General features: G+C 41.8%; 4 protein-coding genes across 6 annotated transcripts; 2 read left to right on the top strand and 2 right to left on the bottom strand.

Annotated features, from left to right (window-relative positions):
• The first annotated feature begins 2,687 nt into the window (after positions 1 to 2,687).
• Positions 2,688 to 39,636, top strand: TMEM181 (transmembrane protein 181). Of its 2 annotated transcripts, none has more exons than XM_054162678.1 (17): positions 2,688 to 2,914; positions 20,798 to 20,901; positions 25,034 to 25,089; positions 26,273 to 26,360; positions 26,949 to 27,077; positions 28,150 to 28,310; positions 29,657 to 29,737; positions 30,707 to 30,806; positions 31,510 to 31,640; positions 32,251 to 32,342; positions 33,314 to 33,371; positions 34,023 to 34,125; positions 34,224 to 34,275; positions 34,850 to 34,932; positions 35,987 to 36,076; positions 38,230 to 38,296; positions 39,212 to 39,636. In XM_054162678.1, the coding sequence occupies exons 1-17, from the start codon at positions 2,784 to 2,786 to the stop codon at positions 39,288 to 39,290; spliced, it is 1,605 nt and encodes a 534-aa protein (XP_054018653.1). In that variant the 5' UTR covers positions 2,688 to 2,783; the 3' UTR covers positions 39,291 to 39,636. The 2 variants fall into 2 exon arrangements, with proteins under 2 accessions (XP_054018653.1, XP_054018654.1); XM_054162679.1 differs by lacking the exon at positions 2,688 to 2,914 and adding an exon at positions 16,110 to 16,147.
• A 4,075-nt stretch (positions 39,637 to 43,711) lies between these two features.
• On the bottom strand, positions 43,712 to 48,599 carry DYNLT1 (dynein light chain Tctex-type 1). Its single transcript, XM_009901378.2, has 5 exons — positions 48,407 to 48,599; positions 45,977 to 46,018; positions 44,677 to 44,800; positions 44,413 to 44,490; positions 43,712 to 44,130 (listed from the first exon to the last, which is right to left on the bottom strand). The coding sequence occupies exons 1-5, from the start codon at positions 48,431 to 48,433 to the stop codon at positions 44,060 to 44,062; spliced, it is 342 nt and encodes a 113-aa protein (XP_009899680.1). The 5' UTR covers positions 48,434 to 48,599; the 3' UTR covers positions 43,712 to 44,059.
• Positions 48,600 to 55,965: 7,366 nt separating this feature from the next.
• SYTL3 (synaptotagmin like 3) lies at positions 55,966 to 84,036 on the top strand. The gene is made up of 15 exons (XM_009901377.2): positions 55,966 to 56,089; positions 57,738 to 57,953; positions 60,972 to 61,036; positions 63,589 to 63,640; positions 64,928 to 65,000; positions 65,952 to 66,024; positions 69,299 to 69,423; positions 73,008 to 73,151; positions 75,929 to 76,107; positions 77,716 to 77,818; positions 79,919 to 80,089; positions 80,279 to 80,372; positions 81,490 to 81,598; positions 82,493 to 82,698; positions 83,875 to 84,036. Exons 1-15 carry the CDS (start codon positions 55,980 to 55,982, stop codon positions 84,003 to 84,005), a joined length of 1,851 nt encoding a protein of 616 aa, XP_009899679.1. The 5' UTR covers positions 55,966 to 55,979; the 3' UTR covers positions 84,006 to 84,036.
• Positions 84,037 to 86,349: 2,313 nt separating this feature from the next.
• On the bottom strand, positions 86,350 to 120,691 carry EZR (ezrin). Of its 2 annotated transcripts, XM_054162677.1 has the most exons (13): positions 120,279 to 120,691; positions 103,184 to 103,267; positions 98,493 to 98,588; positions 97,526 to 97,800; positions 96,811 to 96,894; positions 96,024 to 96,170; positions 92,950 to 93,046; positions 90,043 to 90,206; positions 89,318 to 89,448; positions 88,482 to 88,642; positions 88,089 to 88,181; positions 86,971 to 87,222; positions 86,350 to 86,631 (listed from the first exon to the last, which is right to left on the bottom strand). In XM_054162677.1, the coding sequence occupies exons 1-13, from the start codon at positions 120,288 to 120,290 to the stop codon at positions 86,467 to 86,469; spliced, it is 1,761 nt and encodes a 586-aa protein (XP_054018652.1). In that variant the 5' UTR covers positions 120,291 to 120,691; the 3' UTR covers positions 86,350 to 86,466. The 2 variants fall into 2 exon arrangements, with proteins under 2 accessions (XP_054018652.1, XP_009899677.1); XM_009901375.2 differs by lacking the exons at positions 97,526 to 97,800; positions 98,493 to 98,588; positions 120,279 to 120,691 and having other exon boundaries at positions 103,184 to 103,242.
• Between the last annotated feature and the right edge of the window lie 23,078 nt (positions 120,692 to 143,769).

Below are 143,769 nucleotides of genomic sequence, written 5' to 3'. Positions count from 1 at the left end.
TCCTGGTGCTTTTACGTGAATTGCTAAGCTTTGTATTTAGCTACTATCACAATTTAATATGTGTTTGTAAAAGGCTAACTATACACAGGGGAAGAATCAGGAAGAAAAACTGTGTGGGGGACTTCTGTTAAGTTCCACCCTCAAAATCAACTGTCCGTGTTATGTGATACAATGAGTGCATTGAGCAGATGCTGAGTTTGATCACAGCTTATTCTTCAATTCTTGAGTCTTTTTTTTCTGCCTCATGAAGTCCAGAAGCACTCACAGGATGAATTGAGTTCCAAATGCTTAAATTCTAACTGAGATTTACAGGACTCTCAGTATTACTTTAGATTAGTTTGTTCTTACATGTGGTTTGATGCTGCCCATCTCTTATTAAGTGCTATGAAAAGCCGCAAAATAAAGTTGACATAGACAGTGTTGTGCTTGGATAGATGAGTTAGGGTGCCCTGAAATGAATGGTGTGAGTTGCACTCCAGTGCAGAGGCTTCACAGACTATTCAGTGCCCGTAGCTCTTTAGTGTTTTCGTGGCTGCACGAGGCATCACCAGTGCAGCTCTGCAAGCTGTCAGTGTCTGGTCATCTCCTGGCTGGAGGAAGCCTTGAACCAAAAATGTTTGATTGCTAAACTGGTACATGCATGCAGGTCCATGTATTCCTTATTCTGTCAGCATGTTGAAGTGTTTTGGAGACTGAAGATGAATTCTTGACCTTGGAGTCTTTGAGTGTTTGATACGGACCTCAGTGGGAATATGCAGTGAGTTTGTGTCTTGACACAAACTTCACTATTCACAAGCCTAGTAATTTGAATCCTGTCTGGTAATGGTTAGATGAAACACTGTCTGGGTTTTGTTGATAGCAGAAGTTGGTCAGTGCTAACACCTTCTCTGGGAGTGTAACCTGCATGTCTGATGTCAGCCTCCCATAGTGCTCAAGGTGTAGGGGACAGACAGTTTGAAGCCAGTCTGGATAATGTTCAGCACAACAGGGAAGAAACTGGATTGCACCTCTGGAATGGTGCTGCTTTGGTCCCTCAAGCAAACCCTGTTTGTTTGTGGTTTTTTTTTGTTGTTGTTGTTGATAAATAAATGCAATAGAGGTCACTTAGTAATTAAATGGTAATCAGTTTCTAATCTTTGAGCCCATTTTTTATTACCTTGCCACACTAATTGCATAGCTTGCAGCAGTGAATGCATTTTCATTCAGCTGAAGCCTTAAATGTTTTATTTTCTCCTTTTGGTAAATATTTAAAGACCCTGTTGATAATTCCTACTTCTGAGCTTCAGAGCTGGAAGCAGAACCATCATCACACATAATAATTTTAATTCTTGCTCTGAGGGAAAACATGGCTAAATCTTAATCACAATGGAAACATTTACCCTGAAATATACACTTCCAGGAAAACCCTTTGTGACTACATCAGCCACATGTACTGCAATGAGCAGAGTGCTGGAAAGAAGTGTGAGGGACCTGCTAAGCTTGCATTGAGATTTCAAAGTAGCCTTTCCAAAGATGGTGAAGCTCTACCCTAATGCTGTCTGGGCTCTTGGCTCCTCTTTGGAGCACCAGGCCTGTGGTTGTTAGGAACCTTCCAGTCTCCAGCTTAAGTGTGCATGTGTCTTTTATCCTGCTGCTACATTTTCTCAGGCTTAGAAATAGTCAGAGTTAGGAAATGGAACTTCTCAGTCAAAGGATATCCTTCCTCTCTCATCCACATGCTGGGGGGAGATGAATTGTCCCTCTCACACTGCAGCACTAGGAATAACCTTGTGGCACCACATAGTGTTGAGATATTGAAGTGGGCTTCCAAGTAAAAGTGCATGTTCTGCTTTTAGTATGTGATAAAACACAGAGCAAGGGCAAGACTGTGAAATAACCCAGCCCATCTTCCTGAATGTGAATGAGGAAGATACTTACATGGCAGAGGTGGTACAGCAACCTTCTGTATTTGCACTCTCTAGAAACGATCACCATATATCAATAGTAACAACTTTTCATATGTAATACAGACACCATCGTTACCATTAATTCATGGAAATCATTAAGGTTTAAACTGATAGAATAAAGCATAGTTTAAATTTCTATTTGCTTATGAAGAAAAGTTTAATACTAAATGTTAATTAGATGCTCTGCAAACTCTGGAAATCTAAACAGCATAATTCATCATGGTGGACCATTTATATCATTATGACCACCAAAAGTGAGTTTAGCATAGGATTTCTTTCAGGCAGGTGTTAGGTCTTCTTTGGTGGTGCAAATTGGCCTCATTTAGGGTGGGTTAAAGAGAATAAAAATCAAGACATTGGTTTTAAATAGAATTTGTATGTTTTTAATAACAAAACTGTTTTATTTGAAAACAAACTAATAAACCCAATACCCAAACCACAAATCCCCAAGTATTTACAACAGGTCTGACTTCCCCAGGGAGCTACGAACCAGAGGGCAGAGGGCAGGGTGGGGCTGGGCAGGACATTGGGCTGGGGGAGACCCGGCTGCTCGACACTGCATCCCGAGCCCGCGGAGCGGCAGCGGCGAGGGGGTCGTCGGCCTGCCCCGGGCCGCGGCAACGAACACTGGCCGCCCCTCTCCGTGGTGCTGAAGCGGCTTCCGTCGCCCCCGTGCGCCGAAGGCCCGCCCCTGCCGCCGCTGCCACCGCAGCTGCCGTCGCCGCCGCCGCTGCTGCTGCGGCTCCTGCGCCGCCCCCGCCCCGCGGCCGCGCAGCGCCAGGCGGGCTCTGGCGGGAGCCATGGCGGAACGCGGGGCCTGAGGAAGCGCGGGGCGGCATGGAGGCGGATTTCGCTGCCTTCGGGAGCCCACTGTGCGGCGAGGTCAAACGATTCTGCAGACGGCTGCAGGAGACCTACCGGGAGATCAAGGAGGACCTCACGCCCTACAAGGATGACCGCTACTACCGGTACGGGCGCGGCTCTCCCCAGGGGCACGGGCCCCTGCCCACCCTTCGGTGCTCCGCCCGGCTTCCTCCGGCGCGGCCCCAGGGCGGTCGGCCGGGCACCCAGAGGGAACCATGGCATCTCCGCGGGGCGGGCGCGGGGGTTCGGCGGAGACCGGCACAAGGAAATCTGGGTGGGCTTCATGCGCCCACTCTCGGCCGTGCGCTGGGAGCAGCCGCCCCAGCCCAGGCGCGGCGGGCAGCAGCGAGGCGCGGCGGCTGGGGCCGGTGCTCTGCCCACGGGGACATGGTCCGGCAGCGCCTCTGCGTCCCACACCTCTGTCCCTGCTCTCACCTATTAATATCCTTATGTAAGCCATGAAAGCAATTTACATCTGCATCTTCCATTGTCACAGCAAGCCAGGGGAACGGGGGCTAAAGGCAGTCCTGAAATAGTTACAAAACTGGCCAAGAAATCAGAGCAGCTGGCAAAAGCTGATGTCAGAAGGGACAGATGTACCGAGTAGGCTACACCCATGCTTCTGTGTCTGGGCCTGTCTTCTGTTTCCATGAAGGATCAATAGTGTCTGGAGAGTATTGGTGTTTTGAGATTGTGCAAGGCCAGGAAGGTCTCCAAAGGTGTTGGATGGGATTATAAATTAAAAGAATTTTTAGATTACAGAGAGGATCAAAAAAAGTAATCAGGAGAAACAAATACCAGGAACTACAACAGAGAATGAATGCTATTTGGCCACACAAATACAGGTTGGGGAATGAACAGATAGCTAATAGAGCTTTGGGTTTTTTTGACCACAGGGAAGTTTTCTTGGCACCGGGTCTGCTGGTGACAGTTGGAGTTCATCTGTCCCATAAGGGCAAAAGAATCCTTGGATATGAGTTGGCCAGGCTCATTGACAAGACTGACAAGACTTTAAAGTTGTTTTAAAGGGGAATGTAGCTGGCCTTGACACTGAGAACCCTGGGTGTAGTAGCCCAACACTTGTGGATCAGTGTGTTGGTATCTTAGATAACCAGAAGGCCTACCCACACCACTACCCCTCCTCCCGAGCTGAAAACTATGTACTCAATTACCTCCCTGAAATGTTTATACACCAATGTATGCAGCATGGGCAGCAAACAGGAGGAGCTCGAGGCCATTGTACTACAGGGAAACTATGATATAGCAGCCATCATGGAAACCTGGTGGGATGACTCCCACAACTGGAATGTTGCAGTCAATGGGTACCAACTTTTCAGATGGAATAAGCAACAAAGAAGAGGTGGTGGAGTGGCCCTCTATGTTAGGGAGACATATGAACCCATACAAATTAATGAAAGTGATGATAGGGTTGAGTCCTCATGGGAAAGAATCAGGAGTAAGGCCAGCAAGAGTAATATGTGTGAATTTGGTTTTATAAGCAGTTGAGAGGGGTTTCACAATCACTACCCTTTGTTCCCATGAGAGACTTCAACTTCCTGCATGTCTGCTGGAAACACAGTACAGCAGGGAGAGAATAGTCCTGGAGGCTCCTGGAGTGTGTGGAGTATAACTTCCTGACAGCTAGTGAGGGAGCCAACCAGGGAAGGTGCCCTCCTGGACCTGCTTCTTGTGAACAGGGAATAACTTGTGGGGGAAGTGAAGGTTGGAAACACTTTAGGGCTCAGCGATTGTGAGATGATTGAGTTCTCTATCCTTGGGGAAACAAGGAGAGGGGTTAGTAAAACTGGCACTTCGAACTTCTGTAGGGCAAACTTTGGCCTGTTCAGGAGACTGATCGACAAAGTGCCTTCGGAGACCACCATGAAGGATATAGGAGTCCAGGAGGGATGGACATACTTCAAGAGGGAAGTCTTCAAGGCACAGGAGCAGGGTGTTCCTGTGTGCATAGAAACGAGTCATTGGGGAAAGCATCCAGCCTGGCTGAATAGGGACCTTTGGCTGGACCTCAAAACAAAAGGAGACTCTATGGCCTTTGGAAGAGGGGACAGGTCTCTCATGAGGACTATAAATATGTAGTGAAGCTATACAGGGAGAAAATTAGGAGAGCCAAAGCACAGCTGGAGCTCAACCTAGCTACAGCTGCTAAGGATAATAAAAATGACTAGGGATGAGAAGGCTGAGGTGCTCAATGCCTACTTTGCCTCAGTCTTTAGTGCTGGATCCAGCAGTTCCCTGCACACCCAGCCTCACAAACTAGGAGTCAGGGAGGGGAATCAGAATGAGGTCATCACAATAAACGAAGTGGTCACTGACCTGCTAAACTGCTTAGACACACACAAGTCTATGGGGCTGTATGGGCTACACCCAAGAGTGCTGAAAGAGTTGGCAGACATGCTCGACAAGCCACTTTCCATTATGTACCTGAAGTCCTAGCTAACTGGGGAGGTCCCAATGGACTGGAGGGTAGCAAATGTAACACCTATCTACAAAAAAGGAAGAAAGGAGAATCTGGGAAACTATAGCCCTATCAGTCTGACCTTGGGACCAGTGAAGATCATAGAGCAGATCATCTCAAGCACCGTTGCATGACATACTGAGAACAACCAGAGCATCAGGCCCACTCAACATGGGTTTATGAAGGGCAGGTCCTGCCTCCCCAGTATGATCTCCTTCTATGACAAGATGACCCAACTGTTGGATGAGGAAAGGTTGTGGATATTGTCTGCCTAGACTGTCAAAAAGCCTTTGACACAGTTCCCCACAGAATTCTTGTGGACAAACTGGCTGCTCATGGCTTGGATGAGCACACACTCTGCTGAATAAAGCACTGGCTGGGCAAAGAGGCCCAAAGAGTGGTGGTCAATAGAGTCAAATCTAGCTGGTGGCCAGTCACAAGTGGTGTTCCTCAGGGCTCAGTGTTGGGACCACTTCTGTTTAACATTGTTACTGATAACCTTGATGAGGACATAGAGTGTGTCAGCAGTAAGTTCACTGGGAGTAAGTTAGGTGGGAGTGTTGATCTGCACCAGGGTAGGGAGGTTCTGCAGAGGGACTTGGATAGATTGGATCAATTGGCCAACATTAATGGGATGAGCTTCAACAAGGCCAAATGCCAGGTCCTTCACTTGGGTCACAACAACCCCAAGCAACACTACAGGCTTGGAGAAGTGTGGCTGGAAAGCTGTCTGGCTGAAAGGGACCTGGGGGTTCTAATCAACAAGCAGCTGAATATGAGCAAGCGATGTGCCCAGGTGGCCAAGAAAGCTAATGGCATCCTGGCTTGTATCAGAAATGCTGTGTCCAGCAGGAGTAGGGAGGTGATTGTCCCCTTGTACTCAGCTAACACTTCAAGTGTTGTGTCCAGTTTTGGGCACCTCAATACAAGAGAGATGTGGAGGTGCTGGATCAAGTGCAGAGGAAGGCAATGAAGCTGGGGAAGGGCCTGGAAAATAAATCTTATGAAGAGCAACTGAAGGAGCTGGGGCTGTTTAGTCTGAAAAAGAGGAAGCTGAGGGGAGACCTCATCACTCTCTACAACTACCTGAAAGGACATTGTGGAGAGGCTGGTGCTGGTCTCTTCTCACAGGTAATTAGTGATGGAACAAGAGGGAATGGCCTCAAGCTGTGGCTGGGTAGGTTTAGACTGGACATTAGGGAACAAATTTTCACAGAAAGAATGATCAGGTATTGGAATGTGCTGCCCAGGGAGGGGGTTGAGTCACCAACCCTGGATGTGTTTAAGGGTGGTTTGGATGTGGTGCTTGGGGATATGGTTTAGGAGTGAATCTTGTAGAGTAGGGTTATCAGTTTAACTTGGTGATCCTGAGGGTCTTTTCCAACCTGAATGTTTCTGTGATTCTGTAATAACATTTTTGTAAAAAAGGGTATGGGGATTATAATGCTTTATAAAATAACCTCTTTTAACAATGACATTCTCTTATATATGTAAAAAAAGGTAAAGTAATGTGGGGTGTACTGCACAAGCGCAGTTTGTAAGATGTGAAAATTAAACCATCTACTTTAGTCACCACTACAGACCTTAGCTAGAGCTGTGTCCAGTTCTGGGCACTACACTTCAAGAGCCTGTTAGTGGAAGAAAGCATAAGGAGAGAGATCTGGATAATCAAAACCCTAGGAAACAAAGTGGTGAAGAAAGTTTGGGGTTGCTCCCCCAAAATAAGAACCATCCAATTTGGAGAAATATGAATTTCTCTAAAGAGAAGCTCCATATTGAGGGGAAAAAAATACAGGGTGATATTAATTGAAGCAATAAAAGTTCATATCAGATGTTAAGAAAAAAACTTCTGAACAGGAAGGATAGTAAAACACTATGGAGAGGATTATCCAGGGAGACTATAGCATCTTTTGGCAAACTTCAACTCTTTTGACAAACACATGCCAAGAAAGACCTGGCAGATGCTCTCCTGAAACAGAAGGAAAGTTTAGGTACCTTCTGAGGTCTCTTCCAGCTCTATTCTACTATGAATATGAACATAAGCACATCTGTCTGTTTGTTGCTCTTCTGCTTAGATAATTTGTCTTCAGCATGCTGTGTCTGTTTTTCCCAGTGAAGGGGCAGGTGGTCCATTAGACTGAACTTGTCTCATTGTTCACAACAGCAAAGACTACAGAGTCATGGAGTTTGGAAATGCTGCCCGACAGCTTGGCAGGGTTTAACACAGCCGTGGTTCTTCCTATCAAAACAGCTGCTCCTTGTACCTGAGCATGGTGAGAGAATCCATGGGAGGTGATAAGGAGTGATGTAAATGTACCTGTGTGTATCTGGCAGTGCAATAATGAATATTCACACTAGAATGGAGAAACAGGGGAGACATGAGCTTTGAATTAACAATTAAGACCTCCTGGAAGAGGCATTTGTTCAGCTTTATTTCAAGAAGAAACCAGAGCTCTCCAAAGTAAATTGTTATTAACTCATTTTTATGACTTGAAGTGTGCATGGAGGGACTTTCTGTATTGAAATGAGAAGATGCTACTTCATGAAATCAAATAGCTTGTAGAGTTAGTGTTGACTGCCCTTTTTCAGTGAGAGTATCCTCAAGAGGTATAGATTACAGGTCATCTATAATGATAATGGCACAATATTTGGCTCTTGGCAAGTAAATAACATTTTGTGACTGGTAAGTCACATCCTGGCCTGCATCAGGAACAGTGCAGCAGGAGCAGGGAGGTCATTCTGCCCTTGTACACTGCACTGGTTAGGCTGCACCTCAAGAACTGTGTCCAGTTCTGGGCCCCTCAGTTTAGGAAGGATACTGACTTGCTGGAACGAGTCCAGAGAAGAACAACGAAGTTGGTGAGGGGTTTGGAACACAAGCCCTATGAGGAGAGGCTGAGGGAGCTGGGGTTGCTTAGCCTGGAGAAGAGGAGACTCAGGGGTGACCTTATTACTCTCTACAACTACCTGAAGGGAGGTTGTAGACAGACGGATGTTGGTCTCTTCTCCCAGGCAACCAGTACCAGAACAAGAGGACACAGTCTCAGGCTGCACCAGGGGAGGTTCAGGTTGGATGTTAGGAAAAAGTTCTATACAGAGAGAGTGATTGCCCATTGGAATGGGCTGCCTGGGGAGGTGGTGGAGTCACCATCATTGGAGGTTTTCAGGAGGAGACTTGATGGGGTGCTTGGTGCCATGGGTTAGTTGTTTAGGTGGTGTTGGATTGGTTGATGGGTTGGACACAATGATCTTGAAGGTCTCTTCCAACCTGGTTTATTCTATGTGTTCTATGTATTCTAAGTCATGCTAGTACTTCTCTACATTCCAAGATCTTAACCTAAGTGACCTGGTGTAAAATAAGTTCACTGTTACTGTCACTGCATACCTGCTGATCTGGTGAGTGCTTCCCTTCAGCAATATGGATGGATGCAGCAATGGAATCTGTCCTTTAGATTCCTGGTAAGAAGGAGAATTTAATGATGCTGTCATGGATTATTCTTAGAGCCAACTCTCACTAATGGGAAGGAGAATTAGATACTTTATCCTCTTCACTCTGTTTTATTCAGTATGTATGATCAGACTGTAAATGAGAGATACTGCTCTGACGACAGAAAGGATTTTGCAGATGTGATGAAGGAAATACTGTGTGGCTTGTGCTTACTTAAAAACAAGTAGGCTCTCTAAAATCATCAGGTTACCAAAAGCAAATCAGATTTTATATCAGAGAAACAAAATGAAGAGATGGTAAAACCTTATAAAAGCATGTTTCTTCCCTCTCACACACTGTTCACCAATGTGAGACTATCAACCACTGCCAGCCTTAACTCTGCCTTCCCACTGGGTCAGCAAAGCCATTGGGCCATCAGCTGGTGGTTTCCATCATCTCTTCAGAAATGGAGTAGTATAATCCGTTAGTGGTAGGGAAGGAGAGAGTGGGGAGGGGACATGAGTTATAAGATAAAAATTGGCTGCTGCAGCCTCACTCCTGGTTTCTATAATGACATCTTTCTCTGAGTGCCAACAGGAAAGTTTGAAGCTGGAAAGCTGTGTAGCAGAGCTGATGTGGAAATGGAAAAACATCAAGAGGTCCCCTTTGTGACTGGCAGGGAAATAGCTTTTCTTGACTCAGAAGTGTTGTTGTGTGCTGTGCTGATATGTATGGAATTCATTGTGAGGGGATGAGCTTAAAGTGGCTGATGAAGTTATTATCCCAAGCAACTGTGCTCTCACTGCACAGCTGACTGAGTCATTTCTGATTCAGCTCTGAGGCTGTCCCAGTTTAGTGACATCTTTTGGTGATGGTTTCCTTTAAAGCATGATGCTCTTGAACAGGTGGTTCAGCAGCTGTCTATGAACAGCCCGTTCTTTGGGCAGAGGTGACAATTAAGGCTGGTAGGCTTCTCAGCTATCTGAAGGTACGCCATCCTCACTCTGCAGAGCCCCATGGCACTCGCTGACACTATGGAGATGAAGGAGTGTCCGTGTTAGTGAGTATGTTCTGCCCAACGGCCCACAATAGTCTCCACATTGTCCCTCCTGGTATATTCCTGCAAGTGCTAGCTTACTCAGCCACCTGGGAGAGATGGAAAGAGCAAGTTTTTCATGGCTCATCATATTGAGTAAGGCCATCTGTCCAGGTTAATAGTTCCCTTGGGCAGATGTGGCACTTTGTGGTATGCTTGTAAAAGAGACTGTACACTTACGTGATTGGCTGCCAAAACGTGGTATGTTTAAGGATGTTGTTAGATCACGTAGGAGAAAAAATAGAGAGGCAAAGCCCAGTTAGAACTTAAACTGGCCACTTCTGTGAAAGACAATAAAAAGCCTTTTTATAAATTTATTAATGCTAAAAAGAGGAGCAAGAAGAACCTCCACTCTTTATTGGACTTGGAGAGGAACATTGTAAAGATGAGGAAAAGGCTGAGGTAGTAAATACCTTCTTTACCTCCATTTTCAACAGTAAGGCAGGAGGACTTCAGGATAACTGGCCTCCTGAATTGGTAGATGGGGTCAGGGAGCAGTATAATCCCCCCAAATCCATGAGGAAGTAGTTAGGGACTTGCTGAGCCACTTGGATACCCACAAGTCCATGGGACCAGATGGGATCCATCCTGGCTCACCAGAGAGGTCCCAGATGACTGGAAACTGGCCAATGTGATGACCATCCACAAGAAGGGACATATGGAAGACCTCACAAACTACAGGCCTGTCAGCCTGACCTCAGTGCCAGGAATGATTATGGAGCAGATCATCTTGGGGGCAATCACAGTGTACCTGCAGGATGGCCAAGGGATCAAGCCTAGCCAACATGGATTTAGGAAGGGCAGGTCCTGCCTGACCAACCTGATCTCCTATGATCAGGTGACCCACCTGGTGGATGTGGGGAAGGCTGTGGATGTAGTCTACTTGGACTTCAGCAAGGCCTTTGACATTGTCCCCCACAGCAAAATCCTGGCCAAGCTGTCAGCCTGTGGCTTGGACAGCAGTACTCTGTGCTGGGTTAGGAACTGGCTGGAGGGCCAGGGCTGGAGCGGTGGTGAATGGTGCCACATCCAGCTGGTGGCCAGTCACTAGTGGTATCCCCCAGGGATCAGTGCTGGGCCCCATCCTATTCAATATCTTTACTGATGATCTGGACGAGAGGATTGAGTCCACATTTAGTAAATTTGCAGATGACACCAAGCTGGGGGCAGGAGTTGATCTGTTAGAGGGTAGGAGAGTTCTGCAGAGAGACCTTGACAGGCTGGACAGATGGACAGACCCCAACGCGATGGCATTTAACATGTCCAAGTGTCGGGTGCTGCACTTTGGCCACAAGAACCCCATGCAGTGCTACAGGCTGGGGACAGAGTGGCTGGAGAGCAGCCAGGCAGAAAGGGACCTGGGGGTACTGGTTGACAGCCACCTGAACATGAGCCATCAGTGTGCCCAGGTGGCCAAGGCCAATGGCATCCTGGCCTGAATCAGGAATAGTGTGGCCAGCAGGAGCAGGGAAGTCATTGTGCCCCTGTACTCTGCATTGGGTAGGCCACACCTTGAGTACTGTGTCCAGTTCTGGGCCTCTCAATTGAATGTGTCCAGAGAAGGGCAACGAGGCTGGTGAGAAGTGTTGAGCACAAGTCCTGTGAGGAGAGGCTGAGGGAGCTGGGTTTGTTTAGCCTGGAAGAGGCTCAGGGGAGACCTTATTGCTGTCTACAACTACCTGAAAGGAGGTTGTAGCCAGGTGGGGGTTGGTCTCTTCTCCCAGGCAACCAGCACCAGAACAAGAGGACACAGTCTCAAGCTGCACCAGGGGAGGTTTAGGCTCGAGGTGAGGAGAAAGTTCTTCACAGAAAGAGTTGTTAGCCATTGGAATGTGCTGCCCAGGGAGGTGATGGAGTCACCGTCCCTGGAGGCGTTCAATAAAGGATTGGATGTGGCACTTGAAGCCATGGTTTAGTTAGTCATGAGGTGTTGGGTGATACATTGGATTTGATGATCTCTGAGGTCTTTTCCCACCTTATTTATTCTATGATTCTTACAGACTAATGGGTGTGATATTAAATAACCTCATTGGGAATTCAAATGAAAGGTTGGTTTGGACTTGAAACACCTAACATTAGTCTGTGGCACACCAGGAGATGCTTAGCACAGTAGACAAGCTCAGAGGAGCCAGCAGGGAAAAGCCTTACATACTCTCATCACTCCTGGGAACTGCCTAAAAGTATATCAGATTTATTACAGCAAGTTCAGAATTGTTCTCATTTATACCTCTGAATAATTGCTCCAAGCATGCCATTTGAATGAACAGGTTTTTGTCTGGTGTTTTTGCCTCCCACTCCACCGCGTTCCTTCCTCCCCTACCATGCTTCCTGGCTGGGATAGCAAGGCAAGGACAGCTCATGTAGGATTGGCAGCTGATAGCTCCCTCTGTTGCACTTGGCAATTTTAAGTAAACTATTAGTACAAAAAGAGCTTAGAATCAGCGTTACTCGAAGTCTACACTTTTACCTCTTTGACATGTCATGAGATATACAAAGCTTACCAGAAAACATCAGGCCTTGCAATCAGCTGACAGTTATTTCAATGGGAGTTTCATAACTGTATCCCCCAGCTAACATGAAAGAGTTCAGCATGCTGGAAATATTTTGACAGAAGCAAGCAATTAAAGTGCCTACCTGATAAAGAAGAGAGAGCAGAAGAGTGGCCAACTTGTGGTCTGACATCAGAGTTACATAACTATAGGTTAATTAATATATCCCACTACCCAATCAGCTTCACAGCAAAGCACAGTGTTGACAAAGATTTTTGTAAATAGCCAGAGACTGAGATAATTGACCTACAGTCCACTCTGCTTTAAATAGGGGATACATTTGAAAATCCTATCATGCATTAATAGGACATTTTGGGCATCAAAAAGAACAGACTATATATAGGGCATTGTGAAACATATTATTTAACTTGCAGCTTTAATTAATGCTTGACTTTGCATATATAGGTAACAGAAGAAGTAATTATAGATGATACCAATATTCTTAATTCCTCAGCACTTCCTATCAGTGTTGCCAGCAAATCTTCAAAACATGGAACAAGTTTATTCACAGTAGTTCTGCTGCTTTGGCAAAAAAGACCAGTGAATAGCCCATCATTTGACTTAGCAATAAAGAGAAGCTGTTCATTTTCTCGTAGAGGAACTAGTGCCTGCATGCTTCAGAGGAGAAGCTTGAAGTTTGCCAGAGAGTGCTGTTGTGATAAGGATACACTTCCATCCATCTTCATAAAATCTTTTCCACATGCTCAAAGTACAAGTCTGTGAGAAGGCAAAAGGGTCAGCAAGACCTTGCTGGGGATCTGCAGTTCCCTGACGGTTCATGCTGCTTCCAGCATAAACCCAGACAGCATCTTCTGTGGCTACTTCAAGCCACAACAGGTACCCCTTTTGTCTTTGTAGGACTGCTGGTTCCTGGCAACTGGGAGAAGTACCTGAATGACCCCAGCATGGAGTATACAGCTAGCACTAGAAGGCTTGAAACAGAAGGAGACGACTAACACTGTAGCTTTATGAGTGATTTAAGCTACCATAAACTGGCTTTGCAGCTAGAAGATGCCATTCTAGCTCTCCTTTGCCTAGTCACACATTTCTGCTTTCTTCTTGATCTGCTCACAAATATTCCTGTAGCTACACAGTGACTGGGCAACCAATCCAGCAGAACACATTTTTTTTCCCTGAGTGACTTTTAATTTATCTAGTTTCCATTACTTGATTCATTACTGCACAAACATTTGTGCTGGCAAAAGTAAAAGAGCTACAGAGAGGCTGGATTTCATCTTTTAGAATAGAATAGAATAAAACAGGTTGGAAGAGACCTTCAAGATTATCGTGTCAAACCCATCATCCAACACCACCCAACCAACTAAACCATGCAACCAAGCACCCTATCAAGTCTCCTCCTGAACACCTCCAGTGATGGCGACTCCACCACCTCCTCGGGCAGCCCATTCCAATGGGCAATCACTCTCTCTGTATAGAACTTCTTCCTAACATCCAGCCTAAACCTCCCCTGGCGCAGCCTGAGACTGTGTCCTCTTGTTCTGGTACTGGTTGCCTGGGAGAAGAGACCAACCTCTGCCTGTCTACAACCCCCCTTCAGGTAGTTGTAGACAGCAAGACCCCTGAGTCTCCTCTTCTCCAGGCTAAGCAACCCCAGCTCCTTTGTCACTAAAGCCGAAGGTATGCGCCACAAATGCACAAACTGGTCATGAAAGTACAGCAGTAGTGTTAAGGTGGTTAACAAAAGCAGAATCCTGGCTGAGCTAGCATTCAGCCTGCTTATTCATAGATCACCCTGCCTCTTCTTGCAAGCCTCATTCAGCATGCACTGTTCAGGTTCTACAATAGATGAGGTAGACAGTAGCTTCTTGCACGATTTTGTCCCAGAGCAGGTTGAACAAGGCACTGAGTGAGGTACTTTCTTGCAAGGAGCAAAGCAGAGTGAGACTGACTGACTGCATTTGTGGAGAGAGGGATTTTCATGGTGCCTTCCTTCTCAGTCTTTGTAAACTCAATGCCATTATTTTCACAAAATGTACAGGGTGAAAGGTATGTGTTTGCAATGTATTCAGAGTCCTTTGAGAGTTGGTAGATGGCAAAGAGAAATGCAGTCCCATGGCTAATTGAAATGAGCTGGATTTCAAGCTCTGCCACCTACACTGTTCTCCAAGTGACTTGGCAAGACTCAGTTTCCCTGTGTTTCAGTTTCCTGCCTGTTCAATGAGAAAAGTGCATTTTTGTTTTGAGGATAATAAATTCATTCTCATTTATGAGACACATGAATACTGATGGAGTTGAAGCAGTCATCCAAATAACACATATGTGCACACATAAATGACAGCAGTCCTAACTCTGCAACTTCACTTCCCAGAATGCTGGAAATGGTCACAGATGCTCAGAGTACCATTCTGTAATTTTCTGGCCAGGGAGAAAAGCTATGAAGTGTGGTTTGGTAGAGCTATCTTGTTCTGTGTAGATGTTTATTAGGTTGTCCTGGTTATTCAAAATGTTATTTTCTGACCTTCAGTAGTGATTCTTCTTGATTTAAAATTTGTAAATGCCCTTCCTTCATCACTTTGTATTATGCATTTCTCAAGATAACCTTTTTATGAGATTGCTAAATAATCATCAGAGCTATAAATCACAGCTCTAACGGATGGAATCAATACCAGTATCAATGAATGAATTCCTAGCATGTTTCCTGGGGCTTTAATGGAGTTACATGAGAGACATACTGGGTTCCACCCGTCACCAGTAATGACATTAATTACCCGTAAAGCAACTGAATTAATTTAGTAATATTACTAATGTTAAGGTCCCTTAAAAAGTCATACCATCTAAGTAAGCTTTTAATGGAGGTATTTGATGGTTGAAGAGTTAATTTTTCAATTATATGTTGACTGATCTATCTAAACGTACCTGAGGTCATCCTGAGGTGGCTTTACCTTATGCACATGATGAACACCAAACCCAAGAAGTTACTCTGCATTTTATCCTGGACTAGACACCTCGTATCCCCCTGTTCAAGTAACTGCAGAGTTGGCTTTCTGTAAGCAAATCTTGAGAGCTAGCAAAAATAAATACAAAATATAACTTGTCAAAATCTGTAACACTAGGTAGTTTTCATCATTGCTACCCAATGGATCAGGTGACAGTTTTTATTGCCTAATCTCAGGACATTTAATAGGAAAGCAGAACAAAATCCAAGTTTATCTCAACATCCGTGCAAGAGCAATACTGTTGGGTGTGATGTGGAGTTCCTTATTAAGCAAGTTCCACAGCAGGGAAGGACAAGCCACCTGCTGGTTCTCAAGGCCTGCTCACCAACCTGAGGTAACGCTTCGAAGTGCCGAAGCCGAGCATTTGCTTTGAACTGCGGCGCCGGAGCCCGACGGGAACTGCCTGTCCGGGTGACCGGTGACTGCACCCGTAACTCGGCGGCTCCCACTGTGGAAATGCGGCGGCGGCAGCAGCTTGCAGTACCGCTCGGGAGATAGCAGTTTGCTCCTCAGGCTGCAGGCCAGGCCTCGATCACTGTGATTGCTCCCTTCGGCACCAACGCCGCACCCGGGAGCGAGCCGCAGATCGCAGGGCCGTGTCCCCTCCGACTCGCCGTAGCGCCGCCGCCCCTGTCAGCCCCGCGGCTGAGTAGCGCCGGGGATGCCGTGACGTCTCTGAGTCGCGAGGCGGGTGGGTGACGCACGCGGAAGTCGCCGGGAGGCACTGCTCGCGATTGTGCCACGGCAGCGGCCGCAGCTCCCGGGCGAGGGCGGCGGGGGGAAGGTGTGGGAGGAGGCTGCTCCACTGCGCATGCGGCGCCAGGATGGAGCCGTGAGTGGTGGGCGGGGGAGGAGCTGGACGCGGGGGTTTCTGCTCGCGCGCTGGGGATGGGTGAGTGGGTGGGCTGCGAGGTGGCGGCGACGACCCTTGCGTGTGCTGCGTGGGCAACGTGGTGGCGAACCTCGCGTGTGCTGCGTGTGGTAACGGCGGCGGCTAGCGGGGCGCTTGTGGGACTGTCCTCCGCTCAGGGCGGGCGGCGGGATCGGCCGTTGAACAGCCAGTGGGGAGCCCGCCGGCGGCTACCGCCGTCCCGCTTGCCGGCAAGGTCCGCTAGGTATTGGGGGGAAGAGGCGCCGACATGAGTTCATTGGAACCGGGACGTGCTTTTTTGCTTGGAGCCGGGTCCAGGGCGGAGAGGGGCAGTGCCTTCCTCTGCCCGGGTGAAGCTTTTCTCCTGTGAAGACCTCTGTCTTGTCATTCAATATATACATGTTAATAATCATTAAGGAAGTAAGGTCACTAAGGGTTAAATTAATGTTTCTGAGGTCATGGTTCGCCGGTCAAAAACCTGAGAGTGTCTGTGGTGTTTCCTCGTATGTGGTGAATGACACCCTCCCCCGCCCCCTAGCTCCACTCTTAAGATTTCATCTGTTAAGAAAAGACCTTGTTTTCCCAGATACTGTTTGGCATGGACGGAGCCATAGTCGGGGCTGATTATTCAGACCTTAATGAAAGCAACAAAAACGACACTAAAAAATGCCAAACTCACCCTGTGCACATAAGCTATTTGGCAGAGTCGCAGTTAGTTGTTAGTTGGCATGTAGCAGTACTACTTGGTACTGTTAATTGTATGCATCTTTTTATGTAGTTGTGTATTGTCTCATTAGCTATTAACCATTGTGGCACACATCTGCCAAGAAGAAATTCAAGGTCTTCTGAGGAGTACTGAAGCAAGCAATGTCTTTAAACCTTGAGAAAAGTGCAGTCTGTAGACAAACCCAGTACTATGAATGTAGGTACCATATATAATCATGTAAATCAAAGCTGGTTTGATGGTTTTATTTGGGAGTGAGCCTAAAATAGAGTAGTTGGGGTAGTGTGTCAGAAACTGGTATATGTAAAAGTGAGTTACTTCTGATTTTAATCCCAACTCCTATTGCTTAATCCCAGTTTGTCACAGCCATACCACCTGTGAAGTGAGAGTCTGAAGTGAGCACTATTGTATAAAAGGCTGTTTTCCACAACGGTCTTCAGTAAAGATTGTGTTACGCAGACATGAGAAGTGATTTGAAGATGAGGAACAGCCTGAGAAATGTCTTGCTTGACAATTTGAGCCAAAACTTTACTCCACGAGCAAGATTTAACCTATGTGAATGGCTGCTGAAAGATTGCAGTTTTTATGAGCGTGTGTTTCCATAGTTCACTCTATCACAGATTTCATTAGTGCAGTTTAGGTTTTACTGACTACTATTTGAGATATCCAAGCATAATATTTCTCCCTGTCTCAGTGTTTAATGGTCCTTTACAGTTATTTTGAGACATATCTAATTTACTTGTAAAATCTGTTGGTTTTGTCTGAGTTAAGATAAAGCTGATCGTAGGTGGTAAAAGCTGCCTGAAAAATCTGCAGGATTCAGTCTTGAGCTTTAGGCTGCCTGTCTAGATTGTTTAAAGCAAAGCACAGTTTACTAATTTGAACAGGTGCTTCCAGAGTGAGGAGCCTTTTTTATGTTTCCCATAAATACCTTTCCACCTGTTTATTCATTATTGGGCCTTTCAAATGTAAGAAAGAAGCTGTCAACAGGGAGTCATCAGCTTGCACTTATATATATATATTCACAAATTTAATATAATCTCTTTCCAAAAGGCAGATGTCAAACAATGAACATACAGGAAGATCATTTCATCTGCTGTGTGTCAGCTGCTGATAGTTTGAAAAGTAACACTGAAACCACACAGGGGAATTCTGTTACTGCAGCAAGGGGCAACGAAGAGTGTATCACCTGATAGGAATGCTATACATTGTTGTTTGCTGTCATGATAAATGTAGCCAAGTTCTTACATCTGATCTTATGGAAAGTGCCCATGTTGCCTTACTAACCTGTAAAGTAGCATGTACAATCAGTGGCTTAAATGAGATTTCATAAGTGACAGTATGACAAAAGAAAACTCTAATCTATCCCTGCTCTTTTTGGTTTCGTCACTTTGTTAAGCACCAGCGTGGCTGTTTTGAGATAGGTGTGTGTACCTAGCCATTTTGACTACTAGGTATTGCACCACCTCAAGAGGAGTTGGAATAAAGAATAAGCCAATGTCTGGAACATTTTTCTTTGAAAGCTTGCAAGCATATCTGTGCTCTGGTATATGAATAAACTGAGGTGGTAATTGCCCATAGCTGTGAGTGTTGGCTGGCTGGTCAACTCTTGTGGCTTTCCTGTGGAGATGAAGTTGCTTTTGTGTTTGCAATATGCATTTTGAAATGTCTGCAAAAATGTGGAAGTTGGGAGGCTTGTCAAAAGAGCCAAGAATATGCACAGCAAGGCAGAACCATCCTGCCTCAGACTGTAGCTGTTAAGTGGATGCCCAGATATAAGCTGTTAAGAACAGCCCAAGCATCTGCAATATTTTCCTGCATGTATGCAATACTCTTCCAGTTGTCAGCTATTCTTGACACATGGACTTTCCCATCCAGACCTCGTTTCTATGTATTGAGTGATCCTCAGTATTCTCTTCCATGAAGCATGTATCCACCTGAACCATTGTAGTTAATTTAGGCATATTAATGTTTACGTACCATTGTTAAAAATCAAGGAATTTTAGAGTAAGATTAATATTTTTGTATCTTAAGATAATATCCTGTGCATAATGTTCTTAGGCAGACAAGGAATACTGGGTCATCTGTGGAACTCAAGATTTCCGCTTAACAGATGGGAAAATGGACCTTAGTTTATTAGTTTAGTACTGGTAAAAATGTAATAGCTTTACAGTAGACACGGATTTAAGGAAAATACTGTAGTTAGATCCCTGCAAAAGTTGTACAGACAAGTTGTGGTTTGAAATGCCTCTATTAATTGGCATTTTCCCAAGTCAATTTAAAATCATATTTGTCTGTGAGACTTCTGTGTGATGATCTGTGTCAAAGATCTGATCTATTCCTGTTTGTGAACATTTCATATACAATTTACTGGTTTTGCTTGCACAATCAGTTATCCTGACTGCTTAGATTGGTGCAGGGTTTCTGCTTTGTGTAATAGTGCGTGGCAAGGTGCTGTGTTTGCAGGTGCTATGCCCAGCGTCCTGGAGGGCAAGTTTGTGCAAACTTTTAACATGTAAAGTCACTTAAAGTTCTTTCCTGTGGATTTTTCTTCCCTTCCCCACATCCTTTGTGAATTAAATTAAAATTTGGATCTTTCAAACTTTACAGTAAAGAAATAAAGTAATTATTTTTTGTAGAGCTTCATTTGGAGAGAATGAGGTTATTAAATCATACTGCTGGTTCAGAGGGAACTTTTTGCCTTGCTTTTGAGGGTTGCCAGGCATGCATGCATGGAGTACCTGGTCTCAGAATTCAGGCTGGGCTTATGGAGAGGTTACTGCCACTTTTTTATATTGCTTTCTGACTCAGTAAGAGCACCATTCAGCTGGTGAAAAGGAACTTTATTCCAAGCTGAAAGGGAGCACAGTCATTAAAGTCTTGTGCTTTCACTTCTTTCCATGATATGTAGCTTTCTTAGAAAACAACCCTCAGCCCAATCCTACAGCTTTCCCATATAAATGTACAGCTTTCTACAGTCATACCTGCTGGAACAGCAGTAAAAAAATCAGATCTATGGTGGCTCGGTTCTGGCATAATTCAAAATGAAATATTGGCTGTGTTTTGAAACATGATGAATTTATCTTTTTCAAACTCTGCACTTAACAAAAAGGATGATAGAGGAGGGCTGTGGAATTAATTCCATGATCATATTTTCCTTAAGCTAACAGAACTGCAAGTAACTGTTCGCAAGAGAATGCGGTTGGTCCTTTCAATACTTCTTTCCCCTCTGTATTTGTCTTTTACTTAATGATAACCACCAAACAGTTGTGAAAAAATGTCATTGGTTTTATGTGTACTTGTATTTAAGTATGAAATAATAAGTTCAGGTTTCTATTTCCCAAGCTTTGATGGAGCTCAGGAAAATGCAGAACTTGCATGTATAGCAGATCTGGAGTTCTGCCTTAGTCCTTGTTAGGGGTGGTCCTGCAGGGACGAAGTACCTACGTAGGGTGTAGAAAACTCTTCCAGATCCTGTGCAGGTAACAGAGTTGCTAGTGACATCAGTCCCTTTAGGTTAATCTGTCATTACAGGAGGCATGGTATTTTCAATGTTTAAATTATTAACATATGAACTAAAAAATGCTTTTGATCAACTTTTAGTATAATAGAAAACCCTTAGGTAAAAAAATGGGCAAAATTCTTACATTTTGGTGTGCAGATGTGCATGTACATACATATGCTTAATAATTCCTAATAACTGCCCTTGCTGTATGAAGCAGCATTAATATTTTTTTTCTGAGTGTTTCCTCTGAGTTTGGTTTGATTTTCTTATGGGAGAATGACTGGAATCTCTTCCCCCCCCATTTAGAAATACTGTGTGCTAATGTAATAAATATATGCTATAATAAACCAGCTAATTCTGTGTTTTCTTTTGCTTCTTGTAGGCTGGCACCGATGCGGTTATATACGCTGTCCAAACGGCATTTTGTTCTGGTGTTTGTAGTATTCTTTGTTTGTTTTGGTCTGACAGTCTTCATAGGAATAGCAGGTAAGGATATTGTCTTTTTAAAAGATTACAGTTCTTGCAGGCTTTGTCTAAACCTGTTGTATTCACAGATGTATTTAAATGCTAATGAGCTTATTGCCCCTGAGATGTCTGAGGAAGCTTTACTTTTGACAGGGAGGTGGAAGTGTTTCTTCCATTTCATTTTTTCATAGGAGCACTACCTTCCTGAATTTGGCATTTGGACCTGCTTTGTAGGGAAGAGTCAGTAAAGTAAAACTGTTCCTAATCTGTTCCTGCCTGCCTTGGAAAGAAGTGGGAATTAATTTGAGGCAGCTGTTTGGTCTACAAGGCCCATCTGTGCCTGCTAGGCAGTGCATTCCTCATACTGACATTAAATAATGAAATTTGTCTGTGAAATAAAACCTTATTTTCTGTTGATTGATTTATTGTAGCAGCCTAAGGTCCAAACAGACCTTCAGTTCATAGAAGTTAAACACTGATATTCCTGTAACTTGCCTAGAGGGTATTATTTGGCCACTAAAATACTGTAAAGATACAGTTACAAAACAGTATGTTATACGAATGATAGAGGAAAAAAAGATTGAATTACTTCATTTAGTGTCATTTAGCTATTTGGCTTGAAAAATGAACCCTATTTGTAGTTGTGTTTGTATATTGCCTAGTCACAAGAAATGCAAGAAAGTTGTTTCACATGAGACTAGGCGAAAAGCAGTACTCCCAGAAGAGAAAGCTGAGTGTTCCATGCTAATCAGTAGCAGAGCCTGAAAGAGACCTCTGTTGGTATGTTGCATTGCATTGGCATCCAGAGTGATCTGAGGATGTGGTTGCCTTTGGTCCAGGGGCTGCTGTAAGCAGCACTTGGTCATCTGTACCATGCAGGGGTCTCATGACTTGCCTGTGATCCCCTTCAGGAGCTGGCACAGCTTTGGGATTCTTGGGTATGATGGGTTAGCTGGATGATTTTGTTGACAAAGTGTGAACACAGTTCACTGTTACAACTTAATTATTTTTGAAAGAATGCTCTTTACCTTGGGAGGACACCCACTGAACACTTACTGTGATATTTTCATGGCTTTAGTTGACAGCTTCTTGCTTCCAGTGAATGGAGGGAGGAGCACCAACAGTAGGGTGCAGCCTGAGCAAAACTCACCAAACCCACTAAGTAAATGAAAAAGTGAGATAGATATATATTTGAGAAGACTTGATGGGGTGCTTGATGCCGTGGGTTAGTTGTTTGGGTGGTGTTGGATTGGTTGATGGGTTGGACGTGATGATCTTGAAGGTCTCTTCCAACCTGGTTTATTCTATGTGTTCTATATCCATATTTTTTTATGCTTCTGGAATATTCCATTGCCGTACTCAACATCTCTACGTGCAGCTTGGGAGTTCTAGCAGAAGTCTTGCTTCTCATTTGAGAAAACAAGACAGTTGAATCTGAGGTGGCTGTTACTCTTCACTTCTTGTAACCCAAGACAGATGCAGACTTGTGGTTGTGTTTTTTTCCCAAGTTACGCTCACATTCTTTTCATTTTCCCAGTGGATCTATGCTGTGTTTGGGATGAGACAACTGCAAGGAAAATCCAAGGTGCAGAGCTCATTTTCTGTACCTCTGCATTTTTCCTGTTCACCACCTCAAGGTTGCTTTCAGATGTGGTTCTGTTAATTGAACAAGACTAAAAGAAAAACAGTAACAGTGTAATCATCATTTTTTAATAATATAACCACAGCATTGTTTCAGTCAGTTGCTTTAGAGAGCATTAATATATTGCTTACTAGAGAAGCAACAGTTACAGCAATAGAACCTCTTTGGAGGTTTTTTGGTGGTGGTGGGGTTGGGGGTTTTTTTGGTTGGTTGGTTTTTTGGGTGTTGGTTTTTTTTTTTTGATTGTTACTCTTAAAAACTGGGACTATGATCTCTCTTCTTCAATATTAGTTCATATCTAATAGTAAAAACCCCGACTTAAAAAAGGCTCACTCTGTTGTTTTTGTTAAGACTTCATTACTGAAACACAATGACTTACCTGTGAGCACTTACTGAAATTGAATGATGTTTTTCTAAACAAAAGCACCTTCCCAAAAGTCTGCCTTGTTTATATGTACGTCAGTGATGCAGAGCTAACATTATAGTGGGTGGTGGTTAGTGAAATTGAATTGTAATTGTGCTATAAAGCTTTGAATGTGATGGGTGAAATTCTTCATTTAGCCATTGAAAGCTTGTGAGATGGTTAATGTTGTAGTTAGAGTGGTTATAGAAGCCAAAGCAATGCTGCATGTTTAGAGCTGTCATGGCAGCTAACCTAAAAACCTTCTTGCACGGAATGATCCTATGTTGCTCATTTATTAATTTCCTTCTTTTCCGTTGTTTCTCTGTGGTACCTTTCAAGTCCATGGTCTCTGTGAAAAACTGCCTTTCTTGCATGATTTTTTTAATCCTAAGTTTGTGGCTGAAACAGCAGTTTTTGAGGATTAATAAAATATATTAAATTGCTAGACGAAATAAGTGAGAAAAGACACCATTCAGGCAGAGAAATCTTACTGCGATGCCTCGAGAGTGACCCTTGTACACACATACATGTCTTGTCTATGTCCCTACCTCCTTTACATCTCGTCTGTGTTAGTTCATGTCCTGGTATATAGATACAGATGTTTTCCTACTCTTCCCTTTTGTTTTTCTGGTTTAATCCTTTCACATATGTACAAGTGCATGGATGAGCATGTGCTATGGTGAATGTACATACAAGGATGCACTCCTCTTCTCCCCAGTATCATGTGCTCTTTCGTACCTAAAGAAGGCTAAGGGAAAATGTCTACAACAACCTTATGAGAGGATACACAAAAGATGGGGCTAGCTTCTTGTCAGAGGTACATGGCAATAAAGTAAGAGGCAACAGACACAAGCTGGAACACAAGAAATTCCAGTTAGATGTTAGGACATTTTTCTAAGCAGTAGAGTGGTTAAATACTTCAACCAGTTGCCCAGGGAGGTTGTGGAAATCTCTGTCCTTAGTGATGTTCAAGACTTGAACATGGTCCTGAGCAATCTAATGTAATAAAATGAGAGTGGACTAGATGGCCTCTGGAGGCCTAATGTAAATTGTTGTTTTATTGCTTCCTATTTACTGCATACAGTAGAGGTGGAATGTGAGTGGATAGATGCAGTTGATCAGCACATTTTAAGTGTGTATATCTGTATCCAGAATGATTGGGGGGGTGGCTGCATAAAAAAGCTGTTAATGAGTTGACTATCTCCTGTTACAATTAGACATGAAACTCCATTGATTAAATGGATTGTTTGTTTTAGAAGAAATTGTTTATAGAACTTCTATGCAGTTATGTTTATGTATGCAATGATATACATAATACATTTTGCCCCAGATTCTGTAGAAAAAGAGGAGCCTAATCAGAGCAGACTGAGAAGCATTCCTAAACAAACACTAAACATACATGTTGGTATCTTGGCTTGAACAGATCAATGTAATGAAGATCCAGCACTAGCCATAAAGTACTGTTACTGTGGTTGTGCAAGCGAGTATACTACACCTACATAAAAAAAGGCATTAGCATCATGCATTCAAACACAATGGGATGTGTTTGCCCTGGTACCTTAGCCTCGAATGCAATGCATTATGGATGCTATGTTCTGTGTCAATCAGGCAATGGTAGTAGTTTGTCTATAGAAACTTAGAGTGCAATTAAATACACTGCTTTTTTTCAGGTGTGTTTTGCAGCACTTGTTGTGGTTCAAATCGCTGTAACAGCAGTGCCGCTGGTGCTTTGTGGCATATTAAGGCACAGACCCCTCATAGCTTGCTTTTTCTGTAGCTGGGTACTTTTGTGACTGCAGCATACAGCTTAGCTTGGGAAAAATGCTGTTTGGCTTGCTGTAGTAGTTTAGAGAAAGTATACAGGGCTTTTGACGTGGAATTCTTGATTTATAATTTATTTCCTACTCAATCATGCCTAGAAATACTATGGCAGAAAGGCCAAGTTTATTAATGACAGTGAAATGTCATCTGAAGAGAGGGATATTATTTACTTGCTTTGTAGGGATGTTTTTTGTACTATCTTTAGAAATCCTATATTTATGTCATTGCTTATCAGTAATAGGTATACTTAACAGTGTTTTGTTTTTTCCTTCTTACACATTCTGTAGGTCCTAATGTAATTGAAACTTCTGTAGCAAGAACTCACTCAAATAACAGCCTAAAGGTAAGAGTTAATAAATATAATTGAATTACATGAGTGGCTTTATTTGACAACAGTAGTGTTAAATGTTCCCCTCCTTCCTCATAATTATTGTGGGTATTTAAACTGTTACTGGAAAGCTTCTTGGCCACATGATGCTTTCCAGTTAGAAAGTCAATGTGCAATATTGTACTACCGCTGTGTTATACCGTAAGTTGCGCAGCAGCAATTTCTGTTCTCTTACTTTTGTAACCATGTAGAGAATTCTGTGACCCTTCTGAAGAGTAATTTCTGATAAAGTAATACTCGAGTGTTGAGGGATTTCCTGGTGAAATCACTTTGGAGATTCTTGTAGGGGCTCCAGATACAGAACTGAGGACATAAACTGAAAAACAATGCTCTTGGTAGCAACTAAAGCTACCCTTCTTGTGATCTTCTCATCTATCAGCTAGGAAGGAATATTTCCTTCTTCTTTGTGATTGTTCACTCTCACATGACCAAGACATGGAAACTGACTTCCTAAAATGAACCTTCACATTCATCTTGAGACCTTTCATATTTTGGTTTTCAGTTATTGCTGTCTAGCTCTTTGCTGTCAGCTTAATATTTAATGTAATTTTTGTGAAAGTGCTAAAAAGGTTCTGTTAGTTTGGGGGGTTTGTATTGTTTTTTTTAAGTATATTTTCTTTACACTGAAGCTTCTCTTTTTTTGGTCTGTTAGTCACCTATATATATTTGAGTTGGTACTGTTAGTATGGTGGGTTTGGTGGTTTTTTTTCCCCAAAGCATATTTTTGTATCAAATAAGAGAAGTCTTTCCTGCTTGTAGGTTTTCTCTTCCATACTTTTGAAATGAATGTGGGATTTTTAGAAAACCCTGTGGGAAATAGCTGTTGTTTTCATATGGTCAAAGTGTGCAGAGTTCTAAACATCGTTTTCAGGATAGGTCTCGGGATTTTGTTTTTCAGATCAGTTTATAGTTGCTGCATTTATTTGCTTCGAATAAACATACATTTCCTTACTGCTGTGCAAAATACATGCTTCTTCTCTGGGAGATTTATATTTGAGCTGCTTATCATACTCTCCACAAATTAGAACATACTAAATCTATTCCAAAAATGTTATCACAAGACTTTCATCATTGTAACTGCAGGTCTATCATGTAACTGAATAATGGTTGGTACTAATCTTGTGGGTTGTTTTTACAGCTGAAGCCCTTTAATTTAAGTTCACCACCATTGTCTACTTACAATCAGCAGCTGTGGCTGACCTGCATACTTGAGTTGGAGCAGGATGGTGAGTATCTTACCTAATTCTTGTGAAACTGGTATAGCAACCTGTACATTGTGTCTTTCATTTCATCTGTCACATACGTGGCCCTGTTGCTTTCTGGCTAGAGTTGGTAATATTTACATCTGATATGTTTTCTCATCCTCCACTCCCTGCCCCTGGTAAAGACATGGACCAGTAGTCATCTTGAGAAATAGAAACAACAGGCATATGGGATAAGGTGCTTGTTGTATCTGTGAAAGCAGCAATATTTAGAGAATCTATGTCTCTCTCTTCCTTGATTTTGGGAGGACTTAGATGTGTGGATTGTAATTATATTAATTGTTCAATAAACCTTCCCTGTAAATGTGTGAGAAATGCTGTACTGGTAATTGTTAATCTGTCAAGATTCAATACAGGGCATTTGTGACTTATTACATAATTATATAAATAAAAAGTCTTGTGGCTTTTTGATTAATATATTGGACCCCTTCTCTAGTAGAGTATAACTGAATAACTTTGAGGAACTTCTGGATATTATATGTATTTTATGTTTGGGACTCTGTTGGAGTTTTCATTCCTGCATATGCGATAGTTATATGTTTTCTCTTTTAGTTACAGTATCCCTCAAAAAGAATGTTACTATGACAGTCAAAGTACTGGGGGTGGTGAAGGATGGAAGCACACCGTATGTCAATAATCAAGTTCACAATCGGACGAGGTTACTTAGTTGTGCACAAGTATGTATCTGCTTAAACAAGACTGATGCAGTATCTTGTCTGTAAATCTATCCACGTGCATGTTACAGTGCACTGCAAATGAGAAGAGTACAAGTTTTAAGCATGTCTCAGGAAACACTCTGGAGTATAGTTTTATTTCTAACTGCAGCTTAGCCAGTAACACTACCTACCTATTTTTCTGTTTACTTCTGTGACTTGTGTCTATTACCCCTTAAAGACTCTGCTAGCTCTTTTGTCAGCAAAGCAGTGTGTCCTGCTTAGTCACCTAAACACATTTAGCAGAAAGGGATATTGCATTGAAATGTTAGATATAGGGTTCCAAAGATGAAAACATTTTCCTCTAACACTTAGCAGTGAGTCTGTTTGAAGTCAGCTGGTATCTTGTATTCTGAAAAAGCAAAATATCTTGCCACCTGTGAAGGAATTCTAAAAGTTTTGAGTTTCTAGTACAATTTTAAGTGAAATTTTTAAGGCTAGAGACATCCAAACCAGCTTCTCCAGGTGCAAGTCCATTAGGAAGGGCATAGATAAAGGGGTTTTGCAGTCAGTGTACAGAGTAAATCTTTTTTATATAGATTTGTACACATATATAAATATATGCAGAAATTAGATACCATTAGATTTAATTACACAGTGCCAAAAGCAACATGCTTGGGCTTTCTCTTTCCTTTTGTTAACTTTTAGAAAGGAGTTAGGACAGTTGCTGACAGTCTCGTTACCCTGGGGCTTCACTGACAGTTACTTGGATCCTTCATAGTGCTGCAGGCAGTTGCTTTCACCAGCTTAAAGGAAAAGCTAGCCTTGTTTATTGGTTCATCTTTTGATTCTGCTAGCTGACTTTATCATTTTTTTCTGTTTTGCCTGCTATCTTTCAATAAATTCTTTATCTGTGGGTCTTACTTGAGTCTTTTGATCAAGATTGGACTTGGCAGTGCTTGGTTAAAGGTCAAACTTGATGTTCTTAAAGATCTTTTCCAACCTAAACAATTCTGTGATTCTATGATAATCAATATCTGACCATTTAGAAACATATTCTTCAACGTATACCAACAGTTATATTTTGGGATAAATTGAAGGCTTTCATATACAATTCTTTCAATGTTTGTATTCACAGAAATGCAGTGAAATCATTGTTGTTCACCTTGGCTACCTGAACTACACTCAGTACAACGTATTTGTTAGCTTTGAAGACCTAAAGTTTACGTACTCGTACGATATCAAGAATGTTACTTTCACAGTAAGTAAGAAGTTTTATACTAGCAAAATAATTCTCTTTTAATTACTGATGCTGTAGAAGTCTGCTTTAACTGTGATTATCTCATTTCTTAATATAACCATAAAGATGCATCTTAATTAACTTTTCTGTCCTTACTAATGGGAGGAACTATTATGACATTTGCTGTTAATAAGGGTCTAGACCAGTTTTATAACTCTATAAAGAAAGATTGTTCTTTCAGTGCTGCTAATGCTGGTTTTTTTTGGAACAGATAAATTTAGTCTCATTCCTGGGAGATATTTTTAATAGACAAGCTAGACTGGAACATCCAGTTTTCTGCATTTGCTTATAGAGAGGTTGCCACTCTAAAATATGGTATCTTTTCCAGTCTTTCCAGGAGGTGTAGCTGAATTAGCAAGATTTTTCCAGACTTCACAGAAGAGTGGGCTAGAAAGATGAAACAAACTCAAATATATAATTTTTTTGTTGTTGTTGTTACAGTGCTTATGATGAAAAGTGTTTATTCAGCTAAAATAAGCAGGCTAAAAAAAAAAATTCACTAAAATAATCTGTAGTGAAATAACCAGCTCATAGTGCTGAAGCTTGCTTATAAAACACATTATCAGTGTGTGCTGATTGGCTCCAGAAAGAAATTTAGAAACATTTACATTGGGAGAAAGTGGAACTAAGCCAAATGTATAATACAGATTACTATGGAATAGTCTGACTACAACATTTTGAAAGTCAGAGCAGGTAGCAAGCACAGCTTTACGGGAAAGCAGAAATAAATTTTATAAAGTAATTTCCTGAATATTAATATTTGTAATATTTTAGTGCATAAAGCACACCATTAAAAATAAGCTTTAAGGGGAAGAATCCCCAAAAAACTTAAAAACCCTTTGCTTAGTTTCAGATTTCAAACAGGACAAAGTGTTTGAGCACTCCTGGTTGTACATTTTATTATCTTGCTTTGCAGGCTGCCTTTGAGGCACAAAACCAAAATACCTAAACCCAAAGCCCTGCTTTCCTGCAGCAACTAAAATTGTCAGTTTATTTATTATTACAAGGGTTTATGGTGATCTTGGTTTAAATGTTATATTTTTGTCCTGAGAAGTGCTTTAACATATGACAGCACAATGGGTACGTTACCGAAGTGGCCAGGGTAAAAGAGAAGCAGGAATATTAGGCTGCTTTGGTTACTTTTCATTAGATAGTCCTATGAGTATGGATTTGTCTTTGTCTTTCCATGGCAACCTGGTGAAATTTGGTCATACCTTTACGTTCTGAAAAGCCAGGGAAGTTTTCAGTATGTGCAGAAAGTGCTAATTCTGGATGTTCAGCGGGCTGTTTTTCTTCTGTTTTCTTAGTGGAAGACATACAATCCAACTTTTTCACAAGTGGAAATATGGTTCCGATTCGTCTTTGTAGTGCTTACTTTTATGGTCACGGTAAGATTTTGTTTCACATTTTCTGGAGCTGATAAGATTCTTATGTAGTGCTGTGTTTAGGACCTTAACCTCAGGCAGCAAAGGTGACCTATCACTGAAAGAGCATAAAAAAATGCTTTAAAAATATTTCTATAGTTGCTACTTTTATGTTTTTACAAGTGGTATTGAAGGGACATTAAGAAAAGAGGATGTGGGAAAACTTGTCTTTCTAAAACTGACTTTGAATTGAACAAAAAGAACTTTGCTTAAACAAAGGAAATTGTGATTAGATGCTAGAAAAAGGTATTTTTGCATCACAGTTGGGCTCAGGCATGGGAACCAAACACCCAGAATGTGGGCATTCTGCCTCTGAAAATGAGCAGAATTCAGTTGAACATAAACATAATCTAACTTTGAAGTCATCACTGCCTTTTGTGTAAGGATGGGCCAGATGACCTGTAGAGGTCCCTTACAACCTAAATCATGCCACTCTCTCCTCCAACCTGGTTTGGCTTCTGGAAAGGAAGTGTTTGGGAAAAAAAGGCCAACATAAAATGTAAAAAGTAAAATTTTCAGAGTAAGGAAACTAAAGTACTGAACACTTGCATAGCATTTTCCTCACATAGATGATGTCACTCAGCAACTATGAATGTGATGTGGAATCTGTTTTTTTTAGAAATGGAGTTGAAGTAGAAGTTGTTAGTAGTATGTGATCAGTAAACAGGCAGCAACTCTTCATACATTGTTAATTTGCACAGTACTACCTGCTTTCCTTCTCAGTTTGCTTGAGAAATCAAGTAATTTGTATTGGGATAAGCCAGCAAAGGTGAAGCAGAAGTAAAAGCTGGGAGATGTGGCTATTTTACAGTGTTCTCAGTGCAAAGAACTCATGAAACACCACAGTATTTGCAAGGTGCTGTGTTATTTCTTAACTGTGGTAAAACCTTTCAGACTATTCCTCCATTAGAAATTTTTGTTGTTGTTTTACAGTGTCTGTTTGCACATTCCCTGCGGAAATTCTCCATGAGAGACTGGGGTATTGAACAGAAATGGATGTCCATTCTCCTTCCCCTCCTGCTACTTTACAATGGTACTTGTATTCTGGAATTTTTAGAAAGAGGGTCAAAAGGAGTTTGGTCTGCATTTCCAGCAGCTGTTACAAGGCTTTGGAAAAGTAAAAAGAACTAAATAATCCTTTTAAGTGTATCAAATTCAAGGGCATAATGAATGGATGGATATCATTCCTCTCAGTCGTGTGAATATCAGCACTTTTGTTTAAAGTTCTGGTTGGAATAGGTGGCTGCAGTTACACTGAACCTTTCAAACAGCAACATGTGAATACAGTTTCTGTGTTTGTCTGCTGAGTCATCTTCATTTTTTCAGAGACTTGTGCTTTAGTTAAAAATGGAGGCTACTTTTAGTCCAGTGAACTGCATCAAATTCTAGCACTCCCTAGCAGTATCAAAAGAATTTTTGCCCTTCAGTCATTGCATGATAATATTTTAGGTCATCACCAAGAACAGTGGTTTAGTATGAAGTAATAAAACATACAATCTAGAAGTGTTGTCAACCATTTCAGATTATTTCTACAGCATAAAGGATTGCTGCTGGAGGTATCATTTTCTTAGTGAATTACTTTAAGATACAGCAAACATCAGTTTAATTTATTGGTGTAATTTGAAAAGTCTAGGGGAGGTTGTCCCTCTGAAGATGCATTCTGCTTTACTTTTCATAAAGGAAAAGACTGTGCTTTTCCCCCTCTGTGTAACTGTTTTTTTCTTATTTTGTTGCAGATCCATTTTTCCCCCTTTCTTTTCTGGTGAACAGCTGGTTTCCTGGAATGCTGGATGATCTATTCCAGTCGCTGTTTCTGTGTGCATTGTTGCTGTTCTGGCTTTGTGTCTACCATGGTATAAGAGTGCAGGTGAGGGTGCAATGTTTTCTGCTACTCACTGAAAAGACAGTGCTTGTTTTTTCAGTTCTCTCAAAAGGTGGCAAAAATTAACTCACATGTTTTTAAAAGGGACATTCATTTTATTCTTAAAATGCCTTGTGACACATGAAATGAGTTGAAATGTTTTGTGGTGGATTGTCATGAAGCTGCCATGCCTGAATGAGACAGATGAGACAATCCACTGTATGGCAAGACAGTATTCAGAATTATAATGCTGTTAGGCTGTGTTCTTGCATGAAGGGTTTTATTGCTGTCCATGGTGGTTGATAATTTTTTAAACAACTTGAAAATATTCCATAAGATAAATATGAATTCTGGAGTGTATTCTTATAGTTGCAGTATCAGTAAAATATATGGGACCCTATAAACAGAATGCTTGGAATCTGCTGCATCTTATTAACACAAATGATGATACAATTTTGTGTCTTCTGTAACCACTTGTGCTGATAAAAATACAGGTGAGTTTCCTAATCTAGTTCATGCTGAATGAAACAAAGATTATGATTATTTTATTCTGTCAAGAAGTAATGAAACCTGAAATGTAGGTTCACTGCTTCACCACACTGTTATTTATCAACAGGGGGAAAGGAAGTGCTTAACTTTTTACCTGCCCAAATTCTTTATTGTTGGATTGTTGTGGCTGGCCTCTGTTACACTGGGAATATGGCAAACGTAAGTAGTTTAAAATGTAATGCAAAAGTAACAGCTGAGAGATCATGAATGAGAAAATTGATTATAATTAGTGGCATCTGTTTCTTAATGCTCTGATTGTGATATAGGAATAGAATTCAGATTTGTACATCTTTCTGTTTTGCAATATTGTGACTGATTTGAAAACAGAATTCCCCATGGATCAAGTAGTTCGTAATTTCATGAATCAGAGTGAGATGTAGAAATCGCTACTTTGTCAATGTTATGGCTCCCTAGGTTTTAGTATTTGAAGCAACAGTTTCCTCTGTGGTTAACTCTTACACAGTTTGACCAGACAACTATCAAACCTGCACAATTCGTATTGACACTAACAATAAAGCTATGCTATCTCTCCTCAAAACTATTCTTTTGCTCGGTTTAGTATTCCCTTTTTTTCCATTTTGTTGTGTTAACAAAGATGTCACCCAGAAATCTTTCTTACTTTTGGTACATTTGTGGTTCCTAATCCATTTTAGTTTCAAGTATTTGTCTCTTAATTTACTTCTCAGAAGTAAGATAACTTCTAACCTTTGCCATGCTGCGGAAAGCAGTGCAGTTGCAGGAAATGCTCATGCTAATGTCCATGGGCAGAATGGTTACGAGGGAAGGGCTTACACCTCAGTAATTTCTTAAATATAATTCTTATCCTGAAGGCTTTTAGGAACTGACAAGATTATACCATTTCTAAAAAGTGGGGAGATAAGACATGCTTACAACTGACATCCTTCACATTCCATCAAAATTGGTTTTGGGAAGGAGAATGTTCCGTGTTGTAAATTGTTGTGGAATCAGTGGCATTGCACCAATTTATACAGCCAAAATCTGTAGTTATAAACTCTGCATAGTCACTTTAAACCTCTTGTTTGTTAGTGAGTTTCTTGGTCAGTATGGCTTTTTGACCTTGTCTTTCATAATGGTGTAAGTATCACTTTGTCATTTTGAATCTTTTCTAGTGTTAATGAAGTACATGATCCTACATATCAATACAGGGTTGACACAGGTAATTTCCAGGTAAGTCAGAAATATTTACTTGCTATTAAGTTATCAGGTGGAGTTAGGCAATACCAAGGAGGGTGGGATTCATTCTTCATTCAATCTACAACAGTTTAGAAAACAGGAAATGCTGATCAGATGGTCATATTCTGACTAGAGTACCTCTAATTTTGCTTTAGATCATGCATAGGCCATGTTGAGCTCCATCTCAATGAGAAGAGTAAATAGTCTTGCAAAAGATGAAGACTCAACACCACAAGTTTAGTTATGGACTCATAACTGTTAGGATTGAAAGAAAAAATTTAAAGCCCCTTACTAAGTTAGTTTTTGTATGTCTTTACTCCTTCCAAGATCCTCTGCTCTAGCATATTTCAGACTTCCTTGTTGTGAAGGAGGATGTGATTTATACAGATCCTTGTGTTATTCTTAGGGGGTGTGTTTTTAGAAAATCATTGATATTCAGCTCACTGTGAACTCAGTGAACAAAATCATAACTTCTATTAAACATTCTTTCTTTATATTCCAAAACAACCTACCTTGAAGTATAGCCAACTTCATTTTGTACTTTCTTTCCTGAGCCTACTTTTCCTGAATAAATGGACTGTTCTGTGAAGTGCTTTGGGGAATAATGATTTCTTTAAAGAACAAAAACTTACACTCTTCTTACAGGGAATGAAAATCTTCTTCCTTGTGGTGGCAACCACATACATTCTCTACCTTTTGTTCCTGATAGTGAGGGCATGCTCAGAACTTCGTAACATGCCTTATGTTGGTAAGGAGTATTTATTTGTTTCTTCCCCAAACAGGCTTGCTTCTCCTAGATGTAGGGGTGTAAACTCACTGATGACAACTTTTCTCAATCTTTTTCAGATCTCAGGTTAAAATTCTTAACTGCGTTAACCTTCGTAGTGCTTGTCATTAGGTAAGGCTTTTCAAGGTAACTTTTATAACCTTTGAATACATTTTGTTGAGAATAAAATTGTTGCTGAAACAGAGAAATGTCTTTTGATATGATTGTTATGGCAAGCATTTCTTAAATTTTCAGTCCTTCTTGAGGCTTTTAAAGCTAATCTTGTATTATTTCTCTTACCACACTGCTGAGTGGTCTGCAGTGCACCATTCCTCTCTTTTGGAGCTTTGTAAGCTTCACTTAGTCAAAGCAGAAGTTTAGATTTAGTTTCTTAGATTATTGTTAATACTTGTCTCCCCCACTCCTTGGAGTTAATTCAAGTTGCTGTGACTTTTGGATTGTCTGTAGTGGATGAGATTTGAGGGAAATAGATTGTGGGGGGCGGTATTTCTGCATTACCCTTATTGACTGCTGACTTTTAATCACAACATAACCATTTTTTAATTATGAAAGCAAATGTGTTTGAAAATATAGGGTCAGCATGTTGCCATAGTTATTTTTCTCCTATACTTTTCTATCAAGCTACCATTTTAATTTTGTGGTTTAAAGACACAATATACCTATAAGCTTTAACTTGTCTCCACAGCATTGTTATACTCTACCTACGCTTCGGAGCACAAGTTCTACAGGACAACTTTGTTGCTGAGCTGTCGACTCATTATCAGAATTATATCCTTGTGTTGTGATACTGCTCACATAGGAATGTTGTTTTCATGCAGAAGGTATTTAAAAGAGATGTACCTAGGACTTGAGACCTTGGACTTCTAGGTGGGCTTTTGAAGTTCTGTCCATTTTGATTGAGGTTCCATGTCAGCATTTTGTAATGGCTCTTTGTAAAAATTCTGAACTGAGATGGTTCCAGTGTAATTTGTTTACATCACATTAATCACATCTGCATTTATACTCTTCAGAAAGAGGGAAGGTGTAGATAGGCAAGCATTCAAGTAAATTTAACAAACTGTTGTGACAAATTTGGCTGTATTTGCTGCATGAATTCAGTTTGTTGCTTACCTATCAGCGTGGGGTGTACCAAAATATTTGAGAAATTAATAGTTTAGAAACCACTCAAAATATGTTTTTGTATTGACCCAAGACTACATGTGAAAGAGGTTGTAGCAGAGAATTTAAGTGACTTGAGAGAGACTATTTCTTATGTTTGTTGTCAAACAGGATTACAAACTGTATTGCTCGACCTGAACTATGTATAAGATCCTAGTTGATTCTACTTTCTGAAAGTGCCTGTGTGACTGACCCCAAATGATTACATTCAGATTTCTATCTACAGGCAGTCCTTTCTCCTTCCTTCTCAACTGTAGTGCCAAGGAAGAACTTCTTTGAAAACAATCAGAACAACAAAACAAACAACCCTCCCAATCAAACAAAGCCCCAATAACTGAACACCCTCCTTACTCAGCTTTCTTTTAGAACTGCAGGCAAAGCTATTCAATTTACCATGCACTCCACCACTCAAAAGTAGACCTTATCTCAGCAAACATTACCTGGGTTAAAGCTTTGTCTCCAGTGGGAGCTTTACCTTGAAATAGCTTAGGTACATTAATTGTCTTTGAATTTTAAACATACAGTTTTGTTTAGGTGTTTGTACTCTCAAACATCAGTAAGTTAAATGTTGCTTTCATCAAAACAGCTTGAGTATGTGTTGGGTCTTGTTTCCAAAGTTAATATGTAAGTAATTTCATTGAGCAATATCCTTGACACTTACTACCAGCAGAATTCTTATCATTTTATGGTTTATTGAACTTTTATCTCTACACATTAGCCTTTGTGTACTCCCCCTCAAAGAATGCACTATATGGTAAGTGTAAGCAATTTTTTGTCAAACTTAAATGACAAGAGCTGCCTTATTAGCAGATGCTGTGTAACATCTTGACATTTTGTCTGTCTTGTTACTGTTACAGTTGGCTTTCAGTTAATATAAGGTCCACTGAGCAAATTAGTCTGGGAAACGGGAACTGAAATATGAAATGTATACAACTGATTGGCTAGACTTGAATTCCTGTGCACTTAGATCATGCTGATAAAATAATGTTTGCATGTAATGCACTAATTTTACTGGCTCATAATCCTTAAGGAGCAACAATACTTCATTTGTACTTTGTTCTAACAAAGATTAATATATTGGTGTTCTGGCAAAGCGGACTCTGAAATACGTAGCACGTTGTTAGAAAAGTAGAACTGGAGCTGATCTCTAACATGGGAGGTATTTTGGGGAACTTGCTTTGGGGAGAGGATTGCACAGGGCCTGTGTGAAGGGAAATAAAGGCAATTGGTGGCACCTGTTTTTCATCCCTATGTAGAAGATGCAGTCTGACTCACATAATGATTATAAAGCATTATCCCGCTTTAATAGATAAAGATCTGTAAAACAAGTGCTTACACTGAGTGTGTTCTCAGCTTTAACTGTTGAGTTTAAAATATTGAACCAAAGAATAACTCAAGTTGGAAAGAACTGGGAAAGAGCATCTGGTCCAACTTTTCATGGGAAAGGGAATGTAGCTGAGATTATCTAGCACTCTGTCGTATCATATGCTGGAGTATGCAGGAGGAAGGCAGTAAATGGTAGAGCTGATCCTTTCTGTAATCTTCTTAGAATTTCTTTGGATGTAACTATTACAGAATATTGCTGAGTTTCCATTAAGAAAGACAAGAGAAATGGCCAAATGAGGCTCAAGCTAAAAACTTGCTTTTGAGTTGCAAGAAGGCAGAAAATAAAAAGCTGCCAGGAAAAAAAATTTTATGGCAAATTGCTGGAGTGCATTTTACTTGCATATAAATATGAACTGCAGCTAAAGAAGTGCAGATTACACAAGAAATGGAGGTAGAGGAAATGGTCATGTAGCCAATGGAAAGTATGCATTTCCTTTCACCCTTCCTTCTTCTGTTAACAACAATGAAAAATAACTGGCTAATCATTGACTTGCATAGAAAGGTTTACAACTTTGGTCTTCTACATTTGTATCTTATAAACAACCAAGAAGTTAAAGAAGCCTGTGGTTTTTAAAGACATGTGAACATACATTCTGAATGATTAAGAATAACAAGATCTGATATAATTACTCTTATGTGCAGACTGAAATTATGTGACAGGAAACTGCACAAGGGAGGAAATCTTGTACAACGTGGACAATATCTATCTAAAAATGAGAGTTATTTCTTCTCCTTAACTCTTAAGAATACTAGGATGTTGTGGCTGAAGGGTGAAGAACTTAAAGGAGAGAATTCCTATTTGGATACAGTTTTGTTGAATTGTGGTTGTGACTGTCTTGGAAGTTGCCAAGTCCGTTGCTGCAGTGTTGAGTATAGCCACATCTCTCTATTTCAACAGCTGGCTGAGTATAGAGCCAGTAGTGTACTCATGTGGCCAAGAAGGCAAACAGCATCCTAGCCCCTACTGAGAATAATGTTATGAGCAGGACCAAGGGTCCTGGTGAGGCCACACCTTGAGTGTGTTCAGTTTTGGGCCTCTCACTGCAAGAAGGACATTGAGATGCTGGAGCAGGTCCAGAGAAGAGCAAGGAAGCTGGTGAGGGAACAGGGGCTGTTTAGTCTAGAAGCTAAGGAGAGACCTTACTGTTCTCTACAACTACCTGAACAGATATTGTAGTGAGATGGGTGTCAGTCTCCTCTCCCTAATAACAAGTAGTAAGTCAAGAGGAGATGGCCTCAAATTGCACCAGCGGTGGTTTAGATTGGACGTTAGAGGAAACTTCTTCGCTGAAAGGGTTCTCAAACACCAGAATAGGCTTCCCAGGGAGGTGATTGAATCCCCATCCCTGGAGGTGTTTAAAAGATGCATAGATTGGTGCTAAGAGACATCATTTAGCACCACACTTGGTAGTAAGATAATCGGGGGATTCAACTTGATGATCTTAAAGCTCTTTTCCAACCAAAATGATTCTATGATTCTTTATTTAATGTGCTAAATTAACTCTCAATTGTATTTTCCAGAATCACAATTGAAAGACAATCCTGCTTTTTCTATGCTGAATGATTCAGATGATGATGTGATTTATGGGTAAGACTATACAATGCCTATGGAGAGTTACTTTTAGTGTTATTTTTTTGTAATGTTCTTTTCCATATTCACTAAATAAGTGAAGGATTTGTACATTATTATTCTGCCTAAGGAGCAGAAATACAGCCTTACTCTGAAACAGAAATGCAATGACGCAATGAGAATGCATGTTATTTTGGGTTTCTTTCTTTTTTTCTTTTGGTTTCTAAAAGGGATTGCCATGGCACTGATACAAACAGGTAAGAAAGTATTAGGATGCTGGAAATGTCATGGAGTGAAGGCAGCAAGAGCTATGAAAGGAAAGGACTTCAGGAAGGATTGCAGGAAATGGGCGAAGTTAGCAAAGAGGCAGCTCATATGTAAATATTTCAGGGAAGGAGAGCAGTTCTTAAGTGTTCTGAAATAAGAACAATGAAATCTAGCATAGCTCCCTGGACTTGTGTGAGTTCATGTAATATGAGAATTATAGTAGGAGTTAAAATGTATCTTGATCAGGTGTCTGTGTGCTGGACACTGAACAAACTCTGCCCCTGATGTTTTCATCTCTTACCAAAGAGACTGGAGTGTCTGGAACAGTGAGGGTGGGGTTAATGCAACAGTAACCTGGACAAGTTTGTGCTAGGCTGAGATAGCTTGCTTTTGTTTAGTCAGACGAGTAGTGGTAGTACCGACTTGCTTCTGTAGAAGTCCTTGTGAAAAGTGGCTTGTAGTTACTGGAATAACTTCTATTATGGATCATCCTCTGAGAGAGATCATATGTATAGTTCCTATCTCAACAAGCAATAAAAACAAGTACCGGTGTATTGCCCAAATAACAGTCTGATGCCTCAATGTGGTTTAGAACATTCCTGTATATTTTGTTCGACTTCCTATTTGAACACCATGGTCAGAAATTTTAACAATTATGTTTCACAGGAGTGACTATGAAGAAATGCCACTTCAGAATGGCCAAGCTATTAGAGCCAAGTATAAAGAGGAATCAGACAGTGATTGATACTGATGCAGACAGACTTGTTCAGCTTGAATTAAACCAATTTTGAAGATTTCCTAGATGGACAACTTCCTTGGCTTCCTTACAGTCTGCTGTCATCTGAACACCAACTCCCAGGAAGGACATCTTGCTTCTATTTCTGTTTACAAAGTTAAAACTGAAATGCTTGAAAAGATTATGGTGAAAACTTAAGAATCATAATGTTTTATGCATCTTGTAAAATGCCTGATAGCAGGATGCTCGTGGACTAAAATCTTGTAAGTCTGTTTTCATCCAGAAGTGTCACTGATTATTTACCAGTTTTAAAATTGGCAGGGAATGAAGTGTATCAGGGGGTTTTCCTCTTTTTTTTTTTTTTCCCTTTAATGCAAGAAAACACAGACTTCCATTCTTCCTTTGAAGAGGTCCTATAGACTTAAAGCCATTTTTTAAAATCAAGTGCAACAAAATCACCTCGGTGCAAACTTGCTTGTATAATGTGTTTAGTAACATGCTTTACTGCCACAACAGAAGGATTTGGGTCTGGCTTTGTTATTTTAACAGCCCTTTGAAACGGAAATACTTAGGCAGCAACAAATCTCAGAAGGAAGCCAGTACTCTTCTTCCTGTGCTGTTTTTGGTTTGGTTTTTTTTTTATATGCTGGAGGAGATTGTTACAGAGAATGCAGTATGAAAGTTTCTTAGAGAATTACTATTTCAAATTTCCCAACATTTAATTTCCAGAGGCTTTTTCCACATCAGAATTTTTCCTTAAGTTGTATTAATAGATAGTTAATTGACAGCCTGGGAACAATTGTGGTTGCTCATGTGCTGAACACGCATGAGAGTTAGCTTTTGAGTATGTCCTGTCCATAGTTCAGCTTTCATACCACAGTCATCACCTGTACTGATTGAAACTTTATCTGGCACATTTTTTTCATTATCTGTATCCCAGTCTGTGCTGGAGCAGATTTTATATGGGAATTAAGTATTCCTAGTACAATGCTGCTGCTTCTTTACTTAAAAGTTGGTTTTCTCTTACATTATTGTTCTGTTATTTAAGTGGATGCCATTTCTTTCCAATATTTTGGTTTTCGTGTACTTGACCTGTCTGAAAGTTTTGGGGTTTATTCATGTATTTGTAACTGTGATTTACTCTTGTAAATTTTTTCTGGTCTGCTGCTCTGAAAGACTCTCAAAAGTCTTGTTAATGTATTAGAAAATGGTGCTGGCTCACACTAGAAAATTGTGCTCATTATCAAGGCAGTTTAAATAGAAGAGTGCAGTGAAGTCCTGCTAGAATTGCTGAATTGTACTGGGGGAAAAGTAGATTTGTTCTGCTTTATTCTAGACTGCTCTCATGGTGATAACTTGGCAGCAGCTGAAGATCATGAAGACTTCCCAGGATAGCGATTTGCTTAGAGAGGACCAAAGGAAATGCTTCATGTGGTTGCATCTTTCCTATCATAGTTCAGATTATATCAGTGCTCTGCTAAAGACAAGTGTGGTAAGATACTCTGTATGAGAGAGAACACCTGTACTGACTGTAAAATTGTGAAGCCCTGTGAAATTTTTGAGAGCATTTGATATTTAAAACTTGTGGTACCAGGGATCATTTGTTTTTTAGAAGCCAAAGTACTACTATATGGCTAAAGCAAGGAGACTGATGGGGCAGAAGGGAAGGATTTTCCCTTTAATTTATTAATTGTTTTCAGTTTAGAAAAACATATCAGAAAATATTGAAGAAATATTTCATGTTAGTGTTTTGGGGGTTTTTTCCTCCCAGTGAACTGTAATAAGCTCTACTTTCAGCGCTTCCTTTTAGACTTCTTTAGTAAATATGGAAGATGATTATTTTTTTTATCCTAAAAGTGGAAAGACCATGCTCATTTTTACTATTTCCCAGGTGACTCTCTTCAGCTGTTTGAATTTGCAGTTAGACTTGTGAGCCAAGTATGAATCCTTTGCATACTCACAAATTCTTTTGACTTCCATTGAAGTAATAGTAGGTACAGGAATGAGGTCTTCAAGAGCTGTTATTTATACGACCCTTACATATTCAGATCTTTTGGGACCTCTTAATGTTTAATTCACTTCTAAATTATGTTGAAGAGACAAGATGTTTGATTTGACCAGTGTGCAAAGTATATTGATGTTTGTTATCACAGTCTGAAACTGGTTCTTACAGGAATACAATATGGATTGAAAGCTGCTTGAAAGTACGTGGCATAAATTCACCTCTGAGTAATGTAACCTAAGGGTGAAACAAAAGATACCTGGCAAAGAAACTAGCTTGCCCTTCCTCTCATTACTGCTGAAGTAATTAAGTACCTCCATCACTGGTGGAACTGTATAAAAAGAGAAATGTATACAAAAAGGCCTCAGAGCATACAGTATTCCTCCTCTAAGGGAAATGCCATCTATAAAATAACTGCAAGACTTCCACATACACAGTGATTAAGAAGGACTTCTAAGAAATCAGTGACTGAGTGTGCATTATTCATGGCACCCAATTTCTGTAGTAGTTACTATGAAAATACAGTAGGGTGTTTAAATTGACTGGAAACTTTCCTAAGACTGACAAAGAAGTCACAGCATAAGGCTTAACACCACCAAGGAGCAGCTAGTGCAACAGACCCATGGCACTAATACTGAGGAAAAAGGGAGGATGGTTCCATCTAGGGAAGACTTTGATCTGTTGTCTTTCTCTGAGCCAAAAGACAACTTTGTATTTGCAGTCACCTAATTTCCCCCCCCCTTTCCTTTTGCTTATACAAGTAATAAACTTTACATTAAGTTTTTTTCAGAAGTCTGTAAATATGTAAAATGAAAATAAGGAAAAATTGTATACCAAAATGGTATAAAGGTGTGTGTAAGATAAATGCTCTGTTTAATAAGAAGCTGTAATTAATACTGCTTTGAGAAAGTGTGCATGAGAACGTGTTAAATATTCTATGTATCTAGAAGTTGTGTTAATGACAGCAAATTATCCATTTATGTCGGAAAACTTCAAGCTACTGTGTTATATGAAGGAAAAACTAGTATTTTACTTCAAGCAAAAGTTGGGTATTGAGCTTCTTAAGCATTCATTTGCATAATCATTCTTAAATATGTTCATAATAAAGTTTTATATCTTTATATTGTATCCTGGGTTATTTTCCTTCAGGGGGTTGGAGCACCTCTGTTATGATAACAGGCTGAGGGAGCTGAGGTTGTTCAATCTGGAGGAGGCTCTGGGGAGACCTAACAGTGGCCTTCTACTACCTGAAGGAGGCCTACTCTCCCAGAAATACTCTCCCATACTTGCTTTGCCAGTAATTTTTTCACCAACAGCTACTGCTTACAGAAGCAGCATAGCAGTTCAGACATAGTCCAAAAGTCAGAGTATGCTCCCCCTTTCTTTAATTAGCTGACAAGGAGGGGGGGGGGGACACAAAAAAACCCACCCAAAACACAAAAGGGAAAAAAAAAACCATGCCCATGCTGAAAACTTGTTTTACTTGTTACTCCCCTGCAGCTCTACTCTTGAAGGCCAGAGACTTACTCACTCAGAAATGACCATGTTTCACCAACTTGCAGAACTCATCATACTCACTAGCAGCAGAACTGATGTAGAAGGGAGCAGGTAAGTTCAAGACCTACTTAACACACCTAATTGGGTGTAGTAGTGAATGACTAGCTGTGTACAGCTTGCTGAACACTTCCAGAATGTGAAAAAACCTTACCTGGTTTTATTTCATGAAGACAGTTGTTACTGCTATTGTACCATACCTTAAATACCATGCAATCAGATTAAACACTGCTAAGTCACTTTCTGATAAACATCATCTCATTCACGGAGAGAGTTGTTCACCATTGGAATGTGCTGCCCAGGGAGGTGTGGAGTCACCATCCCTGGAGGGGTTCAAGACAGGATTGGACGTGGCACTTGGTGCCACGGTCTAGTCATGAGGTCTGTGGTGACAGGTTGGACTTGATAATCTTTGAGGTCTCTTCCAACCTCGGTGATACTGTCTCTTCTCCCAGGCAACCAGCACCAGAACAAGAGGACACAGTCTCAAGCTGTGCCAGAGGAAGTTTAGGCTCAAGGTGAGGAGAAAGTTCTTGCCAGAAAGAGTAACTGGCCACTGGAATGTGCTGCTCAGGGAGGTGGTGGAGTCACCATCCCTGGAGGTGTTCAAGAGGGGATTGGATGTGGCACTTGGTGCTATGGTTTAGTTAGTCATGAGGTGTTGGGTGACAGGTTGGACTTGATGATCTTTGAGGTCTTTTCCAACCTTGTTGATTCTATGATTTTCTTGCAATGTTATAGCGACCGGCAAAATTACAGAGTGGTTTGTATTCTGGTAACACCCTTCAAGTACCCTGAAGGGAATTAAAAGAACTGGAACATGGTTTTTAAAACATAAGAGTTAAGTTTAAATGAGTCACACAAAGGGTTATGAATTTCAATAATTTAATGCTAACCAAAAGTACAAAGTGTGAAAGTCGGCATCTCGTTTGTATTGGTCTTAAAAAAGAAATCTATAGAAAGTGTTCACACTGCAGCAGATCTCAGTATTAGCACCTTGAAGAGAAGTTGTTGAAGTGTTAAGACAGTATGGCAACACTGATACAATACTAAGTACAACCATAAACCATGTTAACAGCATGTTTTCACATTTCTACGTTTGAAAATTAAAAAAAGAAGTTTAAAAGTACATTAAAGCCAGAAGTTGTTTGGTGTATTCACAGTTTGAAGAGAGATAGAATCAGCTGCTGGAGTAGAAAAGAGAAGGATGATTTCAAGGCAATTAAATTGCAAGTCCAAAGGCACTGACAATACAGTACATGGTCTTATTCTCCCATCTCACAGTGCAGGCTCCTACAAATACAAAAAAGGGTTTTAGGGACAGAAGAAAGTTACAGTGATTAGATATATGCCCATATATGCATATTTGTAACAGTTTAAGAATCAAGCTTTCACACCAGCTACATATTTCCTATATAGCAGAGTTATCATCACAGCTGAATAAATACCAAACAGTATGCTATTACTCCAAAACTACAGCACTTGGGGTGTAAAAAAAAAAAACTAGGCTGCCTGGCCTTAAGGGGACTAGCATTAAAGTTGCATGTTACAAAATCCAACAGCTTTGTTCCTTACCATCACTGGAGTTGTCCCAGAAGCAAGAGCTTGCTGTATGTAGGCCAGCACCATTCTTCTGCATAATCACACAGGTCACTGTTAGTCAGTAGAGAAGCTTTTGTTAATTTATCACAAACATTTTTAGTTAGCATAGTACATACATAAACACATACACATGAATGCATGAGTAATTTACAGACATGATTCTTGGCAAGATCCTCACTCACCCACCAGTGCACTTGACTATGCCAGCTTTAACAGAAAAGAGAAAGTTGAGCTCACCAATGTACTTGAAAGGTTTCCCCAGCTTTGTGAGCTGGCTTAGTGTTTGTTCCACCACACTTGTTGTCCACTGGTTCACTTTGCTGTGCTGGTAAGCGTTGCCACCCATCGCACTTTCTATAGCCTGTTGATGATAAACATGTAAAACAAGCTGCACTGTTGTCAACCTACAAGGCATTCATTGACCTACTCCTACATGGACTGCTGAAGATGAGACCTCATTCCCACAGAAAAAAATCCTAAATACTGGTTGTCCTAAATACTGACTGTTGGAAGTGTTTTCAATTACTAAAAAACTTGCAGGTCAGAGGTTGAACCAGGCATAAAGAAAATTATCAGAGGTTCCATCCTCTCTTCATTTTGTGATAGTCTGATTATCTGTAATTCCTGTCTCAATGTCCTGAAGCCAGAGTTACGAAGTGTGTTTTGCATTTAAACAGTCCTGGAGAGACTGAGAAAAAACACACCCAACAATGGCTGATTCACACACATTCCTCTATGGAAATGAACTCCAGAATTTTCAGCAAAATCACTTTTGGGAAACAAAACTCCAAAACATCTGTGTAGTTGCTGGTTACACAAAGCTTTCAGCCAAATAATCTGTTTTACTTATAAGGATAGTTTCCCCCCTTAAGACACAAATAAATTAAATCTGCATGCTTCTCATTGATACATTTCTTTCCTCACAGAAACTGTACAAAAAAAAGAAGCAGGAAATTATTTCAGATTCAGAAGAGGCAGAAGCACACATTAAAGCAAATTTATTCAGTTCTCTGAGTCTGACCAAAACTGGTTTTGCAACAAGAAAAAGACTGCACTAGTTTATAGGAGTAATTCTGGGCACAAAGAACAAATCCCTCTGGAAATTTTCTAGACATCAACAAGAACAGTTCAATCATTTCAAACAAACATCTCAAAAGAATACAGAAACATGCATATGCAGGCAGCCTATAAAAAACCCTCTATATGTTACTGAAATGCAAAATCTATTTCTATAGGGTTTAACATAAAACATTTCCCTAGAAATTTTAATAGGGATACACTGCAACTATATACTATACAAATGCATATGATTTTAATTATGCATATGAATTTAATTATGCATATGAATTTAATTATCTTTTGGATTGATAATACATGTCATAACTAAAGCTGGGTATCATTTCCACATCTAGTATGTACATTGGTTAAATCAACAATTATCTATACTTTGATAGCAGCCTATCTATGAAGCTATTACATATCAGTTGTCAGGTTTTCTTTAATGCTTTCACATCAAGACATGAAAATGTTAGTTTACCTCTTTAATGATGCTACTGACTTCATCAACAACAAAGGAAGGCTGCAAAAGAAGTACAATGTCAAATACTCAGTGGATACATTCTTCTGTTTACAGAGTTCAAGCTTTAAGAACATGCACTAGAGGGTTAACTTATGTTTGTCAGATGTCTAGAAAGACAGAAGATGCCAAGTCTTCCTTTCACTGTTCATATATACTCTTAGCTACCTGAACCCAGTCCAGCTAATACTCTTAGCAAAGTAACAAAAAGTAAAACATAACTAATACTGGCTGGCTTGCTGAGTCAAAGTATTCAAACTTTAACTTGGAAGTTTTTTAAATAACATACATAGCACTTCTGTACATACATATTTCTATTTCACAATGAGCATTAACATCTACAATACACAGTGAGGTGGCAGAGAACACCTCAGTGTTCAGACATAGCTTAGGGTTAAATGAAACATCTCCAGAGCACTGATGCAGACAAAACATCAACTCATAGCTCATGGCAAAGCTGTCCTGACAATCTCAGACAGGGATAGGAAGAAGAACGTTCCTTGGAAACCAAAAGGGAAATCTAGCTCGCTGGAATTCCCACCACCTTCAGTCTTCTCTCAGGCTCTGGGGAGCAGAGATGACAATTACGGAATCGGGGCAGAAAAGGCCCCAACATTTTACTAATCTTATAACTACTACTGACTTACTTGTATGGTTAGTACATTTTCCTGTTTAATCCCTCAGCTACTGCTGCCTTCCACATAAGGTGGTTAAAACAAGCTGCCACCAGTGTCAGCAACTGCCCAGCACCCCTCACAGCCACTCAAATGGCCAGGGAGCACAGACAGGTGGGATCCCGCACAGCGAGCAATGCACCTCATTTGTTTTCATGGTAGTGAATTTTACAGGTACTTACATTTAAGACATGCCACTGTTTCTAATCAAATAAAAGCTGTAATTATCAAAATACCCTTTGCTACAGAGCCTAACTGAAGAATAGACTTGCCAGACATGCTGGCAGACATGAAGCATGCTGTAAGGCAGGATGATAAACCATATATGGATTTCTCATTCACAAAGTCTAGAATTCTGCTCAGAAATGCCTTTAAGTGAGCACTAATATGGCTCACCAAAGTAAATTGAGTTGAATCCAACCTGAATTCTCAAAGGTACTCACGTATCAATTTGTATAGAAACAAGTGGGAAAGAGCCAGTGGTAGATCTGAGAATTTGTTCTAGAACTGCTGTTAATTCTTGACCTTTTTCAGGATGACAGTATACATGGATTCAGATGCATGACAGAACAACATGAAGTTGTGATATCCAGCTGTGTGCTGTAGTAATAAAGCACTACCAATCCACCTTTTACTAAGATTATAGAAACACTTATTGTATTAAAAAATAAAGGGGGAAAAGATTAGGAGTTTTATGACTTGCCTGCGCTACCCCTCTGGAACAAGGAAAGCAGATGCAGTGTTTCAAATACCTTGTTTAGAAGGGGTGCTCCCAGGCAACAAATGCAATCTGGTACTATATTTTAGTAATTCTGAAGATGTTTGGTTTTTTTAAACTGCAATAAGAATGATGTTCGTTAATAGTATTTCTTTTCAAAAAAATACCTGCAAATGTGTAACCATAGCAATCAGGTCAAGGCTTTTAGAATAGCACAAGCCTGACCTACCTTCATCCCCAACACTGCTCTGCTATTGTCTGACCAAGTCACAGTGCAGCTGTTCGTGAACAATGCAGCGAACCATCACAGGTCAGAAAAACTATCCCTCTGCAAAACCACCACCTGCTGGGCAGTCACTTCGCATGATAAAGACCCTCGATTTTATCAGACTTTGTATCTTCGTTAATGGGGTATAATATCGAATTACTGCGCCTTTAACACGCGAGCTATCCAGTTATCAAAACTGTAAACCAGTAACCCTTCCACCAAAGCATCCTGCTTGGTCCTGGTGGTGAAGTCAGAAACCACGATGCTCCTCGAGCATTTTCTAAGTAATTTTCAGCGGCAGCTATCGGGGAAGACAGGCGTGAGTCGACGCCAGGGAAGAGGTGTCAAGCGAAGACCCGAAGTCAGCACGGCCAGCAGCCATCTCCGTTCACGCCGGCCTGCCCCGGGAGGCAGCAGCCCCGAACGGTGGGGCGGCAAGAACAAAGGCTGGGCCTGTCTCCAGCCGTTGCCCGGGACGCGCGGCTCAGACACTGCCAACGCCCGGCGCCAAGCCGCGGGAGAGCGGCAGGGGATGAGAGCGGCAGGGGATCTGGGCGGTGAGGGGCGGGTGGCGGGACTACCAAGGGCTCCAGGCTCGCCGGGGTAGACCGAGGGGTGGGGGTGTGCGAGAACAGGTATTGCCTAAGACCCTCCGCCAGCCCGCAGCCTCCCGAAAGAAGAAGCCAGGAGCAATCCCGTAGCTGCGCTACCCCGCCGCCCCAGTCCGTTACCTCCTCCCCCGCCTGGAAGTCGTCCATCTTCCCGGTGCAGCCCCTCACTCCACAACCGACACCCCGGCACCGCCCCCTCACGGCCGCCGCCCCACGCGCCAGCCGCTGCCCACACTACGCCTGCGCACCCGCTCCAGCGGCCTCGTGGCACTTGCGCACTGAGGCCCGCGGGCGGCGGCGCCGGACCACCAAAACCCTCGGGCATCTTGCGCCTGCGCGGTTGACTGTGCCCGGGCTCCGTACGGCCCGGCGCCTCCCAGCCCGAGCGGTGGGCGGCGCGCCTGCGCGCTCCTGCACCACCCTCGTGGCCTCTTTACCCGTACGCAATGGGTACGGGCTCCGCGTGTCTTGGGCGCGTAGCAACGGGTTGCGTCGCCGGCGCTGCGTCAGCCGCGCTACGGGGCTCGAGCTGCTCAGCGCCCGCTCAGATGGCGCGGTTTCAATAGCGAGAGCGCGGAAGCCGTTTGGGGCGGTAGTGGGGCTGGTAAGGCGTTGTGAAATGCCCCAAAGCCTGGGGTTGAGAGGGAAGGTTTCTTGTCACAGCTGCTTTGCACTGAATTAGCCTATTGATGGCGTTCAGTGGGCGTGCCCGCGGAGAGGTGGATCCAAGGAGTCCTGCCCTGGGATGGAGGAGATCCACAATTGGCTCTTGTTTCTGGAGATGACAGGAGGCCAGAGTGTGTCACGTTTGCCCAGGAAAAGAAAGACCTGAAGAATATGTAAATTCTTACAGTTCTAATCAGATCCACTTATTTTTATCAGTCAGAGTATGGAGAATGAAATTAAGGGGCAGGCATTTCACAGTTGATGGATTTTGTTGAGAGTGTGTACGCAGTGTTTACAGGTTGTCCAAACTGCTGATGATGCCAACTTCTGGGAACTGCTCTAGAGAGTGAAAGATTCTGTTCAGGTTCATAGTGGCCTGGATGAACTGGGGAAATAGGCTGAGAAAAGGAGAAAATATCTTGCCAGGAGTGTTGCTGAAAATTGTAAGAGGGGCAAACACAAAGGCCTACACTGAGGCAGGAATAACCAGCTCTATGCTTGCAGACTGGACAGGACCAGCTTACGTGACTAAAGGGAGTAGGGGGGTGTATTAGTTATGATTTACTTCTATTTGCCATATGATGCTGTTAAAAAAGGGAGATGCTGTACTGGGACATGTAAACGGGGTATAGCTTGCAGGACAAGGGAAGCACTTTGTACAGTAAGACCTCACAAGGAACAATACTGTGTCCAGGTTTAGGCGGTGGTAGCTTGCTGTCTTCCATGTTGTTAAAATTTTCCCTAAATCATCCAAATATTCTTTGTTTGCCTCAGCACTGTGCCCAAACTAACAGTTGTGTTTCCTTTAGTGATACAGCTGAAGGTGATTAAACCTGACATGCAGAGGTAGAAGCGTTTGAACCTATTAACTTAATGAAGGTTGTAAAATGGCGGGATGGTTAATTTTGCTCTGTCACTAGAACTGCAGTGCTGTGTTTAGTTTTATCTAAACCCAGTACTTCTTAAACCACCCAAAACTCTAAGAAGGGCTTCTACAGCGTGTGTGCAGTTTATCCAGTAGACTCAGGAACACACAAGATGATTGACCTGAAAGAACAGCCTTTCTTTTTCAGTCTTTGAAATAATTTGGATGTAATAATAGTCACAGATTGCATTGGATTGGAAGGACTCTCAAAGATCATCTTGTCCAATTCCCGTGCAGTGAACAGTGATACCTGCAACTAGATGTGGCTGACCAGATCCCCATCAAGTCTGATCTTGAATGTCTCCACAGATTTGGCCTCAACAGCATCCCTGGGCAACCTCTTCCAGTATTTTTACCACTCTCACTGTAAAGAACTTCCTCCTTATGCCAACCTAAATCTACCCTGCTCCATTTTGAAACCATTGCCCCTTGTCCTAGTGCTACAAGCCTTCCTGTAGGTCCTCTTCAGATACTGAAAGGTAGCTAATAAGGTCTCCCTAGAGTCTTCTCTTCTCCAGGCTGAACAGCCCCAATTCTTTCAGCCTGTTTTCAATTTCGAACTTCATTACTTAGAGTTGGTTCTATAACAGACTGAATTGGGATATCCAATGCAAGTAATATTTTAACTTTTTATCTGAAATCAGATTTCTACTTGTTAGGTAAAATAATGTTCTTCTTTTTGCAGATGCATAAAAATGGAATTATTTTGACTCTTAAACTGTGCTAATTGCTTTGTTATTCAGCTCTAATTAGAAAACTTATGTTTACAGGAAATAACTGGTTATAACACAAGTAGAGTTTTCTGTGTGAGTCCTGGGGACATTGAGGTTAGTAGCGTTTTCACATCTGTAGTATGAGGGGAAAAAAAGTATGTAGAACTCAAAGCCACTTCTCTTCCTGTGTGTGGTTTGGAGACAGAGCATATTTTGATGATATCAGTCAGCATTTATAGGCTTTTGTGCTGAGTTCTCATTTTAATGTCAGAAAAATAATGGGTTTAATGTTAGAGTAACTTTTCTTTGCTTGCTAGTTGCTGTTAACAAACCCATAGTCTTGGCAAAAGCTGCTGTAATGCTGGAGGGGTTTTTTTTGAGTGCATATGCTCTTAGCTGTTTTGAGGATGTTCTTCTGTACATTTCTGTCTAATTTTGGTGCCCAAAGGAAGGAAAGGGGGTGGAGAACAGCCACCAGTTTTCTTCAAGGAAAAATAAATAAATAATCAGAGTGCTACTCATCTTTTGAAAGCCGTTTACTTCCACATGTCTGTCTTTGGTGGCTGCTGAAAAGGTAAGTACATAATGTCAATCTATTCTGTATGACATTGCACAAGGGGGATGCATTTGTACTTACTGGCATGGTGGGGTTTAAATTGCAAAGCTTCATGGATAAACTACAGCTGGAACTCAAGTGTTTGTCTTGTTTATTTTGCTTTGTTTTGCCTCTTTTTAAGTGCTGGGATAAGACGTTATTGAAAGCACAAGGTGTAACTTTGTTAAAGCATTATCAAAGAACTTAGAAGCGATTTGTGTGTGTGTGTGTGTGTGTGTGTGTGCAATGATGTGAAAATTAAACTTGCAGCCTGGTAGTGTAAAATAACACTTTTATGTTCTTATCTAAGAATAAATGTATATGATTTACCTCTGCAGAATAGAAGATAGCCATAAATTACAGTAGCTTTTGTGGTATTTTTTTACACTGAACATTCCTAATCTGTGTCCTAGCTACTGATTTATTATATACATCTTCTAGGTTAATGGATTAAATAATCCATTTATCTCAAGTCAATGATGGCTGTAACTTTAGAAGATCAGTTTATTTATACCTCTTTGTCATTATTTTGCTAATGCTTAAGGAGCTAAAATGAGGTCAGTAACACACTGCATGCAAAATTGCTTTGAGAAAAAGCTTCCTAAATCAGGCATGTCTAAATGCAAAAACTTAAAGTAAGATAACTTTTGCAAACAGTCTGATCTTAGGCAGCCTTTTGATTGATCTTTAGTTATGCAGTTACATAATATTTTATCTTCATAATATTTTATCTTCATATAAAGAAAGAGCCATGGTCTTCTGAGATTGCAGTGTGTGTTGCATGCCTCCTCAGGTGTGGACCACGTTGCTCATCCACTCTCTTTTCTAAAAGCCACTGACCCAACTGCTAGGTGCCTGACACTGGAGTATTTAAAATAGTGTTTGAACAAAGTATTTTACATGAGCTTTATACTGAAAAGGGAGAAATGTCATGGTATTTACTAAAGAGTTTGATGTTGCCTTTAGTTTTGCATGGTAGATCCTTGGCTTTAAGGTTAGCTGGCAGTAAACCAGCTAGCTATCTGGTGTCAGTGGGTAAACCTGAAAGGAGGGCATTCATGAAGGTTTTTAAGATTGTTTTTTCCTGTGAAGAAAAGTCATTACTGAAAACACCATTTCTTCATTTCTGCCAAAAACCATAAAAAATCTAATGCAGAAAGTGTTACTGTTATAAAAGCTCTTCTTTAATAATGATAGACAGTTTTTCAGTTCAGCTTGAACACTGTTGTGAAATGATTGAGTTCAACTCTGTTGTGTGGCACAAGGATTATCTCCTGTTTTGGGAGATAGAATATTTATTCTTGAAGCTACCTTGTCATTAACCTGGATTTTGAGTTATCTTTGAATGTGCAAGAGAAATTGACAGAACACAGCAATTGTCAGAGCTTAAATCTTCATGAAGTTGTAAAAAACCCAAAGCTGTGGGAATGTCCAGGTGCAATATTAATAGAGCTGCTGGTTACATGATGCATTGTAAGCTTTATTCTCTGTAGTATGTGATGGTCTTGGCCACCGGTGATAGAGCCACAGTGACTTTTTCCCTTTCTGCATACTTCAGGACATAGGGCCCCTGGCACTTCCTTCTGCAGTAAATTTGTTGAGTCTCCTTCTCTGGAGACTTTCCAGACCCATCTGGATGTGTTCCTGTGTGACCTGCACTAGATTATATGGTCCTGCTCTGACAGGGGGTTGGACTCAATAATCTCCAGAGGTCCCTTCCAACCGCTAACATCCTGCGATCTTGTGACGTAGTCTTTCAATCCTAGTCCCTGCTGGCAGCCTACTGATGTCATTGGATTCAGTCCTTATGATTTATTGATGTAAATAGGGTATGAATTGTAGCAATAGGTCCACTGGTTTTGGTGATAGTGTTTGCAGTACCACTGACAAGCTAAAGCTGAATGCCCTTGTGAAGAATCCTGCCCTGACTAGGGCAGAACCCGTTGAGAAAATAGCTCTGAGCAACACAATGTGGAAACAAAGACAGACTCCAAACTGTTCCTTCCCTCACACCATTTAAATTTGTGCAAGCTCAAATAGCTGAAAACAATTTAAAATACAGTAATTGTATGCATCTCTAAATAAGATTCTGTAGGCTCTGAATATTTTTTTATACATAAGATGTCATCTGAAACCCATGTCTTGAAACAGGCCTGAAATGTGGGAAACTTTAATCTCTTCTGTGAAGAAGGCAGGTAGGCCTTCTTAAAAGCAGTTATTGCAGTGTGTGTTCCTGTACTTGCTTAACTGCAGATGTTAACTCTTAGTAGATGTTTTACTTTGTCTCATGTATTTTCTTTAAAATCACTAGAGCTATTTGTTGCATCCACCCAATAATGGCCATCATGAATTTGCTAGCTTTTACTGATACTTCAGTAGGATTTTCCTGATGATAATGTAGATATGCTAGCCTTTGGAAATCCTGGGAGCTTATAGAAAATGTAACATGCTGTAAGGGATGTTTTGGTATCCTGTATGATGCAGAAGCCGCCAGGCTTGAAGTGACAGCTCTTTCCAATTGCATTGACTGAAATGGAATTGAAGGCTCTAAACATGCTCATTAACTCTGGCAGATATTCTTGAAGTAAAATATGAAAGCAGGTAAACAATATAGCCTCTTTTGAAAATTACATATATTGTGTTAAAAAAATTGCCCAGCCTTTTTACTTTTTAGTTGAGTCATTTCCTGTGAAATTGCATTTGGTAAAGAAATAAAATGTGATTATGCCTATCTCTTGTCTCTCTTGTTTCCACAGGAAACCAACTTTTTTTTGCTTTGTTAGCACTACTCTGTGAAGTGCTTTGTCTCTTTGGTGTCTGTTGAAGGGTTTAATGGAAAGAAATATAAAATAATTGAATGCATACTGTTCATAAGTACAAATTAGCACCTCTTGCTTTTTTTGTAGGGAGTTAAGTAACTTACTTGAAGCAAGCTGTATGTCATTAACTCCCTGCACTGACAAAAATATTTTGTCACTGTGTACCTAAACTTTTAGTGCTTGGTTTTGTTGGGTTTTTTTGGGGGGGTTGGGTATTTGATTGGTTTGGTTTGGTTTTTTTAACTTAAAACCACAGTATTTCAAATTAATGACCCAGTAATGCAGGTAGTTGGTCAGATTCTCAGCCATCAGTGAAGTGTCAATAACTGCTCTGGAAAAGCTTTACCCTTCTGTCTGAGTGTCTAGACCTTCTGTCCAGAGCTTGATTATAAGGATTTAGTTCAAATTCAAGTTTGAAACAGTTAACCAGTTTTCATAATATCATAGTATCAGTCAGGGTTGGAAGGGACCACAAGGATCATCTAGTTCCAACCCCCCTGCCATGGGCAGGGACACCCCACACTAGATCAGGCTGGCCAGAGCCTCATCCAGCCTGGTCTTAAACACCTCCAGGGACGGGGCCTCAACCATCTCCCTGGACAACCCATTCCAGGGCTTCACAACTCTCATGGTGAAGAACTTCCTCCTTTCATATTCATATTCTCAAGGTTTGGTGTAACATAAATGGAACTCTGTTATTTTTCTAGTAATACACACTAGACAGCAGTATTAAAACCAAATATGATGTGTAAGCTAAATTAGGTGATCGTGCTCTGTCAGGGGGATTGGACTAGTTGGATCTTTTGAGGTCCTGTACAGCCCCTATCATTCCGTGATTCTGTATGTGAATAATTGTATTCTTTCTCTACTTCAGTTCAAATCAGATTAAAATAATTCTCTATTTTAGTGTGAGTTTTGCAAAAGTGAAGGTCACAAAATATATGTAAAATGCAGTTCTCATTCTATTTTATCTTTTTTTACTATTTATGTATTTCCACATCATCAGTTGGGGCCAAAATTCTTAGTGCATTGGACTGGCAGTAATATATATCTTAACTCCTTAGTGTTTGTGTGTATTAACAAAGATAACCACATTATTAGATATGAAACTGTTTGTCTAGTCTTAATAGACACATCATTCATAGAAGAGACTCTTAGAGGGTGTCTGTCTCTTTCCTCTGAGTCTTGTGACATTTTGTCTTTTCAGTAAGATGAGTCTCAACCAGTATGACTATTCCACTTGCAGGGCATGTAGGCCTGTCTTCAAAACTAACTTAAGCTTCTTTATTGGCTGTTTGATGCTGACTGTACAGAAAATGAAGGTATGTGGCTAAATGTTAGTGGACTACACGTTGAGACTGTCTGAAGAACCAGACTGGCTTAAAACCTCTGCTGTATCTGAATTAGTAGCACATGAAAAGTCTGAGAATAGCAAAATGTGCTCTCCGCATACCATTTGAAATGTCTTGAAGAGGTGAGGAAAAGAGAAAATAACATGTATTCTTTTTTCCCCTCAGGCCCAGAAATCACAAATGTACAAGACCAAATGAAAAAAAAGAAAACACAGAACTAATCCTATACACAATCTCTTGGTGAATTGTCTCTCCATCTGTTGACAGTTGAAGCTCTGTTTAGGACTTTGCTGCAAGATTTTATCTCTGTTGGAACCACTCGCACCAAAAAAAGAAAAGAACAAGAAGTTCTTTCATGTGAAGAAGACAAGACTGCTGTGACCTTGCTAGCTGTTCATATTCCCTGAGTGGTAGAGACACTTAATAATGACCTCTGTGCAGATGGCCATGGTTACTTTTCTCTTCAAGGGTATGGCGCAGTGAAATGTATCACTAATCAAGCAAGAGCACGGGCACTTAGTGAATACTCAGACCATATTATACTCTATGAAGTAGTATCCATCGTTCTGGATGTAATAGAACCATAGTACAGGAGTCTACAAAATAAATGAAGTTTGGGGAAAATGGCCTGTGAATTTAATCTAAACTTCCTGAAGGAACTGGAACGGGAAGCTGTTCTGGAAGTCCTATACCGTGACCAGATGGTGAGAAAAACAGAGGAGGAAAGAATAAGGTACTTGCTGTTCTCCTGTTTCTGTATTTATCTTCCTTTTTCTTTTCCTTCTTTCCTTTTTTTCCCCTTCAACTACTCAAGAAGAACTCTTCTTTCTCTTTGCTAAATGTATTCCTTTCTTCTACTTTTTGTTAGCTAATGCCTTTATATTCTTTGGGAAAACTAAGGGTTATCTGGAGCCTCCTGGATTTGCCATGCTATTGACTACTCTTCAGTAAAGATGAGCAAATACTGTTGGGTGAATAATCTTGATGAATGTTACTTCTGGCCTTCAAAGAAAGTTCAGTTGCTGCCTGTGGTTTTTTCTGTGTAGGTTTTCTGTGCTTCTCTTCATATTCATATGCATGACTATATAGTCCTGGTAACACAGAACATGTTCAGATCAGGCATATTTAACTTATGTAGTGCCAAAAACAGACGTGAGGATTATTGGATATACCTGATTATTGTGCTGAATCCATCACTATCCCTTCTCACATACAACAGGTGGCAAGCACACCACACTGTTGTGGAGCTGACTGGTGTCAATAGGTGTCACTGGTTAGGAAAATGTTTCTATTTAAGTATTTCACACTATGCAAGTTATCTCAGTTATAAGGGATAATAGGAATAAAGGATATGAAGTAATTTTTTTGCTTTGTACTAAGGCTAGGGCAAAAGATTTCCTTGCAGCTTCTGCTCTGTTTTGCCACGTTACATCTCCATGTGAAACAGGGTGTTTGTGTTGCTAAGTTAGCAGTTTTTATTCTCTTAAATGTAAAACACTTTGTTTGCAGCAAACATTAATGTATTACAAATAATTGTGAAAAGTAAGGAAAGGATTATAAATAATGCCTGAATTGGTTAGAAAATCCCTTTCAAATGTTGATGATGTAGTTATCAATTGATTATTGGCATGTGTAGTGGAAGCAAAGTGATGGGGTTTGGTGTTTTTGATCTGATGTGGTTTTTATTTAATGTCCAGGTGATGCATTTGTTATGATTATTTTTACTTGCTAGAAAGTTTGATTCTTGAATTAATATGATAAAGAACATGATGAGGTGAATGGGAGCACCATTTACTCTCAGTTTTTCATTTGTGAATACATAATCCTTAGCAGACTTAGCTTGGGTAGCCTGCCCTGAGTGTGCGTAGCTGATGTGACCAGAATCCTCAGTACGTGCAGTTGTGGTTACACAGAGTCACAGTATCACAGTATCACAGTAACTAAGGTTGGAAGAGACCCCAAGGATCATCAAGTCCAACCTGTTCCAACAGACCTCACAACTAGATCATGTCAGCAAGTGCCACGTCCAATCTCCCCTTGAACACCTCCAGGGACGGCGACTCCACCACCTCCCTGGGCAGCCCATTCCAATGACGAATGACTCGCTCAGTGAAGAACTTTTTCCTCACCTCGAGTCTAAACCTCCCCTGGCACAACTTGAGACTGTGTCCCCTTGTTCTGGTGCTGGTTGCCTGGGAGAAGAGACCAACCCCCTGCACTCTGTGTGCAGAGGCTTTCAGACAGTGCTTAGTTGAGGTCAAACTTCAGAGCATACCTGCCACTAGTTTGCACAACCAGTCTATTGGCTTGTGACTTATGTAGGGGTTTTGGTCTGTTTGATTTAATTCTGATTTTTTCTTTTTTTTTCCTGGGGGGATTAGGAAACTGAAACTGCAGCTGCAGCAGCTTCGGTGGAAAGGAGCAAGAAATGTAAGCCATGCCTACCAGGAGAGGTCTTGTGCTCGCTGTCAGAAAACACTTGGGTTACTGATGGGCAGAGGTGCAGTATGCAATGGGTGCAGTCATCGAGTGTGCTCGGCGTGCCGTGTCTGCCTGAGTCCCTGCCTGTGGAAATGCACCGTGTGTTACGCCCATGGGTAAGGCATTTTGCTGCTTTGGATAAGTGCTGGTTTACACTGGTTATCCAGTGTTTGCCTGCCCGTTTTGTGTGTTCCTGTTGCTTCAAACAGGCAATGAAACAAAGCCTCTGACAGAATGAAAACATTGGATGAAGTCCAGGCAGCAATCAGATTGATGGGAATTTTGTGTTGTACTTCATGTAGTCAGAATTTCCCTTCCTGTGTTTAGCAAAATGGATCAACAGGTAATGTGACAAAGATGACAAGGGCAAAGCATAGGAGGAGTCATTAGTTTCTGAACTGTAGATAGAACTGTGTCTGCTGACACAGTGGGAAAAATTAGTAAGAAATGGAAAAGCTGATTTTTAAGTCCTGACCAACTGTGGTTTTAAGTGTTGCTTACCACTACAGTATTTTTTTCCTGAACAAAATGTTACCAGCAGCAGCACTATTGAGAGTCTCTCCTAGATGCTGGGGTCATGTTTGTAAGGAACACACATAGACACCTCAGTGGAAGAGCATGTAGGGACAGCCACCCCATGCAGCACTACAGGCTTGGGGAAGAGTGGCTGGAAAACTCCCGAGCAGAAAAGGACCTGGGGGTGCTGGCTGACAGCTCTGTGAACATCATCCAGCAGTGTGCCCAGGTGGGCAAGAAGGCAAACAGTATCCTGGCTTGTATCAGGAATAGCATGGCCATCAGGAGTAGGGAAGTGATCATGCCCTTGTACTTAACACTGCTGAGGCTGCACCTCAAATACTGTGTTCAGTTTTGGGTCCCTCACTACAAGAAGGGCATTGAGTTGCTAGAGCCGGTCCAGAGAAGGGCAGCAAAGCTGGTGGAGAGTCTGGAAAACAAGTCTGAAAAGGAGCAGCTGAGGGAACTGGGGTTGTTTAGTCCAGGGAAGAGAAGACTGAGGGGAGACCTTATTGCTCTCTGCAACTACCTGAAAGGAGGCTGTAAAGAGGTGGGTGTCAGTCTGTTCTCTCTAGTATCAAGTGATGGAATGAGAGGAAATGATCTGAAATTGTGCTGGGGGAAGTTTAGATTGGGTATTTGAAAAATGTCTTTATTGAAAGGGTGGTCATGCATTGGAATGTGTTGCCCAGGGAGGGGGTAGTCCTCTGGAGTTGTTAAAAACACATGTAGACATGGCACTTTGGGTGATGGTTTAATGGGCACAGTGGTGTTAAATTGACACCACTTAGACCTTAGATCTTAGAGGTCTTTTCCAACCAAAACAATTCTGTGATTCTGTGAGTAACTGTTCATTGTTTACAAAATAAGGAATTTAAGAAGCCTTGTGGAATGACAAAGTTTTTATCTGTCACCTGGAAGAGGCATCTCTTATGTGAATGCACTTGGTATAGTGTGGGTCTTTTAAAAGAATCTTGTGGGAGTCTAGAAAGACATTTACTTTGAAGGAGGTTAGACTGTTTTATTTGACAAGGATAGCTCTTTATCAGCTGCATTGTCAAGCTTTTGGTCAACTTAATACACTCTTTAGCCTAACAAAACCCAACCAACTAAACGCCAAGAAGACAGAAGGTATTTCCAGATCTGTTTTCATCCTATATATGAGTACTCAAATTATCCCATGGTCTTGTACAGATCTGGGGATTAAACTCTTGGAAGATAACCAAGGGTAGTGAGAAGGCTGGAGATGGAATTGAGGCACTGCCTATGCAGAGCTCTTGAAGATCTACCAGCCAGAGATTTCAGACATTTCTTAGTTAATAGGTCTCCAATCTGAAGTAAACAAGTATCCTGTCTTAAAGTTAAAATGAACCTTATTTTCAACTCATCTGTGTTCAGTGTTGCACATGGATCTGTGGTAAGGCATGACAATAAATAGCACCATCTATGCAGGTAGTGAATTTTTGTAATACTCTGCATTTCTATTTACAAAGGTTTATTTTAAATGCCTAAAATGCCTCAAAATCTAGCCACAGAACAAAGAACATATTACCTGCAGTTTGTCATTTTTAGCATAGAGTAGGGTGAAGTGTGACATAGCACACCTAGGGACTTTGTTGGTGAATATTACTATAGCTCCTGTGCTTAGAGGTTTTCTTCAAGGAGGCAAGCTCTATGTGAATTTACTGTCTGTATGTTGTTGCCAATTTCAAGCAATTTTGGCAATGGTAATAAAGAGATTCATTTCATAGAAAGAAAATTAACTGCTGGGTAGAGAAGAAAGTTTAGTGGTGCCTGCACAGGAAATGTTTGCAGTAGGACTGCATCCTATTAAAAGCATCAGAAAATGTAGCAGGAACAGAGATATTATACATGCATTAAAAATTAGTAAGACATTTAGATGAGAATTTTGATCCCAAAGACTCCAGAGAATCCTCTCCTCAGTTAATTTTTTTAGGGGTCTCTTTAATAATGGATGAGTTCAGATGGCAGACTTCATCTAAGTCAATTGGAAACAACAAAATGTAAGAGTCCAATCAACTGAATATCTGCTTTTGACAGATCTATGTAGTCTGGTATCATTTTACACTTGTTGATCATTATTTTTCTGATCCAGTGATCCTGGTACCTGTATATAACATCGACATCATTGATGTTAAATCTCCACTAAATGAGGATAGATGAGCCACAAAGACATCACATCACTAGCATTGTGGAGTTCAGTGTCCCCTGGTAACCATGCCAAGTTCTGCTTGGGAGTATGTCCTGTATGATAGACTCCCACTGCTCCTCAGATGAGGCTGCAGCCACTAGCAGTCAGCACAAGTTGGTTGTATAGGCTGGAGTGGAGCCAGGATGCTTAGTTTCAGAACAATGCCTACAGCACTATGTATTGTTTTCCCTGGGCAGTCCTGCATAGTATATAGAGGACAAAAAAAGAAAGAGAGGAATTCTTTGTTTGCAGGCCCACAGCAAAATCAGTCAGTGGAGGCAGCAGTCACAAAATCTGGTGTATGATAGAATTAAGGAAGATTGTTGGATTGTTAAGTAGTTATGAAACATTTGAAGAAGTGTGTTTTGGAAAATGTTGTTTCAAATGTTTTCTACTTACTTTTCAGAGATGTGAAAATAAAAGCTGGTGAATGGTTCTTTGAAGAACGAGCAAAGAAATATCCAGGTGAAGGTAATCACTGGAACAGATAATAAACTGCTGGGTAATGTGTAGTCTGCCACTGTATTTCATGTTTCTTCCACTTGGGGGGGGATTTGTCAGAAATTAACATGTAGTGCATCTGTCTATGCACTAAATAAAACATGAACACAAAGTAACAATGTTTTTAAAGGTATAATTTCTTTTATATGAGTAATAAGGATAATTTCTTTTTCATGATTAATAAGAAAATTGCTGACTGCATGAATTTGAATTAATGAGCATGTAACACTTCTAAGAAATGCAATTGCATGATATAAATGTAGAAATGTGAAAATATATGTGCAGGAAGGAAATGATCTTGCATCCATTGTTTGTCAAAGTTAAAACATCATTTGTTTTCACAGAGAAATGACAGAATGAAGAACACATATAGCTATAAAGCATCAGAGAGCTAAATGCTTACTGTTTCTTTACTTTCAGCCAGCTGTGCTATTGCTTTGTGCACAGTCTTTGCAATTTAATTAAATATGCAAAGCCCTAAAAGAAGTTGTAGAGGGTGTGCTTTATGGGGGGCTGTGTTTCACCAGCTAAAGGGATGTTAAGTGTTCATTTTCAATACCTAATGAGGTGGAGAGAATTTCTTTCCTGTTTCCCTTGAAGTGCCACTTCAGATAGGCAAATATTTCACTTCGTGCCTGACTGTAGGTAACTGTTGCAGTTTCATGTCCACTGTCTGCATCATATCTAAATTTAAGAGTAGTTGGTAAAATTTTAACATATTTAAGGCACTGGCCCTTAATTATCTGTTGGGAAATTTGAATAGGAAGAAGATTATAAACTACATGAGTAGTAAATATTAATGAAAGACAGCAAATAGTATAGTAAGAAACTGAATTACAGTTCCTGCTAAAACAATTCATTTACAATTTGAAAGATTATACTGAATTCCATTCTAGCTAACACAGTTTATGATTTGAAAGCATTAGCTGACTGATCTTTTAAGGCACAGTTGTTTCTCATAACTATTGCTTTATAATTTTCCCTCATATTTTTTCCAGTGGGTTTAAAGCTGTTAAGTTTAACAATCCCTCTCAGTTACTGATAAATGCTATGTTGTTTTCAAACACTGAATCCACTATTGCAAGGTACTAATTGTTCCTCTTTCTGGTAAAGTAAAGTTCTCACCTTGCATTATCAAAGCTTTGTGGGAGCTTGAGGCATTTTGCTTAGTCTAATAGTAATACTGTTGAAGTCACAAAAGTGTAAGGATATACAGAAGATAAGCCTAGAGGGAGAAATATGTTTTGTTTAGTTCATTTGATTAGACCAACCCATATAACTAAAGGGGTTGAAAAATGGCAAACTGTGAATCACTGCAGCCCTTTTAGATGTGGATCCTTCAAGCCTGGAGAGAGAGTGCCCTCTTTTGGTTTGAAAATACAACAAAAGTGAGGTATTCACTGGAAAGTAAGTTTAACTGAAAAAAACCCCACATATTACAGGAGTTTTCTCATACTGCAGAGGTAAAAAAACCAACCATAAAACCAACAAGTTGCATCAGTTGCTTTTGCTTAATTTTGTGTGGCTTCTACCTAAAATAAAAAACATATAAGAGTGGTAGATTGCCTTTACCAGCTAATATGTTAAAAATCTAAGGAATCATCTAATGCTGCAGTAAATCAAGATACCAAATATTACTTATTAATAACAGAACATTAACTCTGGAGTTCTGATTGAAATTTGTAACATCAGTAAGTTGGTTATTGCTTCGACCACAAAGGTGTGCTACCTTTATATAAGTAATATAATTAATGATATCACATGGTTGGTATGCTGCTGTCTGTATTAGGAATGATTAGTGATTAAAATCACTCCAGATATTTTCAGTTGGCTGTTTGTTACGTGCATGTAGCTCTTCTTTCTGTTTGCAGTCACTCAGAAGCAAACTACATTTGTATGAGTCTTCATTGTGCCTGATGGAGTGCTTGCTCCTTGGTGGGGTTTACATCATGTGGCTACTCACCTGGGGAACGTGACATGGTTGCTGCTTCTCCACAGGGATGCCCTTAGCGAAAGGTTTTGCTCATGTTTGTAAGCTAATCATGCAGTGTCATGATTTTTCAGGTCTCTAGAAGGAAAACTGAAAGGAGTTTTTCATAAGATGCAAGAGATGAGCATGTGCCTACTCTTGTACACATTTTCAAGCTTTCCACAGTGTTTGAGTTTCATGGTTGAAGGGTTCTTTAGTGCGGTGGGCCCATACAGTACCTGCCTGCTGGATCTCAGGCAGCTGAGAGCACTTAGTCTGTAGGAATGGGCCTGTTAGCATCTGTACGTGACTGTCCTCAGCATTTGTGAAGAGCTGGTCTGAACAGGTCACCTGTGAGAGGTGAAGGGGACATTGTGGTAGAGTTTGTAATACTTCAGGCAGGGGTTGATTTCACTGACTTGCATCTACATGAGCTTCTGGAAATGCAGGCCAGCTCCTGAAGGCTACTAATTTTAAAAAGAATTATACAGGCATTAGTGTTGTTGCTAACTGACCTTTGGGTGTTTGGGTTTTTTTTCTTCCTTCTTCACAGGCAATCATGAAACAGTTGGTGCAAAGCTCTTGAAATCTTATCAGAAACTGAGGTAAGACTTGTAGAAGGACAAATGGTCCTAGGACACTGAGAATTTGTGAATGTTATAAACCAGCCAGAGGTTGGTTTTGAAGTGCAAGTGATAAAAGCATAGAAAAATTGCCACTTTTATCTGCCAGTAATCCATAGAAAGGGTCTTAAGTACAAAAGAGAATCATATATTTAGATATTACATTTATTTTTGTTATATTTGCTTATGGCTTTTTGCATAGCTATTTACACTGTTGTCTTTCAGATTTACACACTACTTTTATGTGATCAGAGATTGAAATGAAATAATTTACTATATGTAATAACAGCAGCATCATTATTTGCTCAGTGGGAAATACTGTTGATTTTTATACCTTTTGAATAAATAATAGACAAGAGGTGCTGTATTCAGCATGATGCATCCACTTACAAACTTAAACCAAGTGAAAAATCCAGTTTACACTGATCAAATACTTTGACTAGAGGCTTACACACGACCATACTTGAGTTATTACCAGTGATATGTAATGAAATAAGGCTACTTAAGCTATATTGTAATTTCCTTAAACCAAACCCAAAACCCAACACATAGAGATGTCCTCAGTGTTACGATGATTATCTGCAAGGCATAGCTGTGTAAGACAAAAACCAGAGTCAGGTAGACATGATCCTAACTGGGGCTGCATAAAGACTTGTTTTTACCTAGGTGTGGTAAAAGTAAAAGATAATAAAAAAGGAAGTTCAGCAGCTGCCTTTAGGGTCTGCAACTGTGCCATGATAACAGGATCAGTCAGATAACAGTCAGAGTTTATTTTTTTTCACAGATGGGAGGCTATTTGGAACAGAAAATGACTGGAATGTTGTAAAGGGGCTCTAACAGCTCTGGGACCAGACAAGGAAGGATCCTTTTGTATTGTAAAGGAAGGTGACTGTTATCTGAAAACATCTCTGAAACAGAGATGGGGTGTGTTAAAAAATATTTGTGTCTTAACACTTGAAACACAGTTTGAAGTACTGCAGAGCATACAGAGGTCAAGGAAGCCTGTCCTAAATTAGATCTTCATGATTGTTTTAAATGAATAATTCTGCCTAGTGGAGCCCAAGGTTGAGAAGATATAAAAGTACTCCCAATTCTTGCAAACAGGCAATAAGCCTTTGTTGCAGCTTTGAATAGACAGAGGATCTTAACCCAGATCTTTAGATTGGAGGAAAGACAGGAAATAAGGATTCTGTGCACAAATGTGGATTGTTGATTGATGTGTTACTATAATATACTAATTGTACTGTTTATTGTCTCTTAAATTTCTAGTAAAATTTCTGTTGTACCTCCAACTCCACCTCCTTTCACAGAATCCACAGCAGGAAGCAATATGACAGTAAATGTATGTATCTGCAAAACACAGGTATGCATGCATCTGGTAGGGTGTCATTCATAGGAAAAAGGCCAGCCACAGGAATGCAGTAAATAGCAACTGCTGGAGCATCACATTGCACTGTAAATGCTGCCCTGTTCCTCTGTAATTTTTTTAATGCTGCCTTGGTGGTAGAAGAGAAAGGTCAGAGGCTATCATGAGGAATATTTGCAATTAGCTTTCATTTTTTTGTGAGCAGTGAATAACCACTCTAGTGTCAAGTAGAACACTGCACCCAGTTGTTGGTGCCTCACATGGGAAGGCTGGACTGAAATCTTCTGAGCTCCCCTCCAGCCTGAAGGGTCTCATGATCCTGTGATATTCAGTAGTCATTTATAAAGCAATTGTACCATATGTTACTTTCATTATTGAGTGAAAAACCATGAATTCAATGGTTGGCTTAGCATTGCAGCCTCTGGCAGACAGAGTAGTGGGACGTGGCTCAGAACTCACTGCAATCACACTAAATTACTATTCCGTTTCTTCCCTGGGCCTGGTATAAAAGCCCTTTGCAATTCTGTAAACATTCTGATCTGTGCTTACCTGGAGTTTGATGAAAACTGATTCAGAGGCACAGGAGCATCTGGATTAGATAAGACTTTTCTGCTTAATATTTTAAGTACAGTACACCAAATCAGTGATCTAATTAGTTGTATTTATAAAATTGCTGTGATCTTTTTACAGAGTTCCACTTATATATCAAAGAGTATAGAACTGCAAATATGATTTTCTGTCTTCATACATTAGTGTGACAGTTTTCAACCATGTGAATATGTGTCCTCAGATGTCTTCATTTACAAAAGTGAGCAAAGGGCATTACCATCTGGTTGTTGTGTGGTCTGTAGATATATGATCACAGAAACTTTAAACCAGCAAGTATTTTGTGCTTTCTTACTTACTTTTGGCATCTCCCATTTGCAGGAGCTTGGGCAGTCTAGAAGTTTTAATAAATCTGTGGAAAACTTGTTTTTGTCTCTCAGAACACACATCAAAAGTAAGTAGCTTTCACTGCTTTTGAGAGTAATGTAGTCAGATGTTTCTGGTTTTTGGCCCAGTTGATGGCCAGCAATAGTTATTTTAAAAAGGGTATTGAGTAATGGCTGGAATTACTAATGCTGAGATTGAGCCAGCCTGGAAAATAATACAATAATAATAATTCTCCCTCTGCTTTCTGATAGTTGTTTAACAAGCTGATCATACCAACCCAGCACCTCTTTTAAAGATATAAGACTGTATAACGTTATTTTTAAGTTTGCAGGATGTTTGTATGCAGTATATTTAACTCACATTACCACAGAGTTAAAACCACTTTCTACTATAGTGATCTTCATGTTAATTGTCTGACTGACCCCTGTCAAAGAATCTATGATGTAATGGAAGTAGAGTTTAATACTTTCATTCACTAGCAGTTTTCAAGAGGACTTCCTTCCTCTTTCTCAATCTGTCTAGTTGTGTGGGTTTTTCCAGTGCATGCTTCTAAGAGCCAGCCAGTCCTTGCAACTCTTCTTTGATAACTGTTTCCTTCCATTCCCTTATGCTGACTGCTTTTTTTCAGGGTGCAGACTGTGTATGCACCTCTAAGGCTAAACACAGTGAGGACAGCCAGCCTCTGAGAAAAACAAATTAAAGGTATCAGTGACCAGAGGAAAACAACTTCTGAGCCTTGTAAAGATTACAGGGGCTTGCATATTTACATGTGTTTGAAGGAACATTTGTATTTTCCTACTAGCTTCATCTTACAGAACCCCAAACATGAGATTAGACCTGAATAAATTTGGCTTTAGTGCCTTTCTGCTTTTCCTCTTAACTTGTCTTGTTTTGTCTTTCCTCTTTTTCCACCTGTGTTAAAGGCCTGTTCTCTATTAGCTTCACAAATTTGATGTTGTGTCTGTGTCATCCCATGTTCAAACTATCTTTTCTGTCTCTCCTGAACAGAAGTATAGGGTAGGGTAGCACAGGATACTTCGTCACTGGAAGCAAATAGTTGAGGCAGCACAGAATTGGATGCAAAGTAATTTCCTTTTCTTTCTGTTAGTTTGAAGCTGGTAAAGCTATTAGGACTGCAGCAAGTTAATTTAATAGTTCTTTGCTAGAAAAAGAAGGTCCTACTCCCCCCCCACATCTTTCTTCTCTTGCTGTGTCTGGCCTCACACTTCCATTGCTTAACTTGAATTAGCCCCAGTGCTTCTTGACCCCTCTAGAAACTGATTTAGCTAATTAGAAAGGCAAAACATTAACCTGGATAAAACAAATGGGTGCTTTTCTGCTGGTTTGAACAGTTAAATCAGCTTAAGCTAGGGTATGTATGTTGGAGCCTGCACAACAGAGGGTGCTGGGTCATGATTCTATCTGGCCAGGAAGGAAGACCAGAGGTTGTAGGAGGGGCTGACAGGAAGTTGTTAGCTCAGTTCACTTGTATGCAAAACCCCACTCAGATGCTGTCATCTTTAGCTAGGGTTTTAATTTGTGAGATTGTAATAGGCTGTTGCAAGCACTGAAGTCAATAATTTAAAAGTATAGGAAGTCTTATAGGGAAAAAGACTTGAACTTCTTGAGAAAACAGGGTTTTTTTTCAGTCAATATGGCCTCTTAAAGAAACCTGGTACTGTGCTGATAAATGCTTTCAGTCATGAGTGTCTAAAGTTAGTACTTTATATCTTACCAAGATAACAATATCCAGATTTGAAGAAGTATTTAATACACCCAGCTCTTGTGTATTGCAGTAAATAAACCTGGAGAACCTTGTTATGCCTCTGATTCTGTCACTGGAGCCTGTGTGTGTGCATGTCTGAGAGCAGTGGGAACAAAGGATCAGCACGTGCAGCACAATGCTGCTGTTGTATAGTCCACACTGTGTGCTGTTACCTCCTGTTCCAGTGTAGTTTGGCAGCAACAGGCGATTGCAATCCAATAGCTGCTGTTTGGTGAATGTAAAATGAGTTAGCTGCTGGTTGTAGCTTTACTTTCAGTGCAAAGTTGCCCTTGGCCCAACATCTGTCTCACTGACCATTTGGGCAGAGAAGCCAAAGGAGGAACAGAGTAACCAGTTCTGTAAGGTGTGCATATTAAGAGAGCATGAGGCAAGCTCGTGTCTCTGCTTCTACTGCTGGTCAGGCTACTCAGATTGTATCTACTCCATTAGGTCTCTCACTCCAGTCTCTTTTATGATCTCCAGTTTCACTGTGTATTTTAAAAACCTGGTTTCATTTGCAATCAGAAATGACTCAGTTGAGCCTTGCCTGTGAACATGTCACATGATGCCCTAATAGTGTACACAGAGTACAGTAAACGTCTGAGGACTGATTACTGCTAAGAACAAAACTAGCCCAAAGTGGCTTTAAAAATTACAGTTAAGAGAGCTTTTGGTTTTGAATTCCATAATGGCATATTGTCTGCTGTCTGAGGTTCCTCTACCGAGGCTTATGTTGTGTTTATTTCTTCTGTATGAATTAAACATATGATAGCTATTTCATGTACCACTTATAAGTTATTAATTCTTCATGAGAGACTGTCTGGGATTTACAACAACATGTCTGCTGCTGAGCCTGCTAGTTTTCAGAAATCACAGATGAGTGCTGCCCTTCCCTTTAAATGTACCCTGAGGAATAAAAAGCAAAAAGCAGTGCCCCAAGTGTCCAGCTGTCCTGTAGATTTATTTGACAATAAATTAGATGTTACTGAAGTGCTAATTCAGTAAGGTGCTTTGGCATGGACATAAGCTTATTCATATGAGTAATGTTATTGAAGTCAGTGAGGGCTACTTGTGTTCTTAAAATTACATGTGGTTTGGGATCAGAGTATGCAATATTTCTCCTTTAATCCATATTTTGGATATATTTCTAAATATTTTCCAGTATGCTCTACTTTCTAATTTCCCTTGTCATGTTGCTTTACATTGTTATAATGATCTTGCTTGTATCCTGAACCAAACCAAACTGCTTCACAAATTTTTATATATAGGGACTGTAGTAGCTGATTATTCAAGAAAAATGTATTTGATAGCATGCAACAATTCCTTGTAACAGCTATAATGACAGTAAGTGAGGAGTATAGTTTTCATTTGAAATAGCAGGAACAGGTAACTTCAACCCACCACAGTAGGCAAAATAACAGTTACACATAATGGGACAGGCATGTGCCTTCCCCTTTTAGGAGATCAGTACTAAAATTGCAGGATGAAAGTTTGAAAGCTACAGGATTATTTTATAGATCTCCAGGATTGCTTGTACTGTTTGTTGTAATAGCTTCACTCTTTATTTCCACTTCAGAAATCTCTAAGTCCCAGAATGATATGGCTGACCGATGTCACCTAACCACAGATCATGGCCGCAGCATGGAAAGAAGGAAGCAAAGAAGAAGCCAGTCTGACACTGCCATCAACATTACAAGCAGGGTATGGTTGTTGTAATACAGAGTCTTTAGCTGTAGGGGCAGTTTCAGGAATACAGTATGTTTGTAAGAATAATCGCTTACAAGGTGGAATTTTACTTCTATTATGTTAGCTAATGTTCACTCACTTTGTCCAGAGCTCTGATTCTCCACAAGGTGTTTGACTGCACACTTGATCGCAGCTCAGAGCTGAAATGTTAGACTGATATTTTACAAAGACCCTCACACAGGAAGAGTGAGGATTGTTTTGCTTTCAGGTGCTCACAGACTCTCTTGAGCCTGATTAATGTGTTCTCTGTGCAACTGCTGGACTTCAGGAAGGTCCTCTGTCTTGTCATCATCCTGCTCCTCTTGCTGTTGAACAGGGCCAAACAACAACTGTCCAAAACCCATCCTGACACTTTCTGAGCACTTATTAATGTAGCAGGGAAGAAAAGCTGACTGCTGTTAGTTGTTAGGCAACTTCCCTTTTCCTTTGGTTACAGATTATAGCTTTTAGAGTTCTCTTGGAAGTTTGAGAAAAATCTAGTCATCTTTCTTTCCACAAATTGTGCTGAAGCTGATGTCACATACCTGCTTTGGAGTTACACTGAAGATTTCATTTAGTACTCTTCCAGCTCCAAAGTGCCTGAACTTTTTCTATACTGGATTTCCCATATAGTGGGTACTGACTGAATTGCCTTGCTCATCTGAGTGAGGTAAATGTGGTCTGCTAAGTGTCTGAATTGGATGCTGAGAGAAGCTTTTGCTTTGTGTCAGACCTCATGGCAAGTATTACTCACATCTCCCTGGGTGCACACTTTTCACTTTCCTCTTAACTATTTAGGTGTTGGTAAATGGAAGAGACAAGATATCAGACCACATGGACTAGTGGTTTGAGTAGGCTTAGCAAGGTCTGGAAATTCTGTGAAATGAGTTCTGGTATTTTTGTATTCAACTGTATTATAAACAAACTTGGCAACAATTATTAACTACCTGAGTTGAGTGCTGGCAAACCACACTTCAGTGCTACCTCATTCCTCTGCCAGTGCATTGAAAAGCATCAAAGTTGGAGATAACATGAACTTATCCTATGCTTTATTGTATGTTGATTGCACACAGCCTGTCACATTTAAAAGATCAATATGGATTCCTTGGCTGGAGAAGTGTATGAATAGGGGACTGCAAATTATTTGTGTGGGGTTCTAATTGCCCATTTAAAGATTTAGGACTTAATTTATGTTCTCCCTTTGCATTACAGATTTTGAAAGATTTCAATGTTTCTGTGTAGTTCTCTGAGTCAGGGAGCTTTTGTTTCTTTCAAACCAGTGAGACTATATCTAAGCAAGAACTTTTTTTCTAGAATTGCTGATGATCTTTTTTTTTTCCTTTCCTTTCTCATGAGTGTTCTCTTTGCCATTTATGTTTTTTCAATATTGAAGGAGATGTTACTCATTTGTCCCAATTTGGCATAATTTCATTATTCTTCCTTTTTTAACATCCTTACTTATATGACTTAAGTTTAGGGACAGATACCTGATTTAAGTTACATTGCAAAACAACTAGTTACTAGAATTTATAGCAAAATAAGGTGTAGACATCTCACTTATGATTCCCACCCCAGAAAGGACTTTAATTTCTTTCACATTTGAGAGTGAATTGAAACTGCACTTTTTCCACCAGAAAGTGTGCATTTTTCCCCTAGGAATGAATGGGTAGTAATAGCTTGAGTCTAAGGCCATGCAGAGTCTAAGACTGGGGCACCACCTCAGTCTCAAGAGCACTGTTTCTTAAGTGAGTTTTCCATGTTTGTGATATGTTCAGAACTTGATTCCTTCAGATTAAAGTTGAAAGAAATTATATTTAACTTCAGTACTAGTGAAAAAATAGTCCAATGGCAAGAAGCACCAGTCAGTGTAAATCTGGATTTGGGAAGTTGAGTAGTGTTTTCTGAGGCCTCCCACCATCAGAAGCTCCAAGTTCATTAAAGAAACTACAATTACACCTGCCTTACTGGGTGAGGAAGCAGGCATGTACAAGCTTTGGAAGCTGTTTGTGGTGCATTGGTAGCTGTGGGTTACCTCTCCTGTGACAGCAAATGCATCCTGCTGGGCTAGGTGGGAGTCTTGCGTATAGGACCTGATGCTAAAAGTTTAGCATTGGTAGTTGTGTTGCCTTGTCAGTCACTTGGCTCCTGTTTGATACAACAGAGAAGCCTTTCTGAATCAAGTAGAAACTAAAATTCAGCGTGTAATAGGTTGTTTTGCAAGTGAAGCTGCTGGTGGTAGGTTTTTATAAAGCAGAAGACAATTCTTTGCTGAGAACTATGTCATTTCATGTTTGGGAGGCTTTTTCTCTCAATTTCCTTCTTGCACAGGAACTGAATGAACTCTTACATCTCTTCTTAAGGTAGGGCAGTTATCACACACAACAGTTTCTGTGTGTTATAACAACAGCATGCTGGTTTGGATTTTGCACGTACTGTTTTCTCAGAAGTAATCTTGATACATAATCTTCTCTCTTGACCTCACTCTTTAGTGCTTTCTTCTGATGTGCAGGAGGGTTCCCCAGTTTGCTAAATATGCAACTAAGTCCCAATCCTTTTTGTTGATTCAGTCACACTATATTATTTCTAGTCTTTCAGGTAATCCCTGTTACACAATTTTTTTAAAATGAAATTATTTTCATAGATCCTAACCATGTAAAATGTCTTACCTCACTCTTTTCTTGCCCACTGACCTGGGAACATACTTTTCATGGATTCAGGGGTAATGGTGTGCCACAATGAGCTAAAATCTATTTTCAGCATATTTCTAGTTATATATGGTTTTGGGTTTGGTTTGGTGGGTTTTTTGGTTGGTTGGTTAGTTGTGGGGTTTTTTGGGGAGTTCATTCTATTAAGTGTTGTTACTGGTTACAGAAGTGGCAGAAGGTAAATCTCAAGGATTTCTGCTGCTGTATGTGGTAGTTACTGGAAAGGTGAATGGACTTAGTCAAGGCAAGGTCAAGAACACCTCACAAATTTAAGCTTTTCCTATAATCAGAGCTAAATTAAATCTTACAACTCTGTGTCTATTTTCAATTCTCTTTCAACTTACATTCCTTCTTGCATAGGTAGACGCAGGCATGTGTCATGCATATTGCAAAATACTATTTCTGATTTCCTGGGGGCAAGAATTTTTGATTTCCTTCCAAAAATACTGTTTTATTAAAGGCCAGAAAGGCCTTTTATTAGTGTATTGCTGCTTTTGGTGTGTAATTAGTAGATGATTATTTTTTGTTAGTAATTGCTGTGGTAATAATCCACAGATTACATGGAGGTATGTTTGGTTTAGAAAACCATTACTGTAATGATGGTATTACTGGCTGGGATGAGACAGTTGTAAATCAACATTTAAATTTGCTACTTTGCTTTTGAAAGTGTGCCACTTCCATGGTACCGATCAGAGTAAATTGTAGCTGTTTACTGATCCTTTTTACCTCCCTGATAGCATTCCTGAAGGGATCAGGGTATTTTTATTAAATTAAAAAAAACCCAAACCAACCAACCAACCAAGACAACAAAAAAACCACCAAACAAAAAACCCCACATTGCTGAATTTCTTACAGATCAAAAGTACACCCAGTCTTCAACAGCTCATCACTGCGACCCCAAATGACAGCGAGATTCTGACCGAAAGGAATTGCAAGGAGGAGGAAGACATAACAACCAGTCCCACAAGTGATGCAGTTTTCTGTGATGGAAGAAAGCATGTAAGTTAAAGGGTGAAGCAGGACAGAACAGGGTATAACAGTTAAGATGTCAAAGCTGTGTGGGAATGGATAGAAAAGCTAAAGTCTTGTGCAAAGCATGGGTGTGTTTTGGATTATCTTACAAAGTAAAGGAAAACTTATGCTTGAGTTTGTATCTGCTGAAAGACTGACTGCCTTTGACCTGGTCCTAATAATTACACTGTGAACTTTTGCAGTATAAGACAAATCAAATTAATAATGGATAATTGATAGATGGATGCATCCATTAATAATGACTAATTGATAAATCATCTTCCTCTGAATTATGCAAATGCAACTAACATTCCTCCTATTTTATGTGGGGTTTGGAACATGGTTCCTTCTAACCTAGTAGCTAGCTTTTTCTTTTAAAACTTCATTTAACAGTAAGGTTTTGGTATTCTGCAAGAACTGTGGTAATGGAAATGTCAATGGAAATGTCAGTGGAAATTCAAATGTCAGAATGTCAATGAGTGAATGAAGAGAAAGCTGCCAGTGACAGAAGCCAAAGGAGCTGTTCGTAGCAGTTTGTAGCAGTTCACAGGTTTAGGGGATGGCATTGACTCATCCTCTGATGTATGGTATTTTGAATACCACAAATGACAGAGAAGGAAGCCAATTATAAATTAGTTCAGCACATGCTTTAAAGTCTCTGTGATTAGCTGTGAATCCTAATTTCTATGTATTAGTGATGAGGTTAACCAGAGGAAAGTATTCAAAGAATCCATGACTGATGTAAAAAAGGGAACTAAAAAGACCTTTGGGGAATCAAAATTAAACCAACCTGCTCACTTTGCAGAGGAATACAAACAGACAAAAGGACCTTGGCATTCTCTTACAGCTTACTGTGCTGTGGAGTCTGAGGTATTAAACTGACAAATGGATAACAGTTTTGGATGACATTTTTTATTCTAGTGACAACTGTTTGAATTAGGCATAAAAAATGAAATATTTTCTACTATCTTATAAACTGTAAAGTTCCTTTAAGCCTCCCTTTATGATTAAGTGTTGATGACTACTCCATGAAAATGTCTTCCATAATACCAGATGGCATTGCTTTAAGTTGTGCCAGCAAGAGTGCAATCCATGAAATCATTCCTAAATCGTTGTTCACTGACTCAGAAAGGATGAGTGATTTCTGATTGAATGTGTGTGACTCCTGATTAGGTGGGAGACGTATGTGGTGATACTCCAAACATCCTTAATCAGGACACCTATCCAGCCTCTCCAAGTAAGGGAGTCTGTCAAATAATTATTAGGGACCTTTGCAGAACTTTTTTAGGACATGTGAGCTATTTTGAGAAAATTATGTTTGTGTTCCTCTGTTGTGAAGGATTTTGGTGGAAAATAAGCATTTTCTAGTTAGATGAATAAAAACATGCCAGTGAGTGAAAGACAAAAGCTTAACAAAGCTGCAAAGAGGATTGATTGCTCTGATATATGTCTCATGGAGGGAGCAAGATCACATGCAGCAAGCACCAGGTCAAAACAGTTCTAATACTTCCTCAGTAAGCGCTCTGACCCTTCTTTTGTCAGGCTTGTATGCTACTTGGAGCTTATACGATGGAGTAGATAGCTGCTTTAGTTAAGCTGTTGGTGTGAATTTAGAAATGAATATTTGGCAAGCTGCACAAACAAGAACATCTGCATGGAAGAGAGATATGATCTTATAAACACGGTTCTGCATTCTTACCTGCTGGGTTGTGCAAGGCAGAACTCCTTGGTTAACCAGTCCTGTGTGGGTTGGTGTTTAATTTCCAAAGGGAGGAGTGATCTAACACAGGTATTTTATTAATCTTGGGAAATATCAGATAAAGTACAATTGTGTCTTCATGACATAGGCTATTTAAAAATCTTTCTTGGGCTCACTTTAAAGAATTATAAATGAATGGAGACTAAACTACTTTGAGTTGATAGTTTGCTATAAAAAAGGCTATGTAGTACTGTAAAGCTGCATGTCTCTGCTGGGCCACAGGAAGTGATATAGTCTCTTCCTTTACTGTATTTTCACATCCTCCATAAATGCTAGACAAAAATGCTGTTTATTGTATGTGGATGGACAACCCCCAAACCTTTGCCCCATAGGTGAAAGCAGATGAAAGGAAAACAAGGTGACCGAGGTGTGCTAGGAAACACCTTTATGCACTGGTTCTTTGCATTCATTCTTTATGCAGGACAGCTGGTTCTTTGTATTTGAGGCTTTCTTGAATGGTCTGCTGGGTTACAAAGAGTGTAATTTTCATATGAAATTGAGACATCTTGTAGAGTATTTACTGGATGTGTGAGGCCACTTTTGTTTCTTTTAATACTTGATAGACCCTAACATCTCAGTGGTGTACCTTGCTGTGACTTGTGTATTAAAAGCAGTCTAATTCCATGTTTTCTGTGTTCTTAGATTTCAGAGTTCTTTTCTCTTTCTTCCTTTCAGACAGTTACCCCATTTTTCTCATGGGAAGCCACAGAGCAATTTTAGTCAGAGACAATGTCTAGATTTCAATGTTACCTGAGAAAGCATTTTCTTGGCCTAGAGAGCTTGTGGAAGAGTAAAAGACAAAGCAGTGGAACTGCATTTACAATCATAATTTTCAGGGCTGTTATGGAAGCCACAGAATATTTTATACAGGTTATCATAAATCTTTGTGATTGCAGTGGCTCAATAGTCATGTTTGCAAAGAAACTGACCTTTGGGGGAAATAAATACTTATTTTGTCCTGGTTTGATATGAAGCTACTTTTCCCCCAAAACTTGTCTTTCCCCAGGGGAGTTTGTATAGCCTCAATAGCACTTGCACTGAGTCTGGCAGTTTTGGCAAGGCTGACATCACGGGAGAAATACAGTTTGCCATAAGATACATCTTCAAAGCTTGCATCTTAGAAGTTTGCATCAAGGGCTGCAAGAACCTGGCTTACGGAGAGGAGAAGAAGAAAAAGTGTAACCCGTAAGTATTTCTGTAGAGAATGAGTAGAAGGCAAGGCAGCTGTTCTGTTTTTAAGATCCTTACATATGCTGTGATTGAAATGCATTGACGTGTGATGGTGTGCCACAGCAGCCCTTTCAGAACATACAGCACGTGTACCAGCTCTTTTCACATACATGCACCACACCAATGGGTTTCCATTCTGACCATTTTCTGCTGCTAGTTGTCCCTTTCCCCGCATGTGAGCAGGCAGTTGGATATCTGTGTTGGTGCTCAGTACCTTTGGATCTAGCGAGGAGCTGTTCAGCTTTTAGCTCTTACGCTGTGCCTGCAAAATTAATTTGTAAGTGGCTAAAAGGTGAGGTGGTGTGTTCCTGACTGATCTGCTGACTCACAGTGGGTCACTGGCTGACTGCTAGACTATTTCACTCTTTTCATCTTCTGTATAAAGAATAGAAATTTCAGCTGCTGCAACACATTTTGGAATCTAAAGCTGTTTAAGAATTAGGTATTATTTTAAGAAGAAGAAATATCTGCTTCTGTGGGTAAAATGTGCCACAGAAACTCATGGTTGGTGGTTTGTCTGTTTATTACCAATTGATCCTCTCTGACCATGCTGCAACTATTCACAGAAAATCACCAGGTAGAATTCCTAACTACCTGTTACTCCCCCTGCTGTCACACTGTGTTTGAGGAAGTTCTTTGCAATGAGGGCAGTAAAATACTGGAGAAAGTTGCCCAAAGATGTGGTAGAGGCCCCATCCTGGAGACAATCAAGGTCAAACTTGATGGGGCCCTGAGCAACCTGATGTAGTTAAAGGTGTTTCTGTTCACCTCTGGGGACTTGGACAATGTGACTTTTGAGTCGCCCTTCTGACCTAACATGTTGTACAATTCTGAGCTCTTGATTGACCACATTGGAGTTGCAGTCATCTTCACCCAGAAGGAACATGGCTTCTGTGCATCTTGTACAGGGTGTTCACAAAGATGAACTTGGTGACAAAAGGAGCCTTGCTGGGATAGCAGCTCCTGAAGCAGGGCAGTTTGGGGGCACTTCAGAAGTGCATCAAGGTTCTTTAAGTCCCTTGGTAATTGAGCCAGGCAAACAGCTGCAGAAAATGTGAAAGGCAGTGTGGGAAGTGCTGTGTAGTGAACACTGTATCTTCTGTTAGTATATATTTATATGATTGCTGCTGGTTTCCAAACCAACAGAAAAAGTGCAGCCACTGTACTCATTCAACATGCTTGCTGAAAAGCAGACTTTTAACTGATACTTAAAACCTGTTGTGAAATATTTAGCTTGATTGATTTGGAATGACAGAGCAAGAGGCTGAAACTTCTACTACCTGAATAGTTTAAAAACTAGTTTTACCTGTGGGTGATCTCTAAGTTCTGCACTGTCAACGTGACACACAGGGATTCTTGTTGTCTGTCGGCTTTTATTGAGAAAGGATAGAAATCACAATTTGCCATTTTATTGCTTGGAAAGTTACAAAGTCAATAAAGTTGCTTAAGAACGAAGAAAAAACTTCTCTTCATCTAATGAATTTACAAATCTTCCCTTTTTTTCTCTCCTCTTTCTCACTTCCTTCTTGTCATTTCCCATGTATCCTTCTCTCTGTCTACAAGGTATGTTAAGGTTTATTTACTTCCTGATAAATCTCCTCGGAGCAAGCGGAAGACAGCTGTCAAGAAGAGCACAGTGAATCCAGATTTCGATGAAACTTTGAAGGTACTGTTTGCAGTTGTGTGCTGCTGTGTGTGCTTTTCTCTGGTAGCGTCTCCTTTTGTAATGGTCAATCCTGCAGTTTCAGAACTGTCCTGATGGGGAAAAATCTAGGAGTCACTGATAAGACTAATTTTTTAAATTACCTTTTTCAGTCCAAATAAGAGAAGATGTTTTTGGAGTTACAATAGTAAGCTGTAGATGATTAGAAGAGTCTGCCTTTGTCCATGAAGGCGGTAACTGAATTCCACCACCTCTGAAACGTTGTCTGCTTCCTTTTCCCTGTGCAACTGATGTCAGGCCGTCTCTTTGCTGTGTCGTATTTCAAACATTATTAAACCTCCCAGAGAAAAGCACTTCTGATTTTAATTCCTTAATGCCTTGTATTAATACTTCTTGCATCCTGGTAGGAGCTCTGAGTAGAAAATCGGAGGCATTATCCTCACTTCACAAACACTTAATGAAATGAGAAGCTGAAGCTGAGTACTGACAGCTGAGAGAGGCTGGCTTGGTTTGGTTGTTCACAGCTCCAGTTTTGTACTCAGATCATTACAAACTCCCTTTTGTGTGCAGAGGCACATAAAATGATGAGTTCTTCAATGTTGTCTTGGGAGACATACAGAACAAAGCCAATGGAGGGACAACTAGTGTTTTTGCTCCCTTAACTACAAAAATCTTCAGTGTTAGCCCCATCTTTCAGCGTGTGTGAACATCAAGAATTTGTAGTAAGTGAAACAGGCAAAATGTTTGAAAAGAGCATTACTGAAGTTGTGTATCAACAACCAAAAAAAAGTATGTCATGTGTACAATTCTCATATAGCCAAAAGTCTGTATATAAAGTTGGGAGAAAAAAAGAGTTGGAGTAATTGGTCTTAATTTTAGAGTCCCTTTTCAATGCCAGAGCTGCACAAAGCTGATAAAAGGGAGAAGGAGAGCCATGCCTGAGCTGGCTGCATGAACATTAAGGGTAGTTTAGTTAGAAATCTTTTAAATTGGTTTAATTGTTAGTTTCTCCAGAGTAGCAAAAATAGTCAAAAGAGTGTAGCCTAGTGCAAGTAAACTGCATCATAATGCAGAGATACAGCTCACTGGGATTCAGCTGCAAATTAGGGAGGTGGTGGAGTCACCATCCCTGGAGGAGTTCAAGAGGGGACTGGATGTGGCACTTGGTGCCATGAGGTCTGTGGTGACAGGTTGGACTTGATGATCTTTGAGGTCTCCTCCAAGCCTGGTGATTCTGTGAAATTAAGGCACTTGCATTTAGGTAGCTGCATGTGTGAGAGGTGTGCAAATGCTCTTGGAAATCACTGGAGCCCAGGGTGATTCAGGGTGATTAACCTCAAAGCCAACACCCGACTTGTGATTCAGCAGCCTAAATGCGAGTAGCCAGGTCTTTGTCCAGGCCATTGCCTCCAATTTCAATCCAGGTGGATGTAGGTCACCTGTAGGCTGGGTGTCATGTTTGCCAGTTTCATGTCTCCAAAAGAGCTCTGTGTTTGGAAGTAGATCAGGACTTTAATTAGTGGTCATCCAAATTACTACATTCCCCTTTCTGCATTCAGTAGATGTCCACTGACCAGAGCATCTTCATGGAGTCGCCATCATTGGAGGTTTTCAGGAGAAGACTTGATGGGGTGCTTGGTGCCGTGGGTTAGTTGTTTGGGTGGTGTTGGATTGGTTGATGGGTTGGACGCGATGATCTTGAAGGTCTCTTCCAACCTGGTTTATTCTATGTATTCTATTCTATGTATTAGGTGTCTGAATCTTGAACTGGCCTCCAGAGCAGCCAAATTGTGCTGGGAATGTAAAAAAGGAGAAAAAACCCCACAAACCAACAGCAAAAAGGGTCAAGAATTATTTCAAGTTCTGAATTACTAATCAAAATCTGTAGCAAGGCAGGGCAAGGTATTCCTGGAATGTTGTTTCATATTTGGATAAGGATGATTTAGCATTTAAGCAGTGGAGTAACATGCAGATTAGGAAGCACATTCAGACAAGACAGTTCTGCGTCCAGATGCCTTCAGCCATGCTGCAGCTGCACGTCCTCTGAGCGCAGGCCTGTGTTCATCCTCTGTGTTGCTTTGTAACTGCTGTTTATCTTTCTAGTACAAGATTGAATACGCCCATCTGGGAAGTCGGCAGCTTCAGATCTCGGTGTGGCATGCAGGAGCACTCAAGCACAGGGTGTTTCTGGGGGAGGTGGTGATTCCACTGGCAGCATGGAATTTCGAAGAGAACTCAGTGCAGTTGTTCAACTGGTACCAGCTCAAACCCAAGGTGATCCTTCGTTTTTCTGCTCAGTTGCATCTCAGGAGCAAGGTGTAGTGCCCATCTGAGATCACGGAAGGAGAAATGCTGTCAATACAGCCTGTTAGTCAGATGTGTTGCTGATGTCAATAAGCTGCCAGAAGGATGTGGAATAGGATGGTTGCAGTGATGCAGATTTCTCTATGTCCCTTTCTTCAGCTTGAAAAGCTTGAAGATGATCTTACACAGCACAATGGTGAACTCCTTGTGTCTGCAAGGCTGTCAGTACCAGGCTGCCAGTCCCAGTTTGAAGGTATGAAATGTTTCAGCATACATGAATCCCTTGCCTAGAAAAGAACTGAGATCAATGAGAGACTGACAATGTGTCCATCTAATATTCCTGTATGTGGTTTGTTACAGCCATTGTGAATAGTGGCTTGTGTTTGAAATTAGTTAAAATGCAAACGTTTGCCAGCTTCCTCTTTTTGTTCAGTCTAATGCCAGCAAAAGCTGCACATTTATGATGGCAGCACTGTGATGCATGCAGCTGACCAGCAGACTCACGCCTCTCATGGTGTTGCCAGCAGACATTCTTCTGGAGACGATGTGGCTATTTTACTGCCTAAGGTAGAGACTGCCAATATAGGGAAAAGGTGGAAGGGAAAGGGCTGCAAGGGTCCCAGAGCAGAACACTTGGTGGTTCTATTTTAGAGAAATTGTTTCCCTTAGTAGGTATTAGGTTCAAAATGTGCAGTCAGGATTCAGTTTTTGGTAATGAAAGGTACATTAAATATTGCTGTAGTGTGTCAGAGCAGGCACCTGCTGGTGGAGTAAAATAAACACTTTGTGAGGGAAGGATAAGGAGGACTTCATTTTCCTTGCCTCACTGGATCATAGTGCTTCAGAGGTTCAGGCTCTACTAATGCTCTTTGTCAGGACTGTAGCAACACGTAGAGCTGAACTGGAAGACCTAATTAGTTGTTAGGATAATTTTGTTCCCTTCTCCAAATGATTTCAAAATCACCAAGTTGCTTGCTTCCATTTTTCCTCCATGTGCATGCCTGTGTGTTGGGCTGCTGCTTTGTAACTAGTGCTGTAACAGAGGAGCAGTATCATACCAGGGTTTGCCTTTCTCCTGCTTCTGGCTTTGTTTCAGAGAAACACTTCTGTGGGTACTGTGCTGTGTTTACTTTTCACAAACAACAGACAGCTGTCTTTGCAACAGGGATCATAAAGCAGCCTGCTATTGTGTGTGTGTGAATCCTACGCTGTACAAGCAGGTTAAAATCTTTGAAATTATCCTAATACAGCCCTCTGAGTCCTTATCTTGAGTGCTGCTGCTTAGGCATTTTCCTACTTACTTATGCCAGCATCTTAAGCTCTCAGCTGAGCTCACTGTTTTTTTCATGTGATAAATGCTCCTGTTGCAGGAAAAAAAGGCCAAGCAGTTCCCAACTGCCAGCTTCAGCTTATGATATTTGGGGCCAAGAACTTGCCTGTGCTGAGATCTGCTGGCACATTGAACTTATTTGTTAAAGGGTATGTATGAGGCCTGATGCTTCACATACAAAATGTCACACACATGCTGCAGCAGTGTATGTGTTAACATGGGGTTTGATCGTGGGACTGGAATATGAGAGTGGCGTTGCCCACACTCTCAGCCAGCCTTCCCTGTAATGGTGACATTTGGGTGTCTGCACAACAGCAGCACTCAGCAGGGTGGTGACAGGTCCCACCTGCTCTTTGGGTCTGGGTCCTGAATAGAACTTAAGAATTTACTGATGTCATTACCATGCAGAGCTCACTAGTTTGAGTATCTGCTTGTAGATACTAGGAGAGGAAAAAAAACCAGAAGACAGAAATCAATAGGGCATTTCATTCCTATTTTCAGCTGTGCCCTTGCAGCATTATTTATTTGGATACAATAAAAGGAAACTCTCATATTCTCCATTCTAGACATGTTAGAAGATGAGAGACCAATGCACTGAGTTAGCCTGTATGTGGGATCATTTGACTTTCCTCCTCTCAGGGATCAGATGCCTTTGGAAGTATATACTGGAGTACACTTAGGACATCTCATAAAGCCATTGCTGTGGCACCTGATTTCAGTGAAATGGGGGTGCAGCTTGTCTTGTGAAGGGCAGGTTTCAAGCAGCATTGAATAACAGATCAGGGAGTAAAGATGCCTTCATCAATCAGTGGCAGCAGAGGGAAAGCAGATCAGAAGAGCCTACTTGCACCCAAACTGAAGGCAGACAGAAAAAAGTGCAAATCTCCAAGTAAACATACTAGCACCATGTTCTGTCTTGCGCTTAAGGTGAACTGGTTTGCTATGTAAGGCAAACCAGATGGGCCTAGTTGATTATTGCAAAGATTCTGTTTTCTGGTTGGGAAATCAGTAACCTTGCTGACCTCTCATTGTTTCTGGGAAAGCTGTCTTATCCTTCCAGACCAAGCAGAGGTAAAACAAAAGTCTCCTGTCCTGAAGAGAGAAGCCTGTCCCCAGTGGAAACACTTGTTTGTCTTTGATGGTGTTACTCCAGCTGAGCTACACCACTCATGTCTACACTTGACTGTCTGGAACCAGTCCACTTTCAGCTCAAGTGACCAGTTCCTAGGAGGAGCCAAGCTTGGTGCAGGTGAGTTATCACTGAAAGTTGAAGGTAATTGGGGAAAAGTTCATTTAGTTTACATTGTGCCTAAGGATATTTACACTGTGCCTATGTATACACCCCAGGCTGTGTCCTAAGCCACTTGAAATATTGTGCTTTGATCCTGCAAGAACTGAGGCCTGTGTTTTAGTTCAGGTCACTGGGAACTTTCAGGAAAGCCCTTTGTTAGCATGGTAACTTTGAGTCAGAGCCTGGCCATGCTGAAACAGGCACAGAAAAGTTGGGTGGAGTTAACTCATGTGGAGCTCCATAGGTTTATTTTTTTGGAGACTTGTTCCATGAGCTGTTCTCTATGAATTTGCTAATTTTAAACAGTTCCCAAAGGAAGCACAACTAATGAGCCCATAGACTACAACCTTGCTTATATTTGTGCTTACTATTTTACATTCACAAATCAATCTGGTCAATGGGAGACACAGAAAGGAAACTCAGAAAGGGCTATTTCATGTGTGAGTTTTGGGCTCTATTGTAACATGAGTGAGCTCTCTCTCAAAGCTGCAGCGTTTCTGAGACACCTGCTGCTCACTGAACAGACCCCATTTAACTGGGAGGTGAGCAGGGAAGCATTGTCTCTTGAACCATGTCCAGTGGAGTCTCTCACCCCGTCTTCCCAGAGACTGTGCTCTGGTTTCAGCATTTGAGATGAAAGGCTCAAAATGATTGAGGTACTCACGTCACTGTGGCAGGAGCAAGTACTTTAGAGGACTATTATCACTAGTAACAACGCAATGCTGTGCAGGTTTCCTCATGAATTTACTTTGATTTCCCCTCTGATAGAGCAGGGACTACCTGCTTCTGAATGACGATTATTCGAGCCCTAATGTGTTGAAGTCAGCAGAGAGAAGCTGAAGCAGGAGACATAGCAGAATGGCACTTACTAGTATGCACAGTGGCTCCCCTTGCTTTTAGTCATACAGCCAAATACTTTGCTGCTTGCTGAGTTCTTCAGAGTCACCCTCATTTAGCAGTATGTAAAGCAATGCTTCAGAAGTGTAACTGTAATTTATCACAATTAATGCCCTAGCTATAGAACAGCTGAAATTGCTTTAAATGGAAGAAGCAGGTGGTTTGTTATCCAGTCAGCTGGGCAGGAATGGGGTAAGGCCATGTGAAAAGTGAGCTTTCCTTTTGCTTTTTTTGCAGAGCAATCGTGTGGCTCTGCAGACCTTGTTTCTCAGTCACTGCTCCAGTGGCAGGAAGTGCTCTGCAGCCCCAACACCTGGATGGACTTTACACTTGTACTGCATTCAAATAAGGAAAACTTTAAATCATGACAGATTACTGCACAGCAATATTTCCTTCTTTGTCTGGGTTGGGGGTTTTTTGTTTGTTGTTTGGGTTTTTTTACATTCAGGTGACACATACCTTTCGGGTCTGGGAAATGTATACTGCACCAGTGCCTACTGCAGCTTTTGGGAGAGAGTTATGCATCTGGAAGCATGTGACATTCTGAAAGGTTTATTTCTCAAACAGCTAAGGCTTCATTATCTGTGGCTCCAGCTGGAGTGTAAGGTTAGTATTGTTTCTTTAGGAGTGGCAAGCATTGTGCTGAGAAGGCAACAGTAGCCAGATGCTATGCAATTTTCCATTTCTAGGCACAGCAGAAATGCAAATATTTAATCACAATTTTATTAGATACTATAACTCTTAAAGTTACATGCTTTCACTCCTTGTTGATGCTTTGTGCATGTTCAGAGAGAACTAGCTCCTCTTTAACTGCTTGCTGCAGGTCACAGGACGTTAGGGGTTGGAAGGGATCTCTGAAGATCATCGAGTTCAACCCCCCTGGCCAGAGCAGGACCATAGAATCTAGCACAGGTAACACAGGAACACATACAGATGGGTCTTGAAACTCTCCAGAGCAGGAGAGGTGGGCACCTCTGCACTGCAAAACTATTTAGGGTGCCATTTTTTTCACATTACCAAAAAACTTTGTCCTGTGGCAACATGCCTCTCACAATGTGGCTGTATCACGGTGCTTCAAACCTGGGAGTGTGGGGCAACAGTTAAGAAACTTCCTACAACTACATTTATTCTATGAATTGCTGGTCTAAGAAAGCACCAACAAATCTGATCCATGTGGTATACAGCACAGGATGAGAGTTTAGCCAAGGTTATAATTCATTCATGTGAATTGGTGAAGAGCAAGCTTAAGGCCTAAATACTGTGTCAGTTCACTTTGCCTTAGATGTAGCATCACAGTCAGCAGAAACGTCAGCTATAAGACTGTAACTAACTGCTGGTGCTGTTAGATACCTCTAGCCCTTACAGCAAATACTCCCTTTTCTTCCTTTCCAGGCCAGTGTGGCTTTTAAGGACTTAAAGACACAGGGATTCATATGCTAAGCTCAGGAACTAAAAATAGAGCCTGCTTAAGAATCGTTTGACTCAAGTCCTTTGTTACTTTGCAGATCTTTTATTTCGATGTTTGCTGCTGCACATAAAAAACACACAAGATTCAACTCAAGTACAAAGCAGCATAAAAGTTGTAAATGGAAGAGAAGAGCTGACAACATACTGTATCTCACTTTCTAACAGATTTTCAAGGAAAGGGGGGGATTAGTGGGGAAGGAATGGTCACAGAAATGCTCTCTACTAGAGAGAATACAACTGTGATATAAACAAGCAGTCCCTTCATCTTTGGAGTCTGAAACCTTAAATCAAACATTTAAAAAAACATTAGAAAATTTGTTAGAAAAATAGGTGCAGTAAAATTGTATTTACTGGATCAAGTGTACATAACTGTTCTCATTAAGTAAAAAAATGATCTTTACAAGTAATGCCTTACAGCAAATAATCAGCTGGCACTGTGTCTGGCTACAGTATTACTTAAGCATTTTTACAGATGCAAGTGTCATTAAATCTGAAAAGTAACAAAATATACAGAGCAAAACTACTTCCCTTTAAACTAGTATTGCAATTCATGTATTGCATGTTCTCTTATGTATATATATATATATATATAAATACGACACTATAACTGATCAGGAATGAAGCTGGAATGCAAACACAGGGTGTTCGATTCCAGACAAGTACTTGCCTAGCTGTTACAGGAGGAGGGATCAGTGTCCCTGTGCCACGCTTCTGAGCCATCACTGCAGAATTTCTCCAGTTGAGAACTGCAACCAGAAAAAGCCTAATTTCTACACCAAGTAGTTCTGAGGTGTGGTCAGTTCTTGTGAGGGGAAGGAAAGGGGAGGGAAATGTGGGAAAAAACAGGGTGTACAAACACACGTGCACGCATGTACACACAGATACACCTGTGGCACAGGTGCTTGCAAATCCTGAGTTCCACAACCTGGCTTCTCAAGTGTTGTACTTCACTAGTAATACAAGGTCATATGGCACAAAATTCACCCACAGCTGCTTATTTTTAGACCACACTGAATCCAGCACCTGCACAGGACATGCATCCTCAACATGCATGACCTAGTAAAACTTGTGTTGCTTTTAGAAGGATGTGACAAAAGGCCTTTTGGCACTAAGCAAAGGCATGAGCAAGTTACCAGGATCAGTGGTACAAAGAGCTTTTAACTATCCCTAATTTAACAGAAGGTATGGAATAAAAGGGAGATGCAAACACCTCTGGGTTTAGAGCACATTTGTTGTTATACAGTGACCCCTCCTCAGCGAAAAAAAACAAACCACCACAACAACAAAAAAACAACCACAAAACAAGAACACAGCATTAAGATCTGCCTTTCCCACAGTCCTGCTTGCTTGTTAAAAGCATGGTTACATCGCCTCAAACTCATCAATTCTCTGCTTGGTGTTGCCTTGCCGGATCTGGCGCAGCGTCTTGTACTTGTCACGTCCCTGCCGCATGTTCTCTGAGTGGATAATATCATTGTGGGTCCTCTTACTTTCATCTCTAGCCTGGGCCAGCTCATCTGTCAGTGCCTGCAATATCAAGAACATGAAATACAGATTTATGCATGAGAAGCTTTTGGCTCATGATAGTCATGTTGTTTGGTGACAGCTGGCAGTGGTTAGAAGAGTGGGCAGATCAGTGACACGGATGCAACGTGTACTTTCCAGACACACTATGGATGATGTAAGCAATCTCAAAGCCTGAGTGATGACAGTAATCTTCATATACCTTGTCTGGGATTCAAGCTGCCTATAGGGAACTGTAAACAAAGAGAAACTATCATGTTTTGTTTGCTTAACTAAGCAGTTAAGTGACCTGTGTTTCCAGGAATGATGTTTCCATTACTCTGCCTTCCAACACTGTCTTACCCTCAGCTGCTCCTGCACGCGTTCATTCTTCTCTGCTTCAGTGATACGTTTCTCCTCATTGCGGTCATTTTTGATGCCTTCGCTGGAGAACTCCGCGCTGTAGGCAGAGTACTCGGTTCCCTCGTCTTGCAAGTTGTCATGGACATGGTAGTTCACTGGCTCATAGACAGGTGGTGGGGGTGGGGGTGGAGCAGTCATTACCAGGTGTAGCTCCTCCTTTGTCTTTACCAGATCCTCCTGCGCTTCCTTGGCCTTTGGGAAAAGAGTGACAAGTACTTCAAATGCATGCAGTGCTTCACACCGGCTTCATAAACACCTGCATGCCCATCTTCCCAGTTTTTTTAGTCTGCTATAAAAAGCAAGAGAGAATTAAATCTCTGCAGCTGACAGTAATGCAGAACAGATTTTGGTGGTGATGCTATCATCATCCACTGTGTCATGTGCAGAGGATCTGAACGAAGACTTCTTCCAATAAAACAGTCTAGGAAAAACAGTTCTGTACAAAGCTACACTTGCCTTCATCCAGTTCTCTATCTGAAGCCCTTTAGGCTGTAAATTCAGGTTCCACAGAGCAAGAACTTCCAGTCCTAAGTTGGCATTGTTCATGCATCATGTACTAGGCACTCAGCTTCCTTGATGCTTCAGTGGTTCTGCCCTCCCATCTGGCCTGCAGCACTGGTTAGAGCACCAGGCACTGGGTTATTTTGGGGTTTAGTGCATCAAATGATGACGCTCTCCTGACCCAGGAAAGCCACTGGCAACAGCACACTGTCCTTAAGACGGCTGCCAGCAACGCAGCTGCATTTGCAGCATCTTCTCTTGATTTGTGTCATGATTTCAGATACTACAACATGGATTACAATGCATCACTCATGTGCCCCTTCCAGGGCTCCGAGAGGATGATCACATTTTTAGGTTTTATACAGGCTTCTATTTCACATTTTGACTGAAAGCTTGTGGAAGAAGGGTGTTTTGCAGGCATACGGCACATCACCACCACACCGCCCTTCTCCGCAGATGTACAGGTGTTTGTCTGCACGTGTTCAGAAGTCATACCAGGCTAAGCACTGCTCTGCTCAAGTGTAGAATTTTAGAGCAACTCTAAAGCAGATACTTACTCTGATTTGCCATTCTTCAACCTCACTCTCTTTACGCCTCCTTGCCTCTTCAAGAAGTGCAATCTTGGCTGTATACTCTGCAAGCTCTGTAGCCTGTTGAGTAATGAGGCTGGAATTATGACAGCTCTTAGAAAACAACCAAACAAAAATAACAAAAGCAACAAACACCAAAGCGGCACTATTGACTCAGGAAAGACCCAAGTGCTACACTCTAGTGTAATAAAGACTGAATAGAAAATTGATCAAAAAAAGTAGATTTCTCATGAGAGACTCAATGCCACAATGATGCTATCACATAGTCTAGTCCTTCAGTGCACTTTGTTTTTCCCTAGAGAACTCAAAGGGCACAGTAACATACCTTTGTATCTTATCCTAAAAATGACTGAGTCTTACCAGCTGCTCCTGGCTCTTTATCTGGTCCTTAGTTTGCCTCTCCAGCTCTTCCTTGGCCTGCAGAACAGCCAAACGATCAGCTTCCAAGCGTTCCGCTTCCTCCTGGGCTCGTCTCCTTTCCTCCTCCAGCTGAATGGCTCTTTGGATCTGATCCGAGAGCTCTAGAAAAAGATGGATCGATGTGGTTAGTCCACAAATCCAGTCAAAGGTAAAAGGCTACAGAAAAGACAGTCTCTTAGGTAACTGCAGAAGTCACGACAAGCACTTCATTCCAGCTTGCAACATCCCTTCACTGCACTCCTCAAGGTAATTATTGGCATAATGCATCAAGTAACTGAATTCAGAAGCAGTCAGCTGCACATTATATCTTCTGCAAGATATTTGCACTGAAGTCAGTAACGCTGACACGATTTACAGGTTACTGCAAGGAACAGATGTTGCTGTCTCCTATCTGCTCCTCTGTGCACTGAAACAGAAGTTTCCATTTCAATGGAAAGTGAAATGGAAAAGTACTTGTTCCCCAAGTACTACTCTGTTAAAAGTGCTTGAGAGCTGAACTCTTGCTCGCTGCTGGAAAAGGCTATGCCTCTTGGCAACAGGGGGAAACAGTTTGTGTCCTTCAGCTCCCAAATACAATCACCAGATTTTATACCTCTTTGATGCTCTCAGTGATCTCAGCAGTGTGTACATGTATTTATCCATAGAGACAGATGTTAGTGGGCTTTGCCAAGCGATCCCAGTGTCACCAGATTTAGGCTGGGCGTAAGCAGCAACCCACAGAACCCTTCTACGGAGTATAACATAGATGGTCAGGTCAGTCAACACAAGTACTTTACCTTTCTCTGCTCTCTGAGTCTTCACCTCATACTCTTGTAGCCTCACCAGCAGTTCCTCCTTCTCCCTCAACATTTGTTCCTTCTCCCTCTCAATTGTCTCCCTTTTCTTCTTTTCATTTTCTAGTTGCTGCCTGTTAGGAACAGATTTTATGCTTGAGTTTCACTTTCAGACCTAAGCTACAGCTAGGCAAGCAAGTTGGTTGGGCTTATCTCCAGGCAGCTCAATGTAAAGTGACCACAACAAAGGACAGAAATAGATAGAGCCTGTTCCTCCATCACTTCAGAATTTTTGCTCAGTTTCAGAAACCCCACTTCACAAAAGCACACATGCTCCCAAGTGAAGGTTTTTTCCCCTTACTCCCAACCACCCCACGGTCCCACACATAAGTCAGATCCTAACACTCCGGAGCCAGGAGAACCACACTGCAGGTGTGCACCACTCGCACATTTTCTTGCAAGTCTCAAGACCGCAAATGGGACAGCAGACTACATAGCCACAGGTCTGAGCAAGCAAAGTAAGGCCTTTAGTCCCACTGCAGGATATCCTGAGCTCTAAGCCAGAGCTCTAGGGCCAAGCATATGCCTTATGGACACAGGACAGGTCATAGTCTCACCTAAGCAAAACCCCTGTTACTGCTCTGCAGTTACAGCTGCCCACTGAACCCTGACAGCTTGGTGTTGCTTATCCCTGCCACCCCATTCCCACTGCCCGTATTCAAGCTCACCTTTCCAGCTGTTTCTGGTGCTTCTCCTCCCGAGCCTGGGCCTTCATCTGTTGTACCTCAATGGTGTCAGGCTTCCTGCGCCGCATATACAGTTCGTGGTTGCCCATGCAGAGCTGCAGGATTCTCTTGTTAATTCGCAGACGAGGGGCATAAAACACAAAGTCCTAGAAGAGAGACACCACACAATCAGTTTTCTAAGCAAGCTTCCTCTTCTCCCAGCTATGTGCAGGCAGATCAGCCTGCTTGGAGATACCGCAGATGCTGTGTTGGCAATTAACTCAGACTTCCAGTAGTGAGTAATTAGCTTTTACTGGGGACCTCCAGTAGTGAGTAAGTAGTTTTTAAGCTAGCATATATTTGGGACTACAAGACAGGAGTGTGAAACTAAAAATGCATTGCAGAATATTAGAGCTTGACCTATTTGAATTTGAGTATTAGAACTTGACCTATTTGAATCAAAACACCATCTGAGTTTTCAGAGAAAGAAGAAATACCTGCCAATGTACTTCCTCTCCATGACATTTCCTACTTAAGCTGACCTAGGCTGTTGCAAGAATGTCAAAGGAACCACCCAAAAATAGAGGTTATTTTGGCTATTGGGCTGCAGGAAGTAACTAAATACAAGATATTCTAAAATCTCTGGTTCAGCAAAAAAACAAAACAAAAAACCCAAACAGCCACACTTCTTATCTCTTAAAAATGTCTTGGTTTTCAAAATTCTTACTCAGATTTTTCTGAGTCCACTTAGACCACAAAGCTCTGCCTCTCTGTGCCTTTCTGTACTATGCGAACAGTGACAGGAGCAGTGGGCAATCTGGCACGTAGCCACCATAAACCAGTGCCCGTGTCTCACTGTGAGCAAGCGGTGAAACTGAGAAGGGGCTGTGTAATTTTGCATGGCAGCAGTGATCATGGTTTTTAATTGCCTGAGATGATAAGCACAAGTTGTGGCTATCTATGGGAAAACCAGAGGTCACACTAGAAGCAGTGAAGAACTCTCCAAGTACTATTAATATGACCACGAACATGCCAACAAAGACTTTCTTCAATGCATTTTCCTAATTCACCCACTGACTGCAAAGAGGCAGGCAGCATGCTGTGTTTTGCTCCTGCACTAAACCCTGCCAGAGCCACTCTGAGCTGTGCAGGTGTGACACTGCAAGCTGTACCACTGAGCTATTCACTCGACCTACTACTTCTGAGAAGCAATTTTAAAACCAAACTGTTTGTATGCATTGTGATGTACAGAGCCTATCCTGAGGCAAGGTTCTCTTTGCATGAAAATAAATACTGAGGGCATGGATGGTGGTTGCCTTTGTCATGTAAGGCCATAACCAAAGGACTAAAGAGTCACATCAGAAAAGATTCCCTTTTGTTCCTCATTCCCAGCTTCCCCTGCTCTTGCACAACTGGGTCACTGCAGGTTGGTATTTTTGAAGATAACGTGCTGGAGATACTGAGCATGTGGCCAGGCAGGCCTAGGAATTAAAAAGCTTACTCTGGGCAAGGTGCCACAAGACTCCACTCATCACATTAGTGTCCGTTTCAACACTGACATGTAGAATCCTCCAAAACAAAAAGGGAGATTCCGACCCACATCTTGGGTGGACTGAGTTATGCTGCTGTGGTTATGATACTTGCCTTTTGAAAAAGAGGCACAGGCTTGCAAAAACACCCACACAATTCCCTGAATGCTCAGAACTAGCATCCAGGTAAGTTCTTCTTTCAGGCACAGTTTTAAACACAACCCTGCCCAGGGAAAGGAGAACTGATGAAGGAAGGAAACGTAACTGTGGATTTCAATGTTAACTCTTTACTGTATCAGCCTCTTCCAGGTCTCCCATTTCAGACTCTGTCAGATTTGCTGTTGGGGAACAGATAGAAAGCTGTAACCCATAAACATGAGATTAAATGGAATGTGTAGAACACATGCAAGAGGGTCTCCCATTGAGAGAAGCATGCCTGACAGACCAGCTTTCTACCTCTCTGAAGTTTTTGTTGACTTTCACCAGCAGCATGGCAGAAAGAAGCTCCTCTCCCTGCAAAGCTGAGGTTGAAAGCAAGCCCTGCATGACAGTGTGCATTACTGTCCCCCAAATTACTGGGAGGCTCTTCTCCTGTTAAAGATTGATAAGGTGTCATACTTTGCCAAAGCCAAACTGCTTGTTATGTCTCAGGGCTGTCCTTACCCACCAAGGCCAAGTACTGGGGTGGGGGCAGAGAATAAGAAGAGGCCTTTCTCAACTATTCCAACAGTTTCACAAGACTGGCAGGATGGGATCCACCTATACCAGTTATTCCGCTTCAGGTTCGCAACAGGTCAAAGCAAGTTGCTAATTCTTCACTAAAATAACTCTGCAAATACATTTCCAAGTATTGAAAAGGAACATTCACAGACAGTTACATCTCAATTCTCCACAGAAGTCACATCCCTACCATTGAGGAGTGCAATGCTCAAGGTCAATGAACACCATGGTCCTTCACTAGCGTAGAAGTGAGCATTAAAATGGAAAGCCGTATGTATCCATGTGGTATTGCAGTAGTGTTTCCATGACTTCTGTGTGTGGTTTTTTTAAGCATAAACAACAACAACAAACCATTTACACACCAGTTTCCATGCCCTGAAACAGATGGGTCCCATGGCTACACAGAGGACTCACAGAACTAATGCAGAGTCTCACATATAATCATGAAGCTAGTTTGCTACCAAAAAAAGGACTCTGCAGTTGTAAAATCCTTGTCTTTCTCCACGTGAGATTCCACCACACAGAAAACCTGGTAGCTTTAAATACACCCTAAATAACTAATGCTCATTTTGCATCCTAAACACCTGCAGCTTTTTCCTCTCCAAAGACTACTTTAGAGATGAACCAGTATTAATTAGGAATCTATTTTAGGTATACTTACTGGTGCTTTCTTATCAATAGGCTTTATAACAAACTTCTTGTCATTAAAAGAGATGTTCCTGATTTCGCTCCAGGGGAACCCAATCTTTGGAGTCAGTCTGCAAAGAAGAGAAATTTTTATGAGAAGCTGCAATGAACTCCTTCCCCCCACCCCACTTTTAAACAGGCTCGGTGGAGTGCAACACTTCACACAGCTCTCCCAACAACAGTAGCTGAGCCTACCAGGGAGGTAGGAAAAGAAGTGTCCCTTACAGTCTTCTCATTTTGGTCAGCCACTACCTACTGACTGCTGGCTACGCAATAGGGATGGACTCTGCTGAAGCTGAACACTCAGCTTGTCCAAACGTCACCTGCTTTGAGCTCGTTTCTTTAAAATCGGGGCCTAAAATCTGTGGTGGGCAGACTTCAGGTATGTGTGCTGTGCTTCCCAGAGGATTCTTGTACATCACGGAACACAAAACAACATGACTCAACCACTCCACTCTACTCCATTGTGTTACAGCTAGCACAGTTACTTTCATGCTGCCTTCAGTTCTCAAGTGCTGGGCAGGCAGAAATACAATTGGTTAAAGCAGATTTGTCTTTTGTTTCCCCCCCAGACTGTAGGCAAGACTAGTAACAAAGAGCCCTTTCCATCCATGCAAACTGCTCCTTCAGCTCATCCTACTAGTCACCAAGCAGAACTTTAACATGTTGGTTGTGCAATGAGCTGCACCCCACGGTGTTCCCCTGATGAAAAGCACCCCGACAAAGCAAAGGGCAAGATTCAGACTCCCAGCTCTTCCTCACTCATTAGGAGTTCACATCTGCTGGTTTAAGATTACTTCTTTAAGCCTTGCTAATTTCTCAGATTCCTGCATACAAAAAGCTTCAAGTTATTTATGAGATCAAATGCTCCTGAGTCATTCCAGCATTTCACCCTTACATACCTGCCCAGCTCTGCAGCAGGTTCTAGTATTACGAAGACTTGCATATTTAACTGTAACCAATTCTTTTTATTCCCTCCAACCAGACAGTTCAATTTTTATGTTTAATACCACATTATCATTCTTTTACTAAGGGAGGGTATATTCCCTAGAGACAGCAGTTAACAAGACTTGTACCTTACATAAATGATACTACTAACAAGACATCTTCTTGTTACTATCTACCTCCTCCAATGTGTCTGATGCACACTGAAGTGCTAGCAATTATTTCCTGCGAATGGTTGAAGACAAGTATTTCGTGTTTACTAGAGAAGCATCTATCAGCATGGTGAACTGCTCAAACTGAGAATTCTTTCTATGAAGCTCATTCATTAAGGAAAAAAGATGGCAATTTTTGAGGATTGGGACTGTCACAGATGGAAAACTACTACACAGCATGATCTTAGTGGGCCCAAGCGTAAGAAAAACCCCACACAAACCTCCTTGATTTAAAATCAGACATCAAGAAAAAGAGACATCCTTCAGAACTTACCATCCCTTAACCTTTAACTGAACTGGAAGATTATGCAACTCTGTGTGTGTGTAACATTAAGTAAGAACTGTGAAGAAAATTACTTGATTAGACTAAGATTAACTAATTACTCCCACCTCTGCCATATTAGCTTAAGTGCTTCAACCCTCGGTACTACAGTTTGATGGACAACTGAAATAATTCACTTCACTTCTGTTGCAGAATCTCCTCTATAGCAAGATGAAAAAAAAACCCACAAAAACCCAACCTTGATAATACCTGGAAGTGGGACACTGACCTGCAGTACAGAGCCTCACACACCTATAGCACAAACTCATTTTCCTCAGGCTGAACTTCAGCAACTAAATCTCTGCCTGTTAACCTTTACCCCAGTCCCCAAATGTTGCACATACAAACCACGGGTTAGGCACACAGGACTATTTTTCTAGTCCCCATATCTGCTTAAAAGACTTAATTATATAGTAGCAAGAGTTACAGCAGAAACATGCAGTTTATTCCAGCACCTGTATTTGTTTTGCAAACGCTCTTGATAGCTCTTTACAGTCAATGGCTGCACTCTGCCTCTGCAGCTCGAAAAACCTGTTTGTGTGGCCATGGTTACATAGCAAGACTTGTCATTCAGGACCCAAGTATTACATGAGCGAAACTACTTCTCTTTCAAGTGACACTCCTTGTTTTCTGGGTGACAGCACATATTAGCATTGCAGGAAAGGCTGCACTTCACTTTGCCATCTTAACAGAAGTTCCAGAGAGTTTCAATTAATATTTGGGGTGCGTTAAAAGCTTTCTGGAGACTAAAATGAAGAACAAATGAAATCTCAGGTGGAGAGGGGTGCAGGGAAGCAATCTAAACAGCAACCTTTCCTCTAACAAACATCTATTTTAACTCTCCTTCAGTTGTGAAGTATTACAGGAGACCAGCAGGCTTAGATATGGCTGTTCTCACCTCCCATTTGTTTATTTATAGATGCAGGCTATCATTTCCCACCTACTATCCAATTTTATGTATATATATAATTAATATATGTAATGGCTTTGTCTTCACCAGAAGGGCTGATTAAAATGATGCACACCTCAGCAAGACCTTGATTTATTCTTCATTCACAGTAACTATATAGCTTAACTCCTCCCTGGATTCTGGGGTGTCATCCAGCTTTGGTTTTGTGTCCACCCCATAATCTGCCTCTTTCAGAGTGACGTGGTTGTACACACAACTATCATAACCTCACTATAGGAAGGGTCTTAGATGCCCAAACACTGCAGATATGTTAGTTATTGAGGTCTTTCTTGTACTGAGTTCACTGCTGGTGTACCTGGCAACCTGACTCAAGCAAAAGCTTGGTAAACTCCTTAGTTCAGGGTTCAGCTCTACAGCTGTGCCAGATTTACCAGAGGGCACTGACTCCTCTTTTTACAAAGTAGCATTAGCAGGTCAGACAAGTCATGAAAGCATAAATGGATGTCAAAGCTCATTTTCTATCACAGCTTCACCTACTGATCCAAAATTGAAACACAAGCAAGTTTGAAACGTTGCCCTGATTCTGTAAGTGAGAAATGTCTCTTGGCTCCCAGACCAGCTCTCACATTAGATCAGAGGTAAAACAACAAAAGCCTTACTTATCATCCTTTTCATAGATGTTGAGCCCCAAGGCATCAACCCCCAGCCAGAGGTCAGTTCCTTTCTTATTCTTGATTTCAAAATAGTTGATTCCATACATCTCCAGGTCTTGAGCAATCTTCAGGTATTCCAGCATGGCATTCTCTCTGGTTGAGACATGAAGGACAGCAAGATTTCAGCCTCTCATTTGTCTGGCTATCTTGGAAAGCATAAAGCCCTCAAAAGAAACACACAGCTTTTCCTAAACCCACACAAACACAGGAGTTAGAGTTGGACACTCATCATTTTGAATTCACTTTAGAAATTATGGTATCACACCTATGAACACCCCCCCCCCCCCACCCAAGAGCACTCCCATTTATCAAGCCCTTGTATTTCCAGACAGAAAACTAGCAACACTCATCTCTCCCAACATTCATCCTTCTCTCAATGTGCAGCCAGAGGGAAAGGCACAGTACCTGAACTTTTCCCATCTGCCAATGCAAACGCCTCAATGAGCACAAGGGTTAGAGATACACCTCTACTTTTGTCCCCACTCAGAGTCACCACTGATACATCGTGCCTAGGTCCAGGATCTTCAGGAAGCCATCCAAGACACTCATGACCAGTGCAAATATCCCACTGAGTTTTACCATATGATTTAATGCTGGACTAGAAAACACGCTAGGAGTTCCCCCACATAGGTGGTTCTTTGGGTCAGTTTCAAAAGTGTGTGTTGTAGAACTAGAAGCTTAAGGTAATCAACCAGCAAAGTGAATATACTATGGACCAATACAAAACACTTACTTGAGCATGCCACTGTGTTCAGCGTGCCATACCTGGATCCGTTCTTCCCACTGCTCTCTGGAGAGTTTATGCTGGTCCATCACCCTACACAAGGGAAGAAAAAGGTATTAGCAATATTAGACTTTATGTTCTCCAGTATCCATTTATGCTGATTTTTGCTAGAGTCTTACTGAAAAATCAGTCCCATGAGGCCTTACTGAAACCAAGAGGATTATCTTGCTCAGCCCAAGGATGTCCTCTGTGGGAATGGACTATGTAGCCTCACGTCATTGTTTCCATACAAGATTTTTAGGACTTCACATTAGGATTAAGGACACAGGACTCAACCTTCTCCAGGGATGACACATTCTTGACTGAATGTTGCTATTTCCTTTTTAAGGAGAAGCCATTCACATTGCTAGTTACCAGCATGTCAGTTACCTAAACCAGCAAAGTTTAGGAAAGAAAAGCTGAATTTGTAGGTGTATTTCCTCTCCCTAATCAACCCAAAAAGGGAGCACAAAAACATAGTTTAAGTGACAGATAGAAATAAAAAACAGACACAACTCAAATGCATACAATTCAATAGAAAAATGCATTTAAATCATGTTTTCAGTGAAGCCCTTTCTGTTTAACTAGAATGCAAATTCTTGAGTTTTAAAAGAGACAAGAAACCCAAAACAAAGTAAACCAAAAAATGGGGTGTGTGGGGAGACTGCATCAACCAGCTCTTCACCTCTGGGGGATGAGACGCTCCGAATTGAGGTATCCAGGCTTGTGCACATCTTTGTTGTAGTCTCCAAACTTAGCTTGCACAGCATAGGAGCCAAGAAGTACTGCTGTTTCAGGAGGACAGTAGATCTCATCACTGAGGATTCCTTCCTTCACCTGCAGGAAGAAGAGCTTCTGCGTAATGTCCTGGATCAGCTCTTCAGACACATCCTCTGGGAAGAACTTGGCACGGAACTTGAACTGGAGGGGATTCTCCTTTCTGATTTCCTGAGCAGAAACCTGAAGACAGAGGTGGTATCACAAGTAAGCAGGGTTGCAAACAATAGAATAAATTGGTTTTATACAGACTGAAAAAAAAAGAAAAGGATCTGGGGTGTTTGCCTCAAGAGGCAAATACTGGCAACTCATGATTGGAATTCCTTCATTCTGGCTGCTCACTGGTATGACAACACAGGGCAGATGTGCTGTGTTTTCCAGCTAAGCCAGGAAAATGCTGTTTGCAGAGCAAACCTTGGTCACTGGAGAATGATTTACCATGCTGTATCAGATGGCAAACCCATCTAGCATTGTAAGCATTTAATGTCAGGAAGCTGTTCTCTGTCAAAGAGGTACATCACTGACTGCCCCATCAAGAAAAACTGTTTATAGCCTCATAAGAACTACAAGTCCACAAACAAGAGCACATCAGAAGCATCAGCTGGATGATCAGTGCAACAGCTGATCCTGCACAAGCAGAGACTAACACCATCATTAGCCAAGATATTCCTCCAGTCACAGCATGAACAGCTGTTTCTGCCCAATGAAGTACATCTGACTAAAGCTATAAAACTTTCTACAATTCATATAGAGAGAAAGGGCAAACTTCCACCATGCCACACCTCAAACAGTTCTCAGAATAGTTGCAGCCAATAACACATCAGCAATCATATAAGCTTTAACCTTTGTTCAGCAATTAGCCCAAAGTCTCTTACCTTTTTATCAAGCTTCAGCCAAGTCTGGAATCCTTTGTTGTCCACATACTGAAGACCAAAGTACCACACTTCTCTCAAACCTATGGTTTTAACCACCTGTCACAGAAAGGTCAAAAAGAAAAAAGATTAAAAAGTTAGCATAGGTAACTCAAGTCCCACATTCAGCTCAGGGGCAGGCAGCAGCCTAAACCTATGCATCTGGCATCTCTTATGTCACTTTATAGACAAAGATATACTACTGACACAGTAGATGACAGCAACAGCATCAGCTAAGCTCCTTGAACCATCCTGTTCCTAGAAGACTGTTCTGAGGAAACATGGAGACACAGGCAGGGTAATTGACAGGCCTGGTCACCTGCAGACTGGTGGGGCTTCTGCTTTCTTCTATCTACTGTCCCTTCTTCAAACTGTATTTGGCGAGGTAGACTAGTTACGTGTCTCACAATAGCTCATGATGAGATGCTCTGTAGTGGTGTCAGTACTAACCACAACTGGCTAGCAGTGCTAATAGCTCAAGTGATCTTGTCTGCCAGTCAGCCAAGACTATTTGGCTGTAGGAACCAACTGAGGGATGCTGCTGCAGGAAGCTCCATGGGCAGTTTCGAGAAGTAAAACAAGCTGCAAGTATTCCTTGTCAAGGGTATTCCTTTTTTAGACTCACACAAAGGCTGGTTTTGAAGGACAAAATATACTGATGGCCCAAGGTTAGGACAAATTTAATCTGATACACTGTTAACACTAACCAGACAAAAGATTCAGAAACACCATCCACTGACTGGATGGCACACTTACTAGCGAGAAGAGCTAGTGGACATCTTCCTTCTCCTCAGTGGAGGAAATAGCCTAACAAATTCAGAACCTCCTCCTCCTCTTGACAGCTTGTTCTTCTAGCCCAGTAATTTGATGTGACTCATCTACCTGTAAAGCTGAGCTCTAGACAGAGCCAAAGGATCTACTACATATGTATCTGGAAAACTTCTGTGATATTATTACAGAGTATCTCCGCAAAGAGTGATGTAGGCATCACCATGGGGAGCTGATCTGAGGGGAAGGCAGGAGGTAGCTTTTTAAAGCTACTTTTAAGTTAGGAAAGCATGACAGGCCTGGCAGGGTGCTGTTACATGAGCTACAACAAGCCTGATATCTCAACAAAGATCTGTTTCATCCTCCTCATTTACAGTATTACTGAAAACACTCTGGCTAGAGATCAGACTCGAGAGAGACATGATTTTAGGATATTTCATTAGTTTTTGCTAGAGTTTTCCTTATTTTTTTGTCCTTTCTGGTGAGCTAGAAGCCAGCAGTCTGTACCTGGAAGCCAGAGTTTCCTGGGGTTGGGAAGGGAGACTGGAAAAAAATATGCACCATTCTGTTTAGCCCTCTGAGAATTAGTGTCTGTGTGGCATTGCTGAGTAACAGGCAATCCATAACATTTACAGACCAAGGAACTTGCACAGTACGAAAAATGTTACTAAGCAAATACAATTTAAGGATAAAGAAGTTGGTGCCTACTAGTTGAAGGAATGGGATAGCTTCATAGCTAGACACTGTGGGTTGTATTCAGTAGGCTATGGTTTGTATGTTCTACTTTACCAGGGTCATAAGTAACTAGTTAGAGCTCACTACAGTTTTTGTTAACAATAATAACCCCAATGAAAAAACCAAGTCCCACTTTTCTTTTTTAAGAGCTACAGTCTGAAAATATTTTAGCCTTGACCAAAATTCCTTTTCACTTCACCCCCGTGGTGGTTTGTTTTGCTGCAGTACAAACAACCTTTCTGACAGCTAGACCTATTTTTAGAAAGGTCAGAACTGAGCTTTACTTAAGTCTAGCAGAAAAGCCTGGGTATGTGGAACCTGCCACTTCCTGTTGCATCACAAAGTTTTGCAACTTTATTTTAACAAAGAGTTGCATAAATGAAGCCCTTATCAGGTCACAATCTCTGAATGTCTCTTAGAAAAGAAGTAGTCCACTTTCCTATAAATCTTGCCAAAGTTGTGACCCCCTCAAGTTCTTCTCAAAACCTAAAGGCAAGGAATGAGACAGTATTAAGCTATACGTCACAATTCAACCACTTGAGTTCCAAAACAAAGAACAAAGACATTCATGTTTTAGCCTGTATTCTGGGATAGGGTTTGTAAGTTCCCTCCACAGTAAAACAAGGAGGAACTAAGAACCAAGGCATTAGATTCAAGATGGGAGAAAACTCCTCTCCATCAAATGCATGAAGCAGCAAATCTTAAGTCTGCTCCTTCCACCCAGAAATGTATTCACTCCCAGAAACTGCCAGTGACACTCACTTCCACTGAATTTCTTTGCCTTGTGTCCAGGATGGCACATGACTGCCTGGGAGGTACTCCTGCCCACTGCAGAGGCCACTGGTGTGGTTCTCAGGATGCTTCAGACCATTGTGGCACAAACTGCACAGGTCTGGCTTGAGTGGAGCTGAACTCTGTACTCCCAGGTTTGCACTATTCTCCCCTTTCCATAGAAGGGAGCTACCATCCTACTTACATGGAAGACACACTCATGCTAGCAAAGCACAAGGGCACTGCCAGAGCAGTTTTGCTAGCTGACAGCCAGCAAAGGAAACATCTGGTGGTTTTTAAAAATACCTTGCTTCTCCAACACCCTTTTAGGCCCACAGTGGTTCTGCAGTTCAAGCCTGGCCACTCCCCATACCTGTGAAAACCTGCTGCCTCCATAAGCTCTATCTGAGTGTAAACTCCATCTGAGATAAGGGCTTAGTAAAGGCTTGCATAGCAGAAGTGAAGAGAGGATGCCAGAACAGTTACAGATAAATAGCCTTTGCCTTTCCTGTTTTTTGTGCTGCACACTTCTACTGTAGTCTTCTCTTGATATGCAGAAGTGCAGCCCAAGAAGGTATGAACTACAGAGAATTTCCAATCACAGGTTTTAAATCCAAGCCACAGGATGTGATCAAATCTTCATGAGGTGATAGTCTACTCCAATACTTCGAAAACTGCTGCAACAAGCACTCTTCAGAAATCCAGAACTACCTACACAACAAGCTAGAAGTATCTTGGATCTGAAGCATCCTGTCTTTTTCCTTGTTCTCAGGATTTTATGCATCTCAGATGGAGGTCAAGAAAGCAGAGAAGTGACCGTGGCTCTTAACAGATGTAAACAGTAGTGAGTGTATGGGGGAGAAAGAAGTTCTTACTGAATCCTTGTAATAAGGAACACAGATGTACTTAGACTGTCTGATCTAAGGCATTACTTCCAAAAACCTGGCTTTAGTTGCCTGGGCTTTTGTGCTCTCAGAGATGCATTTGAGTTCTCTGGTTTAGGATGATGTGAAAGGGGCTGAAGGAGGAAGTTATCCTGAGGCAAGGGTGATCAGCAGTGAATGGAAGGTCAAACACCAAATGCTGGTTCCATGAAAATGCAGGTTTCATATCGCTTCAACAAATTATGTGTCAATGAATACTTGATGCTTATCCCACATCAGGAACAAAGCAAAAGGAATTCAAGATAAATTTAACACTAAACACAATCTGTGGCGCAGCGATTACAATTTGGCTTCCTCCTTTCACACCTCCCAAAAACCCAATCAAAGTGGTTTTGCTGTCTGTGGGGAGTTTGGGCTTTGTGGGGTGGGGTTTTGTTTAATATTTTTTTTCCCCAAAGAACTTCTCTGCACAGCTGCTGGCCCAGCAAGCTCTAGCTCACTGAAATGAAAAATGGTACCCACAGAAACTTGGAAGAGATGGACACTGTTTAGCCAGCTCTGCCTACTTCAGTTAAAGGTCAACCACCCTTTGCTATCAAGACTAGCAGAAGACAAGGGGAGAAGTGCAAAGGAATTGCTGTAACACTTTGTAAACATCTTAATATGTTTAACTGAAGATCAATTCTTAGGATGGTTGTTTGCTTCTAAACTCCAGAACAATAAGTTAAATTAAGCCTCGCTTTGGTTTTATAAGAGGAAGCTACTTAAGAAAATAGTAATAAAAGTTTTACAGACCGCTCTTTGTTTGTTTTAGTTGTCTTTATCTGACCTTTGTAGGTTCATCTCCAAACAGACCTGTATATTGTTAATGCAGCAGCAGGGGGGGAGTCTTGCCTACTCACACATTCCACTTCCCTGGAAATCCCCCTAGGCAAGCTGCACAAGCCTCTGCTCCATCCTGCTGCACAGAACCTCTTGTAAGTCATGCTCCTATAGTTGCTGCATAGAGATCACACTTTTTTCTCTTTTCTAGTAGCTTGGCAAACTCAAATACCTGCATCAAGCAGATACCTCCAACCCAGCTTCTGCATGAATCTAGCTGTCCCTAGGCCTTTGTCAGCCATCTGAAGACTTCATTTTAACTTTAGAACTTAAGAAACACGAGGTAAGCTGTATTTCAAAGCAAGAGGTTCATTTTAATGTGCTACCTACCCATGCTGTCTATATATTTTAGATTCATTATGACACTTCATCACTCAACACTGCTAAGTCAACAGGTTTCACTGGAACATAACATACCTGCAAGGATTTTTGCCTTTTTGTTTTTTACCTTTTACTGTGATGAATTTAGACATCTTAGAACAGACGAGGGCCTTTTGATTAGAAGGTGGAAAGAAAAAAGAAAGGTAGGTTTGGAATCCAGTCTTAAGAAAACACTATAGTCTGAAATGTACTCCAAGCTTAAACAACAAGAGCCCATAACAATCTTTCACTGACCTGGTCAAACAGCTGTTTGCCTGTAGTATTTGGCTGGATGGCAAACTCCAGCTCTGCATCCATAGTAACAACTCGAACATTGATCTGAGGAGGAAAACAAAATGCATTGTTTAAGCTGTATTGAAAGCAATTTCTCAGAGTTAACACAGTACTTTGTGTACAACACAGTCTCCATGCTTTGATGCACTACCATAACCTCTATAATATACACACTGAAACCCCAACTAGATTTGTGTTATCACACCAGCAAATTCACTGGGGCACTGACTTTGCTGTCTTATCCAGCTTGCACTGCAGGTTTTCCTACTAAACACAGGATTGCACCGAACTTCTGGTTAAACAAGTGAACGCCTTAGAGTTGGCCATTTCCAGGCCAAAACCCCCTTGGAATAAGATTTCTGAGAGCACCACATGGCTGCCTGCAGGCCATCCCTTGGATTACGAAAGGCCCTAATGACTAAATTAAATTTAAGACTTATAATTTAACTTCCATTTATATTAGAGCTGGAATTAATCTAAGGTTTTAAAGGCAAAAGGCTGCAGATTATTCTTACGAAGCAATCAGCATTGACCTGATAAACAGTCATTCTTTCCCTCATAAAAATGGAAACAGCAGTTACAGGTACTGAAAGATACTACAGGGCAAGAGTTCACTATGCTATTGCTGTTAGTGAAGAACCAGATTTACTGCAACGGCAGAAGTAGACTGCAAGGCACAGGCTACTACTGTATGCACCAGGCAAGCGTTTAATGACGACAAAAACACTATTAGCAGTTAATCAGGAGGCCAAAGCAGCAACTCAGCTTGCAGGGCGTAGCGTAAGGACCAGCAAAACAGCAAATCAGGAAAGGATTGTAATACTATGCCTCAAAAAAACAACCCCAACCCAGTTACAACCTCAAAATCAATTAAAAATCCTCAAACTTGTATGATCACATAGCATAGTCCTGCTAACAAGTTAGATTTGTAGCTAAAGGAAAGAAGAAAGCGGTGACATAAACACAAGGCTAGGCAACAGGTAAGCTAGAGGTAGGTAAACTTTCACAACCACTTCCTAAGATTTTATAAATGTTCCCTTACAGAGAGCCAGAGGTAGACCAGGAGGACACATCTGCTACAGCTGTGGCACTGAGGCCCAGCACAGAAGCACACATTTGACAGAACAAGTCGGAGAAGCAGAAGAGGAAGAATCACTCACTACAAAGCCTTGACACTACAACAGTTTCCAGCCGAGTTCGTTATGTATATTTAAACTCTAGCATAACTATCAGCTAAAAATATGTAACTATAAATGTCATGGTTAACACGGATCTGTTGCTAAAACAAATTGCCTTGTCTAGTTTTAGTTCAATATATTAGAGACATGAAGGCATCAAATGTCTTTTAGCCTTTAAGGTTGTTTCTTTCTCCTGCTCTATCCCAGATGACCGAGGACTCCCCTGTAAAAGGTGACTGAAGGTAATTTCCAAATCATGGAAATCCAGAGCTGAACCAGAGGAAAGGACTGCTGGGGTGCTCTATCGCTTTGAAGCTGTATTTTTGAAGCAGTATCCTTTAAATTAGGATTAATAAACAAATAATCTAAAAGTAACAAGAACGAACAAGTTGGGAAAGGTTTTCCAACAGCTTCTTTTCCCAACAGAAGCAACAGTTGAGCATGGAAGTATATTTAAGGCTTCCTTCCTGTGCCTTAAGAATGCAAGGTTTCCCAAACTGTTTCCAGTGTAGGAAGGGAGAGGAAGTTCAGATGCCAAATTCTCAGGAACAGCAATGCTGTAATTTGAAGATGTGACCTTAAAAAGCTCTGTTACTTAATCCCTCTCAACAATAAATCCCTAATCATATTCTAATCTCTTTCTACTCCCTTCAAGAAAACATATGCTCATAATCTGTAGGTTTGTATTGTGCAAGTTATTTGTACTTCTGGCCAAAACACATTGCAGTGGGTGTAAATAAGTATCCATTTACCAGGTAAAGAACTTGAAAGGATGTGCTTCCCACTGCTTACCAGAAAACCTGCATGACATTGGCTGAGCATGGAATTCCAGATGGTACCAGTCTGTCTTTTAGTTTATCTCCTTAGTGGTTAGTTGCTAGTACAAAGAGGTGAACTCCCTAGTCTAGGGAAATGCTCTGTATCACTCCAACCCTAAAAGACTCTTCTGGATACAGACCCCTTGCTAAAGAATCAACCGCATCGTAAGCTGTTTAGTGCTAAAGTCCTCTACCTCCAAGATCTTTTAAGAACCATTTCAGTGTTAAGATGAGAAACTGAAATAATCAGCTTTCCAGTCAATTAAAGCCATAAGCATACAGGAACATAACTACTCAGTTATCCAAAGAGCTTTCAAGAACTGTTGGGGAGCATGGTAAAGGTTAATTTCTGTGTTCTGAAAGGGCCGAACAACTAGCAGGATAAAGAAGACTTCCCTGGTGTGCCCTCAGACAAGCTGCCAGCCACATGACAGGCAGCAAAGAGACAGGGTCTCAAGCAGTTGCCACTTAGTGAGTTAATGACTGCCTGGGAAAATCCTTTGAGTCTCCTTCCTGACATATTAAGTCCTCTTGCTTCTCATATCCAAACTTTAGTTTCAAGAATATAAGGATTTTACCACTGTTTCTAAACAGATGTTCTACAACCACTCCACACAAGTTTTTAGCCACAGAGAAGCTGGTAGGGAAGTAGGCAAAGAGAGCTTTTAAATCATTTGAAACTCTAGTTTAGACAGCCTGGAGAAATCCTGATGTCTGCTAGGCTGAGAGGTGATCAGGTTGGCATTCAGCTCTGACCACATGAAACGCCCTGTGGCGCCAAGTCGATTAAATTGAAACATAAGGTGCTAACCAATTCAAGATACTGTTGGAGAGGAAAGCAGGGAACAACTCAGACTAATTTCTATCAGCAACAAGAGCAGGTAAGACAGCTAGAACAAGTTTCACAAGTGAAGTCCTAGCAGTATTATAGGGTAAAATTTAAAGTGTAACAAAAAAGAAAGCAGTTTTCAATTGTTTCAGAACACAGGTGTGTGGAAGGGGAAGAGGAGCACATGGCTGTCATAGGTGACCCCAGGTTTTGAAAATACACACACCATGCTAAAAATCCCAAGCAGTAAGATGCAACTTCTCTCTCAACAGGCCAATGCCATAAAACTTTTGATTATACCTTCCTCTAAAACAACAAACAGGGCCTTAGAAAGTGTGCTTGTGAGTATGAAAGCATTACAGAACACAAGATTTCTCCTCTCCCCTTAGGATGCATAAAATTGGTAAAAAGAAAAAAATGCTCCATGAACTGTGAGAGACAACAACAACTGAAGAACTTACTACATTGAATCACTGAACACTACTTCCATAGCTTCAGCTTGCTCAGGGTGGATTGTAGCATGTTACCTACATTTCCTAACAGGGCAAGAGAGTTGAACCAAGGTGAAAAACAGAGCTGGAGAGAACTTCAGAATAAAGTTTAAATAATGGTAGCACCACGGAAAGCTCTTGTACTAGAGGTCACAGTAGTTCAGATGGGATCTTCCTTGCTATAGCAATATCCTCAAGTCATGAATTTGTTCTTCTGTTTTGTGTTTGGGGGTGAGTGGCGTTTTTTTGGTTGGCTTTTTTGTTTCTTTAAGACAACTTCTCTTCTGATGCAAAGTTAGTAGATCAATCTATGGGGCACTGCAGCCCTTCAGAGACCATGCACCATACAGCAGCAAACTTGGAACATTAAAGTGCCATTTGAAAAAAGGTGGCTTCTCTTAAGGAGGCAACATACTGCCAGTCAGCTGAGTGGCAACATCTTTTCTGTGTAAGATCCAAGACTAGATAGGAATGCATTATGATACTGCTTTTCCCAACACTGTCTCTCATAAAGCCCAGTGTCCACATGTAACAGATGCTATATGTGCAGTCTAAAGTCTAACTCTTAAGCTACAGCCTGTTGGCCCAGAATTTGTGTCTAGGTGCAGACAACAAGGCATCTTTCAAGTTAACCATCTCACTTCTGCTACTGCAACTCCACTGCAAAACACCCTACTAAGGAATGGCAGCACAGGAAGGGGAAAAGGAAGACAGCACAGGAAAAACTCCACACACTGTAAGCCATCATGGATATTTTGCATCTCAGTGTATGAAATCTAATACCCCTTAAGTTCATTTGCATAATAAAATAGTTCAGTGAAGCCATGAAGTTGTGCAAGTCGTTTAAAACACCATACAATTTCTTTCCAGTGAACACAAAAGATAAAGGGCAGTAAATAGCAACTTTTACCCATAAACGCAGGACAAACTAGTACTTAACCTGTTGCATATCATTATGGAGGTCTAAATGCCTGAGACAATGCTCAGGAATGCTTTCTTCCTCTTTCCAAGGAGGGTTAAAGACTAGAGTCTCTTAAATAGCAGGTTTACAAGTAAGTATTTTTCCAAGTGGTGGTAATTAGCAGTATCACAGTGGAGAATCCTAGATGAGCATGCCTTCTTTCTTCAGCCACTGGATGTCTGGAAGTGCCAGGTGTGTAGCTAGTACACGTAGGCAGATCAACAGTGTGGGACAGAACAGAGGAGGGGTTTTGAAGAGCTGTACTAGCACAGCACATACTGTGAAAAACAGAACAGACTTGCTAATGTTTCTTGCTCATAGGTAAACTGACCATCTAGCACATGGACATGCTTGTGCTGAAGGACTACAGCAGTCTTAACAAATGAAAAGAAGTGTATACTATTAAGAAAGCAGTAGTATTAAGCTTGCATCCCCACCTGTGCAGGCCCACTCTTCCACCACACAAGCAATAACTAGTATTGTAATAAAAAACAGACAAGATTTTTGTCCTGAGTTGCAAGGCATCTGCATGGACAAAGTAATCTCATTTTGACCATAGCAACCACACCTGTTCAGAGATGCATGCAGTGATTTGGTATTCAGTAACAGGGAAAACAATTTCATGTAGCAGCATCAAAGGGGCACTGAAACTGCTCTTTATTCTTCCACCTTCCATGTTTGTGGGTTCCAACAATAAAGACATGGTGCTAACTGATAAAGGAGTCTAGTCCCAGTTCCTGGAAAGAGTCTGGGAAAAATATTCAACTTTGATTAGGGAATAAATCCCAGTGGCTTCAGAGCTCAGAGCTGACCTGCTACCACTGCAGTGTCTGCATTTGTCTGTTCTCCACAAGTTACTTAAATCAACAGCTAATGGTCCAGGAGACTGCAGAAAAGACACCTCTGGGAGGGTAAGTAGCACACATAATCCAAGCAACTGGAAAGAGATCAGTTCAATTTATTATGTTATTCTTGAATATCTATGAACACCAACATGTCAAACACACAGCACTTACGAGCCTGTTCTGTTTCTTCTCTGACAGAATAAGCTGCCTAGTGGATCAAACTTCACCCACTAACATGTTTGATGTGGTCCCATGTGTCAGACTGGGCATATAACAGATCCGAGCCATGTGAAATTATAGCTAAATGACAAGCTGTACACCTGAATTCTCCATAGCTTCTGTCAAATCAGGAGACAATGTCATGAATATCAAGTCACCAATTCTATTCACTGTTGGAGGATTGCCAAAGCACTACTTCCCTTCCAGCTGGGCTCAGCACCTTCACCTTGCTGGAACTAATGTAAGGACCTGTATTCTGACTTCTTCATGGCAGGCCAGGATCTCGAAAGAAGGATGTGAGTGTGGTGAGGTGGAGGGAGCAAGAAAACACAGTTAAGCACTCTCATGGTCCCTGGAAGAGGGAGAGCAATTGCAAGTTCACAAACAACACCTAGTCAAGAATGAGAAATAAATTCTTTAGGAGAACAGGTCTGGAATTCAAAGATCTTGTTAGGTCTGAGAAGTAGTTACAGAAGTGTTACACCTGGAGAAGTGAGAATGGACAAGAGGCAGATGAAGAGGTGAACAAATTACAGGCTTGCAAACAATGGGGTACAGCAGGACTGTAGACAAGGATGTGGTCTATTATAATCCTCAGAAAACCACCACATTTCCTGGTGTGATGCTATTACATGGAAGTAAAATTTACATTCTTGAGTGTATTTGTCACTGGAAGCATTACAGAAGGTGACTGTTCTGTTCCGCTTGCCCGATGACTTGCCAGTTGGAATGCTGTCACCCAAATTTGAATGCTTCTTTCAGAAGGGAGCAAGTTAAGCAAGGAAAGTCTGCACTTATCTGCAGGTCAGGTGTTTTGGAGTTGGCTGAGGGGTTTTTTGTTTCTCATTGGTTCTCGTTTCACAGTGGAGTTGATCTCTCCCAAACGGGAGTTGTCTAAAACATCATTTATAGAGAAGACAGTAAGCTTTAAACCCATGAGGAGAAAAACATCAAAAAGCCCTCTCCCTCTGATTTTGCAGGCTAGGTAACAGGAAAAGCAGCAGTAATTGCTGGAGTGGTAATATATTGAGATAATATATAACCACTTCCATGCTGCCTTCAGACAACATAGGTTCAAGTTTTTTCCAGTGATACATTTTTACCATTTCAAGGATCTCCAAGAAGCTAAAATGAGAAAGCAATTGACAAACCTGCAATTTCTCTTCTGTGGGAAGGAGAAAGTGATTCTTGTGAGACTGGGAAAGAGACACACAGCAGAACACTGAAGAAAGCCTTTCAGTAGGATCCACATGCCCCTTCCCTGCTCCCATGCCAAAATCCTTCTACGCTACCTGCCCAAAACCTAGCATTTCAGAGAGTTCAATGGCAGCACAGCAAAACAGTGCTAACCCTTCCTCTCCACACTGCAGAACACAGGGTTTCCTGACGAGGGAGAAAACAGCCTCATCACTTCACAAACCCGAGGAGGCGAGAGTCTGGTTGGCAAGCGCTTGACTGACAAGGCAAGCTCATTGCACCCACGCAATCCACCCAGTTCCTCAGCATACCGTGACAAATCGAAAAGCCTCGACTTGAAGGACAAGTTCCTTTTGCAAACAAATGAGAACATTAAGTCACGTTCCACTGGAATTCCTCTGAGTCTATGAAGCAGTTAGGTACTGCTGCATTTGCAACAGGCAAAATTGGAACTGAGTAGGCTAGTCTTTGTTCCTTAAAACCTTGTTCAACTTCCCAGGAGAGAGGGAAATACCACTGAGGGTAAATACACTTCTGTATAATAACCTAGAAGCTAATAGTTACTTTTAAATTGTCCAGCATGGTTGTTAGCTTTAACTACTAGTCAACTTCAATGCAATAACTTGTACACTTGCACAATCTTATTTTTGGCAGCAACCCTTGGATTTGAGGAACAGTAACTGAATCAGATATACTTAACTGCAATTTTTTAAGTCAGCTCAAAGCAATAGGAGCCCAGGTATTTGCTGCCCTCATGCAAAGTGAAAAAGCCTGTAACAACTTCAGTGGAAGTTTTTCTGGAGGGAGGAAAAATACTTTGAGCAGAAGCCAAGAATAATTTTTAAGTGAAATCTGAAAGCTAGACTCTTTTGGATAAAGTTGGGAGAGGGAGGGCATGGGGGCTCATGCGGGCAGGAAAATTTTGAATACCCAAATCTGAAGAGTCATCCAGAAATTCCAGTTATAGTGAAGCAGGTTGGACTAATCTCCTCCTCCGAGCCAGCACACAAAAACAGATCACAAGAAAGCAAAGCCATGGAGTTTGGTTTTGCAGCCAGGTAAACTGACTCTTCTTTGTGAGACAGAATGAAATATTCCTTATAATTAAATAATCCTAGACTGAAAACTCAAACTTTTCTGTTCAGTTATGCAGAAGATGCCATACTAAATTACACAGCTATCTCAGTTCCCTTAACCAAAGCCCAATATGTCTTCTGTCAGTGTATAATAACCTCATAGCAGCAGCCTGAAAAGCTGAGAGGCAGCCATGGCTGTAATTCAGTTCCTTATCTTGGGTCAAGCATAATGCTTTCAATACCAGAAGATCATGAAGATATCATGCAGATGTGGCAAGCGGCAGTACTCTGCATCTCTGACAGCCCTGGTTCCCAAATGCCTAAGCCTGAAGCAGACTTCCTCCTCCAGTCAGCTCTGCACAGTTAACATCAGTTGCCTAGTGAAACAGTAAACTGAGCAAGCACTCTTGCCAGAGAAAAACCCTTTCTCCATGCCTAACTTTTTCCTAACAGGCAGACTGCAACATTCTATCTTGAGTGAGGAAGAAGCTGAAAATTGGCAGACAGAGGTGTTTTTAATTTCATTTTTTCTAATGTGAAACTACCTAGGGACAGCCCTGTGTTCAAGCAAAACAAAGCAATGCCTTTTAAGCCTGAAAAGCCCCAGGATATTGCCCTTAAACAAAGCCCTGTACACCTAGGGAGCCCAGATATTTTTCATGCAATACACTTGCTCTTACTTTCTGTGAGGGATGTAGGGAGGGATTTACTCTGAACACAGACAACATTAGGAAGCAGCAGGAGGGTTTATGATGCTCTGTTGAAATACATTAAAACTGATTTCAAAGACTCTCTGATGCCATATAATAATACTCCATTAGTGTTGTTGGAATATCTGTGTACAAACAGCAGAGTTTTTCTTCAAATACTTTGTGTTCTTTATAGAAGGAGCACAGAGACAGAGAGAACAGACAAAATGCAATGCCACTGCTTGGCTGAGCCACCTGCCCTCAACTGATATTAGGACAGATTTAGGAACATAGACTGCAGCAACAATAGGTCCTTCATAACCAAAGGCTAAATGCAGAGGGAAGCTGCAGACCACTGGATCAAACTCCTTCACATAGAGACTGTTTTATCATGACAACTGTTGCATCTAATTAAACATAATGAAACTGTGAGACTAAGGCTTTAGACATGAAGTTTAAAGAAGGCCCCAAAACCAATCCTCAAATAAACTTTATCTCAAGAAATCACTGAGAGTCCAGAACAAAACAGATCACATTTTGTGGTCCTGCATCAGAATCATCAAACATGGGGCCAAGGGCAGATAGAGACGTTTAAGATCAAGTTTTATTACAATTTCAGAGTCGTTTAAACAATTTATTAACATTCCCCACAAGGGAAGGCAAAAAATAACTCAGTATCTTACAACCTTGATCCAGAACACAAACACCATCTTGTACCTCCTCTTAACTTTTTCATTTGTAAATAACAGATGCACAACTTATGCAAATGATGACCTCCACAGTACCAAGTCACAATAAAGAGGGGCAGGGTCTGAAGGTGTGAATAATGTAAAAAAAAAGCTAGAATAACCTCAGAGCTCACCCTGAATCCAAGCACTAATACTGGTGTCTTTCATTCCAATGCTTATGCAGAGGCATAGGTTCTAGGTGAATGACTCACCTGGAGACCAAGCTACAACACAAGAGTGGCAGCACACAGCTCTCAATATTTTCAATAGACCCTGTATGAACAGCACCAGCAGAAGGTACAATGACTGTCCTACTAAGGTGGAAGAGCAGCACATTATATTGGAGCAGGGTGGGCTGTGTGAACACAAGGAAGAGTCTAGGGCTTATTTTCTCACAGGATTATGCCCCTGGGAGTTTAAGACCAACAACAACTGGAGAAGCGCTCTCCACAAGTGTACTCTTCCCAGATGCAGGCATTGCAGGATGCAAAGCAGTATTTTCATCAGATGTGAACTGGAAGAAGTTCAAGGATGTTCAAAGGCATGCGACAGTTTTCACTCAGGGATCAACTAAGCTACTTAAGACTTCTCAGTTTGAAAGAAAATTAACTGAGGCTAGGACATAATAGCATAGAAATTCATGAACATTACATGAACAGAATGGACAAAGTCCATGTGTTCATTACTAAAAATTAGAGTATCAACACTCTGAGCAAGAAGGTGGTTTTTTTAAGATACTGCTGTAGCAAGGAGTTTTGTAGATAACTTTCCGAACAGAAGTGAAGGTTATCTAGGACAGTGTTTGTTAAAGCATACTGTGGATGCTGGAGTTCACATGGTTTCAAGGGGAGACTGGACAAGTTCACAGAAATCCATTTAGTAACTCATTATACAGGAACCCTCAGCCTCCCATACCTCAGCAGCTCAGAGGAATGCAATGGTGCATATCTTTGAAATATTCTTCCTCAGGCATCAGCTTTTGGCCAACATCAGAGGTATACCATTAGTCTTTCTGCCTGACCTAGCAAGGACAGCCATGTTCTATAAAGAAGTCAAAGTGCAGAAGGAACAGGAACTCTACTTACTTAAGGAGACACAGCAGTGCAACAAGTCTCACAAGGCCCATGTTCATTCTGCATTTGAGATGTGAATTCATTTGTCAAAAAGGGATTTATTGATTTAACACCTCACCATTCTGTCTTACTATTTTCCATCATCAGCCTCTTTTATTTTACCTCATGAACTCTGGTGTAACATACCACACAGCATTTGTCAAATTTGAGTGGGATCATGTAACGTGATCACCTCTGATAGATTAATGACCTGACCTACATCCAATACACGACAATGCTTACACTTTCCAACGAAGTACTTCAAACAACATGCAATGGGTGCTATTTGCCCCCAGATAAAGGTAGGTCACTGCAAGTCCTAGAATGTCACCTAAGCAGAGAGATTGCACTTGAACAGTTATTACATCATACAGGAAGTAATTGGAAGGATTAGCAAAATATCCTAATATCCTTTCCTGACCCCTAAAACAGTTTGAAGGCTCCCAAAATTAAACTCTTCACAGGCCTTTCACTATAGAAATGTGATGGCAAACAAGCATGTACCAGTTGGTTCCCAAAGTGTACCCATTGGGGGCAGAAAAAGTAACTGTCAAAAGCTTGCCTGCATGGCTGTTATCAGCTTTTAAAGGGGAAAGCTACTCCCTCCCACAATGAGATCAACTATCAACTTTGAGAATTCAACCACCAATTCACACCACATACTTTGTGCACCAGGAACTTTCTATACTCCCTTATCTCTACAAAGACAAAAAGTTAAGCAAGCCAAGCTTTCACAATTAAAGTAGATTCACCTAGATGTTAATAACTTCAGCTTTCCCAAAGAACTCTGAAGCTGAAATCCTATAGTAAAGATTTTGAAGTCCTCTAGCAGGCTACATGGGCTAAATTCAAGCACCCTGGTAGAAATGCAAGATTCTTTAACCTCTGTAGTTAGTACGCAACTCATGGATCTGCTCTATGCACGTGCAAGAACAATGGTTTCTTGGCAGAACAAAGCAGCTCTAGGCTCATTTCATAAGCCTGCTCAAGATTTACCAACTGAACATTCATCCACTTGCATCACCAGAGAGACTCTCACACACATTCCACACTGAGGTTAGAACAACCACAGCATACATGGGCATTTCCATGCAAAAACCAAGAGAGGAAGACAAAGTGATACCTCTGAATTTTCCACAATAGCCAGAGCACTTGCTCATGGAAGTGGGAGGGAAAAGCAAGTGTGTAACTCTCAATCCTTTTTCCTCCTCAAAGCTAGGAGAAGGCTACAGGCATTGTGCAGGGGTGCTGGCACTTCTTCCACTGAGCCTACACAGTAGGTACCAAATACATGTCCTTAGTCATCAAGACAACAGTTTCTCTTGCTTACTCAATTCGATGATGAGAGTAATGCATTTAATTCTCAGACTCAGTATTTATCCAGTTGATAATACCAGGTGCTCATCAGTCTTAGGTGAGCATATGGCTGCTACTCGTGCTCTCCCAAAGGCAAGCACAGGTACAGAGAAAGCAGATGATTTTTTCCCTCACTACAAATCACGAACTATAAACAAAATCTGGATCTGAACAGATAAGCAACATGAAGGCAGCATGGCTAGCTGTTACACTGAGCTCCACCTTGTTTCCAGCCTCACATAACAGTTTTCTCCCTTTCTTAATGGAAAGGATCCCAAACACTGCTCAGCAAAAGGTAGAGACTTCAGCTCTTTCTGCAAAGAGCTGTACTTCTCAGCTCACAGGCTAAATATTATCCAGTGCTGATACCAGGCCTCAAAGCAAGTACACAACACAGCTAAAATACATTACTTAACATTGTGTGCAGTGTAGTGATCTTAGGCAGCATTGCCTTCCCTCAAGGTCATTTGAGTGATTATAGGATTTAGAGTGTGCATAAAGCTCTTTGGACAGAGAGTGCCAAACAAGAATGACACTGATGGTGAATCTTCAGCGGTCATCAAGAAATCTTATTCACAAAAAGTCCTGATGTACCACAGCCTCTTTCTCTGTGTGTGTGTACAGAAGAGACATTCATGTGGGCGAAGGGAGAAAGAAGAACAGGAAGGCTTATCTGCCCCCTCTGCCCTTTAAGAAGGCTAAGAAATTCTTTAAGTAGTGACTAACATAACAGTTAACACCCTCTGATTCCTCTGCAGCAGCTAACATTCCAGAACAAATTGGCCTCAGAAATGCTTACTCGGTTCATTCAGGGTTTTGGCACAATTGTGAGATCATCCTCTTATAACTTTAGTCATCTGGGGACTACACCCCAAATTTACTACCATTCAAATCCTCCACCTTCCTTTCGCAGCTATGACTGAGAGTTCTCATTTGGCAGTGGAAGCTTTCTTGTGGAAGCTTTTATGTTTTGCACCAGAGTACATGCTTCCTGGTATCAGGTATGAGATACACCATACTGTGTGAGGTACTGCAATTGCTGCCTATAAGGAAAGGAAAAGATTTTATTCATGATGAAATCTACACCTATCCATAAGCATATTTTAATGAATTATGAGCACTTGTTTTCAATTTCAGTTCAGTTGCAGCAAATGCTGCAAAGAACTTAAGAGATAAAACTGCTATTTGTAGTTGGAAGAGACAGTCTAGAAGACTAAACTGAGAAGATGTGGGAACAGTTATTATTATTTGTATTTAGAATAAATTCCTGACACTATACTTGGATCTCTTTGGGCTGGCTTCTCACAAACTTGCTGATTTTTAATGCAATAATCTGTTCACCAACAGCTGTCTTCAAGTTCTTGGTTTCAGAATTCATGTATAGTCAACATCAAAGAGATATGAAGGACTTGTCTAACCACCTAAAGCCTAGCACACACTAGCACATTATTAGCAACACAGCGCTTACAAAAACCTTTTGAGTCATCTGTACCAGCTCCCCACTTCTACAGGCAGCACAATTACATGGTCTCCTTGTCAAACTTTATCTTAAGTAATGTTAAGATAGGTCTTGGAACAGTCTCTTAATAAGACCAATGGTGGGGGGGGAACAACAAAACCCACCATCATACACATTTTGCTGTTCGAATGTTTAAAAGTCTCTTAAACCACAAGTTCTACTTAAAGCAGCCTTCCTTCTCTTTGGCATTTAAACCATTTACATTTCGTACACGTGAAGGAAGAGTTAACTTGGTTAGCCCTCCCAGATTAAACTAGCCAAGCACTGTCTTATCATGAGGTAGCTTTCTGCCTCCAGCCATTTTAAAACACTTTTCTAGGTTCTACTTTGAATTTCTCTCTTGTGGACACAGGTAAGTGCACCCTGTATTCAAGGAAAGATCCCACCTTTTGCTAACGCTTTCTGCTGAAGAAACCCTATGCATTGCATGTGACATGGACAAGACAGTAATACTACCATGGATTATTCTATAGCCACTCACAACATAGGACAGAAGGATTTCTTCCCCCATCCCTTGGAGTTTAATTGTTGCAATGGGATCTTATCACCCTAAGTCCTTCAATCCCCTTTATATGGTAGCCCTCTGCATCAATGCTCCCCCTCAACAGCACAGCATTATCAGATTTTGCTCGTACATGCAGCTGACCAAAGGCCATTAATAAAGGTATCAAAAAAATCAGTGCCTCTGGATATTACTCATATTTGCTCTTTAGCACCAGAAGCTGTTAGACTGCATTTGCTGCGGTCCACACTTTACCCAGCTTTATGTATGTGCATGCAAGTATTAAAAGTTGTTGTGTGACACTACACCAAGTGCCCTACTGCAAAACTGACTTCATTTTTTGTGAAGCTTTTTTCCCACCCCCCAATCGGAAACAAAGTAAATCCACCTTTGATAAAGTAACAGAGAATGTTGATAGGTCAGATCAAATTCACAAGTCTACAGACCAGAGATCATGTTTCCTTCTCCTGCGGTAAGTAATGTTCATTAGCCTGCTGTCATGCTGTTGTAGACAATTTATTAGATTGGCTTGTTTTGCAAAAGGATGTATTTCAGCAAAACCACCAGCCAGGCAGACAGAAATAGGCTAGTAACAATCATCCGGGGGGGGGGGGGGAAGGTAAGGGAAGGGCAGAGAGCACACAGATCCTCCAGTCATGAAAAGATGCAAGATTGAACAAAAGAGTTTATTTAGCATTTCACTTGTTTCCATATCACACAACAAGAGTTTGACAAGGTGACATCTCTTCCATCTCCTTGCATCACAATACACCACCAGTGAAGCCTAATGAACCTCTGTACAGACTAGGTGGAAATGATGTATCTGAACTGTTGATAAACTAGCCATAAACATTTATGAACTGGGTCCATGTTATGCATTTATAGCATACCCCAGAGAGATCTCACTACCCTGTAACAGTTACACATGGCAGGCGGCCTGTGTTAAATTACAAATTAACAAAAATACTTATTCCAGAAGTATTTTCTGGACTAAGATTTATTTTGAGCATGCATCAGATCCAACTAATTGTGATTAAGCACTATCATAGAATCTGGAATACAGTTGGCTTTCTAGCACTTCACTTGGCTACTCAAAATACAAAATCACTAACATTCTAGTGTTAATGGACTTCCTACTCCTTTTTGATGAAATAGTAAGTTACAGACATGATCTGTAAGCTTTGTGAGTGTATGTGTAATTTTTGTTAAAGTAACAGTTTCATATAAAGGTTTAACCTAGTGGGTTGAGGAGGGGCGTTGCCAAAATTTTGCTGTCATCTTGACTTGTAAGCAATGGATGACTGGTGTGTAGAACTTCGCCTACAGCAGCATGAACTCTGCCAAGCAACATTATATTTACTTATGCCATGCAGACAAGACACATGCAAACAAGTGCAGGTAATAAATACTTAGTTCCCATGCCAAATAGCCATCAAAACTAAAATTGCTTCCCTGTGTGTCCCAAGAGTTCATGCTATCATTCCTAACACGTCAAAGGCTGTTGTCATATTTGCCCTGAGCAGAGTTTTGCCCATGGAGTGACAGCTTTACATCCTCTACCACCGCTCCTTGCAAACTGACAGGAATCCTATTTAGCTGTATTAAGATCAGAGCTGGGTTGGGAAGGATCCAAATCCAGTCTCAGTCTGAAACGGTCAGACCAAACAGTGCATGGTATTAAAATAGCAAAATTCCTCCTTTCTACTTCCAGTAAAGTAGCAGTTAGCCCTACTGAACAAAAAGACAGAGTCTTGTCCATAAATCCCAGAGAGTAAGTCACATCTTAGAAATCATTACAGGTCTAACTGTCCTTCCCTAGTGGAAGGTGGTTTACATCATCCACTTTTGTTACTCACTGGCTAGTCAGACAAGAAACAAACAAAAATCCTCATCTATGAGGCTATATGAACATAACCATAGCAGGTAAAGGAATTAATATAGTTGTATTTTATTTAAAAAAAAAAAAATAAAGTTTTCCCACACCTATCCATAGCTTCCAGTACGACATAGCCCTAAACCAGGATTTCAGATTATTCTGACCAGGATATTTCAAGAAAGCACTCCGTAATTAGCAAAAGGATAATACAGCAGAGATTATTCACACACAACTGTTTATATCCATGCTTTGTAGATTATATATTTGCTCTCCTATTTGCAGAAGGGTCCTTTAGGTACACGTTTTTATACCCAGTAATATACCACCTCCTACTGATGAAATACACCCAGGGAGACTGACAATTTAGTTGTTCTTAAAATGATTGAGCACCTTTTTTGGTTTTAGTAGGCTTACAGAAGCTGCAGTGTAGGTTAACCTAAGCATTCCTTTAAAAAAAGATAATTAAACTAATGTTATGGTGATAAAACATCAATTGCTTATTACCATGAAGATAAGCTTGTTTACTCCCATTTCCCAGGCTCTAGCTAATACACATGAGTTCTTCACTGCACTGCATTTTAAGAAGTATTGCCTTTATTGAAAACAGATAGCAACAACAATCTGCTCTGATTATGCTCTTCAGAGCTTGTAAGTGTCTGCTCCAATAATTGCTCAAAGCTTTGCGTTTGGCACTTGGTTTCTCACGGCAATGACGCTTTCAAGGGGCAGACTACTGGCAGACTTTAAAACAAAATCAGCAAAATCCACACTAGAATATGGGGGGTTAAGGGGGTAGGGGAGGTGGTAGGGTAGGTAAGAAAAGGGGGGTAGGAGAGGTAAGAAAAAAGAGGGATGAAAAAGAGACAAATTTAATTAAAAAAAAAAAAAAGAGAGGTAAAAAAATGCAAAAAAAAAAAAGTAAGCAGGTTTCTAATACCAAGTGGTAAAGAGCACGGTGGAGTCCCCGGCCATTTAGTTTTTAGGTCACAAAATAAGCGGGAAAAAAGTTTTTCCTGTATTTACAGACACACGTTTCCTGCACACAGGCCATGCAAATACTAGACGAGGCCAGTTCAGCTTTGCCATCTTTCGTTAAGTGGGAGTATGATAAAAGGTCTTATTTTAAGAGTTATGGGAGTACGCTCGGGAGTTACGCTTCTAGCACGGGAGCACTGCAGGAGACGAAGCAATAAACTATTTCATCTCTCAAGCAAAGCTCCCGAGGCGCCTTCCTCCTCTCCCCACAGCAGGCGCCTGCCGCCCGGCCGCCTCTAGGAAGGTGAGGCCCTGGCACCCCCAGCCCATCCCGGCGCCTCCACCCCGCCGGCCGCCCCGCGCGGCACAGCTCCAGCGCCGCTCCAGAGGCCGCACGCAACGTCTCCCAAGAGCCGCTCTAGTTGTTCCTCCTGTTAAAAGGAGGCAGCCAGTCGGTCCGTTCTGGAGTGCGAACCGGGGGTACCCGAAACTCCTTCTTCGTGGTAAGAAGAACTTCTGCGGCTGCTCGAGCCGAAAAGCCCCGTCTCAGTACCGGGAGCTCGGGGCGCGGCGAGCGCACCGGCGGCAAGACCCCGGCCAAAACCCACACCGCCGCCGCCCCATCAGGCGCCCGGGCTCGGGCAGTCCCTAACGGCCAGTGCCTCCCTCCCCCTACCTCACTTACCGGCTTCGGCATTTTGAGGACTGCTGGTGCTTCTCTTACTCCCAAAACAAATGTTCATGCAGCGTCTGCCTCGCCTCAGCGTAGCACCCTGTGAGGAGAGCAACGAGGAGGAGGAAGAAGCCGCTCCCGGCCACGGCAGCAGCACAGCCCACGAATACGGCGCCGGCCGCCCGGCGGCGGTTAAGTACGCAGGTGGGGCCGTGGCAGTGACTCACCGCCGCAGGCCATTACCCGCCGCTCCCCCCAGCGCTTTCGGAGCGCGGGACCGACCTCGCCCAGCCGCCTGGCACCCCAGACGGTCTCGCTTCGACGCGCCTAGGGCGACAGGGTTGAACCCGGGTCCGAAGCCTTCGGCTGCCCCCCAGCCCCAGTGAACTGTCGAGCAACAGGTGCCAGAGGGCGGGGACGGCGCCGCGCCGGTAACCCGCCAGGCACAGTCGAGCAGAGGGCGAGGCCTTCTTGCGTCACGTCTTCTCCGCGCCCCTCCCTTCCCCCCCACTCTACCGGAGAGACCCTCGCCCCGGTACCGAGCCTTCCTGCCCTGCTCTCCGCAACATGGCCGCCAGGGCAATCACCGCCGCCGCGCCCGCACCTGCCCTGCCGCCAGCCGCGCCGGGGCCCAGCGCACAGAGCCCCGCCCGCCCGGCGCGGCCGGGATGGCGTTTCTTAGACAGGTGGATGGCTCGTGGTAGGTGTCTTAATTTAAGAGCAATGGAGAAGGAGTCCGAGGGACGGTTGGCATGCATGCAACCCCACGGTACTTCCCCTGCCGCCAGCCCGTTTATTACAACGATGGGCGCTGGTGCTCCCTGTGTTTTATCGCTAGTCTAAGCTGCTGTGCCTCTTGTAGTGCAAAGTCGGGAGATAAGAATTCTTAATAAAACACGGGATTGTACCGTGTATCAAAGCACGTTTCCATCAATGGCAGCAAGAGATAAAAGTTTGAAAATCAATCTAAGCTCAGAAACTAGAAAGCAAAGACTATATTTCAGTTGGACCTGATCTTTCATCAAGACAAAAAATGTGCATGCAAGTAGCCTAACAATTTATAGTCTACAAAGATGACAGCCTGTGTCTCTGCCCTTGTTTATTCTCCCTCCTCATCCATGAGTGTACTCCTCCTTATAGATAAAGTGTCTGCCAGCTCTGCAGGAACTGCTGGCCTCCCACAGCATCCCCTCGCTTGGCTGGTCGCAAGAGCACATCGTATTTACATAGTCATGGGCAACGGCCTATAGCACGCAGCTCTTCCGTTGTGCTGACAATGGCATATAGTTGAGCTGTAAAATAAAGGAAATCACACAGCCTGTACCCTAGATGCTGTCTGCAACAGCCCCACTTCAATCAGTGTCTGGCTATCTGGCCAGGAAAGGTACAGGACAGGAATGGGAGGCACAGAGCAAGGCAAATAACAATCTGCTAAATGAAAAATAATACAGGACAAGAAAGACCCTGGGAAATGTCATGGGATGGTAATAAAAAGGACAGCCCTAACAATGCAGGGCCTACATTGGAGGAGATCCAAATAGTGTCTTCCCTCAGAGAGTCCACTGGGCAGCAACTGCTAGTGCCACATTAAAGTAAAAGAATAATTACTGCATCAGGTCTCTGAGAGAAAGGAGACGTGAGCTGAGTCAAAGGCATAGAGAATTCATGGCCTTTTTGTCCTCTCCTGTTGCATGATCCTCAGAGATTAGAGGAGGCTTTACTATCAAAATGGAACTACAAGGGTGTCAGTTTGCAACAACAGGTGAGAAAAATAGTCTAAGCTGAACAGCTTCTAAGAAAATGGCCATGGGATTAGATGTCTTTGGGAAACACGTGGCCTGTGTTTTCATATGAAACAATTCCACTGAGATTCACTTGGGTCAGGTTAATTTAACAAAATACGAATTTTGAGGAGATTTGCTATGATATTCTGTTAAGCAATACATTTATGCTGGGATTCATGCTTCTTTCAGTAGGATGACACTGGATTTGGACTAGACCAGATTATCACAGTCTTTTGGGCTGCAAGCACAAAGAACAACTGTTCCAAGTGCTGTAAGAACATGGCTTTTGCAGCTTCACTTAGAAGTGGCATTTGTGGATTTTATTTTTTTTTGGGGGGGAGGGAGAAGTGGAAAAGAACAGAGATATTTTCCTTTCTTAAAATCCAGATTTGGGCTGTCACTGGAATAAGAAAAGCCAAAGCATGTGTGTACGTGCATATCCTAGAAACAGGATCTTGCACAGGCCTAATGGGAAGCCCTTTTCCATCCTGGGAGACTGCCATTCCCACAATCCTTTACTGTCTGCAGCTCAACATGGGCTCAGAGACCATCACCCTAGGGCTCCACACTAGAGCAATTCCATGTCAGAGTGATGCCTCATTCAATGGATTATAGTGTCTTCAATGTCTTAGAATCTATCAGGTAAGTATTTGTTTCCTCATGTTGTGTTATAGCCAAGCCTTAAACGCCTGGTTTGGGTTTTTTGGTTTGGTTTTGGTTTTTTACACTTACCATTGCTTCCTAACCACACCGACCTGGAGGCAAAAGGAATTTAGGTGACTAATAATTAAGTGTGACAACATACAGTCTTTTGGTTCCTGTTTGCCACAGCACATAACCTTATGCCACATTCTCCCACAATCATCTGCAATGCATGGGGAAAGGTAGGTACCTCAATGGTATCCATAACTACTCTCTTACTCAACAGTGCTCCGCCCAAAACCAACTACAGTGAACATACTGAGCTTACACAGGAAGCATTATCTACTAGGAATAAACCAGAATAACTTCTATCTTGGATTATATGTTAGAGACCCTCTACCTTCTCCTTGGGCTTTTGCCTTCTGCTAGGTGTGTTTTCAAACCCTCTTGCCTGCAGAACACAGTGCCTTATTAAATGCTTGCTTAGGTAGGGTAGGTCTTTGTGACAGTACAAAACTGAGGTTTGACCAACTGAGGGGTTGGTCTCTTCTCCCAGGCAACCAGCACCAGAACAAGGGGACACAGTCTCAAGCTGTGCCAGGGGAGGTTTAGACTCGAGGTGAGGAGAAAGTTCTTCACTGAGCGAGTCATTCGTCATTGGAATGGGCTGCCCAGGGAGGTGGTGGAGTCGCCGTCCCTGGAGGTGTTCAAGGGGAGATTGGACATGGTACTTGGTGCCATGGTCTAGTTGTGAGGTCTGTTGGGACAGGTTGGACTTGATGATCCTTGGGGTCTCTTCCAACCTTAGTTATACTGTGATACTGTGAAAACTCTCCTCTGTGGCTGGGTGCCTGAGCATCACACCTTCCTTTATATTTCTTTCCCCATCTCCCACCAGAAGGATGAAGGATGGGAAGGCACATAATGCAGGCCCCTTCTTCCCTTTTATATAGATGCCTACTCACCCTCTGCCGATGTATACCAGTCTAGCTCCCCTCTCCTTCAGAGAGGGAGGTGAAAGCACTCAGTTCTCATTTTCCTAGAGTGCCCTGACAGCATATCGAATTTTTGGAACATCAGCACAATATATAATACTGATAAGCATCAGCTAAGAATGTTAATAATCTGAATCCCCTTTGGAATCTAGGTGAGGGAATACAGGAGCAGGCATGAAATAAGTACAAAATAAGCAACTTCCATCAAGACAGCTGGGGCAGATACACATATATGAACAAAACCAGATGAAAATGTAGGAGCTGGAAAAATTTTCACATGAAAAATCTATGGAACTTGGTTACTTCTTGATTTAGGCATCAGCTAAGCAAGAGAGAGCTTTTATAGCTATCCTAACTACAGCATCTTCAGTCAGACCTCACAAGACCCAAATCAAAATGAAGCCTTGAAGTTACAGGATTAAGATGTACTGTGATCCAGCACTTAACCTGATTTATTAAGAGGACAACATTACTGACAATTTACAGGTATTACTAAGGCAGAGGAGGTGATGAAAGGATCTCAATTACTCAGCAGGTCAGTAGCAGAACCCAGTTTCTGTTTTTCCCTCTGTAACAGTTTCTGCACCTTAGTGACCCCTAACCAAACTGTGTCATCCTCACCAAGCCTGCCTTCCCTGTTTAAAGAGGAGAGACCCATTTAATTTTCCTGTTCTACTTTATTCTATAATAGCATTCCAACTTGATGTAAAACACATATGTATTATAAATATTTGCCAGAATTTGTTCAAGCAAGTCCTATCACTATAAAGTGGCTCTTGCTCAAAAGGCTTTGTGCCAACTTTCTGAGCTGGGTCATCCTGGAACCTTGTTCTCTATAAACACCACTTTCAGTTGCTCACACAAAATGAATGAGTCTTAACATCCAGGATCCCCATTTTGAGGTGTTTTGCAGCATCTCTGCTGGTTTATTTGCTGGTTTACTAACCGGAAATCTATGACAGCTAACTCTGTCCTCTTGGCAACTCACAAGCTGTACATTTAATATAGCAGTTAAAAAAAAAAGACATCCAGTATGTTAGCTAAATGAACAGATACCATGTTCTGAGCTTTGTTGTACAGGTTTAAAGAGATTTGCTTTCATCTAGGACAGTCAAGAGGGTGATTTTCTTTGACATTTGGAAGAGCTGCAGGAGGAAAAAGAAGCAAAAGGAATTAGTGACAATAGTTTCTTTTTCATTCTGCATGACTGTATAGGTGGCTTATTCCCCACTGAAGGTTTTTTTAAAAAATTGGCATTATAGTTTCTGAAATGTCAGACTTAGGAAGAGTGGCCAAGGAACTGGAGAATTTAATTCTGTCTGCACTGAGAGCTGCTTCCCCACTAAGCACACTGAGCTTATTGAAAACCCGACAAATTCAGGTCACAGTGGACTGGCATCCATTGACAAAGCACTGTTGACATTCTCTGGATTTCTTTTCAAGGGAATATATGAAGTAAAAGAGCCTTATTTTTGATTGTTCTTAAATGAGAAGCTGCTGCCAAGCTCAGCTGTTTTTCCCTCCCAGTAAGCATGGGTTCCCACAAAGAGGTCTGGGGTGTTTTTTTTGCAATTTTGGTTTGGTTTATTTGTTTCTTGGGTGAGGCTTTTTGGTGGTGTGGGGTTGGTTTTATTATTTGGTGGTGGTGGTTTGGGCTTTTTGTTAGGGGGGGTGGGGTTTTTTTGTTTGGGTTTGTTTGTATGTTTTTACAAATAAATGGTTAGATGGGTTCAGGCCTGGAAATAAATCCCAAGTGCCGGGTTCTGCACATTGGCCACAACAACCCCATGCAGTGCTACAGGCTGGGGTCAGAGTGGCTGGAGAGCAGCCAGGCAGAGAGGGACCTGGGGGTACTGGTCGATGGTAGGCTGAACATGAGCCTGCAGTGTGCCCAGGCAGCCAAGAGGGCCAATGGCATCCTGGCCTGTATCAGGAACAGTGTGGCCAGCAGGAGCAGGGAGGTCATTCTGCCCCTGTACACTGCACTGGTTAGGCCACACCTCGAGTACTGTGTCCAGTTTGGGCCCCTCAGTTTAGGAAGGATGTTGACTTGCTGGAATGTGTCCAGAGAAGGGCAACAAAGTTGGTGAGGGGTTTGGAACACAAGCCCTATGAGGAGAGGCTGAGGAAGCTGGGGTTGCTTAGCCTGGAGAAGAGGAGGCTCTTGCTCTCTACAACTACCTGAAGGGAGGTTGTAGCCAGGTGGGGGCTGGTCTCTTCTCCCAGGCAACCAGCATCAGAACAAGAGGACACAGTCTCAAGCTGTGCCAGGGGAGGTTGAGGCTGGAGGTTAGGAAGAAGTTCTACACAGACAGAGTGATTACCCGTTGGAATGGGCTGCCCAGGGAGGTGGTGGACTCACCATCATTGGAAGTGTTTAGGAGGAGACTTGATAGGGTGCTCGGTTGCATGGTTTAGTTGATTAGGTCGTGTTGGATGATAGGTTGGACTTGATCTTGAAGTTCTCTTCCAACCTGGTCTATTCTATTCTATTCTACTTCTCTTCTCTTCTCTTCTCTTCTCTTCTCTTCTCTTCTCTTCTCTTCTCTTCTCTTCTCTTCTCTTCTCTTCTCTTCTCTTTTCTCTTCTCTTTTCTCTTCTCTTCTCTTCTCTTCTCTTCTCTTCTCTTCTCTTCTCTTCTCTTCTCTTCTCTTCTCTCTTCTCTTCTCTTCTCTCTTCTCTTCTCTCTTCTCTTCTCTTCTCTTCTCTTCTCTTCTCTTCTCTTCTCTTCTCTTCTCTTCTCTTCTCTTCTCTTCTCTTCTCTTCTCTTCTCTTCTCTTCTCTTCTCTTCTCTTCTCTTCTCTTCTCTTCTCTTCTCTTCTCTTCTCTTCTCTTCTCTTCTCATTCAGTGATCCATGCTGGAAGACCCTTATCTCTGCTGCACCCTTTTCCAGCTGCCCCCCCAAGTATTCCTTGGGATTATCTAATTCTGATCATCATGGGGGTCTTTGGGGACATGATAGCCTATGAAGAAATGCATATATAATGAAGTTTATGAAGGATTATTTTAAAATGTGGTAAGAAGGAAAAAGAAGCAGAGAAGACATGAAGTTTTTATCTGGTTTGTTGTTAGCCATAAAAGGAGAAAAAAGTTTAAAGGAAGAGTCTGAATATGTTCTTTCCTCAGCAAAAATTCTGAAAAGTCCCAAGGCCAGTTTACTTTCAGTTACCTAGAGAATTGTCTTAGCAACAACTCTAGCAACATATTCTTCACTCTTCTTCCACAGGAAACTTTCACAGGGAGTGATACAAGTGTGCAATAAAATCCTCTTTTGTCCTGAAACAAAGTGAAATGTGGCGTTTACATTTCGAGTACACTGAGAAATTATTTACAATGGATGGGGAAGGAAAGATTCCTTGATAGGTAAAATATAGATAAAATATTACTCAAAATAAAGGCACGTTTAAACATGCATGTGATCAGGGAAGGAAAATCTATGGTAATCATCTCTGTAATTGAAATCCACACTGAATTATTGATCTTACCAACTCTACCCAAGAAAAAACCACCATAAAGAAAGAAAAGAAAAAGCACTGAAAGTTTTCTGAATCTGCTGAATGAAAACCATCATGTCACAAGGCTGTGTTTAAAAATGAGCACAATGACAGAGTTCATGAGATACTGAATTGGTGGAGAGTGTACCACACATGTAAATCCAGCCATGTTTGTCCAAGACTCAAAGCAAATGGAAACTAGGGGCAACACAGCTTTTACGTCTCAAAATGAAATAATGATCTTAATGCGTATGATAAGAAAGGAAAGAGGAAGGGAGTTCCCCTGGTTAGGTAATCTCTATTCCACCTTGATATCTTCCTTTGTGCTTTTTTATTTGGAATCTGATTAAAAGCAGAGATCTGAGTGCCATATACTGCAAATACCCTCTGCACATCTGACTCTTTGTATAGGGACCAGCTCTTTTAGTTTTGCTATTTGGTTGGTTTTTATAACAGCAAACTAGAGCTGTACAAAGACAGTGTTGACAAAAACAGCAGGTCAGATAGTGTTAACTCACTTCGTGTGCTTCATAAATGGAACAGAGATCTGTGCTTATAGCAGGTGTGAGTAGTAAGGAAAGGCAAAATCAATGCTCACTGGTGGATGGAGGCAAAAATAATTATTCTATGTACAGGAGGTTTTATACTCCAATTTGTTTTATAATTATATATACTACTGACATCTGTATTGTTCTCACTGTGGGAATGAAGCTGTAAGAGTTTGAAAGAAGCCATTTCAACTCAACTATGAGGCCAAAATTCAAAATTTCAGGGCTAAAATAAGAGTCCAGAGTTCAACGTACAGTGAATGGACATGGAGTACATTTTGTTCTTGTGATATGATGCTGACTCATACCTTTTAAGATCGGAAGGACCATGTTGTTTGACTTTCAGCATAAACTAAACTGTTGAGTTTCAGCTGGTGGTTCTCAAATCAAACCTGTAACTTTAGAAAAGCCTTAAACCCCAGTCTCCACACTGAAAGACAATGATTTTACCTCCTATCCAGTTCTTTCCATGGCCAAGTGCTCTTCCAGTATAAATTGCAAAAGCTGCCTGCATTGGCTGGCACTTCTCATTCAGTTTCAGAAAATGTGCTATCTATAATGCAATTTGCAGTTGAATACTCAGCCAAGATAAAAAACATCAAGCATGGCTCTTGCCTCAGCTAAGTCAGCAATATAAATTGTGCATTACTGTGCAGTCTGGGGCCAGCTATCAAAACACAATTTTCTCATATTTTTCTGTAACTGAAAGAATTGCTTGATGCGGAGGTTACTAGGTAAAGTTCAGAAGGTCCCAAATATCACTGTATCTTGTTTTTCCTCTCAGGACTGTCTCTTTCAGATTATCATCCCATATTTTGCCTAGCTTCAGGTAAGTGCTTTATACAACGAGGCCTCTCCTGCTCTGAACACTGTAGATCAGGTTTATTTTGTAATGTAAGGATGGTTAAACTTAAAAGCTGCATCCAACATCAAGAGAAACAGAAAATATGTAATACTGGGGCTGCTGTTTTTCACTGGTCCATACATTAGCTCTCTTATTTGCCACCATTTGCTTCAGCTGTATACAAGAACATTTCCAAATGCCAAGAACTAAAGTTACTTCTGCTCCACTTAGACTGCAGCTGCCCAACAGCAGCACAGGCTTCACAGGGAAGACTCAGTGCTGAGTTAGCAGAGAATATACAATGGAGACTTCTCTCGCAGATAAAGGAGGGTAATTTTGACCTTAGTCTATCATGAGTAAGACACTAAGATGGAGTCTGAAGTACAAAAATCCACCTATCTCTTGGGAAATCCTCTGTTTGTTCTGTGATAACACAATAATGCTGAAAACAGGCAGGCATTGATAAAGATGTAAGACCAAATACAAGGCAGGTATAAGCAGGGTGACATTGCTAAACTAGGCAGAACACTGCCTACTTTGCCCAGACCTGAATTTTAACTCAGATGTTTTGCAAGGGCTTACCTGGAACTGTGCCTCAATTAAATATTCATTCATGAGAAAAAGCTATTTGTGTTTCATAGCAAACAGCTCATACACAATTTATAAATGGCTACATATATCCTTAATTAGTTTTCAACAACCTTAGGGCAAACTAAATCCATTTTATGTCAAGACTGCAGATATAGTCCCCTTATCTAATCAGCCCCAGTTGCCTTAATGCCAGTAACTCAGAAACAAAGAGGCTACCAAACCAAATAATTTCTGTGAGGCCTAGCTGGAAGAGAAGGGGATCAGGCTGATTACTGCTCACCTGCCACACTGAGGCATGCAGGCAACCTGAAACAAAGGGAGTTTTCAGTGCTTCCCAATGACACACCTAGTTTGTGAAGTAATTACCTCTGACGCATGACATAAAAGATAAACACCAAGTCTTGTAGCATGTTGGCTAGCAACTCCTCAAAACACTTTGGAAAATAGTATCATTAAGTTACCTTTAAAATAGCAGGTGAATATCACCTGTTTGCAGCAGGTAACTCAGGGCCTAGGTACTAATTGAGTACCACTTAAGCCTTTGAAATAGAGATGAAGTGCTGCCTCAAATGTAATCTGGATTTCACAGAGACTTGATTTGATCCTAGGCAGAACATGGCTCAGCTCAGTGTTTCACTTAATTAATAAGATGATTATCTTTTAAAGGTGGCATGATGAATTGTTTAGTCTCTTAATAAAAGACAAATGTAAGATAAGGGGGGTGGAAATGTAAAATGTGTAACCTTATGATCATCTTCTATGCCCTGGTTTCATCTGCATGACCTCTCAGCAAATTGCTAGCAATGCCTCTGGAGCCACATTTGTTGGTCCACTGCTCTGTTTTGACCTTCAAGTGCTTACTGTGTGGGAGGAGAAGGGCGAGGTGATTCTGGACTCTAGAAACAGGTTGAGGGTGAGGATCTAGTGACTCCAGAGCTAGTGGTTTGTGAGATAATTATTCAATATAATTATCTTGGAGTGGTAAAAACATTGTCACTGCAGCAACCTGCTGGGAAGCAGGGTTTCTGTATCCAAGTTGGTTTTCACAGAATCACAGAATGTTAGGGATTGGAAGGAACCTCAAAAGGTCATCTAGTCCAACCCCCCTACCAGAGCAGGATCACCTGTACCAGATAACACAGGAATGCATCCAGGTAGGTTTTGAATGTCTCCAGAGGAGACTCCATAGCTTTCCTGGGCAGCCTGTTCCAGTGCTCTGTCACCAAATGCTTACAAATCTTCCAGAGGTGAGCAGTACCTGCTCATTTCCACATGGAGGCTTTTTTTGCTCCTTAGAATTTCCTGAGCTGCTCTCTTGGACAAACATACTAAACCAAAAGAGTCTGAAAACAACAATAATCCATCAGAGAGAAGGCCCATCTGGTCCAATACTCTATCTCCACTTTACAGGAGACAACCATAAATGTTTTAAGGAGAGCATATAAACAAAGAAGGTCTACTTTTCCAGGGTCCTGACATGCTCATAGGTCTCAGTGTGCCTCCTCTGGGACCCTCACCCCCACCATCTCCTGCTAAGGGCCCAGGGTATATGTCTCAGATCAGCCTGGGGCCTTCAGTCCCTGTCTGAGTGATGCTGTAGGTGTGCCTGTCCCTGCCTCTGTCTCCTGGATGGGGCTGGGACCTGCACTGCAGAAAGCTGCTCTCCTGGATGGAGCCCTTGGACCTGTATCAGAGTTTCTCACTCCATTCCACTCCCTGCACTCATTTGCCTGAAATGTCAGAAGGTGTTCAGCTCCAAAAACTCTTTCAAGGACACACAACACAAAGGTTACAAATGGAAAGAGGATTTTATTTTTGTTTCTCTCAGTTTCTATCTGTTTTGTTCTTTCTGTTTATATCTGTTTCAGAGCTGATGCTCACTAACACAAAGCCTGTTGTGTAGCCAGGAGCAGGCTAATGTGTTGTCAGTTTAGTTAGGGAAATCATCCTTTGCAGTTTGGCAAAGGAAAGCCACAGAATGTAGCAGCAGGAGCACAGGCCAAGAACCCCCTGCTTCCTGAAGAGTAAGCACTTGAACACTGAAAATTGGTACCCCCTACAGACAAAAGAAGAAGAGGTGGTGTACAGTACTGTGATGTATTTTCCAGAGTAAGACACGTAAGGATGACAAGCAACAGACTTCTGCCTTCCAAAACTTGAGAGCCTTAGAGAACCTGGGCTTGAGTGGTGCCTTGGAGGTGCAAAAGCAGCAGTTAGAAGCAAGCCAGAAGGTCGCAGAGAAGCCCTGACAAAAGACTGTGCTCTGCAGTGCTCCTAAAGCTGAAAATCCTGATTCCCTCAGGCCCCTCCAGAGATCGGTGATTCTTTTCATCTTCAACAGCCTAGTCTAACTTCTGGTCTCCCTCCCTCAGCCCTCACCAACTACTTCCACTGGCTCCTCAAGGGCCTCCTCTGGGATATCTCTGGGTTTCTCCTAGGCCACGGTCTGGCAGGAGACACAGGAAGATGCTCCCTTTTATACTGTCCCAGGGCACTGGGGCTGTTGCCAGGTGATGACATTGTGCCATCAGGGTGATGTGCCCCCCATGAGCAGTCCTACCCATTGGCACCCTGCCCACCTCCCCTCTGCCCAACATCCTTTAGAGGAAGCCTTTGGGATGCTGTCCCTGAGGCAGCCCCTATGCCTAGGAGGCCTGGGAGTCTTGTCCCTGCCCCCAGGCACTGAGCCCACTACTGTGCATCCCTGATGTGTCCTCTGCCCCTTGACTCTCAAGTACAATCTTGTGCTGTTGCTCTTCTCTCATGCAGATGAAACGAAATGTCATTTGGCCTTATGGACATTGCTTTGGGTGGCTTAGGAAAACATATGTCAATCAGAGACTGTCACAAACTTGCATTGGATTATTCCCAAAGCCAGCTCCACCTCAGTTTTGGGTCTGAGAAAGACCAGGAGCACAAGAGCTGGAAACACCTTGTAGACATGGTTGAACTTTACTGTCCCTATGGCATGCTTACTGTTGTGACTTGCCAGGGCAGATGAAGAGTGAGATCAAAGTACAACACCAGCTATGGACTTCTTTTGCAGCATTCAGTTTTAGGGCCAAATGCTGTGAGCACTTGGGATCTTATTATGACAAGGGCTTCACAGTAGGCTGTATTGGGTAACATGGCCTGTGTTGAAGCTCAGTCACCCCACACACAGCCTCAGTTCAGAGTATCTAAGTGCTCTGGGGCTAGGACCACAAGTGGCTTCTTCCCCACTGTCTGTGGCAAAACTGGTGTTTGAGGCCAGTTTGTGAAAACCTGTGAGAAGGGCTTGTCCCACTCCATGCAGACATAGCAGGCCAGGACTGTGGGGCAGTTCCCCTGCCCAGCTCTTCGTGGCTCTTCTGCCAGGCAGCACAGCAGTGAGAAAAATAGGAGTCCTGGCCACTGGCCTAGATTTTCTTTGACTGCCTGACGCTGTGAGGCAGGAGAATGCCAAAAGGGCCTTAGAGATGACAACAAGACAGAGTGTGCCTGTGCAGCTGATTCACAGGGTGGAGCAACAGCTTGCAAAGAAAGCCACCCTTCTCACAGGTGGGGACCCTACACAATGCCAATCTACCTGGGAGGGTTTAGGGGCATCCCAGAGAGCTGCACCAAAGGCGCTTCCAGAAAGCAGTGTGGACAGGACCAACAAAAGCTAAAGCACTTCACCCATGCTACTTCTCTCCTACTGCAACCATTTCTAGCAACACAGCAATTTTTCCAATTGTGTTCAGATTGATGGGGACTCTCCTGATTGCTTTAGGAGGCTGCCTCATAAGCAAGAAATGCCACAGCAAGGAATAATTTTCTGCTGTATTATCTTTTCTGGTATCTCAGTGTGCTTCTTCCTTCCACACCTAGCAATACCCTCCACCCCTGCAGCTTGAAATAATTGCTCACTCATCACTGTAGTGGGTTTAGCTGTGCTGTATGAATACAGAGATAAGAAACAATATTCTTTAGATAACAGCATAGACTCCTGCACAAAGTTCTTTCTTGTATCAGAGTTCAGTCTGCACCCTTATTTAAAAAAAAAAAAGACTCACACAAAACCCCAAACCAGCAACAAACCCCCTTCTTTACAGGCATTACCTTGAAATGCAGCATGCAATATCATTAGTGCAGTGCTAAGGACTTTTAAAATAGTGGTGGTGGTACACCTAAGATTTTCTTCACGGCTGTATTATCTGAAACGATCTCTTTTTCAGTGCTTCAGGCAGCAATTAAGTATTGTGCTTCAAATGCCACCCCACAGCAACCATGAGTAAACAATGGCTTAAATAAGAAGTAAGAAAAAGTTTTGTTTGTTTTTGCTGGTGTTAAATTTCAGTAGGACGATCTAACTCAAGCAAAGCCCTAAACAAAAGTTAGTGAAATTCCTGACTGACAACCTGAATTTCATGTTAGACAAGGCTCATAATATTAGCTCTCCTGGCTCTAAAATATCTAACCACAGATTTTTACCATGGCTGTAAAATTCTGAGATTTTTTTTCTTCTAACCTCAGATATAAAATTCTTGTTTAAATTTTTAGTGCATGGGAAAAACAATTGCAGCAACTACATGTGGGTAAACAATTTTTTTCTGTAATGAGTATCTCTAAAAACCTCCAAACACTGGAACTGACAACTAAGTATATTGCAGGAATGAAATTTGAATTTAGGTGATTTCCTTGCTCTTCTGGTAGCCTGGTTATTTGTCCCTTGAGAAGGAATAGAGTACAATTAACCAGGTTGGGAGAGACCTTTGAGATCATTGAGTCCAACCTATCATCCAACACTATCTAATCAACTAAACCATGCCACCAAGCACCCCATCAAGTCTCTTCTTTAGCATCTCCAGTGATATTGACTCCACCACCTCCCTGGGCAGCCCATTCCAATGGCCAATAACTCTTTCTATGAAGAACGTCTTCCTAACATCCAGCCTAAATGGAATGCTGCATACCCATTACCCAGGTGGATTCAAACTCACATCCCGTAAGCAATCCAAATAATTCTGTGGAACCCATTTACAGGAAACTAAGCTGAACTGAAACTCTGCATGTAGAGAAGAGAATGAAAGCCAACAAGCAGTTGCAGTGCAAACTAATGATGCCTGTAAATGAGCTCCTTCCCACAGGACTCAAGCTCACAATCCTGCCTCAATGTCATCTTGATCCCTTCAGAGTCAAGATGGGAGGACCAGGCCTGTTACTGGGAGGCTTAGTGGAGAAAATTCCATGACTTCACTATCACAGGCTCCCATTGCAATTCTTAATTGGTTACTTAAGATTACTCTCTCAGCCAACCCTTGTTAATGTGAAATGATAACCTTGAACTGTGTTCACAGTTTAAGTATTATCCAAAGACCTGCACAAAGCACACAGGGACAAAGTCAGAAATTCTTGTGCACATGTGTGAGGTCAAAATCAAGATGGCAGTAAAACAGCTGTTTATGGGCCTTATCACATATAAGAGTTTGTGCTTGCCAGTCTGGAAATAGAACTTGCCACTTTGATTCTGCTACATTTAGCCATGGTGTTATTACATGATTTCTTGTGAAATCTTATTTAAACACAAGTAAGGTGGAAGAAGTGAGTACTGTGTTCTTCAGAAAACTTAAGACTGCATGAATGGAACAAATCAGTGGCTCAGAAATTATAAAAAAATCAGACAATGAGAAGAACTTGAAGTGGTCCTGGTCAGAACAGTTGCCCTGTTGTCACCTTAAGCATGTTGTTTGACCTGGAAAGAGATAGAGTAGAAATTCTTTAAAATAACAAATTCCTTTAAATCTGAACTTTAATGTAATGATTCTCATTGTTTTGTTGTGGGGCTGGGTTTGGTGGCTTTTTTACCCCCTCAATGTGTATCTATGCATTCTGTACCATTACACACATCCTGTATATATGATGGATGGACCCCTCAGTGGATTGAATTGGATGGCTGGCTGCACTCAAAGAGTTGTGGTCAATGGCTTGATGTATGAGTGGTTTTCCTCAGGGATCCGTAACTGGGACCAGTGCTGTTTAATGTCTTTGTTGGCAACATGACAGCAAGCATACCCTCAGCAAGTTTGCCAACAACACCAAGCTGTGAGGTATGGGAGGGAAGGGCTGCTGTCCACAAGGACCTTGAGAGGCTTGAGAAGTAGGTCTGTGCAAGGACCAAACACGAGGTCTTGAATCTGTGTTGGGGCAATCCCAAGCACAAATACAGGCAATGTAATGACTAGACTCAGAGCAGCCCACTTGGGAAGGACTTTGGAGTGTTGAGCCAGCAATGTGTGGTTGGAGCCAAGAAAGACAGTTGTGACGACATTTGTTATGAAATCAATACCGGGGAAAGGCGGAGAGTTAATAAAACTATAAATTATTTATTAGTTTGAACCCAGGTAGCTATATACAAATTAAGGAAATTATATACAGGGTCATTACTCAGTTGTGAATGCCTTCAGAACATAGGAAGGGCTTACAATAGTTGAGGAACAGTATTTGGAAAAGATAAAATCCACAAAGCAGGGAACAAACCCACTAATACGAGACAGAGACTCTCCCCAGAGACTCTAGGAAATCCTCTCATCTTCACTCAGGAGGCAGCATTGATAGCAGTGAGAATTCTTCTTACAGACTCCTATTCTTGGAAAGCCTTCCAGAACTGCTTATAGTCCACACACACATTGCAAAACAAAGCCAGATCCAGCGGGTGAGAGCGAGCGCAGTGCCACACGGAAACGCCTTTATGGCCAGGGAGCTTTTCAGCAAGGGAAGAGGTGTGCACTCTTTGGCTCTCTCTCCTTGCAATGTCTCTGAGAACAATTACTGGCATAATGTTACCAAAAAAAATGGGAAACACAGCTTGTAGCAACCCCAGGCATGCCAAAACACAGGATTCTGACACATGGCGTGGGGCCCCAGACAGGAAGGTGCCCTTCTCCTGCCCCCCTTTCCCATGCTTTACTCTTTCCCCTATCTTGACTCTGCAGATAGAGGAGGAGAGAGGGGTTTTTGAGGGCATTACCACACTAGTTGCATCCTGGGCTGCATCAAGAGCAATGTGGCCAGCAGGTCAAAGGAAGTGATGTTCCCCCTCTACTCCACTCTCATGAAACCTCACCTGGATTATTAGATTCAGCTCTGGGGCATACAATGTAAGAAAGGCATAGATTTGCTCAAGCATTTTCAGAGGAGGGTCATGAAGATGATTGGGGGCTGGAGCACCTTCCCTATGATGACAGGCTGAGAGCTAGGGTTGTTCAGCTCAGAGAAGAGAAAGCTCCAGGGAAACCTTATAGTGGCCTTCCAGTACTTGTCGCAGGCCTACAGGAAAGATGGAGGAGGAGTGCAGTGATAGGACAAGGACTAACAGTTTCATATTGAAAGAAGGTAGATTTATATTAAATATAAAGAAAAAAATCTTTACTGTGAGGGTGGTGAGACACTGGAACAGGTTGCTCAGAGTAGTTCTGGACGCTCCCGCCCTTAAAGGGCTTTGAGCAGCTTGATCTAGTGGAAGGTGTCCTTGCCCACAGCATGGGATTTTGAACTAGATGATCTTTAAGGTTCCTTCCAACCCAAACTATTGTATGATTATATAGAGGTATTCTATATACACATTCATTACATTCCTCTCTCTGAGACTAGTGGGATGGTGCTTGATGGCGCTGCTAAAGTGACAGAAGTGAGAACTATTGAACTTCACTTCTTCTAGGATTATTATCTGCACAAGATTTCCAGCTTTGATCTATGTTCCTCAGCACCCATGTATAGATTTCTAGAGCCCTCAAAAGCCTGCTTTACTTTGCAATTACTTTTTCCATACTTGTGTACCCAGTGCCTGCTGTGTCTTTTCACAGCCTGTCAAGCCTTCAAGCCACCCCATTATTTAGCTCCCCTTGACTTCCCCCACTTCCCTTTGAGCCCTCACTCCCCACCTCAGCTGGAAGCTGAGGATGCATCTTTACCAAGAGTCCTGGTCCTCCCTCCAGACAAGGAGAGAGAAGAGAGCACAGTGTAGTGAGGAGTGGAGTGATCCCTGTTGTTCATGGTAAGGAAGTAAGGTGTGGCTCATCCTGAATTTGCTAGAAACATTCCCATCAAAGGACAGCCGTCAACCAGGAAGAAGGTTTATCAGGTGAGAATTACTTGGAATTGCTCATCTAGTCCCTACTAGAGAAGTCAGACCTTAGGGATTAAGAATTTTGTTCTGTAAACAGGGTGAGATGGCTCCAGGTGTTCCGGACTGGGAACAAGCTGCTGTGGGACTCACAAGGACCTTCACTAGAGCACATGTGCAGGGCAGTACAAGCAGGATAGAAATGGCCAGTAGCAGGCAGTAGACATTGTGTTATCCTAGCAGCCAAGTTGGTTTTACTGTTCTCCATGTGGTGTTTGAATTAATTATGAATATTCAGTTAATACAGCAGTGAGCAGAATGTACCCACATGTCTATCCATAAAGGAAGTAATTTACTGCCTGCTTTACAACAGTCCTGTGCAAACACTTGAGCTGCATTAAGTACTGCATTTCTACGGGAAGAGTGGCACGTTCAGGTGAGCAAACACAACACTTTGGAGAAGACCAAGCACTTTTGGTCCATGCCCAGACAATGCTACTACCAGTTTGCAACAGTGTAAAAACAATTGCATATTGTTAATTAAAATATTGAAGAACTGAAAATTACCCCAATACACGCTTCAAAATTCAGTGTTTCTGTTATTTCCACAGGACTTCTGCTTCATGCAAGTTGAATACAGCATTAGAGAGGCACTGGCCTTACTCCAGAACTCTCATGGATTTCAGCCAGGCTCAGGCTCAAGATGGGTGCCTGAAACCAAAAGGGTAGAAAAGGAAACCCAAGGGCCCATCATCACGTCCCATCATCAAGAGTGATTTCTTAAAAGCACCTTAAAATACTCTTCAAAGATCAGAAGTATTTATAAATATGCTGCAACCCCTATATCCTGCTGCTACATCTGCCTGCGAATGAGGCAGATTTTCCTTCGTTCTTGTTCCTTAAATCACAGAGCAGGTTTCAAACGTCATTTCTCAATTGTTTCTTTCTCTACATACATAGCACTGTTTATCACTGTGCAGCTTCAAATGCAACCAATCCAGGTGGAGACTGGTGTCTGCAAGGGCCTCCTTGGGCACGCAGGGTTTTCTTGCCCTAAAGCACGGATCTGAACCGTTCGTTGCGACCCTGCGGTAAGGCACGTATCTCATTGTGCAGCAACTGACTTCAGTTCATCCTTGAAACCAGTATCCTCTAGAACTCACTGAAATGACAATACTTGTTTAACCCTGTGCATATACTTAAGAGTGTCGCTGAACTGGAGCCAGAATAAAGCATGGGTCCAGCAGGAATTCTAGTACATGCTCAAGGATAATAATTGACTAATCAGTTTGGGGAGAGCTGACGGACAACTTCTAGTGAAACTGCAAGTCCAGTGAAACTTCCAGTAAAACTAATTCTCATCCTTAACATTTTTAGAATAATTTCAGTATGGAGTCTGTACATTGTAAGTCACTCTGGCACACATACTGCCCTGTTTTCTTGCAGGCATAGGAGCTCTGCATTTTTACTCTCTACCCTCCCACATTCCAGTGCAATTCCTTTCCTTAATGAGCATACACAAGATGACCTCTGTGCTTCCTTTTGCAGAATTGTGCACTGTTTCCCTGAACTCTGGAGCTCATCTTTCCATGATAAAATGTGCAATTATTTTCCTGTGCAGCACTATTTGCAACAAGACTGGCTTTCCAAACAGATTTTCATCCTCTCATTAAATTGGCAAGAATTTGGTCAGCCTGGTAAGAAATCTTCTGCCTGTGGCAAATTCATTTTACTTAAGCACTCTTTTACATTAGTCTTTTAAAAGAGCCTTCCAAATGCACAGGCAGATGCTGCTGCTCATTCTGCCCTTCCTTGTGCAATACAAACTGTTTGATAATGAGACAAGGAGAATCTTTTATGCAATCGAACATGAAAATATATTAACAAACGTAACCTAAGATTAGCATCTTTCATGACTATAACATCTTTCCCAAACGTCCCTCAATTATATACTGTTCCTTAACAATTATAATTAATTAATTGTTATTCTGCAGTCTCTGAAAACTCTTGAGCAGCACACCACACTGGTGGCTAAGGCACTGGCAAGGCAGAAACTGGATCTATGTAACTCTTAAATACCACTCACAGATCTTTTTTTCCCCCACACAGTAGATGAGATTCAGTGAATGTAAGACTCCATTACATTCCTTGATGATGACCTTGATTAGTGGTGGTGGCAAAACTGCTCATCCCAGTAACCTACAAGTGCAACACTTAAGTGATAATGCCCTCACAAATCAGTACCTGCACTAACACTGCAGCTTTATTATTTTAGTGTGAGGGAATTACTTGCATTTTACTTTTGGCACAGGTTCTGATTTAATTCTGATAAGTCAATGAGAGCCTGGAGAATCTTCCAGTTTGCTTCAGTGACAGAGAATAACCCCAGTAGTGAAGGTTTATTCTACAAATATTAGTAGAAAGATTCCAGTTATAAGACAGCTGATACTATTAGCTCAAAGGCAATAGTCTTTGCATCCAAATACAAGCTTCTGTGAGATCTTAGCTGATATATGGATTTATAAGTTGATATTACAATCTTGAATTTCTTCTTAGATTTCATTCAATTGAAGCATTTAGGAAGCATGGCTCTTCCCAAACCAACCCATGGGACAATACTGAAATTATGGTCTACTTAGGAACTTTAATGTCTGTGAATTTTGACTTTCCAGGAAATCATTATAAATTATTTTCAAATTAAGATTCTTTTAAAACTGGAATCTAGTTTTGTTTTTGTTTGAAGTAACTCAAAAACCACAGCTAACCAGATATAAAGCAGATCTATACTAAACCTGCACACTTTATTTTCCCTTCTAACCCTTTTCTCCAGTGAAGACAATTCAGCAGTGGGCTTTATAAAAAATTGCACAAACCTTTGTATGCTGAGGGCATGTCCTAAAATTCTTGAAAAGATTCTTGAAGGCTTCAGTGGACTTCTCATAAAGCTCTGAATGTGAGGCAAGATTCCTCAGTTTCATTTTCCAAATAAGATCAACAGTGATGGAAGTGACAAGCTCTATGAAATGTTGGGTAAAAGTCTGTAGCATGCTGCTATATATAGCTTGGTATCAGTACTGAAGTGACAGCCTGGGAAACCCTGCAGTATGGAATATGGCAATTCCTAAGTGAACTACCCTCAAACAGAAACAACTTCTGCAGGCTTTATGTACTGCACTCCACGTGACCCAAGCATGGCCTACATCAGGAGAGGCGTGAACTAAACCAAACTACAACTAAGTATTTTGCTACAGCTATTAGCAGACAAGACTGCAAAAAGTCCTCCCTCGTAGTCTGTTCTTAGCATGTGATAGGCCTATCACCTGGCAGAAACTGCCCAGGAGTGTTTTGGCTTAGACCTCAGAGGACACAGGTCTTGCCTGTGTCAAATTCCTGTGGATGATGAAGGGCTTACACAAATGAGTACTTCAGGGCCACACCAGTATGTTGCTGGATTTCCAACGCACTAGACTGCAAGAGGATGCACCAGCTCTAGAAAACTGGGCATTTTCCATAACACCCCTCTCCATGTGGTTAGACCTCCGCTTCTCCTGAGAATTACATCCAAGAACTCCAGGGATGAATCCTGCAAGACCGCAGATCCCTGGTAACTCCACCCTCAGCCACTGCTATCCTCTCCAGCCTGTCGTACCGCCGTCAGCAGCCCTTTGCCAATCTCCAGTGGGAGCCTCCTCTCATGCCCACCGCCGTTTTGAGTGGGGAGCTGAAAGGCCTGGAGGTGGCAGAGCACCTCGAGGCAGGGACGACTCAAGTCTCCTTCACCTCCACCATGGAAGAAAGCAGCAGTACTACTCATCAGCCCAGAGGCTGTGCCGGAACGGCCTCCACTCCTACAAGCTACCCACAGCCCAGCTCCCGCGGGATACTACGGAGCCCGGCGGGCAGGGCACCCCTCCCCAGGGGCCCTGCGCAAGCGCACGGCGCCGCTGACGGCAGCGCCCGGCCGCCGCCCGTGTCACCCCGGGGAAGGGGGAACGAAGGGACTTTGCCCCGGGTGAGCGGTGTCGTCACACGGGCGGCAGCCAATGAGTGAGCGCGATTAAAATAGCGCACTATAAATAGCAACTGGCGCGCAGTGGTTGGTCAGCGCGGGGGCAGGTGCGGCGCGGTTGGAGCGGCGCGGGGGTGCCGGAATGCAGGGGCCCTCCCTGTCCTCTCGTCCGCAGCACGGGTCCTCGCTGCCGGTACGCCGGCCGACGCCCTGAGGAGCCGGCTAGGTGCATTTCCCTCCCTCGGGAGAGGCTCCAGGACAGGGCGCGACGCCCTTGGGGCCTTGATGTCTGGTCTCATCACTTCATCGGCCCGCAAGGACTTGCTGACTTCTCTTTATCGAATCACAGAATGGTTTGGGTTGGAAGAGACTTTTCAGATCTTGTAGATCCGACTCCCCCAGGCTCCATCCAGCCTGGCCTGGAACACTTCCAGGAGTTGTGGGATGGGCTGTTACAGTGAAAGAAGTGGAGTGATAAAGCTTAATATCTTGGCCTATATTCTTCTATCTCTTCTTCCATAACCGTGCTGTGCCTGAAAATGGTTTCAGAGGTACTACAGGGCCAAAGCCTTTCTGGATAAGATCCTTCTGAAAAGTTGCAGGCTTGCCCTGCATGGAGTTTTAATGCTCGGGCCTCCCAGTCCTGTACCAAGATGGACAATAATTAGATAAGCCCATATCCACCAATGGAGAAACATAAGGTGAGGTGTTCTTTTTATCCCCTTTCCTTCTGGGAGAGGTGGAGATGCATCATAGGGAGATGAGTGGAGGAGAACTGTGTTATAAACAACTCATGAAAGCATAGCCGCCTATTTGAAGGGTTTTGCTGCATTTTTATATCAGAAAAATGTTGAAAACAAGCCCAGTTACTGACTAAATCCAAGAATGCAAGTACTACAAGTGCAGTGGGTCACCTAGAAAATGTGTTCCTACTTGCTTAACCTATGCTCAGCAATTGTGTTATACATGTTCTCACCTTACTAATTACATACACTGCATTGCTGCTGTCATATCAGATAAGGATCATCAGGGGTTTGTTTGGTTTGGTTTTCTCAGGTGGAGGTTTTTTTTGGTTTAGTGGTTTTTGTTTGGGTGTTTTAGTTTCTTTTTGGTGTGTGTGAAACCTTGGTAAGATAATAATATGCTTTTGCTATTTGGGAATATATCATGCAGTGTATTTTATATAATTGTGTATTGGACTGGATGATCTTTGAGGTCTCTTCCAACCAGATGTATTCATTCAGCTGAACTCTTTTTACAAAGTTGCCTCTGGATTGAAGGAGAAGTATTTAATGAGATAGTTAACATGGCAGCTAGGTGGATAGAGGAATCAACAAATGACATTGTAAGGTGGCAGCTTCAAAAGAAGGTACCTCATCACACAAATCAATTAGGTCTTGGAACTTGTTGAGGATGCCAGAAGTTCAAAAAGAGTTAGGCATGATCATGGAGGAAAAATCCATGTTCAACACAAACACCTCTGATTCAGAAACTCTTTGAGGTGCAAATCCACATCCTGCAAAAACATTCTGGGGAGCAGCCTCTCCTGTCTTCATGCTGTCATTAGGCAATTACTATTGGCTGCTCTGGGAGACCGAGTCCTGAACTGGACTAGTAATGCTGTTGTTCTGACCCAGTATGGCCATCTCAATGTTCAACTGTCATTTCACTTGATGTGGGTTTTTTCCACAAGCTTTAATAGATTACAGGCTGCAATTCTTGCATCAAACTTCTGTCATATGTTAACACAGTTTCCTTATATTCTGTACATTTCTGTTCTTTCTTGCCTGTTACTTTGAGGAATGGAAGGATGCTTTGCTGTGTGTTTGCATAATGCCATGTTGTCTAGCTAAGCACTGGTCCAGGCCTGCATTTCTGAAATGATTATTTACTATATTTAAATATTAGTAGTCTGTATTTCTGTAGATGGCCACAAGCCAAAAGGTTTGCTAGTCGTATAAACATCATAAGTAAGAAATCGTGGCACGCTGGTGGTTCTTTGCTGACAGAATGAGCCAGATGGGGCATTTGAGAAAGTGGTTAAAATACCAGCAATACCCACACAAAGAGTTCCAGATTCCACACTTTGAATCTGCAAGGGCATACATTTATTATCTGGGAGCATGGGATCAGATCTTTCAGGCCTGCTGGTGCTGAAGGGAGAGATCAAGAGTGAGAAGTCAGCATAGCAGAACAGGCAGGGGGGCACTGTGTGGTGCCAGCCCACACCTCTGCTTTCTGCCCTGAGCTGCCTGCTGCACCTTCGCTGTTGAAGCTTGGGCTGTGGGCCCAAAGTAGGTCCACACACACCAGAGGTGTTCTCTGGCTCCACATCTGTGTGTGAACATCACCTTCAGCAGAGAGGACAGGGTGTCTCTGTGGGGCGTAGCAGACCTTACAAGGGGTCAAGCAGTCACTTGCTGAGGACCACTTGCTGACAGCAGACTTGGAAACTGGAAATGGGGTCAGCTGGACTTGATCCTTGGATTTTTCCTTATAGAAGTATAAT

This window comes from Dryobates pubescens, chromosome 6 (genome assembly GCF_014839835.1).
Source record: "Dryobates pubescens isolate bDryPub1 chromosome 6, bDryPub1.pri, whole genome shotgun sequence".
Classification (NCBI taxonomy): Eukaryota; Metazoa; Chordata; class Aves; order Piciformes; family Picidae; genus Dryobates; species Dryobates pubescens.
This window is presented reverse-complemented; position numbering and strand designations above follow the sequence as displayed.

What these genes read in the sequence shown, in the direction of transcription:
- EZR (XM_054162677.1), bottom strand. An exon ending in GAACACAGTGGCATGCTCAA is followed by an intron (nt 96,171 to 96,810) that starts GTAAGTGTTTTG and finishes TGTCTCAACCAG; the next exon opens with AGAGAATGCCATGCTGGAAT. An exon ending in CACCAGAAACAGCTGGAAAG is followed by an intron (nt 89,449 to 90,042) that starts GTGAGCTTGAAT and finishes TGTTCCTAACAG; the next exon opens with GCAGCAACTAGAAAATGAAA.
- DYNLT1 (XM_009901378.2), bottom strand. Translation starts at nt 48,433, where the DNA reads ATGGACGACTTCCAGGCGGGGGAGGAG. An exon ending in ACTTCCAGGCGGGGGAGGAG is followed by an intron (nt 46,019 to 48,406) that starts GTAACGGACTGG and finishes CTTCTTTTGCAG; the next exon opens with CCTTCCTTTGTTGTTGATGA. An exon ending in TCAGTAGCATCATTAAAGAG is followed by an intron (nt 44,801 to 45,976) that starts GTAAACTAACAT and finishes TATCATCAACAG; the next exon opens with GCTATAGAAAGTGCGATGGG.
- TMEM181 (XM_054162678.1), top strand. Translation starts at nt 2,784, where the DNA reads ATGGAGGCGGATTTCGCTGCCTTCGGGAGCCCACTGTGCGGCGAGGTC. An exon ending in CCTCCTGCTACTTTACAATG is followed by an intron (nt 30,807 to 31,509) that starts GTACTTGTATTC and finishes ATTTTGTTGCAG; the next exon opens with ATCCATTTTTCCCCCTTTCT. An exon ending in TTGACACAGGTAATTTCCAG is followed by an intron (nt 33,372 to 34,022) that starts GTAAGTCAGAAA and finishes CTCTTCTTACAG; the next exon opens with GGAATGAAAATCTTCTTCCT.
- SYTL3 (XM_009901377.2), top strand. Translation starts at nt 55,980, where the DNA reads ATGGCCTGTGAATTTAATCTAAACTTCCTGAAGGAACTGGAACGGGAA. An exon ending in CCATCAACATTACAAGCAGG is followed by an intron (nt 69,424 to 73,007) that starts GTATGGTTGTTG and finishes AATTTCTTACAG; the next exon opens with ATCAAAAGTACACCCAGTCT. An exon ending in TTGAACTTATTTGTTAAAGG is followed by an intron (nt 81,599 to 82,492) that starts GTATGTATGAGG and finishes TTTCTGGGAAAG; the next exon opens with CTGTCTTATCCTTCCAGACC.